At 41.3% G+C, this 144,179-nt stretch overlaps 2 protein-coding genes across 17 annotated transcripts; one reads left to right on the top strand and one right to left on the bottom strand.

The window, feature by feature from the left end:
- The first annotated feature begins 35,132 nt into the window (after window positions 1–35,132).
- On the top strand, window positions 35,133–101,163 carry Znf366 (zinc finger protein 366). Its single transcript, XM_005328962.5, has 5 exons — window positions 35,133–35,344; window positions 79,278–80,629; window positions 84,200–84,391; window positions 94,111–94,285; window positions 97,176–101,163. Exons 2-5 carry the CDS (start codon window positions 79,292–79,294, stop codon window positions 97,709–97,711), a joined length of 2,241 nt encoding a protein of 746 aa, XP_005329019.1. The 5' UTR covers window positions 35,133–35,344; window positions 79,278–79,291; the 3' UTR covers window positions 97,712–101,163.
- LOC144376343 (uncharacterized) lies at window positions 92,383–107,312 on the bottom strand. 16 transcript variants are annotated; one of them, XM_078043790.1, is made up of 8 exons: window positions 106,996–107,300; window positions 106,623–106,729; window positions 106,395–106,474; window positions 103,806–104,969; window positions 103,449–103,592; window positions 95,836–95,876; window positions 95,056–95,128; window positions 92,383–92,678 (listed from the first exon to the last, which is right to left on the bottom strand). In XM_078043790.1, the coding sequence occupies exons 5-8, from the start codon at window positions 103,475–103,477 to the stop codon at window positions 92,516–92,518; spliced, it is 306 nt and encodes a 101-aa protein (XP_077899916.1). In that variant the 5' UTR covers window positions 103,478–103,592; window positions 103,806–104,969; window positions 106,395–106,474; window positions 106,623–106,729; window positions 106,996–107,300; the 3' UTR covers window positions 92,383–92,515. The 16 variants fall into 16 exon arrangements, 2 of the variants coding, with proteins under 2 accessions (XP_077899916.1, XP_077899910.1); XM_078043784.1 differs by having other exon boundaries at window positions 103,449–104,969; window positions 106,996–107,301; XR_013436689.1 differs by lacking the exon at window positions 95,056–95,128 and having other exon boundaries at window positions 92,383–94,110; window positions 101,564–104,969; window positions 106,996–107,305.
- Between the last annotated feature and the right edge of the window lie 36,867 nt (window positions 107,313–144,179).

Below are 144,179 nucleotides of genomic sequence, written 5' to 3' on the forward strand. Positions count from 1 at the left end.
TTTCCAATAGCAAAAGAGAGCTAGCTGCTTCCAACAGAAAACTGACTGAACATAACATCCCAATAGCCACTTTAACACTCCAGGAAGATGAAAAAAATATTTACAAATCCTCTGTATCATCTGAGAAAGAATTGTTAATTACCTCTCTGTTGTATGGTACTCAGGATATGTGAACTTTCCACATGATTTAAAGTTATTATTTTAAGAGGTAAAAGTTTTCATTGGAAATAATATCAGGTTTTCCTGCTTTTTATTAAGCCAAGTGTATTAAACCAAATTGATTCTCCTAGATGGTTCAGGGTCTCACTAGACATATATTATATATATATATATATTGCTTATCACAATTTCTGCTAATGGGAAGCTCTAGGGTAGCCATGTTTTTAATCACATGTCTTTCCCAAACCCACTTATAATTGGTGGAATCAAAATGGGCACCTGTCCCAAAAGTAGCCAGTCTACAAGCTGGTCGATGAGTCTTGACCCGTAGTTTGGCTTCAAAAGTCAAATTGGACAAAAAGGGTACTCAGTAATTCAAACCAGACATGGAAAGAGGTAGAGCATTATGAGATGGAGTGTAAATAAAACATTTGTGATATAAAAGTTGGGATGAAAAGCCCCTGGTGGTGTGCAAATGGGCAAAGTTATGAGGAGCAGTCACCATGGTGGAGCAGGTACACGGTTGACTGAGGGAAGATTGAGGAGCTGATACACAGAGGTATTTACTCCTTACAGTCAAAAGGGTAGGTACAGAAGGAGGACCCTTGTGTTAATACCATGCACAGGCTATCAGAGGTCCTGAGGTATCTGGGGTAGGGCAGCTGATATTGTCCCTATCTGCTGCTCTTCTCTTTGGAGGGATCAGACTTCTTCTTAGTTGTCTTTGGGGTTCCCCAAGTCCCTACTCTTCATTCTTGGGGATCCACTTCTCCAGGCTTCTGGGTCTGCACTGCTTGTTGGCTACCTTCTTCAGCCCTCAGAGGTCTGCATGGCTGGGTGTGCAGTTGTCCAAGGGAACAGTCAGTTTCCTCTTTTCTTCTGTAGTTTTCAAAGTGAGAATCTTCCCAGAGTGAACCACTGCTCACTTCCAGAGGCCTTTGGGGGTATTTTCAGGTTTGCAGCTGTTCTGGAGAATTAGAGGATACCAGATGTCAGAGAAATACCACTTGGCTATTAATGCAGTATGTTCTTCCTTTCCTTTTTTTTTTTTTTTTTGGCAGCAAAAGCTTGCCTTTCAAGTCCCTTGCTTATTTTAAAATTAGTTTGCATTCCATGAGCTCAAACTAGTTGAGCTGTGGGGGGCAAATGAGCCAAAATATTTATTATGCTAAATTTCAGGGAAAAGTCAACCCAAATTAAAAATTGAACTCAGGTAATGAATGAAATAAATATTGTTTGGTAATTAAGAACTATTTAGTGCTGATTCTAACCCTTTCTAGAAAACACCTGATCATAGTACTAACAAGTAAAATAGAAAAATAATTCAGAGGGAGAATTTTAAACTTTCTAAATGCCAGGTGAGCATTATTAGGAAATCCCTTGCTGTCCATTTTCTTGAGAGACTGGAAAACAGATCCTCTCTCTAGTTTTTGGATTGCTGTGTGTCTTTTATGTATGACACAGAGATGGAACTAAGGTTCATGGTTTGACTGGGTAGCATGAGAAAATAAAGTGATCCAATATCTTCAAACGCCAATCACGCTCTTCTTATCATGATTTTAGAAAGCAAGCACAGAGCAAATGTGTTCAGAACACAGCTTTCTATCTTCTTTTTCTCTGCCCCCACATCAGAAAGGAAGAACTGACTCTTCACTTACCCTGGATCTTCTTGTTGGAGACTTATTGTCCTGGAGTGCAACAGATTTGGGGGCATTTAACATTACAAAGAGTGCAGGAAGTCATCCCTTCTAGAGTCACATGAAAGCAAAGCAAAGAAAGGTTTGGGAGGAGATTGAAGGTATGGAATTTTGTTTCATTCAAGTGAAAGGGTCATGGTGAATTTCCGTGCCTCCACACATTCACTCACCTACCCAGACACCCACCCACCCATCCATCCATTCATCCATCCATCCATCCATCCATTTACCCATCCACTCATCCATCCATGTGCCCACCAATTCCCCCATTCACCTACCTGTCCATCCATTCATTCGTCCACTCATTTATGCACCCATCCATCCATCTATCTATTCACCCATCTAACCCATCTACCCATCCATCATCCACCTACCTATACAGCTATGCAGCTCAGAATTATGATTTATAAGTAATGTTTACCATAACATGTTTATTTGAAATAATTTTTTAAAATAGTGGGAAGTCATATCTAAATTAAATAACTCTGATTTTGTTAATTAACTTGACAATGAGGACTGCTTTGCCAATTATGTAATATGGTGAATATTGTCCATAACTTGTATGAGCCAAATTTGCAGTTTCAACTTTTAAAAAAATATTTACAGTATTAAACAATTTCCAATATGGCAGAAATTTCACTTTATTTATTTAAAATAGTGATAAATATACAAATTTAAAATTTTGTGCATGGGAATAGAGTTTTCCATTTATTTACATTGGAGATATCAAAACAAAATAATTGAGCACCACTGCTGTAATGGATGTTTAAGAGAGAGATGATATTTTGTTTGGAGAAGTGGAACGAGGGGAGATGATAGGTATGTGGGGCTCATTCTCAAACAATTCCATTTAACTGAGAAAATGTTGAACACTTGCTTTGTGCAGGGCACTAGACAAAGCTCTGTGGGCACACAGAGATGAGTAAATGCTGATGATATTAACATGCTCTTCCACCAGGGTAATTTGTATTAAAAAAATAACATAAATCATTATGGGAGGAAGTTAAGTGGGGTCCCCAAACTGTGAAATCTTGGGAGTGAAACATCTTCTTGGTAAAGAGGGTCGGAGCAATGGTAGATGGTTTTGTATCAGACTTTGAAAACAGGACCTGGCTTGTGCAATAATGTTCAGGGCAAAGCTATGCATGTGATTACCCACCAGACCAACCCAAATGCCCCTTTGGATAGAATGGATTGACAAATCATGTGTATTTAAACAACGGGATATCTTACCACAATGAAAGTCAATAAACTCCAATTATAAATTACACTGATGATGTTGAATGCCAAAAATAACATAAAAGAGTATACACTGTGTGTGATTCCAATTTTTATGTAAGGCCCAAAACAGGCAAAACAAGTTGTCATGGTTAGAAGTTGGTCAGGATCATGGTTATACCTGAGGAGGAAGTTGCTGAAAGTTTGCAGGGGCGTCTGGGTGCTAACTGTGTTGTGTTTCTGGATTTGGAGGTGGTTTACAGGCATGGGCTCACTTTGTGAAAATTAAAACAGCTGACTATGATTTTTATGCTCTTACCTTTTTTTTTTTTAATGTTACACTTTGATAACATTTAAAAATAAACAAACCCCTGCAGGGGTCTGGGGTTAAATTAGTCCAAGGTAGAATGGACTTCCCAGCTGGTCTGAATAACTGGATGGCAAGTGGGAATAAAGATGCCTTGCAGATGGGAGAACATCTTAAATAGAGTTTTGGATTTTGGTTGCCAGTTCAGATTTCTGCTTGTTACAAATTTTACCTGATCAGTCAGGTAAAGTCGTTGTCTATCTCTCTTTCTTCCTCCATCACAAGGGTTTTCAAACCTCTGGTTCTTATTCAAATTGTGAAACAGTATACAATTTGGAGCTTATCAGTGGGGTCCTAGGCAAGGCCACATCCACCCTGCACATTGTAGCCTCTGTCAGCTGCAGGACAGGCGTCCATGCCCCTCACTCTCAGTGGGATCCAGAGATCCAGAGCAGCCAGGAGCTGGCTGGAACTTGGGCAGCCTGATTCAAAGTCTCTCCCTCCAAACTGAATGGGAAGGTCTGAGGACCAGTGGATGGTGTGACAAGCCTCAGGGGGCAACTTTTCATATGCCTGGCAGCCCAGGGAAGGAAGGAGAAGCCTTTCTGTGGTTCTCACGGGATGGAGAGCCTGGCACCAGGCAGGGCTGAGGATCCCCTGGCCAGCCCCATGGGTGTCGCCAGATCTCTGCTGGGTGCTGCTGAGTGAAATCAAAGCCACACAGACTAAAAAGAATAAAATAAAACAAATAAAATTTAAAAAAAAAAAGAAAATCACACACACACACACACACACACACACACAAAAAAAAAAAAAAGCCACACAGACTGAATGGACACGCCCCATCCAGGGGACTCTGGGCGGGTCAGCTGGCTTGGAGACAACAACAGGGCCTCAACTTGACTGTCCCCACATTCTGCAGACTTAAAAGGGAAATCCTTTGGATTCTGACTGGACTCCTGGGGCTCAGCCCTGGCCTGGCCCTGAGGCTACAAAGAGGAATAACATGGAAAGTGCTGTAGGTGGCTCTTGGAATAATCAGAGATGGCTTCATTTCTGCAAGGATTCCCTAGCCTGAGCTTTCTGCCTTCCGGTTCCCTCCTTTCCTCTGCTGGCTGATGCCCACGCCCTCTCTATTGCTCCTCATTCAACTCATTCCCACGAACCCATTTTTAAAATTTTATTAGTTCCTATTAATTATACAGAGTCATAGGTTTCATTGTGGATCACTTGTGTATGCACTGAACATATTTTGATCATTTCCACCCCCATTACCCTCCTTTCCTCCCCTCCCCCGCTCCCCTTCCTCTTATAATAGTCTTCCTTCTACTTTCACATTGTCTTTAATTTTTTCCCCTAGATACCATATTTGAGAGAAAACACGTGATACATATCTCTCTCAGTCTGGCTTATTTTGCTTAACACAATGATCTCCAGTTCCATTCATTTTCCAGTAAATGACAGGATTTTGGACTTGTTATGGTTGAATAATGCTCCATTGTGTATTTACAGCACATTTTCTTCATCCATTCATCTGTTTTGGAGCACGTAGGCTGATCTCCTAACTTGGCTATTATGACTTGTGCCTCAATAGATATGCGTATTCAGGGTATTTTCATAGTATGCTACTTTCATTCCTTCAGATCTATACCAAGGAGTGGCCTCACTGGATCATATGGTAGTTCTAATTTTAGCTTTTGGAGGAACTTCCATAGTTATTTTCAGTAATTATACTAATTTACATTCTCAGCAACAGTGTATACATGTTCCTTTTTCCCTACATCCTCCACAGCATTTATTAGTTTTTCTTTTTTTTTTTTTGAGGGGAGGGTACTGGGGATTGAACTCAAGGGCACTTGACCACTGAGCCACATCCCCAGCCCTATTTTATATTTTATTTAGAGACAGGGTCTCACTGAGTTGCTTAGTGCCTCATTTTTGCTGAGGCTGTTTTTCAACTTGAGATCCTCCTGCCTCAGCCTCCCAAGCCACTGGTTATTAGAGGCGTGCACCACCACACCTGGCTAGATTTTTGTATTCTTGATAATAGCCATTCTGATTGAGGTGAGATGGAATTTTAGTGTAATTCTGATTTGCATTTCCTTGATGGCTAAAGGAACATGTTTTCTTATAATTATTGGCCATTTGTACTTCTGTTTGTTTGTTTGTTTGTTTTTGAGAAGGATCTGTCCAGTTCGTTTGCCCATTGAGGGTTATTCATCTTGGTGTTAAGTTTTCTGAGTTCTTTCTATATCCTGGGTATTAATTATTTGGTATTCTGAGTATAAACCTCTGACCACTGATCTACTATTTGCAGTAAGTTCCAGCTCGGTGCTCTTTAACCCCATTATCCCTCAGGGGTTGCCCCCTCTGCTGTCATTTTGAGAGCCTCTTCTCCTGTTCCTGCTCCACTCCATTCTCTCATGCTCTTCCCTTGCTGTCTAGAATTTCATTTTTATTTTCTTCCCATCCTTACAAAGGCAGGATGCAGAGGAAGGCTGTTGAGGGCAAGACGACTAGAGCTGGACTGAGGACACCAATGAGCCTTTTGGTGTGGGCCTTTGAGCAAAACATAGAGGCTCTTTCTGGTCTTTGATGTCCTTATCTGTTGATGAGGGTGGGTCATGCATGACAGAAATGGAAAGGTTGTGTGTCGTAGCCAATTTTCTGTCCCTATAAGGAAATACCTGAGCTAGTTAACTTACAAGAGAAAAGGTTTATTCTGGCTCACAGTTTGGGAGATTCCCATTCATGATTGATTGGCCCCATTGTTTGGGGCTTGCTATGGGGTCGCACATCACAGTGGGAGAAGGCTGCAGAGGAAAACTGGTCATCTCATCAACCAGGAAGAAAAGGGAAAGAGGACTGGCGGCTTTAATGACTTCCCACTAGGCTCTGCCTCCTAAAAGTCCAACAGTGCCACCTTTGGCAACTGGCCTTTAACCACAGGCCTTTAACCATCCAAACTGTATCATGGTAAATGTAAATAGAACTCTGCCCAGGCTTCTAAAAACTACTGAACAACAATCTTTATGTCCCCTTTCTCTGTGTCTCTGCATCTTGCCTCTGTCTCTGTGTGTCTCTGTCTCTCTCTCACACACATACCTAGATACTAAATCAGAACGGGTATGGACCTTGACTTGCTTTCATACCTCCTTGCCATCAAGTAAAATTTTATTGTTTCAAATTTGGTGAAAGGAAGAATCAAAGCTGATTTCCTTTTGCTGCCACGGAGGTCCGAGGTCCACATCATTAATTGCTGAATCCTCATAATGATGAGAAAGGCCCATTGTGCTAATTTAAGTCAGACCATGGGCATAGCAGCCAGATTCAGAGAGATGCAATAGGAAAAGGCAAGTCAGAGATTTCTAGAATTGAGCCTGGCAGGACAAGAACTAGAGTCACACTAGGGAAGAGCACTGAACTTGAATTTTTGCAGAGTCCACTTGACCTGCTTTCTGCTTGGTGTCTTTAGCTTCTGCTAAATCCTGTGCTCAAAGGGACTTCCTTTTTCTGATTGACTGTAACCAGATTCTCCCTACGTTTGCACAAAGGCCCTTACAAATGTGAGCATGTCTCAATTACTCTTACACATCAAGGATGAATTAGGATAAATATTTCTCAAGCTGGGCATGGTTCAATGGTTCTAACTACTCCAGAGGCTGAGGCAAGAGTATCCCTTGAGCCCAAGAGTTTGAGGCCAGGCTGGACAACATAGTGAGTCCACATTTAAAAAAAAAAATCACTTTTAGAACAATTCACATGGAGATGGGCAAACAGAGTCTCAAGTTTATTCTGGACTCCAGACTAAGGATTAACATTAACCTAAGGATCAACATTCTATTAGAACATGACGCACGCACATTGCTTTCTATTAGGAAGGAGAAAAGAAAAAATATAGCCTGAGCCTGCTTTGTGCTAGGCACTTGGCATGTATTAATTTATTTGATCCTGACCATAAATCTCCAAGGAGATACTTCATTCCCTGTTTATAAATGAAGAAACTTGAAGAGGATCCACAGCAGTTCTATAGATCCATTTCCTGTGACCTCATCGAACCACACCTGTGCCTCCCTCTTTTACCACATTTAAATGCAGATTTCATTCCTTCTGTTCCTGGTACTGCACTGGTGGCATGGCTATTATAAAAGAATAAGATGTTCCCTCTCTTTGGAAAATTCACTGACTTGAAAGAAATTAGAGCCATAGATGAAGCAATTAGAGAATATTTTGCCTTACTTAGGATTGAGGAAGAAGTGGAGTTAATGAGTAAATAAAACTCAACTGAGTGCAAGTAGAAGGATGTCAGATGAGGTCTCATCAGGGAACCCATCCTGGAACAGAAGGAGAAGCTTCCTCAGGAGGGGTGACATGAGGTGCTGAAACACAAAGTTGCCAAGGTGTGAAAAAAGCCTGGGTTGGCTGGGGTGGAAATTCAACTCTCTGCAGTGATTGACACCAATATATATATATCTCCGTTTCAGTTGGTGATAAAGAGATTTGATTTTTTTTCTCTGATTTTGATAACTATTATTTGAAATTTTATGTTTTTTATGTCCTTTTAAAGGGCTGCCTTGCCCATGAATAGTAGTTCTTCTATTATTATTATTATTATTATTATTATTATTATTATTATTCCTTGGGGAAGGGCTGGCCCTTCTGTTTTTGGAATTGCCTGTTTCACCCCTCCAAGTCTCAGCTGCATTCTCCTTCTGTACTTATTGCAATTGGTGCCAGTTTTTGACAGGAGTATAAGCATTTCCCCTCTTTCGTCCCTCAGGTGGGTGGCTGTGGGGCAAGTGTTTTCCCAGAGCTTCCACAGTGGAGTTTCATTTCATCGCCACCGTGGCGGCAGGGTTGATAATGGAACTTCTAGCATTTTCCTTGGGTCCCTTTCTTCCCTCATTTCCCCACTCCCTTAACAGCATTCCCTTTACCTCCCAGAGAAACTGCTGTCTTTCCAATCCTTATCTCTGATTCAGATCTGAAAGAGCCCTAAACTAAGACAAAATACATAAATAGACCTATGCCCAAAAGACGAAACACAAAGGGGAGTCGTACATATTGATGAACAAGTTATATTTTCTATTTGTGGCATCACTCATGATATTTGTACTGCATGTGGGTTATATTGGTATGATAAATTCAAATTTTCAAATAATTTAAATTTTCCAAGTCAGCTTATAAAGATGCTTTATGAGAATTTATTTTTGAGAATTACTAGTTGTCTGAAAACTTTCAGGATTTCAAATAAAATAGTAAAGCCACTAATAAAGTCTCCTACTCATAAACAGCCTACCTATTTTTTCCTGCAAACTGTTCATATATTATATATATATATATATATATATATATATATATATATATATATAATATAATATTTTGTCAGTTGTAGATGGACACAATATCTTTATTTATTTCTCTTTATGTAGTACTAAGGATCGAACCCAGGCCTTACACGTGCTAGGTGAGCACTGTACTGCTGAGCCACAACCCCAGCCCTCTGCAATCTGTTTTTTACTAGAGAAGTTTCACTTTGCTCATTGTGTTGAAGCACCGACCTAAAATGCTTGTCTACTGTAGTTCATCATAGCCACCAGGTTTTAGGAAAATTGTTGAGTTTTCATTTGGCTTCTTTCCTGCTGGGTACTTCACTGGGTAGAAAACAGAGATGGAAACAAGTATACAAACTGGGTGATTTTCAAATCTATCTGAAAGAACTTCCCAAAGAACTGAACTCAAGACTTGCTGCAGATAGTAAACTCTTTGTCTTTTTTTTTTGATTGGAGCTTTATGGTTCTACATAGTAGCTGGGTTCATCCTGACCAACTCATAAATGCATAGAAATAAGTTTTGTTTTGTTTTGGTACCAGGGACTGAAACCAGGGGTGCTTAAACACTGAACCACACCCCCAGCCCTTTTTTTGTATTTTATTTAGGGACAGATTCTCGCTAAATTGCTTAGGGCCTTGCTAAATTGCTGAGGCTGGCTTTGAACTTGCTATCCTTCTGTCTCAGCCTCCCAAACCACTAGGATTCCAGGCATGCGCCACCATGCCCAAACTAGTTCTTTGTTCTTGAAAAGAGACTGTGTGCTTGTCTGCTGAAGATAGGATGATGACTTCTTGTCCAGATTTCTGGAAGGCTGGTATTAGAGTATTAGAGACCAGGAAGACCCGGCTCCCAGCTCATGTTTTTACACCCATGCAAGATTCTCTTCTTCTGCCAATTTCTTCTGCTGGTATACCTCGTTAACCTTCTGCATCTCCCACATCTGAGAATTCAACTGAGGGTCAAAAATATTCCTCCCAAGCCTGCATCTGTACTGAACATATGTACATTTTTTTTATTGCCATTTCCTCCTAAACAATACAACGTAAGAGCTATTTACAATAGCATTGTCATCATATTAGGGACTATGAGTAATCTAGAGATGAATTAAAGTATATAGGTAGATTTCATAGGTCATAAGCAAATGCCACATCATTTTCTATAAGGGACTTGAGCATCCTTGGACTTTAGTATCCATTATGGGGGTTGGGGGGATTGTTTCTTGGAACCAGTTCCACTCTGATATGGAGGAATGACTGCAATTGGATTTCCTCATAGACCATGTGTCAAAAGCTTTTCTCCTTCACATTAGTTTTGCCTTCTTGTCTTGAGTTTCTGACATTTCCTGAAGTTCTCTTTCTCTTTGGTATTTTCCTGAGACTTTTCTAAAAATGGTTGATATCTCAGAGGATTTCATTGTTCTCAGGATATTCTAGTGGATACACCTGAACAGAGACCAGGTGTAAATTTTACCTGCATTGCTTCTGGGATAGCCTAGTTGTTGTTTATTCTTTTGGTTTTACTCTAAGCCCCCAAAGGCAGGAGCTAAAGCATCTTTTTCTAATTACCACAAACCAGCACTGAACACATAGTCAGAATCAATAAATACTGGCTAGTTGGTTCACTCATGCAATCGATGACAGTAAATTCAGAATCTGCAGGTCCTTGAAACCTAATTGAAAATTGGAACAAGAAATCCCATGTAGAATGGCATCTCCACCAAGGCTTTCTTGTTTATTCAAATGATTTTGCAACTGTTTAGGGCTGTATAGTTTACAAAGCACTTTCAACTATGCAGCTTACTTCATCCTCACAGTAGACCCCTGAGGTAGGGAAGGCAGGGATTAGATCTCCATTTCACAGTTGAAGAAACCAAGGGGGAGGGATTTGCAGCTAGGATGGGGCTGGTGTATTGTGGAGCCAGAGCCTTTTCAAGTCAATTAATTCCATAAAGATCTTACTACCTAGGGTGCTGCATATAAAATTGGAATTGGGCTCAAGGAAAATTTAGTATATATGGAGCATTGCATTCACTCCATTTTATAACCAGCTTTAAAGAAACCCTGCAAGGCGGCAATTTCAGCTTCTTTGGCTTCATGCTTAAGGGCTTAGGTACTGTAGTCAGCCTGCCCGGGCTTCACCACTTATTTTCTGTGAACGGCAGATTGCCCAACTCTAAAAGAGAGATGATAAGTGGATTCATCTCAGAGGCTCTTTATTAAGATCAAGCCAGGAACTGTATAGCATGGATACAGCACAGAGCCTCCGGAAACACAGGAATCAAGCCGAAGTCCTTCGGGATTTTTTTTCCTTCGCTTTTCTTTTCTTATAAATTATAGCCATTGTTTTTAAAGCTTCATTGATTTAACTCTTTTTAAAACTCTATTGAGATAGTTTACGTACAATAAAGTGCACCCCCAGCAACATACCTGTTTTAGTTGTCCCCTGTCCTTACCGGTGCACACTGTTTCTCATCTTCTTTATTTCAGTCATTCAGTCTGGGTGTGTAGATATTTCTCACTGAATTTTAAATTTGTGTTTACCTCATGATCAATTTTATTGAGTATCTTTTCCTGTATTTATTGGCCATTGGTATGTGTTCTTATGTGAAATACACCAATGTCACATAAATCTGCATATTTTTATCCCATACTTACCTTGTTATTTCTTCTTCTTCTTATTTTGTACTGGGGATTGAATCCAGGGACGCTTAACCACTGAGATACATCCCCAGCCGCTTTTATATTTATTTAGAGACAGTCTCACTGAATTGCTTAGGGCCTCACTAAGTTGCTGGTTTTGAACTCACAATCCTCCTGTCCCAGCCTCTCAAGCCGCATGACAGGCATGTGCCACTGCACCCAGCTGATCTTATTATTATTGAATTGTAAAAGTTCTTTAAATATTAGGACCCTTCATCAAATATATGTATCATGAATAGTTTCTCCCAGTCTGTGACATGTCTTTTCATTTTCTTAATGATATTTTCTAAAGAACACACAATTTTAATCTTGATGAAATCCAATTTATCAATTTTTTTCTTATGGTTTGTGGTTTGTGTGTGTGTGTGTGTGTGTGTGTGTGTGTCCTAAGAAATCTTTGCTTACTCCAAGATTGTTTAGACTTACTCATGGGTTTTATCTTACAGTTAGATTGTATTAGTTGCTTCTCCGTTACCATAACAAAAATATATGAGGTGGTTAATTTAATAAAGCAAAGAGGTTTATTTAACTCAGCTTTGGAAGCTAAAAGTTCAAGTAGCATATCACAATCTCTTGTAAGGGCCACATGGCAGAAGATGGATGGCAATGGCAGGAGGACCTATAGGAGGGAGAATCACATCTTCAGACAGGAAGCACAAGAGAGCCTGGGGTCCTACACTCCTACACCTCTCATTGTTCGATCCACTACTTAGAGCTCTGCAGCACTTCCACAGTTTCTTTGGAATTTCTACCTGCACAACTGTGTTTTTGTTAAATAGTTTGTGTGTGTGCGTGTCTCTCTGTGTGTTTATTAGCTTTTTCCTTCTATTGTTTTATTCCATTCTAGGAACATACCTAAGTTTTTATTCATTAACCTGTTGAGGAACATTTAGGTTATTTTTAGATTTGAGGTATTACAATAAATGCTATAATGATTATTTTTAAAAATTCTTTATGCAGACATGCACTTTAATTTCTCAGTGATAAATACTGAGGAATAGAATGACTGGCCCATATCACAAGTGTATATTTGCCTTTGTTAGGAAACGAACTATTCTGCAAAGTGACCATAGGGTCTCGCCTTGCCACTAGCAGGGAGCTCAGCATACTTCTTCCCTGGTATGTGCTTTTTGCCTGCAGGTAATAGTCTCTGCCTCATTTGTTGTGTGCTGTAGACATTTCCTTCTTTAACACCTTCCATCTTCTAGATGATCCTTCATGCTCCAAGCCACCTGGTCCCCTCTCAGAGGCTTAAACACACAAAGTACTTCCTGCCTTCTATCCTCCCTAGGAGCTGCTTCCTCTCTCTGAAGCGCTTCCCTTGGCCCTTTGCAGGCTGTTTCTTTCTTGTTGTTCAGGTCTCAGGATATGTATCACTTCCTCAGTGGTCTTTCCTAGCCATGCTATCTAGGTATGTCCTAGCCTGGCTCCATTACTCTCTATTGTCCCTTTGCTTTGAAGCACTCGCTATTACTTATAATGATACTTTGTTAGCTTATTTAATTGTTTTTTTTCTATTTCTCTGGCCAAACAGCTCAATGAAAGCAGTGCTATCTACTGCATATTTAAAAGTGTCTAGATTAAGTAGATGTTCAATTAATGTTTGTTAAATGAATTTTCCCTCTTGGGAAAATTCAGAGGCCTGGCCATATCCTGAGTCCCTGCTCTACATGTGATTGCCAGACCCTGACCCTGACACCCTTGGTGACCTACGATGCATATTCCTATGTTGAAGGCTGTAAAAGGCCCTGCAAGAAAAAAGAAATGTGTTTAACACAGGACTTCCCCAAAATGTAGCTCATTAAACCCTTTCTTTGTGACTTACTTACTTATCATAAGTGTTCATCAGAGTTCTTAGTGAAGGAATATTAGACAAATTCATAGCTACATCCCAACTCAGTTAAGCACAGAACTGAGTTGAGTACACGGAATCATGGTTGTTACAATTAACTTAAGAAAATGTCTTCAAAACCCAGCTTGAGAAAAATGCCATGGAGTCTTGTCTCTGGGATTTCTAGGAATACTTGGGAAATACTTCAAATGTAACTCTTTTGCTATTCCTACTCCCTGATTGGTCTTACTCGTGGCATATAATTTTACCAAGGAGAATGGGAGCTGCACACATCTCAGTAGGACTCGAGGGGAGTCAGAATCAGGATGTGCATGTGACACTTTAACTTAGTCTAAAGAAAATGATCAAGGAGCTGGGGATATAGCTCAGTTGGTAGAGTACAAGGCCCTGAGTTCAATCCTCAGCACCACCACCAAAAAAAAAAAAAAAGAAAGAAAGAAAATGTTCAACTTTCAGCTTAAAACATTCAGGTGATGTGTACCATAGGCTTTCTTCCTCCTCCTTGGTCTCCAGTTCTATGCTCAAATTCACAGCTAAACCTTATGATCCTTTATTGTTGGCATTAATAATCTCTGGGGAACTGGAGTCCTAGCTGTGGCCGCTGCTTCTCTCCTCCTTGTTTCCATTTCTTTCCACCTCTTCTCCCTCCACTTCCTCCCCAGAAAGATGAGGAATATCCGCTGAAGGTGGGCTGTCTGTTGTGCACCCTTGATCAACAAATAAGTTGTTGCTTATTGGCGCAGTTCCCCTGCTCCGTGTCTCCCTCAGAACAAACTTCGACTCATCTAATCAGCTGATCAAAATGTCTTGAGTGGATTTGAATAAGATTTTTCAACACAAGTAAAAAGTTGCTAAATAAAAGCTCAATGGGATTATAAAATATGAAATTAATATTGTCAAGTTTTTTTCTAGTCTACATCTGTTTAGTAGATGCAAGACTACTAAAATTGGTTACTTCTTGTGTGAGCACATTTTCCTCTGATCGTTAAGCACAGTTTAGTGGCTATTTTAAAGTCCTTGTGTGCCAGTTTTATCTGGGATATTTCAGGGTTGATTTCCCTTGATTGTTTTTTTTTCTCTTGACTGTGACTCACATTTTCTTGTTTCTTCATGTGTCTAATAATTTTTTATTGTTGCCTCGATACTATGGGAAACACATAGAGATACTTGGTTCTGTTATGTTCCTCCAAAGAATATTGATATTTTTTTTAAGCAGCAGAAGTAAAGTCTTAAACATCAGTTCTGGCTTTCGCTTGTATTGGGTTGCTTAGAGTCTGAACAGACAAGGATGATTCAGCCAGAATATGAGCAGAGCTCACAAGCAGATTTTGGGACTCTCTTCTCTAACTCTGTCCACTTTGGAATTCCTCCCCCCATGCACATAACACTTTTCATTTGCTGTGATTGTCCTGATTCCTGCCCCTGGTTCTTCAAGCCACAGGATTACAGGTTTCTGTGTCCTGTGAAGCATGGACTAGGTCTATCTTCCAACTATAAACTATAGAACGAAAAATGGCAAACTCATCCAACGCCATTCCCGTCTTCTAGATTTCAAACCCTCTCAATACCCTCCTGTTTTTACTACCCTCTAATACTTTCAAGTAGTAGTTTTAAAATATTAATGTTATTTGTAGTAAGCATTCCTCATCCATAACCAGAGATGGATCTTGTCCTTATGGGAGATGACCACCTTCTACAATCTCAAGAAGATTTTAAAAAGATACATGGTTTTAGATTTCTCTCAGATCAACACAACAGACTTGTAAAAATGCCTGTGTAAGTGTCTTTAGAATTGTTCTTCATATTTTTGTTATTACTAGTTTATTATTATTTTTTGGCACTGGAGATTGAAATGAGAGGTGCTTAACCACTGAACCACATCCCTTTACTGTTTTTTTTGTTTTTAGACAGCATCTCACAAAGTGGCCTAGGCGGGCCTCAAACTTTCGCTCCTCCTTCCTCAGCCTTCTCAGTTGCTGGGATTACAGGCATTGGCCACCACACCTCACTTCAGTGTCATTTTAAAAGACTACCTTATTTACAAGCTAATTTCCTCTCGAGGCCACTGCAAGCCTCCCTGCTTACTTGCCAGAAGATTGCTGATGGATCTTCTCCAGGGCTGGGCTGGGCTTTCAGAGAAGTGGTCCTTCAGAAATGTGGTCCCAGACGCAAAAGCAGATCCAAGTCAGTGACTGCCCAGCCCCCCAGGAGGCCTACTGTGCACATTTTCAAAACCTGGTTGTTGGTTCACACTGGTGACAGAGGCATCCAAATTCATTCCAAGAGGCGAGAATCCAGGACAGCTCTTTTGCCTGCAGAATACTAACAGCCACTTCGGACACCAGAGAAGGAAAGACAGATAAAGGCCAACAGAGCCAGCCGCTGTGAGAGCAGCTTCTCAGAACCCTGCCTGCAACTTTGCAACTGGGGTTATGCGCAACATTATCAGACTGGAGAGAACCCACTCACGATGCCCTTTTGGTGTCTTTGCACTTGCACTGAAGAGGTGACACTTCCTTCTCTCAACCTCATTTCCATCTGCTTCTGCGAAGTGTTATTGGGCTTCAGCAAATACACCAAGGGATTGAGTCTTGGTCCATTTTCTGTGGTTATAACAAAATATTTAAGGCTGTGTACTTTGTCAGGAAGAGGTTTATTTAGCTCATGGTTTTTGGAGGCTGAAAGCCCAAGATCAGGCAGCCCTATCTGCTGGTCTCTGATGAGGACCTCAAGTGAGATGGTTCCCCAATGTAGGGAGCATGTGTGAGAATCACCACCTGGGGAGACGGGGAGCCAGAGGGAGTCAGGGGCGAGGCTGGCTCTTACAGCTAACTCTCTGGGGAACCGACCTACTCTGCAAGACCAGCATTAATCTCTTCTGAGGCTAATGGGGCTGTGACCTAATTACCTTGCCCCAAGTCTCACCTCTTAAAGGTCCTACCACCTCCCAACACTGGGGGACCAACTTCCAGCTCAAAAGCCTTTGGGAGCTACATTCAAATCATAGCCAAGCCACAGCACATGGCACCCCTTCCCAGCTTGTTGAACGGCCAATCGTGGTTTGTTTTTTGAGCCTCATGACCACTCAGAGGAGGCTGAACAAAACTGGGGCTGTATTGGAAAAGAAGGGGGAAGAACAGCTAAGGGGAAAAGCAACCATGTCAACTCCACTTGGATAGTCCTGAATAAACCTACTTGGCTATTAGTATGTTTTAAAGTAATTGTTAACAGTTGACACCATGAATATCATAATCCACTTGTTCTCAAATCCATCTGTGCCGTAGTGATCATCTGGGGTAACTTTAGAAAATGTTGATGCCTGAGGGTTTTCTCCAGAGATTCTGGTTCCATTGATCTGAGGCACAGCCTGGTCAATGAGATTTTTAAAGTTCTCTGGGGGGTTTTAATATGCAAGAAAATGTGAGAACCATTTTTGGAGTCCATTACTATTTTACACATTCCATATAGAAAAAAGAACTAGAAGTGTTGTTGCAGTTAATGTTGTCTCTAATGCGAAAGTGTCCATAAATAATATTTGTTAACTGCTATAATAGGTATGACTTGTCATGTGTTCAAAGAAGGTTAAAATTCCATTTTAGTGTTCACAATGATTTCTTCAGTACCCCCACCACCACCACCACAAAACATACACACTAATCAATGGAAGACCCTTCATCTCTCCCTACCTATACCCAGATTTCCTCCTTGGAATTGTCCAAGAAAATCCCTGGAGTTAAGTTTTGTTTAGTGCATTTATGCTGCTGTAATAGAATACCCAAGTTAGGCTAACTTATGAAGAATGGAGATTTGTTTCTTATAGTTCTGGAGGCTGGGAAGTCCATGATGGAGGGACTGCACCAGGCAAGGGTCCCCCTGTTGTATCATCACCTGGTGGATGGGCTTCACATGTTGGGAGGGCAAATGAGTGAGCAAGAGAAGGCTGAACTTGTTTTTACAACAACCCCAGTCTTGCAATAATGGTATTAATCAATTTGTGAGGGCAGAGTCCACATGACTTGATCGCCTCTTCAAGGTTCCATGTGTCCAGGACTCAGTTTCCAACACAGGAGCTACGGGGGACAATTCCAAACCACAGCACAGTCCAAAGGGCCAGTCCCGACTCTAAACACATCCTAGAAAAAGAAACGTGAAATCTGTTCACTCCTCCAGGAGGCCCTCCATCTTTTCCTGCTGTTACTTCCGACTCTGCCCTATGACATCATTATTTATGGTTAGATGTTCACACACCATCTACCACTGCAGCGATGCAACCAATAACTTTTCAGCTGTTATAAAATGATAAAGTCACACTTCATCAGGCATCTACCATGTATATATTCATTCTAACTCAAAGAAAAATAATAAGTGGTTTTTTTTTTTAAGCTGGTTAGATGGAACTTGAGTCAGAAAAGCTTCCTTTTAAAGTCTCTACCATGCTTAGCATGCACAAGACCCTGGATTCAATCCTCAGTACCATCAAAAAAAAAAAAAAAAAGTTGCCAGACATTTACAGCCAAAATTTAAAAAAAAAAAAAAAAGGCTTAATTCATGTCCCAGGTATCTCAGTGCCACTTGTGCAAAAGTGGACCCTAAAGAGTTAAAAATATTGTAGAAAGGAAGTTGAACAAGGCTTCTAAAGAGAGATACGATCTTCCCTATTTGGAAGTTCAGTATGATCTTGATTGAAATATTCAATCAGGACAAGACACAAGGGTCCTCCAGTACCCACATCAAGGGAAGATCAAGACAAGGGGCCTGCCATTGACCTGAGCTCCCTACCAGCTCTGGATGGTCATGAGAGGATGCTGGGTGAGCTTAGCATACCACTGAAACTAGAACTGCAGCTCCCCAGGCATACGGAGCTGGCCAGGTGAGTATGAGCCAAAATACTTGTGTTGCTCACTTGTTTCCAGCCCTGAAGACAGCAATGAGTGGGGCAAATGCAGTCCCCACTTGGCCTTCTGGGGAACAATCTAGATAGGCAGTCCCTTTCCACCTACGACTTTTTAGTACCTAAACAGTGGCTAGTCTGAAGCAAGACCTGTGCTACAAATGTAATGACGGTCAGATTTTTGAGGACTTAATATAAAAAATATGGTAAAATGTATCAATAATTTTTGTGATACTATTTAGCACACATTAGGTTGAATAAAGTATATGACTGAAATTAATTTCATCCTAATGTGCCTACTACAAATTTTAAACTCACACATGTGACCATGTTGCCTTCCTTTTAGATAGCACTGGTTTAGATGACCCTATTGTCACTAGGTGTTTGGAAGCACCTAGTATTAGGTAGGAGGCTTCAGTGTTCAAGGAGCAGAAACACTCAGAGTAGTGTAAGTTAAAAAAAAAAAAAAAGTATCGTCTTGCAGACCTGCAGTCTGAGGCTTGGAATTGCTGGGTCATTAACTCAACTCCGCATGTCAATGACATCTTACTCGCTCCCACTCTGCTCTCATCTGGCTCAGGCTAAGGTCAGTACACACCTATAAAGTTCCAGGAGTCACATCCAGACATTTTTAATACCCAGAGGGAACCAAAGGAGGGTGTCTTTTCTTATCTGTTAGGCATCAAGACATCTTTCCAAAACTCGCCCCAGACACCTCTCACTATCCCCTTTCCATGTGCCTCCTCAGGTGTCTTGCTCAGCAGGACATCTGAGACTTAAAATAATTCCATTTTGTCTCAGCAGAGGGCATCACATCCTTCTAGGAATGTGATGAGCCCTAAGCAACATGAGACAATAGAAGACCAGGGACCTATGGAAAGAGCTCATGAGAACAAGTCTCTTAAGTCTAAAAGGACTGAATGAAGTTCTGTCATTATCCAACTAATGTTCTCATTTTCTATGTGAATTGAGGCCCAGAAAACTGCTCAGAATTCCATGGTTAGCTGATGACTAAACCAGGGCTGAAATTCAGGCCTCCCACCCTATACCCACTGTGTCTCCTAATATTTCCCTGCAGCTGGTGAATGAGCATTTATTAAGAAATAGTAAGATTAGCCCATTTACATTTAATGTAATTACTGATATATTCAGGTTTTAGTCTATTATCCAATTTGATGATTCTGGTATGTTCTACCTCTTCTAGGATTCTTTTTTCCTCCTTCTCTTTTGACTTCTTACTGATAGGTGAAGAATTATTAATCATTAATTTCTTCTTTACTATTTTGGAAGATTTATTTATTTTGGAAAGTCATCAATTGTTCCAGTGGCTGACCTAAAAATTATTATTTTTATCTGACACTTATTATTTTCTCCTTAGTCTTGCATTAACTTATCCAAACACAATATAAATATTGATCTTTATTTCTGACCTATATAATTCAGAAACATTAAGGTCTTTTAACCCTATTCACCCACATCTCAACTAATTTGCTATTGTAACAATTTAAATTTCTATACCAGGTTTAAATTCCACCAGATTCAATAAGATACTTTTGTTTATTTATTTCTTCTTACATTGCAGACTTTCTATCTACATCATTTTATTTCTCCTTTAAATAAAAAAAGTTTTAGAATTTCCCAAACTCCCTCATTTAAGATTTATTTTCTCTTTATATATATTTTCTGGGACTTTTTTTTTTTTTTTGCTGCCTTCTGACTTTAACTATTGATTTTTAAAACTCTGCTGTCAACTTTACTTATCTGAAAGTAACATGTCCTTTTCTCTATGGCTGATTTTAATATATAATATATATGTATATATATGCATATATGTATTTGTACATATATACACAGAGTTCTGCTTCTTTGGTTTTTCTACGGTTTTGCTAGACATCTTGAATCTATGGATTTATATCTTTTATTAGTTTTGAATAGTCAGCTATATCTTAAAGCATTACGTTATAGTTTGCGACTAATAATTTCAGTAGACATTATCTCCAGTGCTTCTGGGTCTGTTTTTGCTGTCTGTTGTTTCTGTGGGGTGCTTGATCAATTTGTTTTGTTTCCATGTATAACTGGTTATTTTTGACACTGTGTTTGAACATTGTGTTTTAAAAATCACTTGTGAGAATAGTTTGAAGCCCAGCATGATAGCATCCTCTTTCAAAAGGGCTTTTCATTTGCCTCAGCCAGAAGCCTAAGGCACCTCCAGTCTACAGCCATCTTTAACCAAGTTCAAGTTTTGCGGTTCCCTTGACCACCCAGATGATATAACTCCAGATACAATTTTTTTGCAGGGATTAGTTTACTCATGATTTGTTACCCGAAGCTGCAGCTGTTTGGGATTGCAGTTTAGAGTGGGGAGGTTTATTAGAATCCTCAGCTCAGGTGGACAGAGCAGGTCTGGCCTTTTGTCCTCTGGTCTCAGGAGTTTGTCAAAAGTACATCCCAGTTATGCAGCTGTGTCTTTAGGAGTAGCAAATGCCTTTGGGGCAAAGTCATATTCGGATGTTGGTCTTTTTCTTGGGTTCTCCACTTCTAAGTTTTCCTCAATCATCTTGTTAGCACTTGTTGCTTTTAAGATATTTTTTTATTTTTCATGGAGTTCTTGAAGTGCCCTCAATGGGAGGACTGACAAATTTCCTAATTATCAATTACTGGGAGTAGAAGTTTCAGTATATGTGTTCATCAGAGAAAGGGAAAATTTTCATACTTTTCTATTTCTACTTCATGTTTTTGAATGTGTTGATCACTATAAAGTGCTTTACGTATCCAAGAATGTAATATATTCTATATAACCAAAATTTTTATGCAGCATTCATGAAGTCTTCAAAGAACCCAATCTAGTGTGGATAGGAAATTATTTATAAAACAAGTTTAAGTCACGGCTACTTCAAGCCTTTGGGATCCACTATAATAAATGTATGCTCCACCAATTCATAAAACTGTAATGGAGATCCAGTGAATCTATATGACACACTCCTGTAATATCAGATTCCACTAAGGGTGCTTACTCTTTCCCTTCCCTTCCCTCTTTCAGGTATTTTCTCTGTCTTTATCTTCTCAGTGAGGCCTTCCTTATGCATCCTATTTAAAATTACAGACTTTCCTACTCCTGCCCTTCTTAATTTCCTCCTTTCCTTTGATGATACCTTCTTCTTTCTTCCTTGCATATGTCGTCTACCCTGGCTCTGTCTGTCACTGCCTCTCCAATCTTGATAAATCTGCTTAACCTCCCAATTTCCTGGTTTCCTTAAATGAACCAAGAAAAGGATTCTACCATTCATGTGAATGTTTCACATATGAGTGAGGTGGATGATTTTAAAAATAGATTAAAATTTAATAAGATTGTTACCACTATTATTGCATAATAATCTTTCTATAATGGTGTGCTGCATTACAAGAAATGACCAAAATTCCTCCTGTCAATAGACACAGAATCCAATCTCTATCCCCTTAAATCTGGGCTACTCTATGACCTGCTTTAATCAATAGGTTGTGGTGGAAATGACACTACATCTTTGCAATGTAGGCTGCAAAGACAATGGCAGCTTTCACTTGTACCCTGAGGCATTTATGTGCAGAAGGATGAGAGGATGAGAGGCCATGTAGAAAGACAGGCCAAGCCAATCTCCAGAGAGCAAAAACACCTTAGACCATATAGCCCCAAGCAAGTACAAGATGACTAAAACTTTGCATATAACTATAGGTCAACTAGTAGAAGAACTTCCCAGTTGATCTGGTCCAAATTGCTGAACTATAGAAACACAAGCAAATAAAACACAAAGTTTGGGAACAGAATAGAAAATTAAGACAAACATATCTGCTGGATAGCATAATTGGCAATATCTTGGGAAACATTTGAATAGGTACTTATTTAAGGAACAAAAGAAGGAGAGTCCACTTTCTGTTAAAGCTTAATTAACTCTTATCAAACCAACTATCCTGTAGACAATAGTTTAAAATTTTGGAAAAACAAAAACAATTACCTGAAGGCTTTGAAAGATGAATTAAAAAGTAGGTAGATATTAGAGGAGATTCTATACTTGAATAAGGAATTGCACAAATTAAGTTTTATGATTTTAAAAAAAAGGTGTTTTTTGGTTTTTTTAATCCTGAGAGCAGGCTATAGGTGGTGCCACATGGGGTGACTGAAACTCAGATAGAAACCCAGTCTTCCTGACTTGAAGAGCCAGAAGTTAGAGTTCAAGAAACCAACCACAGCTTCATGACTAACAGAAAAATTTCATGGAAAGGTTCATGAAGAGAGTGCCCAAATGCTACTGTTAAATTTCTGGTTGAACTCTGTATCTCATGTGTGGGGAGGACTTCCAGCCTCTAGCTGAAGCTAAAAATTTGAACTTGGATTTGAGCAGCTGCATACTTCAGGGCATACCAGGGTTACTTTGGGAATTCAGCCAAACTAACTGTTTGTCTAGGTAAAAAAGCAAAATATTCTTCAGAGTAGCATAACAAAATACAAAGTCTCTGAAATGTGTCATTAATAATAGCTAGGGTACATTCCAAAATTCCTCAGCATTTGAAGAAACAAAAAAATATAATCTGGTCTCAAGAGAAAAAAAACAATCAATTGAGACCAATCTGGAGATAATGCAGATGACAGGATTTGCAGACTAAAAAGCAGTTATTATAACCATGTTCAAGGGCATAAATGAAAATACATTTCTAATAAACGAAAAGATAGGAAAGTTCAGAAAAGCAAAAACTATTTTTATAAAAAAAAATAAGCAAATAAAAATTGTAGAACCAAAGATTAACATAGCTAAAATTTTAAAAAAATAATAACTGGTTTGGCTTAACAGTGAAGTAAAAGTAACAGAAAAAAAATCACTGAACTTAAAATAGGTCCAAAGATTCCATCCAATATAAAGAACAGAGAAAAAAGAGATTTTTAAGAAAAGAATAGAACCTCTGAAAATCGTAGAGCATATCAAAAACACTAATATATGTGTAATTAAAGTCAGAGAAGAAGACAGAAAAATGAGACAGAAAAGATTTTCTTGAGAAAAAGAACAACTGGAAATTTTCCAGATTTGGAGAAAGATAAAAATTTGCCAGTTTAGGAAGAAGAGAAAACAGGTGCGCGCGCACACACACACACACACACACACACACACACACACACACCTGGAAAGCCATTGTTAAGGAGAAAACTCTGGAAAGAACACAAAGGACCTTATTAGACGTCACTTGTTCCATGCCAAGCAAACTGCCAAATTTAGTGATTCCTAAATTGTTAAGAACTGGGGGACATTTTTCAGTGGAGGAGAAATTGCTGCTTTCCACAATACAAACAAGTCCAGGACAGGTGAGCGGGAGGTGACTAGCTGGAGAGGACATCAGCAGCCCTTTGTTGTTACTTTAGTTGTTGCAGATTTGGTGGAGACGAGAAGGTAAACACTCTCTGGAAGACAGAGAGATTTTTGACACCAGTGACTCTAAAATCAGGGAAAGAGAAGTGAGATCCTTATGATAAACTTGAGAATGGTGTGACCAGAAAGTCTAGTGCTTCTTGGAGTCAGGGGGATTTTTGAAATGGAATTAGAGGAAAGAAATTTGGGGGAAATGGGGAAAGCCCAGAAGATTTTGATTATTTCACAGCATTTATTTTCTCAATTGGCTTTCCTCCCTCTCGCCCTCAATTCAGCCCAGCCCTCCTGGGGGGCAGGGCAGGTCTCCCCAGCAAGGACTTTGAAATATAAGAAGGCAGATGCATTTCTTTCCTTTTCACCAACAAATCCCAGAGTTCTGGATTGCCAGCTGCAGTAAAATCAATTTCACCGTGTAGCACTGTGACCCTGATTTGAAAAATGTGGCCTCCTTAGTTCACGGAGGATTATTGTGATGGTCGGAAACAAATAAAGTGCCTTGAAATGTAAATCCCAAATTTGCTGCTTGTTGCAATGATGCTTTTCATACTAGACTGGAAAAGAGAAAGATAATAGTGTACTGGTTTGTAATGGAAGCCTCTTTTGCTCTTCTGCTCCTTCTCCCTGCCGATCCATTCCTCCACTCCTTACCATCTTTCTGCTGTAGGGGCAATATTCCCGAGGGAAGGAAAGGGTCTAAGGAGTAGCTGAAGGCTGGTGGCCTGATGTCCAGGGAAGGGCCTGGTGTCAGATCCCAGGGCCGAGCACCAGTGGGGAATTCATTCCCTGGGTAGCACCACCAGCCTCCCAGGCCCGTCTGCAGCCCTTCCTGTAACCAGAGGTCTTTTCCTGTGTTTGAACTCACCACCAATGGCTGTCCTACCAAAGGTAAACAGCAGAAGTCTAAGCAAACGACTCTGTTCCCCAAAGAAAGCTTTTAACTTTTTGTCTCTCGAAGGAGGCAGGAGGGGGTCGTTTGAGGACTGGGTAGAGGAAGAGAGGGAGGAGGTTAGACCAGAGGAAACACAGGGGACCCCACCGCCCTGCCCTGCTGGGTTTCTTTCTTCTTCTTCTGTTTTTTTTTTTTTTCTCTTCACTTCTCTCATTATTTTTGGCTCGCTCCTTTGTGCAGGCTGCCTCTGTTCACCGACTGACGGATGCTGCTTTGAACATCAGTCACACCAGGTCATCTGCCAAGCTGTGTGCCTCTGGTCACATCGCTCTGAGGTCTCCAGTTTGTTAGCTTCAAAGCACCTCACAAGTGGTGGCTTGCCTCCTTCAGGGCGGGGGTTAAAAGAGAGGGAACCCCGGGGCCAGACCCCGAAACCTCTGAGAGGCTGAAAGTATTCATTGCCTTACTTTTTTTTTTCAAGATTTAAAAAATTTGTTCAAATTGGTTATACCTGACAGAAGAATGCACTTTAACACATCACACATATATGGAGTATCATTTCTCATTTTTTGGTTGTACATGATGTAGAATCACACGGGTGAGTAGTCATGTTATGTACATAGGGTGATAATGCCTGATTCATTGTACTATCTTTCCTTCCCCTGTATCCCCTCCCCTCCTTCACTCTCCTCTACCCAGTCTAAAGCAACACTACTCTTCCCTATCCACCCACCCCTTATTATGAATTAGTATCCACATACCAGAGAAAACATTTGGCCTTTGGGTTTTGGAGACTGGCTTATTTCACTCAGGATGATATTCTCCAGCTCCATGCATTTATCTGCAAACATGATTGTTTTATTCTTCTTTAAGGCTAATATTCTGTAGTGTATATATACCATATTTTCTTTATCAATTCATCTGCTGGAGGACACCTAGATTGGTTCCATGCTTTAGCAATTGTGAGTTGAGCTGCTATAAACATTGATGTGGATGTGTCACTGTAATATGCTGATTTTAAGTCTTTGGGGGTATAAACCGAGGAGTGGGATAGCTGGGTCAAATGGTGATTCCTTTCCAAGTTTTCTGAGGAATCTCCATACCGATTTCCATATGGTTTCACCAATTTGCGCTCCCACCAGCAATGTATGAGTTTACTTTTCCCCCTCACATTCTTACCAACATTTATTTTTCCTTGTATTTTTGATAATTGCCAATCTGAGTGGAGTGAGAAGAAATCTCATTGTAGTTTTGAATTGCATTTCTCTAATTGCTAGAGATGTTGAACATTTTTTCAAATCTTTGTGGATCGATTGTATTTCTTCTTCTTTTAAGTGTCTGTTCAGTTCCTTAGCCTATTTATTGATTGGGTTATTGTTTTTTTTTGGTGTTAAGTTTTTTGAGCCCAAATCTTCACCATTTTGGCCTAGGATCTGATTTCCTTAACAAGACTTCTAAAGCACAAGAAGTAAAATCAAGAATCAATAAATGGGATGGATTCAAATTAAAAAGCTTTTTCTCAGCAAAGAAAACAATCGATAATGTGAAGAGAGAGCCTACAGAATGGGAGAAAATCTTTGCCACACCCTCCTGAGATAGAGCACTAATCTCCAGGATATATAAAAAACTGAACAACAAAAAAACCCAAATAACTCAATAAATAAATGGGCTAAGGAACTGAACAGACACTTCACAGAAGAAATACAATGTCTATTGCATTTTGCAGAATAAGAAATCAGAACCAAAGAACAGTGAAGCCAACTGCCAGGGCCTTGTGGTCTGTAAATGGAAGGACCAAGGGCGGAGGACAGATCTGCCCTAATCCAGTCTGAAAGTGTTTTTCCCTCTCTTTAGATTTAACCCTGGATTTCTCATGCCTCAGTGATGACATTTGTGGGTGGAATGAAGAAAGGGGGGTGTGGGGAGAATGCAGGAAGAAGGGAAGGCCACTGAGCAGTTTCTCTCTGGGCTTATTTATTATTCAGACAATCAATCATTCTACACACATTTATTGGGCAATCTTCACCTGCCGGAGACTTGCAGACCTGAGAATATAGTAATGAACGAGAAAGACCGAGTCCCACATCATTCATATTCTATCGTCTGTATTAGTTTCCAGGTAAGATTATATTTTGATGAAAGGGTTCTATTCATTTTTTTCCCTTAAAAAATAACAACTTTCCACCCATGTCCTTCCCTTTTCCACCATGTTATGATGTAGCATGAAGGTGCACCAGGGTGGTGGCCCAGTCTTGGACTTCTAGCCTCCAGAACTGTGAGATAAAAAGGCTTCTTTTCCTTATGAACTCCCTAGTCTCAGGTATTATGTGATAGCAACAGAAAATGGATTAAGATAAACAAATATTAATTTCATTATTTCTGTGGTTCAGGAATTGAGGAACAGCTTATCTGGGGGATGTGGCTCCGTGTCATTCCTGAGGTTGTGTCAGAATGTGGCAGGGTCTATACCGAGAACTCAGTTGGGCTAGATGACCTGTTACCTAGCATGTACACTCACAGAGCTATTAGAAGGAGGCCTCTGACTTCTATGTGGGCCATCCCCCAAAGTCATGTGAGTATGCTTACCAAACAGCAGCTAATTTCCCCCAGAGCAAGCAATCCAAGAGGAAAAGAAGACAAGCCTCAATACCTGTTGTGACCTTGCCTCCTAAGTCCCTTACTCTGCCTTCTGCCTTATTCTGTTCCTTAGGAAGAAATCACTAAGCCCCAGTTCACTCTGAAAGAATACGGAATTAGATGCTACCTCTTGAGGGAAGGAATATCAAGTAATTTATGGCCATAATGTAAAACTATCATATTAGGTTTCCTTTACATATATTTTTTTTCTTAGAGAATCTTAAAATTTTTTTTATTTCATCTGTTAAGACTTCACCATGTATTTTTAAAACAAAACTACCACATTGTTATCACACCCAACAAAATTAATAATAGTCCTTAACATATTTTAAAACCATTTTTAAAATTTTTATATTTTAAAATCAAGAAACTCCACATAAAAATCCAGATTTGTCTTATTTAAAATAAATAAATAAAATCAGGCCACACTAGGTCTATGTTTTCACAAGGCCATTGGCGATCAACTTAGAAGGTGAATGGTACGTTTGAAAGATCCAACCCTCTAATCCTGCCCTGGTCTTTCCTATGACCAATCCCATACTGAAGCCACCTATGGAGTGCCAGCCATTGAGTCAGCTCTCAAGCACCCTAGGTCTATGTTCCAAAATGGTTTGTGACTCTTCATTTTGCCATGTCCCCGGCCACTCTCTCTTGTATTACACATAGGCACTTATTTAGCCCATTTGTGTTACCTGCTTGGTCTATTTAAGTATTTGAGTGTTGATCTAAACACAGTCTAGACTTGATGAAGCTGGATGATGTGACAATCCTGGTGTGAGCTGGGTCCCAGAAGATTGGGAAATGTGATATCTTGTGGTTTTCTTACAGCAGCAGTAACCTTGGGTCTCATCTCTGTGGGCTAACAGTGGTGATGTGGGCATTAGGCACTAGATCTTGGAAGATTGGGTGGATGTTCTGACAAATCTTGACTCTGAGAGCATAGAGCCACCTTTAACAGGACCATGGATCGACTGTCATGGGTCAAGGCTCAGTGCTGCTGTCTTCCTAGGACTGTGTGAGTACTAGGTCTGGTACAACCAAAGGAAGGGTGTGGGATCAGTAAAAAAAAAAAATTCATGATATGGAATTGTTAGCCAAGTTATTGAGGAGAGGGAACTCTTATCGTATTTAATATAGAAAAATAAAATTATTTCCTGTTTTATGCATCACAGACACATAAGCTCTTGGGATGTTCAGAGAGAGCCTTTCAGTAGAAGAAGAGACCTTTCCAACCACCCTGGAGGAAGCTGTGAGAAGGTGGGCCCCACGGAATTAGCGAAGTGCATGCCGGAGGGGAATGACTCCTTGCCTCTGGCCTGACAATAAACCCACAGTTGCTTTTTAATGTAGCTTCAGCTGTTCCTCGGCTTGAATATGTTTATTTGTTCATACTAGATATTTGGAGCTCAGAATGGATTTTCCTGTAGAAACCACATGCTCTTTGGTGGTTAAGTCCTCAAGCCACTTGTGATATTGTTAAAGACATACCTGGCCCTCCTGTTTCCTGGCATACAAGAAAGAACTCTTGGGGTCTCCAAAGTGATGTCTTTCTGGGCACTAATGAGTTGACTTGATGGATGGCATTCTCTCAGTGGTTTTAACCTGGAGTCTGGCACAGGAAAGACGAAAGCAGGATTAGAGGGTTTTAGCCTCACTGCTTACCTTCGGAGCTGATCGCCAATGGACAGTGATTTAATCCACCAAGCTTCCATAAGTTCCTGTAAGGACCAGGTGTGAACACTTCCAGAGACCTGAACATGGGCTAGTTCCTACAGGGGCGTGTGCACAAGGAGGTCATGGAAGCTCTGCTCCCTTTCCATGCCTTGTCCTCTCCATGTTTTCCTCTAGTGTTCATTGTATCCTTTATAATAACCCAGTAAGTGTATGTGTTTTACTGAGTTCTGTGAACTAGCACAGAAAATGAATTAAACCCAAGGACCCCTCCACAAGGTCCCCTGTGGGACGCCCTCCCCCCCCCCTATTTGTAATGGACTGGTCAGAAACACAAGTGAACACCTTTCGGTTTGCAGTTGGTCCCTGAAGTCGGGGAAGACTTATGGTACTGAGCTCCCAACCTGGAGCATCTGATGCTATTTCTCGGCAGAGAATGTCAGAATAGCATTGAATTAGAGGACACCTCGTTGGTATCTTCTAGAACTGATCGCTTGCTTGGTGTGTAGAGAAGTATCCCCCATATCTGCCATCAGAAATGTCTGAGTTGAGAGGGTGCAGTAAGAGAAACAGAGTCTGTTTTCTCCCATAGCCTCAGATACCAGTCCTTACAACCACAATGTGCTAAATCTCGATCATAACACTGTCAATCAATCATGCGTGGCAGAGTTTCCTCAGAAAATTTCAAAGTCTATTCTAACATGGAATACCTAGATAGAGCACGTGGTCCTCAGCCTTATAGTTCAACCACTGATCTCTAACCCATCACTCAGACTTGCCTGCCATGCTCAGGCCAGCTTTTGGGATGTCTTTGTTAACAGCACCTAGAGAGGTGAAAAGGCAAGAGAACGGTCTGCTGGGTGGGTGTGGATGAATTGAGGTGTGAGGATACATCTCATGAAGGGAAGCAGGCAGAGGCTGGGATGGACTAAAGGCAAGTAGGTACTCAGCTTTGGAGGGTCTGGAAACTGGAGAGGGAGTAGAGGCAGAGTAGAGATGTTGCTGTTTGAAAGTTCAGAACTTTCTTTTGTGGTATTTTTATGCAGGGCATCGCCTATTTCATTCCTTGTCATACAGCGTAGCAGTGTAGCCATCAAGCTTTGTCATCCCAGGACCTCTGCAAACACCAACACGTTCACCTGTGTCTCCTCCAGTCCCCGTGGCTACCATCAAGTGTAGCCTACACTGTACACCTGCTCATCTGCTTCCGTTCTTGCCCTTTCATGATCTGTTCTTTGCACAATGACCAAAATAGTCTTCCTGGAATGCAAACCGGATCATTTCACTCCCTGTGTAAAGTCTTTAATGGTTTCCCATCCTCTCTGGGATCAAGTATAGAAACTGAACTCAGACCTTCTGGGCTGCTCCTTGCATGAGCGGCCCTCTCACCACCATCTTAGCTGACATGCCATTTTCTTAAGAAGACCTTCTCTGACCTTCTTGTCCAGAGTCTGAACCCTGCCAAATGCTGTTCTAACTCCCAGACTCCCCTTGCTCTTGACTTGTTCACTGTACTTCTTTTCTTCCAGGCAAAACTTCAGAAGCACATTAGCCACCCATAGCCTGGGGTCTCCTGGTCCTTATGATGTACTCACCAAATGATTGCCTAAGGAAACTCGGTGCCATATATTTTTGCCTTTCTCATCATAGAACAAAATGTTCCTCAATTTTAGGGAGCATGAATTGGGTTGGTTTTATTTTTTGTGGGTTATTATTTTATAGAATATTCATACAATTTGAATAGGACATGAAAAAGAACAAAATGAGGGAAATAATTTTATGAAGTATTTCAATAATCTATTAAATAAAACATTAACACCTTGGATGATAAAAACCAACATACATACAGATATAATATTATATACAAATATTAAGAAATATACACATATTACTTAATATTTTTTGTATGGGGGGATTGAACCCGGGCCACTTAACCATTGAATCATATCCCCAGTACTTATTTATTTATTTGTTTATTTATTTTGAGACAACTCACTAAGTGGCTTAGGGCCTCACTAAGTTACTGAGACTGGCTTTGAACTTTCGACCCTCTTACCTTATCCTCCCAAGCCGCTGAGATTACAGGCACGTGCCACCACATCCTGGGGAAAACATTTTAATTTTGTAATGTTTAAAACCAATTATTTTATGTGTATGTGCACTTCATTTTCTTTCCAGGACATGTAATAGGACTTCTGCTTTGGGATTTCCACGCATTGGGTTTTTACTCTGTGATTGGCATTGTTTGGCCAGAAGGTAAGGCAAGTTTGCTCCGTGGTTAAAAATTAGGACTGTGAGCCAGAATTCCCTGCGTTTGAAATCTTACTTATTATTCTGTGTTGGAGAAGCAGCATAACACCTTCATGACTCAGTTTCCTCACCTATAAAAGGGTAGATGGGACGGCAGATGATAACAGCAGCTACTTCACAGGGTTGTGAAAATCTTAGGTAGATCATGTCATGAGAAGTATTTAGAACATGCCTGACACGTGGGCTGTGAACGATGTTCACTATTCTTATTTACTACTAATAATATACAAAATAGGTATTTTATTATCCCCACTTGTCAAATGAGAAAACTGGCTACACAAACTAGATTTTTTTTTCCAATAATGTGTTTAAATGAATCCTTTAGATTGGTTTTTTAGACTAAAAAAAAAAAACTAAAAAGGAAGACAGAATGAATGTTCTCACATTTTTGAGAATTGGGACTTAGAAGACATAGGGGCTTGGCAAGATGAAGACAATAAATCAAAGAAACAAAGGGAGATTCAAAGCAGTTTCAAGCTGGGGCCTTGGCCATCCCCCCTGAACATGAATATAATGGAACTTTGCACGTCCGTGGGAAGCCCAAGGTGAGGAGGAGACGCTCTCCACAGAATCTCGAGGGGAGATGGAGCCCTGCAGTGTGACTTGGAGCAGCAGGAACTAGCATCTCCAGGTTGCAGCAAGAAGCAAGAACAGTGGCTCCTGATGGTTCAAAGCTCCCCAGGAACACTGCCAGTGTCTCCAAGGTATCTCCATGTTCTCAAACCAAATTCATTTGCATTAAAAAATGGATGCCGTGTATCCCATGTGAGAGGAAGTGGATACCAAAGAAAATCAGATAAAAAGGTTGTGAGTCACTAGAGGGGACCCTCTTCCTGTTAAAAGAAGAGTCCCATAGTAGACTTTGAGGAAGACATAGGTCAGGAACAGGAATATTCCTGGCACTGGTTGGATACCCCATGCTAAAAACAACCCGGAGGTCTCTTTTCAGTCGAGCAGATGTAAAACTTGTGGCACATTCACAGAATGAAAGCCTGTCCAGCACGGGAGTGAAGGCAGCCTGACTACCCGCAAGAACAGGGATGAATCCTGCCCATGTTACATCGAGGCAAAAAAAACCCAAACTGAAAACCACCAACCCATTCCATTTCTCATGCAACTTCAGAACCAGGTAATGCATCATCTGCATCAAGTGTTAGAAGTCAGGAAGTGTCCCCTGAGGAGACGAAGTGGCACGAGGGGCTCCAGGGTCTTTGGTCCTGATTCTTTATGGAATCCTGACCACTCACATCTCTAACTGACTCGTGTGAGTATTTATTTTTTGACACTTTTCTGAAAATACGTTACATTTCAACGTTCCCTTCATTTCTCCCCCACCTCTACAATCTGGATCCAGTTTGTCCTGGGTTGAACGGATGGCCCTAGAGTTCTGGATCATCACAGCTGGAGATGTACAAATTTGGGCACTTTAGAGGTGGGAAGCCAATTTGAGCAGAGCTCGTATTTCTGTGGTGCTGGTTCTGAGTGTTCGGGTCACTGCTTGGCCTCACTTTGGTTTTTCTCATGGTGCCCTGATCCAGTCCCATGGGCATGAAACCCTCTCTCTCCACTCGAATGATCTCTGTAGTATGTCATGCAATTTGGGGCTTACAGATGGGTCCTAGGCAAGGCCACATCCACCCTGCATATTATAGTCTCTGTCGGCTGCAGGTCAGGCATCCATGCCCCTCACTCTCAGTAGGATCCAGGGATCCAGAGCAGCCAGGAGCTGGCTGGAACTTGGGCAGCCTGATTCAAAATCTCTTCCTCCAAACCGAATGGGAAGGTCTGAGGACCAGTGGACGGTGTGACAAGCCTCAGGGGGCAACTTTTCATATGCCTGGCTGCTTAGGGAAGGAAGGAGAAGCCTATTCTGTGGTTCTCAAGGGCAAAGCTACAAGAAGGAGATGTACAAATTTGCCTGGCACCAGGCAGGGCTGAGGATCCCCTGGCCAGCCCCGTGGGTGTCGCCAGATCTCCGCTGGGTGCTGCTGAGGGAAATCAAAGCCACACAGACTGAATGGGCACGCCCCGTCCAGGGGACTCTGGGCGGGTCAGCTGGCTTGGAGACAACAACAGGGCCTCAACGTGACCGTCCCCACATTCTGCAGACTTAAAAGGGAAATCCTTTGGATTCTGACTGGACTCCTGGGGCTCAGCCCTGGCCTGGCCCTGAGGCTACAAAGATAAATAATATCGAAAAAGCTGTATATGGTGATTGGCTCTTCAGGTGATTAGAGGTAGCTTCATTTCTGCAAGGACTCTGTAGCCTGAGCTTCTTTGACCCTCTGGCCTCTGCTGGCTGATGCCCACCCCCTCCCTATTGCTCCTCACTCACCACACTCCCATGGACCCAATTCTTAGGGTGAGTTGGACTCTTTAGCCTCAAGACACTCAGAGGTGTCACCTACCACTAAAAGCCCCAGCTCCGACTCCTGCCCTGCTCTGTTCTCTCATGCTCTTCCCTTGCTTTCTTAGATTTTCATTTTCATTTTCCTTCCCATCCTTACAAAGGCAGGATGCAGAGGAAGGCCAGCAGAGGGCAAGAGCCCTAGAACTGGACCCAAGAGGCCAATGAACTGACCATTTGGGGTTTTGCCACTGCTGTGTGTGACTCTGGGAAAAGTGCAGAGACTGAGGCCCTTGTGCTATTGGCTCTTCTTCTCATCTGTCGATGGTATGTGGGGCAGGGGTCACCCATGTCAGGAATCTATGCGTCTAGTCGGTGTCAGTGCATGGTGAATGCAAAGGATCACACTCTGCTCTGGAGCTGACAGGTTGCCAAGTAACAATATCATGTTCTCTTTGAAATGTGCACACATCTTCAGATAGACTGATTAATAGATCCATGTAGATGACAGAGAGAGAGAGAGAGAAAGAGAGAGAGAGAGAGAGAGAGAGAGAGAGAGAGAGAGCGCTTGGAATATGTAATCTTACAGACCCTCGTACCCAATAAGAGCCTCACATGGACACTGAATCAGAATCGTCCTCTCCCCCAACTTATGTAAGTGTCCTCTGCCATCAGGTGTAACTCTCCACCCCATTTTTTCACAATTGAGTAAATGAGGAAGCAGCTCAAGGCTGGTTTTTCTTGTGCTACCACAAAGGTCCATGCTGGTTCCTGTTTGTGGTGACAATGGTCATAACCAGATGAATGAAGTCCACACTATACAAATTGGAGCAATTTAAACCAAGCTTAATCCTAAGTGCTCCCTGCACAGGATGCCTGTCCCCTGAACTCACAGGTCCCTTCCATGCTAAAGGATGTTCCCTCCATTTCCTCTACTCCTTCTAATCAGCTTCTCCATCCTTTTTCAAAAACGGTGACTAATTTATATAAGGTCTACACTGCTTTGCCGTGTTTTGAAAACAAATTAGAAATAGCCCTCCAGTTTTCCAGAGGTGATTACATCCAAGAAGCCTTAGGAATGTAAAGGAGAGGACAATATAAACAGCAGCTCCGAGATAACTATGTCCGCAGCACTGTGGTAAGTGACTTCTTTTCCTTTTTCGTCCATCAGCAAGATGGAAGCTGGATTTGGTCCATTGCATAAAGCTCAGTTTTTGACCAGTGCATAAATCTGCTATTCGATCCTGGAAGAACTCTAAGGATCTAGAGTTAGCCGAGGAATTGCAACAATGCTGGTGTTTCCAAGGGCCTAGGAAAAGCAAAAAGTCCTGGCCGACTGGCCACGAGGTCCTGTCTCCCAGGCTGCAGGTTTGTCTCTGTTAGCACAATGGACCAGGCGTCCCCCCTGCTCAGAGTCGACATGACAGGATTTGTTCCCTTTTGGCTGTGTCAGTTCTGCAAACCAGATATGAGAGGCTGCAAGCTCAGGAGAGCCTGCCTTTCTGGAACACCATTTATTTGGACAGGACAGGCCACTAAGGCGTTTTCGTCTCTTTAAAGCTCCCAGGGCAGAAAGCATATTTGAGGAATTCCTTCTTTCAAATATTTTTTTTTTGCCCCTTCCAACATTTTGTTTAAGAGAAAATGAGATGTCTATCTTCTGTTTCCTTATTTTTTTTCAGGAAAGCAAAGGGTTGTTGACTTCCTCCCTCTCCCCTCCCTTCCTTCCTTCTTCCCGAAGGTACTCATCTGAGAAAAAGAGAACGAAGTATTGTTCCTGTTCTTCTTAAGTCATTTGAAACACTGTCCCTGCGAGTTCTTTAAGTTCCCTGCAATCTGTACACAAGAGAAAGAGGGAGAGAGAGAGGGAGAGAGACAGAGAGAGCCAGGGACCAGGTAAAGCGGTGGGGCTGCTGCAGCCATTCTGACCTCAGGAGCTGGTAAGTTACCCACACAATCCTTTCTGCTTCCATTTCAAAGTCCCTGGGATGGAGACTGGCCTGGGCATCTTCCACAGAAAATACCTTCCTGGGTGTAGTCCTTAATCACAGGGTGCGACTGCTAGATGACCCAGAATTTGAGCTTATACTTTTTTTTTTTAATAGAATACTGATTCTTTGGGGATCTGAGGCTGGCAGAACTGGAAATAGAATTGCATTGGGGTTAAGGAGGACAGTGTGTGAAATCTGAATTTTGGCACAGATAATGTGGCAAGGTTAACCAGGAGCCACTGGAGTGTGTGATGTGTCCTACTGGAGAATTCACTCCTCCTCAGTGCTGTGCCCTGGGAACCTTCTCAGGGAGTCTGTTAAGAACTATGGTTCGCTCTGGGTTTTTATTACATATTGTCTGGATTGAGTTGCCCTCCTCTTGTTCTTTTCTTTCCATTCAGCACCCGACACCCGCCCCCCCAAAAAAGGGGGGACTGTTAATTTGTGACTGTTATTCTGCATCACTGAAGTAGAAGGGGAATATAAGAAGGGAATGTCACTTTGGAACAGCAGTTGGAGGGAGGCTTAGGTGTGTTCAGGTGCCACATGTGGGTTGAATGTAAATTTATTATTATTCACTGTTGATGGAAGATGTCATCTGCCACACAAAAGGAGGCAAAGATTTTGGGGCATGTAGCTTTAGTTTTGGAAAACAGCGTGGGTCTAGAATGGGATGATGAAGATTAATCGCTGTGTCAGTAGGAGTGAAAAGCTAAGCCATAGATGCGATTGAAAAACATTCTTCGGTGCCTGGTTTTTCCAAGCACCAGATAGAACACAGAAAGCTAATGGAGCTTATGCACAGGACCAGTTTCTAAAGACTCACTTGCTTCCATTAAATTCGTCAGAAAGGATAATGTTACCAAGAACTCATTATGGCAAGCCATGAGGGAGCCGAGATCATGCTGTCAAAAATAGGTCAGCAAGGTCATTCCAAAAGACTGTGTGTGTTTATTGATATCAATAATTTAATTCAGAGAGGCGCTAAATGGGAGAGGGGCAACAGCCATACATAAATTTTACAATATTAATTTCTATGAAATGCACTGGCAGAAATTTCCTGGGAACTGAAGAGTATAATAAAAATAGCTGGACTCTCATTTTAAAAATTAATTTGGCCAGATTATACTTTCCCCACAATTGAGTAATTAATCTTGATGTGAAACTGAGCCATCATCTTAATGAGAAAATATGATGGACCTGGTCTGTTATGTAGGTTTGGTACCATTAGTAAGACCTCCTTTTTCTTCTATTTTCAAAGAACTTTCCTTAGAATCACCATTAATAAAAGAGGTGTGATTAGTGTTTGCCTGCTTGAGGATGCAAAGCGATTCTAATGGCAGTCGCTGGTGGTTTCCAGCTCTTTGCCATCTACCCCAACCCCCTGTCTCATAGGTCTTCAGGTCAAAAAGTAGCCGGGGCTGGTCATCTTGGGCATTTTGCATCATTTATCAGCCACTGTGATCCCAGAAGAAAACTCAGGGCTGCGATCTTGACTTGCTTCTTTCGGTTTCATTTCTCCTTGATAATGTTTAATGTTGGACCCAATTAAAACAACTGCACAGGACACTCTCTGGTTTTACTTATGGAGTAAAAGGGTTGGATGCAACATAAATAAAAGGAGAGTCACTCTGACCAAAGACAAGGAAGGTAAAGGTGGGAAAGGATAATGTTACCAAGAACTCATTATGGCAAGCTCCGTCTTGGCCCGTGACTCGAGCCTAACAAGCAGGGAACATGCAATTTTCTTTAAGAGAAAAAATACATATTCAATATTTCAGTGAACATTGTAATGTCATTGCCATGACAATGTTTATTAGATATGGGGTGTGGAGGGGTGATGGTGGAAAGTTTGGCTACCTGAAGATAGTAGCCACTGACTAGTTTAGGCTCTGCTGCTACCTCTCAAACTACCTTATTCAACTCCAAGCAGTGAATTGGCATTTCTGGAAACTTCCAGAATGACTGTTCTCTGGGGTCATCAGAAGCTCTCTTGTGGCATCATTAGGGGAATTCCAGTTTGGAATGATGCAGAATTTGACTCACACAAGATTTTGTTAATTAATTTTTGCCAAAAGTGTTCACATAGCTAGTTATCATTTGTCATACTTTTTTTTTTCTCAAGGTACTGGGCACTGAACCCAGGGCTTGGTGCATGCTCAGCACACACTCTACCACTTATCTATACCCCCAGCCCCAATATATAGTTTAAATCATGTGAGCATATATGTCCTGCAGCTCTGGGTGCTAGTACTTAAATCAGAGCCAACAGAACATCAAAAGCACTTTGGTTTCTGTTGTATGCAAATTTGGGGTTGAATTCCAGCTTGGTGACTTACTGATCATGAGCCTTAGGTGAGGTCCTTACCCTAAGTCTCAGTATCCCCAAACATAAAACTGCATCAACATAACTGAGTTATGATGATTAAATATGATTATTAATATAAAGCAGTTAACACATGCTTGGGAAGTACTAAGAGTCAACCAATATTAGCTGTGATTTTTCAAGAGCCATTTGTTAACATTGAAGAGTCCTGTGTTTTTACAAATAGAAGGAATAGAATTCAATCTTCTGTAATCTGGATTACTAGTCTTGTTCAATGTTGTGCCAAGCATCTTTTAGAACAAAGCTAATTCCCTCTAGCTATTCAGTTGGGCACACATTGACACATTCTGGATTCCAAATTCGTATAAAAGAAGGTGGGGTTTAATGTGCTGATATTCATCTCTGATTCTGGCAGAAGCACCCGCTTTGGCCTCACTGTAGGTCAGCTGTAGCTGATGGAGCTCAGAGCAGGGAACATTTGCTCTGGGACCCAAGTTTTCAACTTAGAGGAATGTGCAGTAGACATGACACGGCAGTCTCCTCTTACCCACTTCCCCAAGCTCCCAAGCTCTGTGTTGTTAGTGACCTTTTCCCTGGCTGCAGAGGGCTGCAGACACTTATTTTGGACTTCATGGTGGCTGTGCCATGACTCAGCTAGAGAGAAAAGCCCTGGAAGTGACACATTCTCCCCCAACCCAGGGCTGAGTACACTCGGAGTTCCCTGTCCTCAAACATTCCAGCAGCAACCTACTCACCTTCACACCAGTTAAGAGGACACTCTGTCACATGGGTGTGTGTGTGTGTGTGTGTGTGTGTGTGTGTGTGTGTGTGTGTAGGGGGGCGTGTTGGATCCAACAGCCATTTTTTTTTCTCACTCTGAACTTCAAAACCTACATGCATGTTAGTTCATCAAATAATAATGATTACTCTTTTTAGGTCTTAAATTTCCTTTCCCTTTTCAAAAAGCAAAACACACAACAGCAAAAATGACTGAACATCTACCACCGTCAGCCCAGAACTTTGAGTTTCTTGTGTTAGAATAAAAGGCTCAGATACAAGAGGGACTTGTCTGAACACTCACCTTAGGGGAACAAATTGAAGCTGATTTCTTCTGCACTACTGTACAAAAGGTACCTTCTAATGCGGCTGGATGCAGTAGATCAAAGAGCAGATTATCACTCTTGTTCTCAGCCCACTGCTGCCTCTCACTGTATGGTGACTTGCCAGGTTTCTTCATTTCCTTGGACTTTCATTTTCTTCTCTGTGCAATGTTGGAGAGGGACTCAATCAGTGACCTGTGTGTGAGTGTGTAGCAGAATTCACCTGGGCCTTGTTTACACTCCTCCTGCAAGACCTACCAGATTCTGCTGCTGATATCCTGAGGGTGCTCTCTGGTTCTGTCTTCTTCAGGATGGCACTGATGCTAACTCTACATTGATGTTTTGAGAGCCATGCTTTTAAATGAAATGTATATTACGCACTAGATGTTCTCTTAAGAAGTTAGTTTTGAAGGTAGCATTATTTGAAGGTATTGTTATTCTAGAAGCTTTTAGTATTATGGAGTCAGAAATGTCCCAGCCAGTTAAGCAATCTGATGATACTGATCAATGTACAATAAGTGTGTATAATCAATTCTCTATTTCTCTATATCCTTGGCCCCAGGGATTTAATCAACCACAGACTGGGGAAAAAATGCCTTTCTACTGACATACAGACTTTTTTTTTTCATTGCCATTATTCCCTAAACAATATAGTTTAACAACTATTTACAAAACAGTTACATTGTATTAGGTATCACAAATTATCTATAGGTGATTTTAAGTATCTGGGAGTGTGTGTGTGTGGGTTATATGCAAATACTGATTCATGAATTTGGGTATCTGTAGGAATCCTGGAACTCATCCCTCATCCACACCAAGGGGCAACTGTATAGACCATGAAAAAATCAGTTATTTGGAACTATGAATATTATAATTCTGTATAAACAGCATTTTTAATTTATGTATTTCCTTATTATTTGCATCTTACATATAGTGAACATATATTCTTTCTTTATCAAGAAAAACACAAATATTAAATATATTCTATTTTCTTTCTTAGAACACTAGTAGATTTGATCTCGTAAGGTTTTGCTTTTGAAAACATCTTATCATGGTGCTGTGTTCAGCCTGTCTTAGAAGTTATATCCTTCTCCCTAAATTAATAGTGATATGGAAAGGCTAAAGAATTGATAGTGGTTTTGAAAAATCAGCACTCAATAGTCATGTTAAATTGGCTTTAATTATAAGAAAAATATGTAGCTTATCAAAAAAGTTGTTCTGATGTTCCTGATCTACCTTTCCTGATCTTACTTAATTTTCCCCCTCATATGTCTGGATGGTTAATGAAATAGAGTAACAGTGAACACAGTCTCCATCTGACAGGAGCATGGAAACCACCACACTGACATGTACCCTCAAAAATGACTCTTGTTCCTATTCAAATACCAAATCCATTGACATAAAACAATAGTATTTAGATAAAAGAATAAAACTATCTCCTCGTCAGGTGGGCATATAAGTAGAAAGTAAGCACCACAAAGACAGGAACTTTGTTCTGTCCACTGCTATATGTGCAGGGCCCAGAATAGCTCATAGCATATAATAGATGCACAATAAATACCTGTTGAATAGATGAATGAATGAATTAAGTGGACTGTTGAGTGACATGTGCTATCTTTATATTATACAAAATGAAGCAGTTAGTTAGTAAAAAAAAAAAAAAAACAACTTTGAGGGTCTGGACAATGCCAAACTGCCAGTTTGACAGATGTATTCCTAACCTGAATTGACTGAAATCATATGGGTTTGTTCTATAATTTTGTGCATGCAGCTGCTACGAGTCTATTAAAAATAAACTCATCCTGGCAAGGACCCTCACCACCCCCATTCATGGGAGATAAACATTTATCAGATAGGTACACTGAAAGACTGTTAGTTGCATTTTATTTCCATATGTTTTCTAGGCAGATGACTGGTTAGCAAATTGTTTTTGGTCAGACAGAGAAAATGATCATTTGTCTTTCCTTAACTGAAAGAGCTGTGATCCAGCATTCAACCTTGAGAATGCACAGCACTCTGGTTTACTGTGGGCAAAGCTGTAAATCCAAGTTAAAGGCATGTCACTAGGGGTGAGTTTGCAAAACACCATGTGGTGAGTTTTGAGGCAGAAATGTGATATCCTTGTTGAGGACCATGCTATTTTCTTTTATGTAATTGAAGGCAATGAAGATAGCCAAAATACTGGATTGAGGCAGTTTTACATTTATTTGGCAAATTTAAAGTAGTAAATAGAAAGTCTTAATAACAAATTGGGGTGATGCTAACAATTTTGGATGATACTGTTACATTTAACACCATTGGAGTCCAAGCGTTCTGTAATTTATAGTAGTAACTGAAAAGTCTTTCTCTATTTACATTGTTGAAGCCTATCTCTTTAGTTTTGAGTACAGGACTCACAAAGGCAATTCTGACCCATTCTCCCATCTCCCTGATACGTGGCCCTGATATCAAGTACAAATTAATATAACTAACAGCAGCTCCAGCACCAAAGACCCTTTTGGGAAGAGTCATTACCAGGTTTGGGGCCTCCAAAGATACATTATTTCACTAAATCCTCCCATTTTAAGAAGTAGGTGCTTTATTCTTCCTATCTTAGAGAAAGGCAAAAACATCTTTTTTAGACAAATAATCTAGAGGAAGTGATTTGCTTCACTAAATCAATGTTGTGCTTTTCAGATTTTGCATGAAGGAGGAAAGGTTAATGGTAGCTCATCACTGTTTAAAAATATCCCCTCGGGCAGTACCCTTCAAATGTTGTCCAGGGACCAGCAGTGTGGCCTCACCTACAAATCTTTTAAAAAGGCAGATCTGCAGGCTCTACCCCAGACCTACTGAATCAGAAACTGCATTTTTAACAAGACCTCCCAATGACTCAGTTGCACGGTCATGTGTGAGTAGCACTGACTTGAGGGTTTTGATCTGTTGAATGCACATTGATCTTGGAATGTGTGTCCTTGTTCCAGAGTTACAAAGCCATTTGTTAGTACTGACCATATCCAAGATGGCAGAACTCTCTGTTAGATAGTGGCATTACTGAACGAGGGCTCTTTTCCTTTCCTTTCCAAGCAGCATTGAGCATGCTGATTGTGGTATCACCCAGCAAGTTAACTCCTTTCCAAAAGGTCCCACTCTCGGGTAAGGTCATTGTTTTGATTTTCAAGCCTATTCAGAGCGTGGGTCATCAAAGTCACCTGGGGAGGATTCCTAGGCCCTTCCCTAGGAGAAGGAGTCTGGATGGGAACCAAGGCTCTGCCCATTACCCAAGGCACTGGCTCAGGGTAGGGAAATCTCCAGGGAGGGCAGTGATGTGTATTTGGGAGAATTACCCTAAAAAGAATTCAGCTTTTTTCAGCAGCTTGAAAAAAAAAAAAAAAAGCACACATAAAAACATAATTAGAGAGTGTGGGAGAGAGCACATTGTAGTTTTCCAGGAAGAATGGGTACCCGGCCAGCTTCGTCCTTGAATGTTCCAGAATGGAGGCAAGAAATCCTGCCGTGCTCCTTGGGTTGTGGGAGGGGAGAGGGACCCTGTCCTCCAGCATCCCAGCCAAGGAGGAGATGCCAGTATGCTCACCTCACTCTTCCCACTTAGAAAACTCTGCGGAAAGAATCCTTAGAGTTTCCTTTGCTCTGGGGACTCACCGTTCTCTCTTGGAACAGAAATCAAGAGGGGACTATTGTTGGAGGGGTGGGGAGAGGAAACAGGGCAGGAAGGGAGCAAGGGAGAGGACCGGAATAGCTTCTGGTGCTGCAGCCGGGAAGAAACAGGGCCTCTGCCTGGATGGAGATGGTGACTTCTCCCCCCTTCACTGAGACCCTCTGGCCTCCTTCCACGGGAAGTGCAGAGAGACTTCAGGGTTTCAAGGCTGCTCTGTGGCACAGCTGCCACTCCAGGGCCCACTGTGCTGTCTCTCACTGGCCCGTCTTCTCCTTCAGACAGTTTCCTCCCTATAGCAGAGTGGAGCCTCCTTCCCCTCACCCCCAGCTCCCACAGAACTTCCTCAGTTCACACAACAAGCACAAGAAGAGGTCTTCCAGCATTATCCTAAGCAATGTAGACACAGAGCACTTTGCAGTGCTAAGGAGCACTATACTTCATCCATCAGGATGAGGTCCTGAGATGTTAGAACCCGACTTCGTAGGATGAGGAACACACACAAGTGCAAAGAGGTTACTAATAGGTCTATCCAGAATCTCACCTCCTACCTAGCTCTGCAGGGAGCTGGGCACAGAGCGACTGCTCTGTGCACCATCTTTATGACACCCAGCAATGCAGCAGGAACTTGGGATTCTCCTCCCACAGCTCTCCAGGCACACCACTGATGTCACAGCATAACCCCTCATCTCTGGTGGGGTCCGGGTCTCCAGGGACTTGTCTCCTGGCTGCAACCTGGATCTGAACAGGGATGTTGGAGAAGAAGCAGAGAGCCTAGTTTTAGGGAAAGAAGGTACAGTCAATCATTTTGAAGAAGGCAATCCCATTTCTGTGTGTCTTTACCCCTCCATCTGCTCAGATATATCCTACTATTTAACCTGACTTACACTGGCTCCTTGGTGACCCTTTTGAGTTTCCTAAGAGAGGTATTTTGACATCACATCTTTAATACATGCAGTTGGGAAGGATATTTAATTATGAGCAAATCCCACCCCAGTTTTGGACATAAAGTGACAAATATATTTGCTCTTGAACCAATATAGGTTTCTTATGGGGGGTGATGTTTTGCTTAATAAAGAGCTATCTCTTAGGTACATGCCTCAATTGCTTTACACATATACATATAAACACATAGTTTTCCTCAAATTATTAAATCTTATGGAATATTAAGAACTAAGGAATGAGCCTAAATTGTTCATTTGGAGCAAGAATGTAGTATCTGATCCTCAATTCCCTATACTTCCAAATACATTTACTGTCTTAGTATATTTTTGAAAATGATGTTCCAAAGAGTTTGGTTTTTGTTAGCTAGTGGCATCAGGAAAAAGATAAGAAAAGTCTTAAGTACTATTGCAAGTAATTCATAAAGTTCTTCTTCCACTTCCTGTGTGTCATTTTGAGAATGTAAGCAATGCAAGAGAAAGAGCTAAACCTGGAGTCAGAGAATAAAAGTTGAAGTGTGCTCACTGACACATGAATAGATGGTCAATCAGCGAACCCAAATGCAGATGGGAATTTAGTGTATGATAAAAATAGCATTGGATATCAGAGGGGAAGTCAAATTGTGTAATTAATGATGTTGGGACAACTAAGTAGCTATTTAGGAAAAAAACAAACATATTGCTACTTTATTTCTTAAAATAAATCCCACATAGGTCAAAGCCTTAAAATGCTAGAAATGCAAACTTACTGTGATCCCAAATTGCACTAAAAATTCTTTTAAAAAATGACGGCATAAAAATACTAGAAAAACTGAGAGATTTGTTTTTTGAATCTCAGAGTAGGGAAGGTCTTTGCTAGTTTTACTTGAAAGTCTTAGCATTTATCATACATTAAAACAAAAACTCCTTCAGGTCTAACTCAGTGAATAAGATCAAGACAAAAAAGGAGGGAAAACATTTTTGAAAGCGCATCAAAAAAAGCCTAATGTAAACAGAAACACAGGAAAGTGACCCGAAACACAGATTTCACACAAAATGGAACATAGCTGGCTTTTAAACGTGAAAAATAGAAGATACTCATCCTCATTTGTAGTAATAAAATGCAAACTAAAACTCTGAGATTCCCAAATTTTACCTGCTTGACTAGCAAAGATGAAACATTTTGCCAGGCACAGTGGCACAGCCTGTAATCCCAGCAGGTCAGAAGTCTGAGGCAGGAGGATTGCATGTTCAAAGCCAGCCTCAGCAACTTAGTGAGGCCCCCGACAATTCTGCAAGACCCTATTTCTAAATAAAATGTAAAAAAAGGCTGGGGATGTGGCTCAGTGGTTAAGATCCCTGGTACAAAAAAAAAAGAAAAAGAAAAAGAAAAGAAAAGTTAAAAAAACCTTTCTGAGCACATATGCTTCTGGGATTCTGGAGAGTACTCTCAGATATTTCTGGTGTAATTGAAATTTTAGAAAAACTTCTACAGAGGCCAATTTGTAAATGTCTATCAAAATGTAACATTGAGTAGAATTTATTCTACAAATACACTTAGGAGATGTGAAAAGACATACCCACACTGCAATATATTTGCCATAGCATTATTTAAAACAGAAAAAAGAAATATTAGCACAATTTTCTGAGTAATAGACGGGCTAAATTAAGTACAGTACATTTGTACAATGGAATATTAGTCAATCCTTAAAAAGGAGGGAAGAGAATATAAATGGATTCCAAGATATATGATTGATTAATTAAAGGTGAAGGTAATGCAAAGAGATATGGGTAGTCTTTTCAATGAATGATACTAGAACAACTCAAATCTATATGAAAAAGAAAAAGTAAACTCTTATCTCACACTATACACACATATGAACTTGAAGTAGATCATAGGCCTATATAGAAGAATTAGATAAAACTATCAAATTTCTAAAAGGAAACATAGGAGATTAGGCAAATAGCTCTTAGTTAAAACATGAAATGCACAAGTAACAAATGAAGAAATTGATAAAGTAGACTTCATCAAACTTAAAATCTTTTGCCCCTCAAATAAAGTTAACATTATAAAAATGGAAAGACAAGCCACAAATTAGGAGGAAATATATTCCATATATTTATTTGGTAAAGATTGGCTTATAGACTATTTATATAATTATTTAAATTTGCTAATAATAAGACAAACAAATTAAAAAGAAGCAAAAGTTTGAATACCTAAAAAAAAAGATATTCCAAAATTAGATTTGAGTGATGGTTGAACAACTATATAAATTTTCTAGAACTCATCATACTGCATATTTTAAAGTACTTGAATTCTGTATTATGTAAATTAATTCATAACATGGGGGTGTGAAGAATAAGGCAGCTCTATATGTTCTGAGAATGGAGCAATCACCAACCTGTATAGTTCAGTACTGAAAAAAATAAGATGCTTCCATTGTATGAAATGCTATCATTTTCCAAAAGTCTATTTGCTATGTATAGAACGTCTCTGGAAGGATACAATAGGCTTGCCAATAGAATCTTTCTTTAGCTGGGGGGATGAGATGGATGGAAGGCATGGGTATAAGGGGAAAACTTAACTGCCTATCCTTTTTGTGTTCCCAATGTGAGAGAGAGAGAGAGAGAGAGAGAGAGAGAGAGAGAGAGAGAGAGAGAGAGAGATTTTTTCAAATATACCAGTGCTATGATCATGGGCAAATGCCTGAGCCTGTTTTCTCACCTGAAAAATGAAGGGATCAGTTGACCACTAAGGATACTTCTGATTTTTAAATCCTGTAATCTGAAAACAACAACCCTTATTATGTTCACTTTAGAGATGAGAAAACTGAGGTTCAGAAAGGGCACACCAGCAGAAGTCTGCTTGGATCTTTGGGGGAATATGGAGTTACCACAAAGAGTTTGCATGTAGATGTCAACGCCTCCTACTGGAAAACTGACCAAATAAAATTTTAGAGGGATATGTACCTCTGTTTTTCAAATTTGGTTATGTCTTGGATGGTTAATTAACTAGAAATTAAAGATATTACTAAATTCAAAATAGCTTTGATTTTTTTTTTTGTATTTTTTCTAACTTATTAGGGATTTGCAAAATGAGTTTCTTTTTCAAAATTTTGTGCTGAGAAGTTTGGGATACACTTCTGGGACAAAAGTTGGATTTCACTAACAAATTTTAGGGGGATATGATAAAGTCTGTGAAGTGTATGGAAATATTTATCATTGTTGTTAATTTCTTCCTTCATCTGATAACTGTCTGTAAAAAAAACTCCTGGTTTCTTCCTTTATTATGCATATGACCTTGAGCAGTTTGCTTAACCTGTTTGTGTTCTTGTTTCCTCATTGACAAAATGTGGCAAAGAATAGCACCTACCTCACAGGGTGCTGTGACAGTCACACAATGCGATGTCTTCAACACCTTCTTGTTGCATAGAAAATACTCAGCAAATCATGCTGTTCTTGCCACTGTTTTTGATGCATAGGCGATGCTCAATAAACATTTTGGGATTGAATTGGTAAGAGAACATGTGAAGGAGGAATAAAGGGCCATCTAGCAATGCAATTCATTTGCATATCCTTGGTCACAGGCAGTTAGGACAGTGGGTTTTATGCAGATACTATATTGGGGGTATTTGCCTAGGTGATTGCAAGTTAGAGGAATAATGATATTTCTGGGTCTTTGGCCCAGCAGACTTTCCAAGTCTATCACCTGTGCGTGTTAGATGCATTGAAACATGCATTTAGGGACCAGCAGGAAGATTTGGCCTTAGAGCCAATGTGAGGTCCAGGCTTCATTCCTCATTACCAACCATAAGAGGAAACAAGCCCATTGGCCGCTGAAGGAGAGAAGCAATGCTCTCTTGCTACAAACCAAAATGCTGAGGACCACAGTTATCAGAGGGTCAAAGGAAGTTAGAATGACCTTTCATAGCAACTTAAAATTTAAGTCAGTTTAAAATTTCACTTCCAGCTCATCCCGTGGACATTTAGACTTGTTACATCAACAGCCTTCTAGTCTAATAGAAACAGTTATTTTTGGTCTTTTGGTGTTTGCAAGTGAGACTTCTTAAATGATTAATTAAATTTGTTTTTAAATGGATCCAATAAAAATAAAAATGGTACATATTAATGGAATGCCATGAGACTTGAGGTTTTGCATGTAAGAGAAAAGAACCTATTGCTAGACTTTGAAAGGTAGGATGCCCTGAGTTTTAGCACAGACTGACATAATTCTTGTTTGTTTGTTTATTTGTTTTTTGTTTTGCAGTAAATTTTATTTTGGATTATCTATTACAATTTTGAATAATGCATATGTGCAGTAGTTGTCTCATAACGAATTATAATATTTTCTATTAATAATAATATCGAAATCTATTTCCTACAAAAACACAAAATACCTGTGACATAGTTATTTCTTAAGGCAAATAGGCCAATGAAGAAATCATCAGCTTCTCAGAACTGATTGCTTTTTCTGAGACCATCAGAAATAATAGTGGCAGCTACTGCTAGTTGGCAGCCCATGTGGGGAGGTTCTGTGCTGCTACATCAGACACTAAAGTCGATAAGATCCAGTCTGAGACTTCCAGAAGTTTCCAGAAAAATTAAAGTTCCTATGGAATAGTGAGGAATATATTTCCCGGTCATCTCCATCCACTGGCCCTGTTTCTGCCCATTGGGATCACATGGAATGAACCCAGTTGATCTAAGTGTCAACTCTTTGAAATACTTAAACGTAAGCCATCAAGCCCCCAAGCCTCTATCAGGCCTCCCTCTGAACACACCAGGTGACTTCAGCCATCTCAACAAGGTGGGTCTTTAGTCTCTTGGCCATAGGTCATACTCCTCTGCGTATTCTCTGATTTGTCCCTGTCCATAATGTTTTACTTAGAAATTCCCCTTCCCTTACCACCCCAATGATTTTGGCCAGTAAAGAATAGGGCTGGGGTCTCTCAGGCCCATTTCCAGGTCCATAAGAAACTTCTGGATCCTCCCTCAAAAAGTCAGGTGAAGGGACCTGGAGTAAAAGAACAAGAAAGATGGAAGGAGAATTATTGATTTGACTTGCTACTTCTACATATCTTCAGTCCCAATCTTGTCTCCGGTCTTCCTCCTTCCTCGGTATAACCCTGAGAATATCTTACCAGGGTCATTAGGAAGATTAAATACTAGTCTAATTACAATTTATCAAGAGTTTTTGTTTGGTTTGGTCCCAGGTACTTTACATTTCTTACTTTATATCATAATAACCCTGTAAGATAGGTTATTATTTTTTCAACCTCCATTTTTGCGTATGAGGAGACCGAAGCTCAGAGATTAAGTAACTTGCCAATAGCTGGAAAGAGATAGAATCCAAACTGAATGCTGCCCAACTTTTTAAGTTTCTGCTCCTTCTACATCTCTCAAACTCTGTGATATAACACACTTGAACATACTTAGAACTTCACCTGGCCACACCAGGTACTTAATAAATGCTGCTTTCCTTTTCTTTCATGATCCTTTCTCTTCCTTTCAAGAATCGCATGCAATCCACAAATGAGGAAGAGAGCCTTGAATTGCGCTACATCCCTGAGAGAGTTAGATAACATGAATTCTGAAATGATAACTTTTAGCCATCTAAGCCCTTCCATGACGGGGACAGATCTATGAGGTCTCTGTTAACTAGGCCAATGAGTTTGCAGTCAAGGAATGGAATGTCTGAGGATTCTTTCTCAATTCCCACCCCTTATAGCTTCTTGCTCTTCTCTTTTGAGCTCCGCGGTGCCTTAGACCTGGTCTTGCCTCTTTGGAATATGAGTCCACAGGTCAGGGAAGGATGTAGATAGCAAGGAAAGTGGTCTTGGGGTGGGCTGCTCTTTGGTTCCTCCAATCTCCAGTGGGGTCCTGTCTCTCTTAAAGTTTCCGTTATGTAAAGCAGCTGTTATACTCAAGGCCAGTTCTCAACTGGGGGATAGTCCAGTTCTCCCTGGTGGCACTTGGAAATAGACAGGGGGCTTTGTGATCATCACAATTGCTGGGGGTACTTTTGGCATCTAGTGGCTGGTGGTGGGCAGGCATGTCACATTCTGCACACCACAGTCCGGAACAACAAAAAAATGAACCCCCACAAAATAGCCAGACCATTCGCCCGCCCTGAGAAGGTCAGGGCCGTGACTTTCTTCTCACCATGTCCCTCCATGTCCAGCTCGGTTCTCAGCCCTCCACAGATTCTTTGTACAGATCTTTTGAACTAGTGTTCTCCTTTTTCACCTTGCCATGTTTCTGCATGTCTCCTTTCCTCTTCTACAGGAGCATTGTTCTTGCCTCTAATTTCTGGAACCACCTTCAAAGGTAGAAGCCTTATTTAGCTGTCCCTCATCTCTCTTCCATTTCTCTTTCCCTCCTCTCAAAGTTTTCAACCATTGGGAAACCCACAGTACTAATGAATGCCTTGTGAATGGATCAGCTAGATCTATCCTTTGAGTATAACTTAGAGACCTGACTTTTGAGAGTCATTTTAGGTGGGAACATTTTTCTCCAAAGGAGATTAAACGCTCTAAAAAGCTATTAGGTCCATGGCCTACATGACTAAGTTGTTAAGTGATTAACTCTAAGTGACTTGGCCAAAGGAGCCTCAGTGGCCCTGTTGGCTTCCTCTTGTAAGGAGCAGTGAGGAAAGAGCTAAAGCTGGAGGTCTGACCGTCTTCGTCATCCTTGCTGGGACGTGCGGCACACAGGCACTAAGCAGACCAAGGACTCCAGCTCCAGCCAGGACAGATGACCCAGCAGAGGAGAGTCAGCACCGAGTCCCTGCCGGGTTCCTGGGTTGGATCTTGGTGACCGAAGCATGCTGTGGCCACGCAGAGCATTCTTGTGACTGGAAACTTTTGAGTTCATTGGTTTTACTTTCTGACTGATTCCCTTGAGAAGACCCTTATCTCCTTTCCCTTTTGTAAATTTGGAGAGAAGGTTCTCTTCCTGTCCTGGGAATTCCCAACTCTGCCCCACTCAGGGGCTCTCCCACTTTCTTAAAGGATGCTAGGGAATACTTTAAAAGGTCTTAAAGTTCATTTTCATTCTTCTCAAATTGAAAACATCTCTCTGAAAAGCTGCATTGCCTGTGACTTGGGAAGGATCTGGAAACAGAGGAATTTGGTAAGGGAGTAAAGGACTAACATTTATTTAGCAATTGCCATGTACCATGCATATTACATATTAGGAAGCTCATTTTAATCTTCCTCCAGACCCATGAAGTAGTGTGTTAGTCAGGATAGACTATGCTATGTTTCAATAACAAACAGGCTCTAAATCTCCACAGAGAGAGAAGAGAGAGAGGATTTATTTCTCAGTTCATTACATATCCATCACATTGATCAAATGAGGCTTTGTGTGGCTTTGACCTTGGTCATCTTAACCAAACAACTATTATCTGAGACATTTCAGATTGCTATGGTAGAAGAAATGAATATGATATGAAATCATGGACTATTTCTCGAAATTACAAAATAAAATGTCACTCATGCTTACACTTTATTGGCTAAAGCAAGTCATACAGCCATACCCACTTAAAAAGGGGATAAGAAAATCCATTCCAACCACGTGCCCAGGAAGAGAACCAGAATATTTGATGAGTAAAGTGTTATTATTCTTTTTTTATAGATGAGGAAACTGAAACCACTGAGCAGTGGTGGAGCTGTATTTTGAAGCCTGGTTTTGTCATGTGGTCTTCTGAGCTTTTTGCTCTCCCACGGTGGGTGCTTTCCACAGCACACTGCACATGGTGTCTACCCACCTCTCCGAATGCTACTGCTAGGGCTTGAGGGGTTATGCAAGTGCCCCAGGCAGTGGACTGGTTAAAGCTACATCAAAATTACTGTGGCTCAGTCATTATTTTATTTGCCCATTTCAGTTCTCTTTTAAGGGCTTCAGCACATTTAGTGTGAAATTATCAAGTAACAGAAATTTTATTGCTGAACACCTTCCAGATTCCTTTCTCAAATCCTATTCTCGAGTGTCATCGATTTCCTTTCATATTACTTTTATTTGTTAAATAAGGAGAGAAGGGCCATTCTCTCCTCAGTTCAGTAAGGCTGCTAACTGGTGGATATTCAAGATCCAGGAGAAAGGATGCCCCACATTTCTTCTATTACTTTCAGCAAAAACAATCTCCAGGGGGAAAAAAGAAAATCCTTGCTCAAAGGAACAATAAGATAACAAGACTGGTTCCATTAGCCCTTAGAAAATCAATCCCAGTATTTCATCTCCCTGGAGCTCAGAGGACATGGCTTGTTAAGTCAGTTCTTCTCAGACTTTTCTATTTCAAGTACCCTTAATGGAAAAGAAAAATCTGAAGAAGAAAGGTCTGAAGAGGTCTGCTACAGGTGGGAATTTGACTTTAGTGTGTCCTGGTGTTTTGCTTTCTGTTCCATAATATACTCACGTTTGTTTGAATTAAAAATTTTGTTGGTATTCAAAACTAAATAAAATGGATAGCCCAGGAGATATTTCAGCTTGTTCTATGGTTTCTATCATCTCTAGAAACATGACCTTAAACCTTTTTTATCCTTTAACATATGCTTATCATATTATTGATAAGAGGGATAAGAGTTGCTGTCATATTGGCAATCCATGGTGTGTTTCCCTTGGTGGCTAAAGTACCCCAGGAGCTAGGGCAGGATAAAGGTGAGGAGGAGAAAGCAGGGAGGAGAGGAAGGAGAAGAGGACCATGAAATGATATCAGGAGACAAAGAAAGGCAAGTACAGTCAAGGAGAACCTCAAATGTGCCCTTAAAAAAAGCACATGGAAATAACTTGGAACTAATTTACTGATTAACACAGTTGCTAAAGAACTACATTTTTATTCATTATACTGCCTTTGTACATTAAAAAAGACTAAGTACTTGCTGGGAAACAAAGCAAGCTATAGCTTGAGGCAAACTGTTTAACATTGCTGGTGTCCAGTGCATAACTCAAGTGCTGCTCAGCCTAATGAAGTGTAAAGTTTGCAAAAATCTTTGAAGGTGGAGAGTGCAATTTAAGTATTATGAATTATTAAATAGAATGCCTATTTAGGAAGGAAACTATCCAGTAGTATCATAGTATCATATGTGCCTTAACTAGCCATCAACATTTAAGAGATCTGGTTGTCCAGTTTCAGGACAGAAGGGATCCAGTGATTTTATATATGAAAAATGGAAAAATAAAAGAACAAGGAAACAAGGCAGGAGGTATGCACCAAATGGAATGCACCATTAAGGCATCGGCTTGGTTCAGAGAGAGATTCCTGAGCTAAAGAAGGCCTCATTTACTGGAATGAGAGACATAAGGCCAAGAAATTGCTCAGAGGTACCTTGTCTTTTCCTGTACACATGGAGATGCACTCTGTGCTGGCTGCTACTACTGTTTTAGATCAGAATCTCAATTTTAGAAATAGCCTGAGTTGTGTCCTTGGAAAAGGAGAGAGTTGTGCGGTGTATTTATATGTGGCAGGGAAGAGGAAAGGGAGGTGGGGAGGATGTTGGCAGGAGCCCTGTTAGACGCTCTCTGGAACCAAACTGCTTCCCAAGTAGCTGCCAGGTAAAGCCAAGTGGGTCTCACAGATGACACAGGCCGGTTCTGCCCGTGAAAGCTGGACAGCTGGCTACCAGTTGGCCTATTTCTCAAGCATATAGGCTGAGCCTCAGTTTCTTATTCAACAGGTATTGATCAGGCGACCACCTCTTACCAGGCACTGTTTTAGGTAGTAGGGATACAGTAGGGAACAAAAGACAAATATCCCTGCCCTCATGAAACTTATTTTCTAGTGGAGGGAAAAATGAGTAAAATGAGTGGGTATAGGATACAGGAAGGCACAGAGAAAAAATAAAGAAGGGAAGGGAGAAAATAGGGAAGGTTTGGAGGGCAAGGTTAGAGTTGCCTTACTGAAAAGGTGATATTGCACAAAACTTTGAGGGAAGCTAAAGAGTGAACCATGTAGGCATCTGGAGGAAAGAACTGCCCAGGCAGAAAGAACAGCAAGTGCAAAGGGCCTGAGGTGGGAGAATGCTTGGTAAGTACAAGAAACCACCAGAGGCCAGCAAGGTTGAGTGGACTAAGCAAGGGAAAGAGTGTGAGGTAAATGACACCAGAAGAGCCTTGTAGACCACTGTATGGACTTTGGATTTTCTTCTGAAATAGATGGAAAATTGCTGGAGAGCTTTGAGCAGGGGAATGACATGATCTGACTTTCATTTTAGTAGAATCAGCCTCCACTACTGTGTCGAGTGGGCTAAAGAGACCCTGAGGGTGGAAGTGAGGGGAAGACTGAGGAGGCTCTTGCAGTAATCCTGCAAAAGCTACTATGGCTTGACCAGAGTAGGAGCCATGGAGTGGTTGGACTGTGGGTGGACACAAAAAATGGAGCCCATGAAATGTGTTAATTCATATAAAGGGGCTCCTGTGTGGTCGGTCTAGAAGGACACTAACGAGCTGTGGAGGAATCATGGTGAGGGGTGTCCCCTCTCCACTTAGTGGGGGACCAAGGAAAAAGAGTCACAGCCACAGCAGGAAGGCATCTTCTAATTCTTCCTTTGTCCCCTCCTGCTAACTGAGAGTCCCTTACAAATCAGGCACAACAGTGACCCTGAACTAACAAGACCCCTGCCCTTGTGTCGCCTGCCGTCTGTTCACAGAGTCAGGCATTAAGTGAATGATCACCCAAGTAAATAATAAAATGACCATCGGAGATGTGACAAGTGCGCAGATTGGTGTCTCTTTCCTGGTCAGGAGGTTCTGCTGAAGGGACCCTTGAGTTGGCATCTGAGTACATACACATGGGCCCAGCAAAGTGAGGCAGAAGGAGAGCAATAGTGTTACAGGTGACATAAACGCACAGCGAGAAGCTCCTAGAATCCTTCAAGCAGGGGAGTGAATGGCGTGGTCACACCTCCTGTTGACAAGCTCACTGTGGCTGCTGTGGGAAGAATGAGTCAAGGGTGCGGAGGGAAGAGGAGCTGAGAGATCATTTGTAAAGCAATTGCAGGAGCTCAGGGGAGACCAGGGAATCGGTGGAGATCCTGATGAGGATCAATGCAGAGATCTGAAGGGTATTCATGAAGAAGAACTTAGTTTGGGATTGAGGACTGATAGAGAGGGGGAGTTCAAGAATAATCCCTGGTACCTTGTTTGACTCATTGTAAAGTGGATGTAAACTTTCTTACTTGTAAAACCCATCTACTTGTATTGGATCAACCACAGGGGAAGTTGGAAAATTTATTTTTCAGCTGGGCACAGTGGTGCATGCCCATAATCCCAGGGGCTCAGGAGGCTGAGGAAGGAGGATTGTGAATTTAAAGTCAGCCTCAGCAAAAGTGAGTCACTAAGCAACTCAGTGAGACCCTGTCTCTAAATAAAATACAAAATAATGCTGGGAATGTGGCAAAGTGGGCAAGTGCCCCTGAGTTTAATCCCCAGTACCACCACCCCCCCCCCCAAAAAAATGAGAAAGTTAATTTTTCTGCAAATTTTCAAAAAATAAAGATGTATGACAGGATGGTTTGGTGTACAGTCTTAGTTGAAAGAGACAGGTGGGAGAGATGACCTCCCTCAGCCCTCTCCAGCCCCATGGTCTGGTTACAAAATAAGTTGATAGAGTACTGCACAGAAAAAGCAATCTCTAAATCAGTGCTATTCTATAGAAAAAGCATGATCCAATACAAGCTGCAAAGGTAAGTGTATATTTTCTAGCAGCTACATTAAAAAAGTAAAAAGCAACAGATGAAATTAATCTGAATAATCAATTTTTATTTCACCCTATAATCCAAAAATATGATTTCAGCCTGCAATCAACAGAATAACTATTCATGAGGTACTTTCCTTTTTCTCCCTTTAAGTACTTTTTAAAAATTCAATGTGTCATCTATATGCTTAGCATGTCTCATTTCAGATGAGCCACATCTGATGTGCCAAAAGCCATGCATGGCTAGTGAGGACAGAACTGGGCAGCCCAGCTCTATACCCTCAAGTGGCCACACAAACCTGAAATCTACACGCAAAACAGTGGATTTGAAAAATAAGGAAGGCCTTAAATAGTGCCTCTTACATCTTAAAAGGGAATCCTTTCTGTTTATCAGCTGTGTGACTTTGAGGACATGTCCACCACTGCATGCCTCAGTTTACCACAAGGAAGTGTGGTGGGCTGGGTAGTGTATGCTCACCTCTTCAGTCCTGTCAATGGTTGATTCCAGGTTAACTTTAGAAAGTTCAAATGCCTTTCTTGCCCTTCTCTTCATCTTGTCATCGCTCCTGAAGTGACCTTTAGACCTGCAGATTGCTCCTCGATCTTCTATGATATTGCAAGTGTAGGTAACAGGCTAGTTCAATACTAAACGAACAACTCCCAGAGTGAGTTTCATTCCAAAGGAAAAAAAAAGGTGGATATTTTTAGGGAAATTTGAATACTGACTAGACATTCAAATGCTAAATGAGTCCATTGGGTTTTTTTTTTTTTTTTTTTGGTATGCTATAGTATTATGGCTAAGTTTTCAGAAGTCCTTAGGTTTAAGATATGCCTCCTGAAATCCATAGCTGCAGGTTATGCATCCACAAAGTCATCCAACCTCAGATTGAAAAATAATTCTGTTTAAAATCACATTTATGGTGAACGTGTGCAGATTTTTTTTCTTGTCATTATTCCCTAAACAATACAGTATAACAAGCATTTACATAGCATTTACATTGTGTTAGGTATTATAAGTAACCTAGAGATGATTTGGTGTGTACAGAAGGATATATGTGGGTTTTATGCAAATACTATCCCAGTTCATATGAGGTACTTGAGCACCCAGATTTTGATAGCTGGGGAGGTCCTGGAACCAGCCCCCTAGGAATGCAGAGGGACAACTCTATTTACAGATGAAACAATATGCTGTTGTGTATCTGCCTCCAAATCATTAAAATTGGGAGTGGGTAGGTAGGGATGAAATGAGATGGTCATGGATTGAAATTGGGTTGCGACATGGGTGTTCAATTATATTATTCTACTTTCACAGGTTGAATTTTCTATAATAAAACATTAAAAAAGGAAGAAGAATCTAGCTGGGTGCAGTGACACACACCTGTAATCCTAGCTTCTAGGGAGGCTGAGGATTGGGAGTTCAAAGCCAGCCTCAGCAACTTAGTAAGGCCCTAAACAACTCAGCAAGACTCTGTCTCTAAATAAAGTATAAAAAAGGCCTGGGGATGTTGCTCAGTGGTTAAGTGACCCTGAGTTCAATCCCTGATACCCATCGTTGTCATCATCATCATCTTCAGACTTACTTGGATTCTACTTCTGGATTTGAAAAGCTACCCTTAAATACTGTGTATACTTCACAGTGCAGATGAAAACTCCCTTGAACACTAGGAATATACACCTCTTATTTAATACTGCAGTAGAATGAAGCCCAGCCACATAATTCCCTTCGTAGCTTAAATGTCTCTGGTGGTTTCAGTGACTTTGCCCCCTCATCCATCCCTTTGGTACCATTTACATTAATATTCATAAATGAGGGTTTGTTGCCATTCAGGGAGAGCCCCCAGACTCCACCAGAGCCACACAGGTGCCCAGAGAGCTTGGCAAAAAATGTCATTGATTTGGCCAAAGCATGTTGCAGATACCAAAAAGTGCAGATACTTTACCCACAAACGTAAAGAATGCTACTTCCTTCTTGTGTTTTGGAGACAGCATGGTGCAGAGAGAGGTGGGGGGAACTCTCTGAGGAAGAAACTCAGAGGGATTGTGACTTCAAAGGCTAGGCAGCCCAGCGTCTGGGACCCACAAGAGGGTCATGTATAGGCCACTTGTCGCCCTGGGTTGCCTGGGCATTGTCTTAATTTCTTTCATAATGCTCTAAGTTCAGTGGAAGACTTCTCCCCTCTTCCTGTCCACCTTGTTCTCTTAAAAGTCCTATTGGATGAGGAGAATGGACTCTACCTCCAAATTGTTGCTTTCATTCTTTTTTTCTTTTCTTTTCTTTTCTTTTCTTTTTTTTTTTTTAGTGGTAGTTGCCTTAATTTTATTTGTTTATTTTTATGTGGTGCTGAGAATCGAACCCAGTGCCTCACACATGCAAGGCAAGTGCTCTGTCACTGAGCTACAGCCCCAGCCCCTCCCTCCCAATTCTTACCAAAGACATTGGGATGCTTGATTTCTCACCTAGAATTAAAGAACAGGCATTTATTTTTACCTCCAAAGGACAACTCTGGCTAATGTCTTTAAAACAGTGTCTACAAGGAAAGAACAGGACTCAGTCTGAGAATGTTTTCCTTTTGCATTTTCAACAGCCAAAGGAGTATTGAGTTTAGGGTACCAACATACGGCACAAATGTTAATTCTAAGGAAAATTTGGCACACTTGCACGCTAAACTGTGCTACTTTCTACACATGGGATACTTGGCTTCAGTGGTAGCAATACAATGCCAGATTTTCTTAAATGTCAGGCATTTTAAGAAATGGTTTCTCAGAATTTAAAATTACACAGAAAAAAAATAATAAATGCTACTGTGATGTTTCTAAATAAAAGAAATTCGAACCCCCAGGGAAAACAAGGTAACAGTTGACCAGAGTTCAAGGTGGACCGTTGATTGACTGTGGAACATAAGCAAAGTGCTGTTTCAATTTCTAAGTGATATGCTTTGCAATCCTGTCGTTCATTGGCCAGACAATAACCTGCAATGTGGGCTATCAGGTCCTTTGGGGTGGAAGGAGCAGAGACAGTCTGCCTTGACAATTCCCCCTGCCTGTTCAAAGAATTTACCTAGGCTTCCCATATCAGATGAGTAGGTGAGAATTATCTGGAGGAAAGACTTCTCCTGTGTCACAGCAAAGCCAGAGTTCGGTAGTCCTCGTGATCATTGTAGTCGGGTACAGAAACACATCAAGGCTGGAGCTCCATGCTTATTCTTACTGAATTTCCCTTGGCCCCTCTGGTCTATGAAGTTCACCACAAGTTCAGATCTGACTCTCTCGGCTTCCTGGACTCGTTTTCACCCACAGGCTCCTGGGGATCTTTTCTGGGTCATCATCTACATCATGATCAAAGACTCATCTCAAGATTGTTCTGTCTCTGATTGAGAGTCTGAATCCAGATTTACAGTTATTCTCTTTATCTCTGCAACAGAGGGAGAAGTCTAATGGTGTATTTCCCAGCGGCTTGATGAGTCAGCACGGGGGAGAAGGAAACTGGGAATGATACAAAGCGTGACAGGGACAGCTAGAGGAAAGGTCATCCAGCTGAGAGTTCAGACACTTGGGCTCTAGGACTTAAATATCTTACATCCTCCCTGTGCCTCTGTCAAAGGGAAACATTCTTTAAATCTGAACAAGAGGGTATCAGAAGTTCTTCCTCTTGCTTCTCACACTCCGTGATTAATTCTCAATTAAGCCTTTTCGTCTTCAGAGTATTCGTGGGATCTAAATGTAAACATGGGTATGGAAGTTTTTAAGAGTTGAGAATTATTTCAGTGTAAATTATCACAACATCTTGAAATGATTCTCCCATTAAACCTTGAGTTTTGGGGGTTTTTTAAAAATTTTTTTTTATTCCTCTTACAATGTTGGGTCAGGTTTAAGGGCTTACTTTTAATCTCAGGTGGAAGATGAAAGGAATCATAGAAAGAAAAATAAACACATTTAAAGAAATGAGTCACTTGAGTATAAATTAAGTTGACCTTTCTGGAAAATGATTTAGCAGTATGTATTAAGACCTAAAAAAAAAAAACCAAAAAAAAAAAAAACCCCTCAAATACTTTCTCTCCCTAATTCTATTTCTGGAGAATCTAATCAGAGAAAGTGAGAGAGACTCAACAAAGATTTATGAACAAAGCCGCCTACTGCAGTGTCATTTGTATAGTGCATACAGAAGCAGAGTAAATAGCATTGTAAAAGAAAAACATTGATGCATAGTAAAAGACTTTAAAGAAAAAAAAACAGAATATTAACACAGTTACTTCTGGGTTATTGATTACTTTAATTTTCTTCTTTAGATATTTCAGCATTAAATTTTACAATGGTAATGAATTTATATTATTTAAAGATCATTAAAATAAATTATGTAGAATTGTTCACTTTAATAGAATGTTGGTGCTAACGCATTTTGTCTTTTTAATATGTCTTAATCAATAGCCAGCTTATCTCAACTGCATTTATGGCTTTGCTTTTGCTCTTTTGCTTACCATGACTGTGCGGTATTTATATTATGGCTGCTACTTGCCATCACCCAGAGAGCTGAGTCACCTGTCAGTTTTAGGGTGTCCACATATGGTGCACACATACTCCTTCCTTGCATTTCTTACACCCTCTTCCTTCACATGAAGTCCACAAGATATAGAATGGTTCAGGGCTTGTTTCTTTCTAGCATCAGATACACCCAGGGTTACACTTCTAGTGTAGTTTGCTTAATCCTCCCTAAGAAGCTCTAAGGCAAGGACATCATTCGTGTTGAATTTCCCAATATTTTTCTACAAAATAGCTGTTTACTGTGAAAACTCAAAAGTTTTAGAAATTATAGGCAGTTCTGTAAGCCCTAGATTCAATTTGTTCATACTTTTATTATTGAGGAATAGATCAAAATGATTCACCCCTTACCAGCTGAGACTCTCAGTAGAAAGGTGTTTCATTATTTATATATTTAATCATTCAAATTAGTTCCATTGCAGGTCAGCCTCACCATTTCTTCAGTCAGCAAAAAATAAGATGAAAACTTGAAGGGGCCATTTCCTAAATGTACCTTTGAATGATGTCATTAGATGTACCATTTTTATAAGAAAGCCAGAGATGGTTTATGATCTAATAGAATCAACTCGTTGCTTATGAAGGAGGGGGAGGGGGAGAAAGGAGGGAGAGAGAGACATTGATGGAAATCAACCAGCACCAACTCACTTTGGACTACTCAAAAAGTGTCAAGGAACAGAACATGAGAAAGTACTTCGAAATGAGAAAGTACCCAGAATCTTCTTCTAGAGTCAGCCTTACAGCATGTAGGCTGGCAGAACAAGTCTGCCAGTATTTTAATTGGCTTTTTTTTTACCATCTCATCAATTCGTCACCTAATTCTTACTTAATTTAGATCCAACCATTTCTGCACACTTTTACATTGATTTTGAAAATGTCCTTCACACTTTGGTTTTAGTCTCTACTCACAAAGTGTCGTTTGCATTAGGGTGATTTTATTTCACAAATGAAATTTTCTCTTGGGTGATTTTTGCCTTAGATGAGCCTTGGGCTTTGTGCATCTCATTCCAGGCATTGTTGCATAACAAATCTGTGAGACTCCTTGCACCTTCCTCTTAAATACATTAGTTTTTCTCCATTTGTTGAAATTCTCAGAGTTAAAATCTTGGTTATATTTGTGTGGGTTGTTTTGATAAATTTTAAATCTGAAACCATGCCCTCTACTCAGCTAAACTGTCTCAGGAAGGTGCATGTTTATATAGAGAGATTCTGTGTGCATACACAAACTCTGGGACACACATACACATACACACACACACACACACACACACACACAGGCATGTGAAGATACAGTCCTATATTTTTGGCCTAATCATTTCTATTACTAGTGATTCTATGATAACTGAGTACCTGGCATTGCTTGAAATTAACCCAAAAAGTATTTTCAAAAATTTATCATTACTGTTGTTCTTGTGTATTGCCTTTGATGGTTTTGTCCAATTTTCCACTAGTGACTTTCATGATTGACTTATTCAAGCTCTTAGATATCAAATAATATTAATTACAGTCATGTATTACTTAACAATGGCGATGTTTTGAGAAAGGGATGGTTGGTTGATTTTGTCATATTGCGTATATCACAGAGTATGCTTACACAGACCTGAATGACTGTATCACCAGGCAATATAACCTTGTGTAAACAATGTCATATATGTATATGGTCCATCATTGACCTGAGTATGATAGGTTTAAGGCAAGGGTACACTAAAGCCCACTCCACCAAAGAGCTGGAACTTCAAACTTTGAACAAAAGCTGGATCATATTTCCTACTACATTGTTGTTGAACCAGTTGGGCAGGAGTCAGACCTGGGACACAGGGTTGGATTTACATTCATCCTAATGAGGAGGAGCCCTTTTAAAACTGGAAGAATAGAAATAGGAAATGAGGTCTTGGAGGAAGGTAGCCGTCGTGGCAATGGCAATGAAACTTATGAGTCTTTAAAAGGATTATTTATGTGACTAGAAACTGATTGACTTCTGTAATCTCTTCCAAACTCTTCAGCTTTGGGATGATTTTAGGCGATTTAGGGAGCCAGTTTCTCCCAAACATAAATAATTTGAATGATTCAGTGGAGGAGATCCCATGGGATGGGTGAGCCCTTTCCGGAGCCAGCCACAATGGTATAAAGTGAAAGTCCTGGCTCACTGCTCCTGTGATCTGGTTCCTGACAGGTGGCACCTGACTTCATATCACACAGAATGTTTTCCCCCTTTGCAGAGACTTTCCACATACTTTCCACATTTGATTATCCAAGCAATGGTGTAAAGTGAGAAGAGCGTCCCAGAGTTTCCTATTCTTTTTACGGAGTAGAGACAAAAAGAATCTCAGATTAAACTAACTTTCCAAACTCACTTAGCAACTGAGTTGAAAAGCAAGGTGAAGTGTGCAGTTCATCTAAAGGGGCTGTGTGGCCTAAGCCAAGGTATACAGCAAAGAAACTGCCCATTTGGCCACTTAAACTCTCACGTTCAGCAAGAAGTAACTTCATTTCCTTTTTTTTTTTTTTTTTGGTGGTACTGGGTATTGAACCCAGGGGCTCTTAACCTTGGAGCTATATCCGCAAACATTTTTTTAATTTTTTTTAATTTATCTTTTATTTGTTCAACTTAGTTGTACATGACAGCAAAATGCATTTCAATTCTCTGGTTGTACACAGTGTATAGAGATGCACCATTTGTGCAATCATACATGTACCTAGGGTATAATGAAGTCCATCTCACTCCAGGCACAGTGGTGCAAGCCTATAATCCCAGTGATTTGGGAGGCTGAGAAATGAGAATGAATCCCAAGTTCAAAGCCAGCTTCAGCAACTTAGTGAGGCCCTAAGCAACTTAATGAGAACCTGTCTCAGAATAAAAGATACAAAGGGCTGGGGTTGTGGCTCAGTGGTTAAGAGCCCTTGTGTTCAATCCCTGGTACCCACAAAATAAATGAATAAATATTTTTAAAAATTAAAGACAAATAAAAAGGGCTGAGGATGTAGCTTAGTATTGCCTAGCATATACAAGGCCCTGATTCCCAGCATGACAAAAAATGTATACATATATTTTGAGACAAGTCTCAATAAATTGCCCAGGCTGGCTTTAACTTGTGATTCTTCTTGCCTTAGCCTTCCAGAATGGATTATAGGCATGCACCACTATGCCTGGCGGTTCCATGTGGTTTTGACTGCCACGTTGAAGTTTACATAGAAGGAGTAACATAGACATAACCCTGACACTGAGCAGACGCTGCCTAAACCTAACTCCTCTTCACTGTCTTGCTCACAAACTCCCGAGAACTAACATGGCTTAGAAATTTTCCTCTAAAGGCCCTTGTGTGGTTGTATAATCGTATTCAAACAAATGCCCTTTCCTATCCTAGCATTTACAGTGTAACTGGCATTGAGAAATATGAGTTATTGTTAAAAAAGAAAACCCTCAATTATTAACCCAGTCAGCCATTATATAAGTGGGCTTGGTGAGAGTTCACAATAGTTCATGTGTAAATGTAAAAGATTGCTTATTGAAATAAGATTCCAGCCACAGACCTGCGGGCCAAATCCAGCCCACTACCTGATTTGTAAACAAGTTTTACTAGAACTAAGGCACTCCAGCTGGCTTATGCCGTGACTCTGCTACTTCCATTACCGTGGCAGGATTGAATAGTCTCAACCATGGGCCTCACAAAGCCAGAAATATTTGCTGCCTGACCCTTTACAGTGAGAGTCTGCCAGTCCCTGGCTAAGACCTGCTACTTCCAGGTGGTGTGACCTTAGAAAGGTCATTTTTATTCATTGTGCCTCAGATTCCTTATCTATAAGATAGGCCTGATAATAGTACTGATTAAATGAGGTAATTCATATAAAAATCATGCATATGGTAAATCCTCAGTTAACCGTAGCTATCTTGATTATTGGTAATATTATTGATTGATGGCAAAGCTCTTTGGGTAAAACATTTACCCTGGCCCAGGTCCCTCAGCCCCACAGATATCAGTGGCATCCTTCCCTGCCACAATCATGTTTTCCTAAGATCAGCCATTTCAATGCCATTAGCTCAATTTCCAGGACATTCAAAGCATATTCTACCATTCCTCCATTCTGAGGAAGACATTTGGATCCATGTCATTGAATATTTTCCAATAGTCTGTGTACCCTATCTGGAGAGGGGGAACTGAGTGAGGCATTTTGTGGGAATTAAATGTCAAGAGTACCAGCTGCTTCTTTCTAAAAATATAAGCTAGATATTCCAAAAGGTGTGAACCATCAATCAAAGAATAAGGAAAGATTTCGCATTTAGTTGTTTGTTGTTAGAGAATTTTTAAAAAAAATTTTTTTAAGGAAATGATTTGACAAATGGCATGGAAAGCCATTGAAAGAGTTGAAAAATAAAATAGCAGTCTCCCTTAGCCTCCTATAGATGGTGGGAAATGCTTTCTCAACGTACAGAAGTCTCATCCTGTAGTCCATTCTGTACATGGAGGTGATTTCCAAGAGAGAAGTGAAAAGGAAAAAAAAAATCCCACAGCCCAACCTTTCAGAAGGATCCTAGTCATGCAGAGAAACCTTCTCCTGCCCTCTTCCTCATTGTCAAGTTTGGCAGGTTAGAAGAGCCATCCCCTTGGGGGACAAATCCCATCCCAGCTTCTTACTAGATGGCTGGACACGGCCTTGGTGTGGGCAGGCATCTGCAAGGAGGAAAAGGGATGGGCATCTATCTCAAGTTCAAGACTCATGTCACTTATAATGCAAATAGTGCACTTGTGCCTACTACCACCACCATCAGGGGATAGCATGACCTGTTCAGTATGCTTTTTTTTGGGGGGGGGATTATCAGACACCTCCCGCACCCCTGCTACCTCAAATGGTTGTTGCTTCATTAGTTCAGCTTAGCAAGAGAAAAATATTCTCCTTGCCCTCACACCCCAACCGTAATGGCCTGGATGGGTGGTGGAATGGGAGAGATGACTGAAAGTCACAGGGCTCCTTCCAGCACAGTGCCTCCTCTGCAGCCCTGACCCATGCACACTTCCCTTATTGCATAAGCAATGCCATTTGCATTCAACAGAATTTATTGAGCATCTCCCTTCAGGGGTTCCCAGCCTTGGATGACTGTGAAAATCACCTACATCAATGTCTGTGCCTCAGCCCTAAGGTCTGTGGAGGAGCCAGGGCATTGCATTTTTAGGAAGGAGGTGCGTTGTACAGTTTGAACTTCCCAAGTGATTATAACCAGTTGAGACTTACTGTGCCAGACTTTCTTCTAGGGTGATAAAACACTGAACACAGGTCAGATGCCTGTTCTCATGGAACTTATGGTCTAGTGGGGGCAGCTAATAAATACAGAACTGACAAAGATACCTTTCTGATAAGTCTACAAGGAAAATAAAATGAAGGGCTATGAAAGAGAAAGCTGGTGGGTGGGGAGACTCATAAGTTGACAGTGAGTTCAGAGCGCCGTGTTCAGGATGGTGAGCCTTCTTGTGATTCCTGAGCCCAGATTCTGCAGGCGGATGGACCCTGATTAGGCAGAATAGCCCAGGTTGCCCACTGGGACAGGAAGCTACCAGGTATCCCTTACCCTCAGCAACTTGGTTCTAGAATGCCCCTAATTCCCTCTTAACCACTATTAAATGAATAGAAAATAGGGCACATCTTGAATAATCCTTTTTTTTTTGAAAAAAAATTATGTTTCTTCCATTAATGAGAACTTCTTTGATCACCCCACTTGGAAGTAACAGCCTATTGTCAGCATGATGTATTGAATACAATTTCTGACTTACATTGTGATAATACCAAAAGCAAATTGAACCATCCTTATGTACAGGCACTCTGCAGGATAATTAGTTCATTTCCATTGCTGAGGTGCACATTATGAGCCCAGTTTCATAAATGAGGAAGCCAACTCTGAAACATTGAGAACTTGGAATATGACTTTGCTTTTTAGACCTTTTGGATCTCTTCCAACTGGGAGAATTTATGAGCCTTTGATCTTTCATTGTTTTCCCCAACTAGATAGAAGCTCCTCCAGGAAGGCATCCATTTTATACATCATTGCCAAACACTCCACTCTCTCCCACCTGCCAGGGACCTTGCTCTTGGAAGGTAATAAACACAGCAGTGGTCAGTCAGTCTGTGAAGGCTGCCCGCCTGAAGCCTCACGGTCACTCCTGAGCCCCTGAGGACTCTAGGGAGGTTTTCAGGCCTTGGGTTTCAGAGTTGCTATTCACCAGTTCCTTTGTGTGTGAGCAAAGATAGTAACTTCAGGCTTTTTCCTCAAGACCCCTGGGGGAGTCCTCAGCAAGCAATGTTGGGATTCCTCAGAGGAACCCCAAAGCACAGGCATTTACCAATGGGTTCTGTGGGTGTTTGTACTTTGGAAAGAAAAATTCAAAAGCAATTGTTTTATGCCATCTGCCTTTTTTTCTAATTAAAATTTTAAAAATTGATATTAAAACACCAATTAAAGAGTCATTGCAAATTCTAGACTAGGGATCATTATTCAATAAGGCAGCCTTAGAAGTCCAGGTAAAGAGGATTCTGTAGGTAAGGAGATGGGAGATTCTACACAGAAAAAGAAATCCAGGTAAGGTACTATAAATCTCTGGAACAGTCTATTTTGTTGTAACACACACACACACACACACACACACACACACACACACTCACACATGCATACACACACATACACACATACACACACAGAATATGGTAATTGGGATAAAAGATGGTGTACTATAGCTATGAGTGTGTGCGTGCGTGGGTGTGTGCGTGTATGTGAGACAGGAAGAAAGTGAGGCTATGTCTATGGTGATACATCATTGAATAAAACTAATGCAGAAATGTGAGAAGTTACCATAATCTAAGGGGAAATACAAACACTGTGCAAAACATAGGTTCTGTGATTATTACAATTTAATTGAAGGGTAATTAAATCTTCAGAGATTTAAGTAGAGGTACATTGTCTCCTCTTTCCTTTCTTTCTTTGCATTCTGCAGAGGAATGGTGTAGCCCTATGAGACCTTCCATGGGCTCACCAATGTTGGCCTGCCCTAACTCTGTGCACAAACCTGACAGCCCTCAGCCTTTCAACTGGCCTTTGTAGGGCTTATAAGACAGGATGCCAGAGTCCCAATCTCAGATCCTCTTCATATGGAAAACCCAGATTGGAGGGATTGGAGGTCGATCTTCAGCACCAACAAATGTTCTGTAAACAATGTGCAAATTCAACATAATGCTCACAGCAATAAATAACCCACAGCGATTTCAGTGTCAAAATTTCTCCACATAACAAATTAATTCATTCTGATTCTGAGCTGGCAACCAACAGTAATATTAATTTACCAGATGGAGATACAACCTAAATTCATATGTGCTTCTAACGCATCAAACAAATCTGTTTTAAAAGCAGATATGGCAATGCATGATAAGAGAATCACAACCAAGCAATGGCAACCTGTATAATGCAAGGTGCAAAGGAAGGTAGGAAGTAAGAATGGCAATGCTGCAGAAAAAAACAAACATGAAATAATCAGAGTGCAGTACAGGGGAAAACATGTTCAATCTAGGGCTCAGTAGGGTGATGCAACAGGAGTTGAAAGAAGAGAGAGAGAATTGGGCATGGAGTAGGGAGAAAAGGCTTCTGCAAGAATTTGAAGTTCAGCATGGAAAAATAGGGTGGGTCAATGAAAAGAATATTCCTGAATGGTTAACCAGTCTAAACAGAGATATAGAGGTAGGATTAGTTTGCTCAATGTAGAGAATGGTGAAAGGCTGGTCTGAGAGCTGTTGAGAGGATTTTTAGAGAGAAGGGAATAGAATTAGACTTGATTATAAAGAACTTGGAAAGTCAGAAGAGGAGTTTGCATTTGATTTGCTCTGCGTTAGGAAGGCCTTGGGGATAACCTCAAACTGTAGAACTCTGAATGCATTTGCTTAACTGACTAAAGAGTTCATCTTCTCAAACAGCTGAAAGACCGACACCAGTGGGCACAAGGGTCCCACACTGGATCTTGCCCTCTTTCTTGGTGGGAAGCATTGCCATTAAGCTTGTTGCTCATGGTCTTAATATGGCTGTTCTCCAGCCTCATACCTACATCCCAGGCAGAAAGAAGATAGGAAAGGAGACGATGGGTGAACTTTGCATAAGGAATAAATGCAAAAGCTTCCTTTGAAATCCTTATCAGTCTTTGGTTTGTGTCTCAGTGACCAGAATTGTGGCACAAGGCAGCCCCTTATTGAAAGGGTGTCTGGGAAGACTAGTGATTTTCTTAGGTACATTGTCATCACAAGCAAAATCAGAGTTCTGTTTCTTAAGGCAAAAGGAGAAGTGGACACTCGAGCAGCAAGCAGCAATCTCTACACACTATAGTGTAGGTTCCTGAACAGAGTTACCTCAGAGAAAGTGATGACTTTTTAAAAAATGGATTTGGCTTTGGTATACAAGGGATTCAGAAGGAAGGAGAAGCTTCCAGAAGGATAAATGGAAGTCGTTGAAAGCAATCTAGGAGGAAGTGGTGAGCATTTGGACTAGAGTCCTGGATATGATAATGGAGAGAAAAAGAGAAGCTAGGAGTTATTTCCAAGGAAAAATGAAAACAATTTTAACTTTACAATGAATGGTCAAAGTGAATGATTAACTTCCTGGCCCTTTTCTTTTTAGTTTTATACATAAAATTAACATTTGGGGAAGATGGAAGGGTACTTATTAGTGTTTATTATTAAAGAAAACATCAAGAATCAGAGACATGTTGGGGCAATAACAAATCCTGGAAGGTTATTACATTTTAACATAAAAAGCACCTGATGGGTAGGAAAGGGCTGAGTTGGTTTCCAAGTCAGGGGATTCTTATAGGAATATGCTTCTTCTTGGGAACATGAACTTATTTTTCCAGGGATATCTTCTAAACATGACAGACTATTAGAATACATCTAAGCTTAAAAAGCAAAATGAGGCCTGGGGATGGAAATCATGGTGGAGCACTTGTCTAGCACGCCCAAGGCCCCGCCTCCATCTTCAGCACCATAAAAAGAAAGAAAGAAAGAAAAATGAATTCGTTCTGAAAATCACTTACATTCCTTTTCATGACTAATCCTAAATAATGCAAGCATTCTGCATATTTGTTCGAATGGGGACAAAAAGGGAAGAATAAAAAGGAAGGAATTCCACAGAACTTTTTTTTTGTGGTGGGGGGGGCGGCAGTTATTTGGTAGTTATTGTAAAAGAAAAGAATAAAAATTTCTTAAGACTAGAAAATTGTTGCAATCCAAAAATCTTTTCTAAATGTTATTAAATAGCAGTCATGGCACAAGACAGTGTATTTACAGAAAGGTTTAGGAAAAGCTCCCAGCCTAAAGTGGATCCCAGCATGTGGGAGGCAGCTCATTACAGTACCCCATGAGGAAGTTACCTCAAGGGTGTGGACATAGACTGTGGGAGCTGAGAGGAAGAAGGGACTAGATCCATCTGAGGGCTTCAGCTTTTTGACATTTCAGGGTCCTACCATGACACAAATGGGATTGGACTTTTAGCCAGAAAGAGTTATTAAGCAACTCAACCACTTTAGGGCACGGGGAAAGGAGGTGACATTGCCAGAGAGCCAAGGATCTCACCTTGACACCTCCCAGAGCTCCTTCTCAACACTGGGGAAGGAGTCAAGGAGAAACTCAGGGATGCTTAATGGAGAAAATGGATTAGTGGTATTTGCAGTGTGTGATTTTGTAATTACTCTGAATCTTTATACCGGCTCATCTTTATCTGAACTTTCAAGGTTGAGTGTAGTTTATTTTTTTATACACCTGGCTTCCTCAATTCAGTTAATCCAAGGTCACCCCTAATTTGCAAGTCACAAAACTCTTCCTCTATCGTCCAGAAAACACTGATAGTGAAGCTAGAACATGGTGTCAAATGGGGGAAATTCTTCTCTCCTCCCTTATATCCACAGGTATTCATTCCTTCATCCTCTTCACATTGTTCTGACATTTTAATGATAAAAAAGAGAAGAGGAATATTTTGAAAGAAAACAGTTTCATGTGTCAGTCAAAAAAAAATGTAGTTCTGCTTCTTTTTCTCTCATATTTAGTAAATCAAGCCACCAGATCAAGATTCTTCTATTGTGGCCCCTACCACACTTTTCTCCACATCTGGTTGTCAGTTTCTCCCACCAGATGCTGAGTTTCTTGAGCCTTGTGTTTGGCTGACGTGACACTGTCTTCCTGGCACCCAGCATAGTGCAGGCACGAGAGGCACCCAAAGTGGCATGCTGAGGGAATGTTCCTCACAGTCTGAATCTCTGCTGTGATTTATTCTTATTCCCTGAAGATATAAATAAGCCTGGGTCAGAAAGCTGTGTTCCCAAGGTGTAAACCAGGGTGAAATTTGCCTGGGACATCCCAAAAACTTCAGGCAGAAAAATCAAGTTGTCCAATAAAATGTTTTGAGGGAACTCTTCAGAGCTCCAAAGGAAGGTTATCCCTGGTCTAATTTCACCTGAGTGTTTGCTAACAAAAGCCAGTATACATTTTTATGTTTATTTTTTAGTGCAAGTGTTTTAATAGCTACGTCAGTCCCAGAATATAAAATATAAGTTGGGAAAATCCACAAGCAGAAGTCTCCTTTCCACCTAGGGAACCGCACAACTCCAAGGGCACCTTTCTATTGCTTGTGAAGTTGCTAACTGGACTCCCAAGCCTTCTTCCCCCAAGCTGCATGGTCCTTCTCTCTGGAGACAACCAGGCTCTTGAGAGATGAGCTATGTATACATATACATGAGAGGAGGACGTATATTTTATAAGTGTAGCTATATTTTCTAAGAATGAGTTTAGTAAATAGAATTCACAGGAAAACAATCAATATGAAGCAGGTAAATGAGGAGGCCTTGAAATAAAAAGTGTAAGTAGGGGTGAAAAAAGTATCCAAATGAAGATGATCATTCATCTGAAGACAGAAATACAGCAGGAATTCAAACCATACATAAAGAAAGGGAAGGGCCACACATCCATGTACCCATTAGGATGGGCCTCCTAAAGCTAATGGTAATTTGCATGGAGTGCCACAGGGAACCTGCAGCTGTTGCCCAAGTGGGACAGTCATGGTGGTCTCTCCTCCTGGATACTATTGGAGGGAACTTGGGAATGTTCCATGTTCCATGGTGACACTCTCTCAGAGGCTCAGCAGCATTTGACCACTGTCACGTTGGCTTCCAGAAGCCTCCCACATTCCTTTATATTATTTCAGTGAAACAGGACATTCCACCTTTCAGTTCAAAGAATACAACACACATTGGCCAAGGATCCTGAGCCAAGATGAAAGAGGGGTTGTACTCTCTGATATAGCACTACCCCAGTCACTGCCACGCCTGGGCTAAGCAACCTTCCTCATCAGCGATGTCCTTGACAGTTAATTTGTGTGAGGTTGACTTGGGTGGATTGGGACAGAATAAATTTACCAGTTAGTCCTTCCTTCAGGAAACACCAACATTCTGCCTGAGATCAAGGAGCTAGAATATGGTATTTGTCAAGTAAATTCCCAAAGTAATTATTGATTCCCAACCATATATAAAGCACCAGCAAAGTTTCTGACTTTCTAACCATATTAGGTTAGAAATGTAGTCTCCCCAGGCACCCAGAGCAGTAGCTAACAGCACAGGACCCTGCCAATGAGGGGAACATCAAAGAAACATGACAGACTTCGGAGAAGTCAGGGATTTGCTTCCAGCTGCGGTGGAAAGGAAGGTTTCACCTTGAAGATTTCATAAAGCTCCCACTAGGGGAGGTTCTTTCCACCTGCAGAATCTTGCAGCAGTCTGGCTGCTATATCTAAGGCAAGGTTTTAAAGAAATAAGACGGCAGGCTGCTCAGGTAGGCCCCTGAGGAGAGAAGAGCCTGGTGGGTGGAAGGACTCAGCACTGGCCTGTGAGTTTCAAGATTCACAAACAAGTTCCATTTTTATAGGAAATTCAATCAGTCAGGTTTAGGGGAAATGATGCCCAAGAGCCATCTATGGACCTGAATATCCATACCAATCTATTTTTTTTACAAAGAGGTAAGAACATATTTTCTAATGACCAAAATGATCTTGTCTACCAATGGCAGACTACTTTACAATTCAAAGAATGGTGGAGTGATTAGAGGAGACTGTTTACTGAGCTTGCAATCAGGGACAAATATTAGAAGACCCAAAGAGTTAATACAACATCCCACAATACTCTTGCTGAATAGAGTACAAACACACACACACACACACACACACACACACATACACAATGCTGATATCTGTCATATTTAAACTCTCCCAATTGAAATGAATAGGAATTCATACCATCAAATTCCTATAACCCCTCCATACCCCTCTTTATATACCATATACACATTATTGGACGTGTTCCACAGATATGAACTGGTTACAGGAGTCTTGTCATCTTGGCTATTGTTGAACATTTCTCAAATTTCTTAGTTACTCTTTTAGTAATTATGTGCAGAGTAGCATTTTGGGGTATATTTCTTTTATATTTTAAATTTACATTCAGTATAATTCCTTATTTGAGTTGTGTGAGCTTTGACAAATACAGAGGTGTGTAACCACCACCACCATAAATATACAAAACATTTCTATTATCTTCTTACCCATAAAAAAAGTACTGTCTTGAGTTTCAGTTTTAAATAGGTTCTTTTTAGATAGTGGAATGAATTGGACATAACTTTCCTATGTTCATATATGAATACATGACCAGTGAAACTCCACATGGAGCGATTAGAGGAGACTGTTTACTGACTGTTGTACAACCACAAGAATGGGATCCTAATTAGAATAAGTTATACTCCATGTATGTATAATACGTCAAAATACATTCTACTGTCATGTTTATCTAAAAAGAACAAATTTTTTAAAAGATAAAAGAGGTTCTTTTTGAAAGATGACCAACTTCATCAGTTACATTGTTCTGAACATATCTGCTTATGAAAGGTCATAGTTTTTTAGCCTGATCTCCAATATGGTGCCATTTCAGAGATGGACAAGATGAATTGGTATATTTGCTTAGCTAAGAATAAGCATTTTTATATGTACTTAGCTAAGAATGAGTATATCAAGTTTATCTGATCTACGAACATAAAACGAAATTTTTAAAAAATCAAGGCATAGTCTAAGGACAACTTCCCCCAGAGAAAGCTAGAAGCAAATTCTAGCACTCCAGTTAGAATGCTAGCAGGAGACATATTAGCTCTGAGGGCTGGGAAGAGAACTGCTAAGTCATATCTCCAGTGCATTTCCTTCCTTTCAATGGTCCACGAGGACAGAGATAACCCCAACAGGCCAGCAGCTGCTCTGGGGCTCAAGTCATTGTACTCATTCCAGCTTTTCAGAAAGTCACCTTAGAAGAATAACCTATCTTTCCTAAATGGAAGCCACATGCACTTTAAGGTATGCAAGTAAGGAGTAGAACCAACTGTTGTTTTTTTATTAAGAGCTTCTTTTTAAAAAAATGTAAAAAAGTGATGTGTATCCACGCTCATTCAGGACATTTTAAACATTATGAAACTCAACTCAACATTATGTTATGACTTAGTTGTATTTTGGAACTTTTGGAAAAATTAATTATGTGAATTCAATTGGCTATTTGGTGAACAAGTCTCATCACCAAATAATATATTCTTGTCACCTATAGGACTCAGCCCATACCATGGGCTGACAGGTTACTTTTTATAACAGGATAGGAAGAATTGAGGTTTGTAAAATAAATGGGAGCAAGGTCATTCATAATAGCCCTGTAGTCTGGCTACCAGGTATCTACCAGGTACCTCTTCTTGACTCTCCCACTGACCCATGGAATGACAAGGCAGGACATCCATTTCTTTAAGACCGTATCACTCAATCTGCCAGCTACGTATGGAGACCCTTCTATTCCTGCCAATATCCAGAATTTAAGACTCAAAAATTACTTGCCAAATACCTAAAGATGCAAAACAAGTACAACCACATATATATTAGGACGATTATTTTAAGCATTAGAACATTTAATTTTGTTTCAAAGTCTCCAGCTACAACATGGATTCAGAAGGAACCGAGTTAGCTATTAAAATCCGACTCCAAAGAAGCCTTATAACAAGGTTGCTTTTACGAACAGGGAGAAGATCAGTCAGTCTGTACCCTCCCCTCCTGCTCCTTGCTGTCCTCTCAGGCTTCTCACTTTGTTCTTCTTAGTGCTGCTTCATATCCTCAGTTTTTCCTTATCCTCACCTCCCTCTCTGCTGAGGACAGAGCTCCAGGGTAAACCACATAATGAACCACCATGCTCAAGTTAAAAAGGAAGCAGAGCCTCCTAAAATGCAACATTTTCCTATAAAACATTGGAAAACTTCAAGGAATGAAGAGCACAATTTCTTTCTTTCATGTGAGGGTGAATATTCCTTGGTGAATTTCAGGATGAAGAGAAATCAATGTCATGGAGCAGAGATAAATCTGCCCCTGGCATGCTGACTCACTGTGGCTCTTCTAATAGCATTTACTGGAATGACCTTCAGTTCAAATGAAAACCATGAAATACCAGTAATTTTATCTGGGGAATATTTATATTTTGGCGCAGTAGGTGAATTCCTAATTAAAGGGCATTATTAGAGGCAGGTTCCCCTCAAAACTAAACGTGGTTTCATCTAAGTTAGGTTTTGTATTTCTGATCAGTCTTTTTGGTTGAAACAAAAAATTTTTTTTTTGGATTTAAAAAAATTCATTCTTTTCTTATTTCCTCATAACTAACTCCCATAAGTAATATCTGTTAAGGAAGACATTGTGAATTCCAGATAGCTCTAACACAGATCAACCCAATATTTTCTCCCTTGAACTATTTGTTTTCTGATTTATGGTCTATTGGGTTTAGTGGTTGCAAGTTCAACATAGGAGGCCAGGGACTTTAGAACATTCTCTGACCACAGCAATGAAAAATGTATGATTCTTCTTTTCTTGCCTTCATTAGCACAAAGGGTAGACTAGGTTCCTTCTTGAATGTATGGTGATCACCATTCCCACTCTTGATTCAGGAGTCTTTCTATTTTCTACTGCTTTTTGGTCTCTTCAGGAATCTTTTCTGAGTTAGAGAACTTTGTGGCATTCATTGAAAGACTCCCTGGCATTAGTGTAGCCAGGATTTAGGGCTCACCCTGCATCTGAAAGGGAGTTGGAGAATGGCATCTTTAGAAACCAAGGTGCAACAGTTCACACAGGGTCTCTGAATCAGGTACTTCCCAATAACTACCCCAGAATTTATGAGGGTACTGATGATCTGATTGGGGTCATACCAAAAGTCATCTGCAGTCTAAATTATGCAAGAGAAAATTGTACATTTTAAGATTACATATGGGGACTTTCAAAACAGGAACTATTCGTTTCTTTTCTCATTCCAAAGCTGTTTTTTGAGCACTTACTTTGAGTCAGGCACACTCTGGGGGACTGGAGACACAGCAGTGAACAAAACAGACCCGGCACCTATCCTCACAGACCACTAGGGATTGCTTTGCCATGGTTAATCCAGCACTGTCCCAGTGTCTGAGACTCTGGGTTTCACAAAGAAGGCCTCCCATCCCGAGATTGGGGCAATTCTTCAATTTCTCACATACTGGCTGATATAGCTCACAGGAGCATCTGATCCCTTTAGCTTCAACTCCCCATTCCCTAGTCTGATATTAATGTCGGCAAGAAGATGTCTTCATTATAGGGAAGGAGGCTTGGAGAAAGAATGGGGCTAATTGCCTCCAGAATTAATATATTCATTGGCCTCTTTGGGTATGTTTACCTCTATTGCTATGACAATACCAACTTAGGGTAAATGGGTAAAGTCTTAGCTTTGAATTTGCAAAGCAGAGGCTCGGATGCTGTCCATGATGACCAACAGCTTTGAATTGGAAAACACAGATGACATCAGTCGGTGTCCACCTGCTGATTACTGACCCAATTCTCTTCTCTTTCTTACCCCTCAAAGGCACCACAAAGTCTAGTATTCAATACACTTTCTCATGCCACTTGATTTTAAATTTCCAACAACCTTTGGTGAAATCCAAACTCCCATTTTACAGATGAGAATACCAGACCTCAAAATTAATTTGCTCAATTTCTCAAAGCTGCTAACCGAAGCCAATATTTAAGCCCAGGCCCTCTGGCTCCAAACCCATGCTCTTTCTACTATCCCACAGCTGTCTACTTCTAAAATTTCAGTTCTTCTTTCTCTTTGTACATTGTTTCAACACAGCCTGGTGGGAAACTGTCATATAATCTGCTGGTTTTCTCCAGAGCTCTGGAATCAGCTATAGGCAACCAAGGGCTTAAAGCTACTCCTCTCCCACCTGCAGGCTCTGCCCTCCAGGTTGTGGGTCTCCCAATCACATCCTTGTCCCCAAGCCTCTCTTGCTTCCTGAACAGGAATCCTGTGGCTGTCATGAATGCTTAAAGATCTATTTTTAGAAATCAAAGGGAACACACCAAGGTTTCTAGGAGTCTATTAATATCTTATCTGAGGACACCCAGAATTTTAACTTGATTGATTTCAAGGTAAGTTACTCCAGAGAAAGATAAAGTTTCCTTACTTTTCTTTTCAACAGTCACCATCCCCAGTATAGGTTTCTTTTCTGGGTTTTGTTGTTGTTGTTGTTCTCCCTCTAGGGCTTCTCCTTATTACCTGATGCTCAAAGTCAGGGATATTAATAGCTAGCAGCAGCCACAGTTGATTTCTCTCCAAGAAGGCCAAGGGGGAAGCAGCACTAGTTCTCCTTGACCTCCTCTTGTGATTGGCAATGCTCCTTAAGATCATCGGCAGGGAGGGACTGCTGTTTTAAAGATCTGTGCAAATGTCAATCAGTGGATTCCATGCTTTTTCAAGCCTGCTGGAGATAGCAACTTCATTCTAGGGCACTCAGACTACTACTTCAGGCTTAAGAGAATCATCATACACACAAGACAGAAAATGGAAACTGAAAATTAATTTTATAACATTTAAATAAGTAAGAAATTAGAATGCACACATGTAGTCTCTGTACTTGGGGATGTAACTTCGCCACTTACATTACACACACACACATACACACACACACACATACCATATCTCTGCTCAACAATGTTTCTTTGCCTTAATAGGTCAATGATGATAATATAAAAATATAAACACCAAAAATAAACATGCTTTTGAGATAGCATTTAATATATGTTAAAAGAAATCAATTAGTTAATCATGTCATAACTGAAAACAAAAATATTAAACAAGGCAAAAATAATGGTATAAGCTGAAATACCTTTTGTTTCAAAATCAGTGATAAGATTACTTTCCAAGTAGGTAGCTTTCCAGTATAATATACAGCACATGATATAAAGATACTACACATCATTAGCCACGAATTTTTAGTATCCTCTTAAGAATAAAATACACAAAAAACTTGTTAAGTTCTGTCCCATGTTCTAACATGAACCCTTTTCACTAATCCTCAAATCAAACTCTCTAATACAGTCTAGAAATTATTGTTTCTTTTCATCAGATCAGAATAAAACAGAGAAGCAGCTTGCTTTTGAATGTCTGGGCTGTTACAATGAGAGCCACTTACCACCAGGAAGAGTCTTTACATTCGGAACAGACTTTTCATAAAAGGAACCTATCTCCAAAGGGGTTAGAAAATCAACTGCAGCTAAAACAAAATTTCATAGAAAAGATCTGCCATTTTCCCTCATATTCAACAGGCATGTTCAGCCCTGTCTGAAAGCCAATGATTTTTATAGATGACACAAGCTCTTGGACCAGGTCCCCCGCTCTATAACTTGGTGTTAACTCAGGGATCAGCATCTGTTGCACTGCAAGCCAAGAGACCATCTAATAAACATGGGACACCATCAAGGCCCCTCTGCTGTCCCTGCCCACCTGCCTGTCCCTTCTGACAGTATTAGTACCTCAACTCTCAACTGAACACCCACCATGTCTCTCTGGGTCTCCTGAAGCTAGGCATTTTCTTTTCTTACTGCCCTCATCACTTCCTGCAGTTGCCTGAGGCTATAGTGGTAAAAGACCTTGCTTTGTGGTAAGAAGTTTAGGAGGAAGCAATTTTCCCATTTGCTGGACACACAAGCTCATGCCCTTAATTACTGAGCCCCAACCTAAGGAAAGAACAATAGCCCAGGGTCATCTTATCACTCACATAATCACAAAATAAATATTAATTGACATTATTTTTTAGGATTCTGACCAATTCAGAACAGTTGTTAATAATGCCCAAATATTCACATAAAAAGAACTTGTATTTTTTCCTCAATTGGACTATTTGTTCATGAATTTGGTAATCAAATTATTAAAAGGCCCAATTTGCTTTAATTGCACTACAGTTCTTAAACCTCTCAAAAGACAGATAAGCAATTTGGGAATAACTGGATACTTATGAAAACTACATGTGTCTCACTAAGGACTACAGAAATCACAGGAAGCCATTGGCCCTCTCCCTGTAGGACCCCAACCTGCACTGCCTGGTTTTCAGCCATTCCAAGGGACCAGAGCCCTGCATCACTCCAGGACAGTCTCTAGATCAGGCCTTACTCCTGGCCAGGATGACTGATTACATGGACATCTCTGATGAGCCACGGAGACCCATCAAACTAAGGGATCCTGGGGAGAAAAGACCGTCCCTGGGAAGGTGGAGTCAGTCGCTAGTTCATTCCATTAGTGTCCTTGTGAAGAAGACAGGAAAATGGCAGAGAGATCTGTGAAAGGAAACATGGCCCCTGGTCCAAACTTTGGCCTGACACTCTTTCAAATGTGCCTGGCATGATCACCTGGATGCAATAACTGGCCCAGAAGGAGAAATGTCAGGGACCATAAGAGTCACCAAAGGCTGCCCTTTACTTTGACATCTGCATGAAGGGAGAAACCCAAATACAAGTTTAGACTCATAACCTTGGAATTTTCCCTTGGAGAGTGCTTCCAGTGGAAGATTAGAACACATATGTTGTCAAAATGACTTTATACCCCAGGTTGCCCCAAATGCTTTTCTTAAGCATGTCCATCTCATCTGCTCCATATTCCTCAGCAGCACACCTTGCTGGGGGCGGGGGGAGACTCCAAAATATTAGATCTGAGTTCAGCATTATAGTCCCTTCTCCAGTGTGCCCTTGAATAACCCCACCCCCTAGAAGCAAAGGTCCAAGTAAAGGAGTAGTACTGAAAAGGCATTCCCTTAAGGAAGAAACCATCCTTAGATAAACACATTTAAATCATTAGTAGTAGTAGATGCAATTACATCTCAGACTGAAAAGCTGCTGCAGAACCTGTCCCAGTCTGACTCCTCCACGGAGTAACTGTGTGACTTGAGCAGGTCATTTCATCTCTCTAGACCTTGGGACCCTTATCTTAAGTGAAAACAGAGAACAGAGAAGTCCACTCCCTGCCTTCTTAGTTTGGTAGTTGGAACACCACTTGAGTCCAGTATAATCCAGCTCTAGGGTCTCCCTCCAGAAGGCCAGTGTTTGAAAGGAGAAAGAACTGTGGTACTTTGAACAGCCCTAGGACAAATGAGGGTCAGTGTTTAAGTTTGCTCTTCATAACTTGTATTGATCAGTAGCCAAAATCTTTAAGGGAAAAGAAGATTCATAACAAAGCAAAACCAAAAAAAAAAAAAAAAAAAAAGCCCACACAATAAGTTTCTTTCTCTTTAAAGGAAAACTGCCAAGGATGCAGAAGGAAATGAAGATGATCAAAGATGAGGATGTGCATTTCAACTTGGGTGCGAAGAGCACCCCCTCCTTTCCCCACTGTCTGCAACCAGTGGCTTCCCGGGGTAAAGCACCCCAAAGACATCCATTCCCAGAAGCTCTTCGGGGGCCTTTTTCCCAGTTTCGGTATGAACCTCCTCCAGGAGACCTAGACGGATTTGCTGGGGTCTTTGAAGGAGGGGGGTCCCGGAAACGGAAGAGCATGCCCACAAAGATGCCGTACAACCACCCGGCGGAAGAAGCCACCCTCGCGCTCCACTCGGAGGACAACAAAAACCGTGGCCCTCCGAGCCTCCCTCTGCTCTACCCGCAGCCCCCACGTCCCAAGTATGACTCTCAGATGATTGACCTGTGCAACGTAGGCTTCCAGTTCTACCGCACCCTGGAACACTTGGGGGGCAAATCTGTCAAGCAGGAGCCCATTAAGCCCAGCGCAGTGTGGCCCCAGCCAACGCCCCCTCCCTTCCTGCCTTCGCCCTACCCCTACTACCCCAAAGTCCACCCTGGCCTAATGTTCCCCTTTTTCGTGCCCTCGTCCCCACCCTTCCACTTCAGCCGGCACACCTTCCTGCCCAAGCAGCCCCCGGAACCGGAACCCCTGTTGCCCAGGAAGGTGGAGCCACAGGAGAGCGAGGAGACCAAGCAGAAGGTGGAGAGGGTGGACGTGAACGTTCAGATCGATGACAGCTACTATGTGGACGTGGGTGGAGCGCAGAAGCGCTGGCAGTGCCCAACCTGTGAAAAGTCCTACACCTCCAAGTACAACCTGGTGACCCACATCCTGGGCCACAGCGGGATCAAGCCGCACGCGTGCACCCGCTGCGGGAAGCTTTTCAAGCAGCTCAGCCATCTGCACACCCACATGCTGACCCACCAGGGCACGCGGCCCCACAAATGCCAGGTGTGCCACAAGGCCTTCACCCAGACCAGCCACCTCAAGCGCCACATGATGCAGCACAGCGAGGTGAAGCCGCACAACTGCCGTGTTTGCGGCCGGGGCTTTGCCTACCCCAGCGAGCTCAAGGCCCACGAGGCCAAGCACGCCAGTGGGCGCGAGAACATCTGTGTGGAGTGCGGTCTTGACTTCCCTACGCTGGCCCAGCTGAAGAGACACCTCACCACGCACCGGGGCCCCATCCAGTACAACTGCTCCGAGTGCGACAAGACCTTCCAGTACCCGAGCCAGCTGCAGAACCACATGATGAAGCACAAGGACATCCGGCCCTACATCTGCTCCGAGTGTGGCATGGAGTTCGTGCAGCCCCACCATCTCAAGCAGCACTCGCTCACGCATAAGGTATTGAGGGGCTCCCCTCCCAGGGACAAGGTTGCTGGATCTTGGGGGATCACCATAGACACTGAGGAGCTGTGTAACCCTGGGCAAGAGGCTTCCCTATCATGAGCCCTGATGCCCTTCCTCACCTTTAAGTAAGAGAGAATGATAAGACCATAGACTATCAATCAAGTCCTTTCCTCAGCTAGTCTTTTAGAGTCTAAGGTGGGCCCAGGAATAAATAATGCAGATATTTGGAGAGGAGAGTGAGGAAGGATGAAGAAGCAGCTGGTTGTCTTGCTGTTGCTTCCTACTTCCCAAGAATCCCTATTTTTTTTTTCCTGGTAACTTCATCTAGGGCACTAGCACACGTGTGTTATCAGACCCTGATAAATAGGATATACCAGTGAGAGTCTTCTAGAGAATTCTTGTCTTTTGCTGCTGAAGCAGGGCTACATTTTGGTCTGTTTGCTGGATCTCTGCAGGGCCTCTGGGGAGAGCAGGGCTTGGCCCAGTCCTACAAGGTCTGTTCTTCCTGGGTGTGAGGCAGGTAACTGCGTGGATGTGGTTTGCATTGTAGGAGGCAGGAGAAAACATCCTTTTCTGTTTGGTTTGTTTTTATCTTCCCTGGACTCAGGTCTTCAAGGAGATATACAGCCCAAGGGTCTATCTTCAGTCTGGGTTGCAACTAAAGCCCTGGAGTCATGCAGACTGAACTAAAACAAGGCCCTAGTGGCATTCCTGAAATCTTAGCCTGGTTGAGCTGACTTGAGTGCTTTGAACTGCTGGGAAGGGAGTTTTGCCCTGCTGACCTCATCCATTACCCTTGACCTCAGTGGTTTTCTTGGCAGGAAAGACTTCTAGCAAGCCAAAGTTTTGTTAAAACATTCTTTAATTCTGAAAGGTCAGTGAAGGACTTTGCCCAGCCAAGATAATACTTCTGCTCTGCTATAATGGATTTCATTTGTTAGATTAAGACAAAACCTAGGGCATTTTCTGGCTCTGAAGCAGAGATGAAATGTGGGTCTGCCTTGTGGGCTCTGCACAAACAGCTCCTGCCCTACAAAGGGCTCCCGTAGATACCATCAGAGGGGAGTTGCCTGCCAAGTGCAGGAACCATCACAAAGGACCTAGACCAAGATTCAACCACAAAGAGGACCATTTGTTTATTTTGGGACTCCTGCACGTATGGAAAAGACATCAAAGGTACATTTTAGAACATATGGATTCTGTAAGTTAGTAGAAAATGAAGTCAAAATGGGAGAAACATCTTGGTGTCTAAAATAAATTTCATTTGAATCAGGAAACAAGCTGCATTTTAATTAAAAATTAAAAATTAAATTTTAATTTATTTTTTGCATTAATTTTAAGCAAAAAGTAAAAGGTAGTATTGAATACTTTTTCTCTATGGCCAGTGCTTTACTTCTCATTTAATCCTTATTTACTTCCCAACAACTCTGAGAGCTGCTCTCAATTTGCGGATGAAGACACCAAGGCATGGAGAGGCCACTCGGGAATCCCTGACACCAATGTCTGAGTTTTGAACACTTTACTCTGACAACTTCCTCTTTTCCACCCCTTCTTTCCCCTCATCCCTAACCTCCCCCCACCCAGTCCTGTCAGAGATACAACAGCTTCTTTTGTTGCCCCATAGTTGTGTCCAAGTTCCTTTTCCCTTGCCTTCTGTGAGCCCACATGTGAGTCTGACTTTGGACACTGAATGCTTTAGAAAAAATTCCAAAACCAGTGAAAAATAGTGGCTTCTCCTTGGTCCTAGATCATAGCCACACCCAAAGAAAATCTCTCTTTGAATTTTTTTTTTGGTACTGGGGATTGAACCCAGGGATACTTAATCACTGAGCCACATCACCAGTCCATGTGTATATTTTTATTTAGAGACAGAACTCTTGCTGAGCTGCTGAGGGCTACTCTAAATTGCTGAGGCTGGCTTTGAATTCATGACCCTTCTGCCTCAGCCTCCCAAGCCATTGATATTACAGGTGTGCACCACAGTGCCCAGCCCAAAGAAAATCTTTTAAATATTTTATTTATTTTTATTTTTTGATGCTGGGGATTAAACCAGGGCCTTGGGCATGGTAGGCATGCATTGAACACATTGAGCCACTCCCAGCCCAGAGAACATCTGGAAAGAAGAAATATACTATAGTAAATTTTGAAAACCATCAAGAAAATATTTCTATTGATTTCATAATTTTAAACTCAACTAATATGCAATGTATTTTCATCTTTTTAGAGGGCATTAAAATTTAATTTTAAAAGAAGACAATCCCTAGATCTCTTTATTAGCATAAATCCATATGTATCTGCAATCATTTAGACTAGAAACTGAGCTATAAAGAACCCTAGGATTTTCAAGACCTATTGGTTCATCTTGAGAAGAGAAGCTTCCACCAGGAAAAGCCATGGGACTTATTTATCTAAAGTTTTGCATCCAGTAAATGGCTGGGCAGAGATCTGAACCCTACCCTTCAGTACCACGGACTCATCCAAATTGAGGAGCGGTACCTTCTTACCATGCTCCAAGTTAGATAAGTGAAAATACAGTCTGAGTCTGAGCTGAGTTTGGAATCTCTTATTTTGACCTAAGAAAGGATACTGTACTATAGATTCCAGGAAATATGGATTTATAAGATTTGTTCATTTAGTAACCTATTCTCATTCTGTAAGATTTTTCATTTTAGATCCCTGGTCCTCTAAGAATTCCTTTTCAAAAAGTCATTCAGGCCAGGTACAGTGATGCATGCTGTGATACCAGGTACTCAGGAGGTAGAGGATCACTTGAGTCCGTGAGTTCAAGACCACTCTAGAAAACAAAAGTTCATTCTGGATCAAGACATCTTTGAAGACCTTTGCAGGGAAGCAATAGGTTTAGCCAATGGGCTGCTCGAGGTGTGAGTCCCTGGAAGTGCTCTGGATTGAGGGCATAGATGCTCAAGTATTCAAATGCTGCACTGCAGATAGCAAGCAAACTGGAAACCTTCTCCCCTGTTTTCTAATTAGAAATCTGCCATATTTCTCCATCAGAAGGAGAAGATCCAGGACCATGTCACACAACTCAGAATGGCCCATGGGAACCAGGGGACCAACTAGAGAATGACAATCAAGTCATAATTGATTGAAGTGAGGCCGAGTTGCTCTCCTGGAATTTTTCTGTCCATTAATGTCAAGAGGACGTTGTTTTTCATATGGCAAATGATATTAGTTTAAAAGATTTTATTTCTTCATTACCAGGAAAGCCATATTACAGACACATTCCACAGTGCTTTTATCAAAATCCTACTAATGCTTTTGAATTGTTACTATAGTATTAAATACTAGAAGTTACAAGAACAACAAAAGTGATAGTTTTCTTTTCCTCTACTGGTCTGGATAGTTTATGGTGTTCAGAAGGAAAACCAAAAACACCTAGATTATGTAATCAATGCTTTTTCAAGAAATAAATTAACAAGGCCAAAACTATACCATTGGGAACCTCACCAAGCTGTTTGTGGATTTATGTAGCAGAGAGAACAAAACCTCACAGAAGCCTGTTACCTGTTAACCAATTATTTGTTGAATCTTGCCTCCTCACAGGGTGTAAAGGAGCACAAATGTGGCATTTGCGGGCGTGAGTTCACCCTGTTGGCCAACATGAAGAGACACGTGCTGATCCACACCAACATCCGTGCCTACCAGTGTCACCTCTGCTACAAGAGCTTCGTGCAGAAACAGACTCTCAAGGCACATATGATTGTCCACTCTGATGTGAAGCCCTTCAAATGCAAGGTGGGCAGAAAAGAAGGGTCAGAGGGTTGGGCAAATATCCAAAGGGAAAGAGAACCTGGGAACAGTCTACTCTGTTTCATCAGTGGGGCTACTCATAGTAGGTCTATGGCCAACCCCCAGTCCCATCCCCTACTCTGTCCCTCTTTGCACTACACCTTTGTGCACATAAGCTTTTGGCTGGTCCCTGAGGAACCTGTCCGGTTTGTCTCACTGTGTCATCAGAGCCCTGGGGGAAGGTCTGAGGGTGGAAAGCTTGTCTGGAGAATGGGTTGGTAAGGGATGGAGGTGATGTGGAGAGTTCCTGTTCCAGGGTGGAGAAACAGGTATGGTCCTCTTTCCCTTATCAGTCAATAAATTGAATATAGAAAGGAGTCAGAGAAGCTGCTAGCATAGCCCTTTCCTTGCCTCTGCCTGCTCCCTTTCTGACATTTAATCTCAACTATATAATTTGAAGGCAGGCTTCCCAGAGAGGATGAAAGAGATTCCGAAGGTTGATTTCCTTTACTTTGGATGTAGACTCAGTGGTGGGATTGTGGGATCTTACGGTAGCTGCAGCACTATTCATAATAGCTAAAATATGGAATCAACCTAGGTGTCTATCAAAGGATGAATGGATGAAGAAAATGTACTTTATATACAAAATGGAATGCTATTCAGCCATAAAAAATGGAATCCTGGCATTTAGAGAAACATGGATGAGCCTGGAGCACATTATGTCAAGTAAAATAAGTCAGGCACCGAAAGACAAATGCCACACGTTCTCACTCCTGCGTGGAAGCTAAGTTGACCTCATAGAAGTAGAGAGTAGCAGGAGGATTACCAGGGGCTGAGAAGGGAGGGAGATAGGATAGAGAGAGGCTGATGAGGGGATCCAAAAATACAGTTAGGAATAAGTTCTGGTGTTTCATAACATAGTGAGGTGACTCAAGTTAACAATTTATTGGATATGACAGAAGAAAGAATTTGGAATATTCCCAACATGAAGATGTGAAAAATGTTTAAGGTGATGGACATGCTCATTACCCTGATTTGATCATCACACATTGTAAATACTAATACAAATATCACATAATGTTCCATAAAGGTACACAGTTATTATGGGTCAATTAAAATTTTCTAAAAAATAGAATAAGAGAAAGGGATTCCGAAGCTAGTCCTTCAAAGGACCTCAGAGATGCTGTGAGCACAGTCATTAAAGTGTTTTTCACTTAGTGCCACAAAGCACAGGAATGGAGCATCTTTGTTAAAAGCTCTTGTGTCAGATTAACTCGGTTGGATTTTTATTTCATCATATGAGAAAATGCATAGCTGGAGAGTCGTAAGGTCCAAAGCCCTGACCAGTGTTGCTCAGAAGTTCCTGGGCTTCCTGAGGCTTCCCCACCCCTTAACCCTGTTTCCTTCTCTGCTTCTAAGATGAGGAATCTTGCTCAGATTGGGTAGTTAGGCACTGTGTGGGTGAATGTCATCCCGGTCATGGAGGGAGGGCTGAGCGAGAGAAGAGGGAAATACCAGATGCAGATCATCTGTAGAGCTCTTCTGCTTGAAATAAAGGTTTTCCTTCTTTCTGTAACTGCATGTCTGATGGGGTGTGAGTGACATTCTCCATTGGTCTATATTTCTGAAGTGGGGTTCCCTGCTTCTAGGGGACATTGCTGCTTTCATCCTCTGCAGCATGGCCCCCACTTAAAGGAACCCCCTGTGAAGTTCACTTCTTTCCTGTGTTGGCAACTCCTGGACGGGGTGAGGGGTCAGGAACCAGAGCTTCCCTAGACCGTGTGGGCATTGTCCGGAGGCGGGAGAGGGAGACTTCTCCCCCCAACCCTTTTCCTGCCACCCACTTCTGTTTCCCCTCCTTTTCTCCAAGTTCCCAGTGGTTTGAAAGTCAATTTATATCCACCTTGAGTCAGCCAAGTAAAGGGGGAGGAAGAAGCATGCAGGATGGACTTCATAATTTTCAGGGACCAACACAAAATGGAAAGGCAAGGCCTCTTGTTCAGACATTATTCAGAATTTCAAGACAATAAAAACAGAGCATCAAATCAGACTCAGTACCCTTCTGAGTAGGGACCCCATGCTGAACACCTGTGAAGCAGCCTTGGCTGCATGAACCAATGAACTCCAAAGAGTACCTCTTCTGTCTCTCCTTAGGCATATTTTTTATTTCCTTCCCAATCCATTGAGCCCCTATAGTGCTTCACTTTTATCAAAGTTGTTCCCTCCTCTAGACGTTTGTTGTCTCCTAATATGGAGGTGCAAGCAGAGTCTCTTTGCCATTCTTTATTCCCTTTGTTGATTTATTTTGGGGGCTTAAAGCATGAATTGTATTTTTTTTTCATCTTATCAACCTTTGGTGGAATAAAGTTGTTAAAATGTGAAGGGAGCCATTGCCCAATTTATCCCCTAAATATCCATACCTGTTCAGACCAACCATCTCATCCATTCTGATCCAGCAGTAGTGGCACCACCAGGCAGAGAATGCCCCTCAAATCGGGGATATGTCAGTGGCAGAGCCAATATATACTGAGTTGAATTTGTGGGCACAGAGGCAGTTCTGCTTCTCCACTCTCAAATGTCCTTGAGGATTTCTAGAGGCTAGAAGTATTGGAAGTTCTAGAAGTTCTCTCAGGTACCAATGCCCAGAACTCTGGACAGAGAAATACAGCCTGAGTGAGCCATCCTATCTGAAAGTTTTAGCCCCTCATGGATAACAGTGTCCTCCTCCACCCCAGTGGTTCAAAAGGTATGTGATGGTCAGCTTCATAGTTCAGAAACTCCACATCTCCTCCTCCCTGAGGTTGGATTAGGCTCTGGATATCTGGTCTACACTGTCAGATCCCATAAGAGAATGTTTGCAGAGTGGAATGCCAGCTTTGAGATAATGCACAGTTTAAATTTCACAATAGGAGATGGCCCTGGCATAGGATTTGGGCTGATCATCTACAAAGATCATTTTTTTCTAATGGGTACATTCTCTCATTTGGCCACATTGTGAGACACTAGATTGCCTAGAAAGCATTATCTATTATTAGACAAAAAGGTATTAAAGGGCATTTTTGCCAAACTTAGGTGGCCCTTCTACTTTCTTAAACATCTCGAAACAATAATGAGTAGCAATCACCTCTACCCAGGGCTCTCTGTCTCCTGGAAAGTGCTAGAATGTACTTCCAGGTTCTTCCTTTCCCCGTTACCATATCTCTGCAAATTGTCACCCTTCTTGGTATCCTTTTTGTACCACCACTCTTTTTCATTCCAAAAGACTCCCAGAGCATGCCTGAATTTACAAATTATGCAAAAAGGCTCTTAGTGTTTTATAGAAACTGTGTGATAGGCCCTCTTGAGATGTGTCCTGTGGACCTTGCTTTTCATCTGTGTTGTGCCAGTTTCTTAGAAATCTTGTCAGGGGTTTGGGAGTTGGGAGTGGGATGGAGTATCATGGTTGTGCAGTTCATAACCATCGGGTCAATGGCTGGCTGGCTCATGGTGATATTGGAGAACACGCCCAGATAACCAAACAAGATCTTGGAGCAGTGATAGGGAAGAGTTATTCTTTTCCTGTGTTTGACATGTTTGGAAAAGAAAGACAGATCTTGCTGCAGCCATATTCTAACAGTTAGCTATGTCTTCTTTACCCAAAACCTTGCAACGAGGGAGGTTCTTTTGGTAACAGATTCCAATGTCTTGCGATTCTCACCATTAAAATTTCCTCCTAACATAAATCCTTCCTCCTGTTGCAACATGAAGTGGTTCTCTATGGCCCTGTGTTCAGTAGAAACAGCTGTTCCCAGCAAGCAAAAACATTTACTAACTGTGGTCTTAGGCATTAACAATAGGATGGAAAATTAGAGGAGAGGAAAGGTTTCCATTCTGTTTCTTTCTTTTTAATTTTTTTTCCTTATATTAAAAAAAAATTACTGCCCTTCAGGGCTCTTTTGCTATTGGCTCAACTTCTGGACTCCTTGCTTTTTGAAGCCAGCTGGCGTCTGTCCAGAGGCTTGTGCCTGCAGACTCACTTGAGCCATGTTTCAGAAATATGCTTCCCAGATTCTGCGTAAGCACGCAGGGGTTGATCTGGATACTATCCTTGTAGGGCCGCACTCCATAACAGCAAAGAACCAGCTGCCGTCTTTGGAAAACCTGTCCAGGAAAAGCAGCCATCCAGAATTTCCGGGACAAATTCTCTTTTGAGATGGGTGAAGCCGGGAGCTGCCTAAGTTATGAATCACCAGGTCATCTGCAGCCTTTTCTGCAGCACAGGGCTGAAGGCTGGAGGGCAGAGCCATTAGAAGAGGGGTGAAGTCTCCCTGAAAAGGGTCTCCACCTCCACTGCCAAGCTGCCTCCATTATCCTCTGGAGATCTTTGATGTTCTAAAAGGAAGAAAGCAGGTGAGGGACTTTGCAGGCCCCATGGTTGGGGTCAGGGTTTTCAGGCTGGCACTGAGGGGGTTAAGGCAGTGACCAGATAGCAGCCTTTTGGCAGCAAAGCCCTCCTCAGCAGAAGGAAGGATATAGCTGTATGAACTGCCTGCTTAACAATGCCTCCCGCGTCCCCAGGGGCCGCCTGCAAATAGATTTCATCTTGCTTTCTCTTGTACTTTTCAAAGCTTCCTGTTTTCTCACGGTCCTTTTGGACAGTTTACAGTCTCTCTCTCCCTCCCTCTCTCTCCCTTTGAGGAAAGGAACACCCTTCTTATTAAAGGAGAGAGAGGGAGAAGAATGTAAGGGAAGGGCAGTTTAGTGAGGCCATTTTTTCTCGGCTGAAGCCTGCAGCTCTTTGACCTTTTCTCTCTGAATAGGAAAACGTGGGCTTCCTGGGGCATCTCAGCTCCGAAGCTCACTTGGGGCTGGAGCAGGGTAGTGTGCTTCTTTTTGGCTTTCTGGGCCTCTGGCCCCAGCCAAGGGGATGCCACTGCCATCGCCCTGTCTCTCCCCATAGCTGACCTCTCTCTGGCAGCTACTGGCTGGCTGTCAGCATGTCGCAGGGGCTCACGGGAGTAAGCCTGTGGTGCCTCTTGGCCGTGGACTGCGTAGGGAAAGGGCACCAGGAGACCAGAGTGAAAAGGCCTGGAGCAAACAGGGCATCTGCTAGTTGCTTCAAGGGCAGGCTGAGTTCTGGGGAGCCAGAGAGTGGGCTCTCCCAAAGCCTGCAAGCTAGGATTTACACAATGCCCATCCTCATTGCCCATCCTGGGCCTATATGCTACTTGCATTTCTATCAGGCTCCCAGTAACCTGAAAGATATTTATCTAGAGGATTCTTCATTGTATCCTTCTTTTGATATTTCCTTCAGTTAATTTAGCTTGAAAAGACAGAACCCACATCTTGGAAGATCATCCTGTTTCTAGAACGTTAAAGAATCTCCTGTGCCCTCCATAATGATAGTAATAAGAGCTAATATTTACTGAGCTTTTGCTGTTTGCCAAGCACTTTGCAAGAATTATGTCATTTGATCCTCCCAACATCCTTCGTAAGAAACTACCTGTCATCAACATTGTACAGAAGAGAAGATAAAGCAATTTCTCTGTTCTGGGTTCCCACTATACCCGTCTACACTGTCATTGAAAAACCTTATGATCGAGGCAACCTATTTTTAAAGTATAGTTAAAAATGCTTCCTTTTTGGAGGGGTGGTTGGTGGCGGGGTACCAGGGATTGAACTCAGGGACACTTGACCAGCTGAGCCATATCCTCAGCCCTATTTTGTACTTTACTTAGAGACAGGGTCTCACTGACTTGCTTCGTTCTTCGGTTTTTCTGAGGCTGACTTTGAACTTGTGATCTTCCTGCCTCCACTTCCCAAGCTACTGAGACGACAGGAGTGAACCACCAGGCTCGGCTGCTTCTATTTTTTTAATTAGATTTTGAGGTCCACTTCCTTCTTAAAAAGTGGGTAGGTGGAGAATCTGGGATTTAAAGTCAGAGGCACATTGATGCTGCTCATTAGAGAGGATTCAGGCAAAAGGCACTGTGGTTGAGACGATTCTGAAAAGATGAAAGCTTTGCCCTCACCCCTCCATCAGCTTCCTGCACTGTATACCTTGTTTTAAACTCTGCAGATCATGGTAGGAGATGATTCAGCAAGCCCTAACTTGAGTAAGCTCTTAGCTGCACAGCTCATGACTCAAAGGGGACTTAATCTAAGTGGCTGCTTTTATCCAGAGAAGAAACGAGTTTTGTTGTTTCCTCCCAGTCACTCTTCTTCTCCCAGGCCAGCTTCCCTCCTGACTGAAGTGCTTCTGCTTGGATCTGCCATCTCAGACGTCATCCCAGGGTGCAATCCTTAGCTGGCCCCCTCTTCACTAACAGTCTGAAGTCTCTCTCCCTGGATTTCAAAGACATAAAATAACTCTTGTGCTCTTGTGTGCTATGTCATATGAGGATAATCTTCTGAGAAAGATGAAGAGGCCTTTGGTTCTGGACAGGGCCCCAAGGGCTTTTGGAAGGGTCAGAGGCTGAGAGGATGAATCTAAGCAACTACTGCTGAGATGTGAATGGAGCTCAGGTGCCTTAGGCCCTGAGTTAATTGACTCCATCCTCATGCTAGGGAGGACTGTATTTTCCTAACTAATGTGTCTAGGTTTAGTGGGGAGAGGAAGAGAACTGGTAATGGCTGCTTTCAGAAGTTTGCATGGGGTAATGATATTTTCCTGACTTGGTTATTTATTCTCATGACCAAATATTTAGCTACTCATTGAGGGTACTAGGTGTATAGTCCTGTGCTTGATAGAGTAATTGGTTACATAGAAAAGTGAGTTGACCCTTGCATTGGAGATTACCGGGGACTCTGTCTAGGGCCCCAAACACCTTTCTGAGTTGGTGTACCTCCATTAGTCCTGGGAAAGCTCTCCATTGGTGTGTCCAATAGTCTAACATAACCATGCAGGATAAATTTAGAATATCAAAACTAAATTTTACCAATAGTACAAAAATCATTCTCCTTTACCAATCACACATGATATAGCTGACCAGTCATGTCCCACAATGGACTTACCCCGAGGCCACAGGTCTTGATAATATATATAAAATGATATTGACAATACCATTTTAACATCTGAATGTCCCCATGTGCCGCTAAAATGCTCCAAGAAGTTCAGTATTGAATGAATTGAGCTAGAGATACATTATAGGAAAAAAAATACACTAGTAGAGGAGCATAAAAGGAAGCTTATCTGAGGCTGATGCAGAATGTGGAGGATGCCTAGAGGCAGCCACTCTGATGAGCCCACCTCCGAATTCGGAGTCGGGGAGGGGAGATGATAGGGGCAATCTTAAGGCAGGTGAATTGGAGGGTTGGCCCTGACTCCCATGTCCTAGCAGGTCTGACAGCAACACACAGTTCATCATTATCTCAAAAATGATAGTTCCTTTTCCTGGTGGTGTAAGTTTGACTGGAGTGTCTAAAAGTAATCTAATGAAGAGAATTTATTTATGGGTCAAATAAAAACAAAAGACACTGCACATTCTTCAAGGTAAAGGCTAAAATTCCACTGCCTTTACAAAACCCCATCAGGTCAGTCCAGCCTCTATTACCTCAGCCAACACAGAGGAATTCCTCCCATCATGGGAGTCAAGTGCAAGAAGGCACCCATCCTTTGCAAGGATGTCTGTCTGGCCTAGAGACTCCACCCATGCTGGACTTGTGCGGAAGCCTAATTGCCCTTCTAGCTTCAGCTCCTCTTCTGCACTTGCGTGTGCTTCACCACATCAGGCTGTTTCTTCTGTAATTTTCTGGGTGCCCACTCCTTCCCTCAACACATTCTCTCTGAGAACCTAGCATGCATCAAGCTTATCCTAGACAGGAATACAATAAAACACAGGCAGAGCCTTCATGGATATTGCAGTCTACTAGGTGAGAACACAGCTGAAATAACTATCGAGCCAAGTACTGGTCACACTTAGCAATTGCAAACAGCAGTATCACTCCAAATAATCAGGAACCATTCCACAAACCAAAGGAGGTATGCCTTTTCTAAAAATGATCACAACTGGAAATACTTAATGTAGAATCTTGAAACTTTATTTCTTTAGCCATAATAGAGAAGTAAGTAACCTAAGCTGATAACTTTACCAAAACTTTTATACACGTGTGAAATTGAGCCATAGAATGAAATATCTTAATTAATTATCTCTATAGAGAATAAAAGAAAAGATGTGTCCATACGTATATTACTTCTCTTGAGGATGTTGGAATTAGGCCAATCCTCTCATCCTTTTCTCCAGGGGGATCATTATTTTCAAATGAAGGTGATGCACAGCTTGGAAACCTATACAGGTTGCCAAATTCAGTCTTGCTAGTGTGGAAGCAAAGGGAAAAGTATTTAAAATCCCCAAGTACTAATTATCCAAAAATACAAAACCAGCCATTCATAATCCATATGTGGATTCTGTGACAAATGCATAATCCTAGACTGGCTGCCTCTTACCACCCAGTGTTCTTTTAGGCCAACCTTCTGAAGTTATCATTTGTTAGGTCTGAACATTCCTCCAGAGTCAACTCAACTCTCACTTCCCTGAAAAAAATGTTGCCTACATTAATAAAAATTCAATCTGAATCTCCAGCAGTGTCCATAAAAGGGTCTCAGTGAAAAAGGATACTGCTGTCTCAGCCCCAGAGGGTGCCATACCTCTAGTCCTCTCTGTGACTATGTGGGGAGGTGGGAGGAGATTGCTCCTTCATTAACACTCTAGTCCAAGTGCAAACAGAGAAATGCTCCCTTGCATCCCTAACAGGACAGCCAAGGAAGGGCTGGAGTTTCTAAAACCCTGCTCTACTAAGGCATGGGGACAGGCAAATAACCCCAGGGCTGTTCTAAACTTTCTGCTTGCCCATACATTGCATTTGGAAGGAAGGTTCTACTCTTCCAGAGGAAGAGTGAGAACCAATGTTGTGTTTCCACAAACCGGCACTTGGATGGAAATAGAGAGAAATGTTGAAAAAGAAATGAATAACCCAAGTTTTTGTAGACCTGAGATAATATTCTTACATCTTCAAATGCCTACCCCAAGAACAGACACATCTTTTTCTTAGATTCTATCTTTTTGTTTCTTTGAGCTTTGAAATGCATTCTAATAATTAGTAAATTAAAAATGCATTATCTGGTACAGTCTTATAAAAGAGCTATGTTGTGAGGGATGTAGTGTGAACCCTGCTGGCCCTGGGGTCTGATGGCCTGAGTTCCTTAGCTCAGTTCCAGCACCCACTAGCTGTGAGCCTTAGGCAAATGACCTAAGCCCTTAGTTTTCCCATCTGTTAAATAGGAGTGATGATAACATCCATCTCATAAGATTGATGTGGGAATTAAGTAAGATATTCCTTGACGGACTTAGAGCAATGCCTTCATATTGTGAACACCCCCTAAATATGAAACACATCACTGCATTCTTATAATTAAACAAGCTTCCAGCAACCGCTTTTTCAGTTCAGCTCTTCTCCTTTTCCAAAGGTCGCATCCAAAACAGCTTTACAGGCTTTACAATTTTTCACCTTGAATTCAGAAATCCCTGGACACCAGCAACAGATGTCTCATGAATCCATTCTTCCGTGCTCCACCTCCGAGGCTGGGCAGAATCCAACCCCTCCCTGATGTCCAAGGGGCCATTTTCCTTGTATTCACAGATCTTTGAAATGCCAAGATCCAAGCAGAGAAAAGTGGTTGTGAGCTGCCACATGTCCATTCTCCAAGGGCCTGATAACTGTGTTCTCCTCATCTCTGTCTCCAACAGCTGTGTGGGAAGGAATTCAACCGGATGCACAACCTAATGGGCCACATGCACCTGCACTCAGACAGCAAGCCCTTCAAGTGCCTCTACTGCCCCAGCAAATTCACCCTGAAGGGGAACCTGACACGTCACATGAAAGTCAAGCATGGAGTGATGGAGCGGGGACTTCACTCTCAAGGTATCACTGCAGGAAAACCCACGCTGCCAGGTCCAGTGGGCAGCAGATGGGTGTGGGGAATTTGTTTTTAACTTTGGGGTATTACTTTAGGGGTGGTTATTCTTGTCAAAAAAATAAAAGGACTGTGACTTTTCAAGACTTAGAATGCTACTAGAAGAAATGTAATAACTAATGTGGGAAGGACATAAATAACAGAGAATCACAGAGTAAATTTAGAGCAAAACAATATGCCAGTTGGCTCAGGTCTTGGTTCCTTTGTTCCAGACATTCCCTCAGGTGCCTTATCTCCTTAAATCTTCATAGCTCTTCCAGGCTGGAAGAACTTCTATATCTTTTTGCAGATGGGGAAAATGAGGCTTCCCAAGTTGACTATCTGAAAAGTGGCCAAGTTAGGATTTGAACGCAGACCCTTCTGACTCGAGGGTCTTTATTGTGTCCACTTCTGTTAAAGAGCATGTGATTTTCCTTTTCTTTTGAAAAAAAACAGGTTTGCATGTTCTGCTGAGAGCAGAATTGGGTTTGTAGCAGCCCCCTCCTCCCTGTTCACCCATGTTCTGGTTTCCTGCTGATTGCCCCCCGAGGCAGGGCAGGAGTTTATGTCTCCCACCTCGAACTGAGTCTTAACTGAGCTGATGAAGTTCTCGCCTCCTTTCCCTTGGCATCCCCAGGGCCCTTAGCAGTCAAGCTTGTGTTCTGGATCTACTGCCTTCATCAGACTTGCTTCTTAGTCACCTAATCAACCAGTCCTTCATAAACAGCAATAAACGCACCTCTGTCCAACACAGTAAGCTGCATGCCATGGCAGATCCTTAGGAACAAGGCCACCTCCGCCCTTTAGGAGGTGTGTGTTGGGGGAGAGATGACAGTGATACATGTAATTTACAAAATCATATGAACTGATTTTTGACCACTAATGTGATCAAAGCACAGGGCAAGACACTTCAGGGCATTCTTGCCTACTCCTACCAATTCATGAAAGAGATTAGGTTATTCTCATTTTAGGTAAGAGGAGATCAGGCCTAGAGGTGTTATATAAACTGCTGAGGTCAGACAGCAGGTCTGAAGGTGGAAGTGGACTTCCAACTAAAGAATTTCTGAATTAAGCCCAGGCTAACTACCTTAGGCAAGAACCTAGGGCGATCTATTTGTGTTTGCTGCTTACAAAGACAGTGATATCAGCACAGATTCATAATTAAGACACACTCCTGTATACACAGCATGTTCAAAATGATTGTCACTTTTAGGCATTTCACTGCAGCCCCTTACTCTATGGTGACTCCTGGATGCCAGGGAACATGGTCATCACAAAAAAGGGCTGGAGTTTAAGCTTTTAAAGCCCTTGAAAAAATTCTTTTTTTTTTTTTAAAGCAATTACTCTCCTGAATGATTCATTGACTCTCTAGTTGCCTGAGCCACTTCCCAAGGTAGGCCTGGATTTTTCCAGAAGAGGCAAAGTTTGTCCCCTTGCTTGAGGCGGGAGAGAGCCAAGGTAATGAGGAGGTGGTCCCCTGGCTGACAGCCTGATCTGGGCCCCACCGCCTGCCACATACCCGTGTTCATATCCTGGCAGGCTCCGACCAGCTCTGTCACTCTGGGGGAAAGAAGAGGAGCATCACTGTGTATCACAGGGTTGCTTTGAAAAATTTTACAGACTTTCAACGATTCTAGTGTTTTCATCTACAAAGAATGTTAGCATTTTTTTTCCATTCTGGTTTTTAAATGACTCAAAAGTCATTAGAAGATCCTCCCTGTTCCCTGGCAAGATTAAAGATACAGACAGCAGCAGTGCCTGGTACCAAAAAGTACTGAACATTGGACCTCGGGGCCCTACCCATCTGTTTTATGTTCCCACCCTGAAGCCCACCTGGCTGCATCCCAGACCCCTCCCTTCCTGTTCCTCCTCTTTACAGTCCTGGTTGACTATGGAGTCACCACAGACCTATAAAGAAGGGATGAATGAACCACTATTCATCCCATGTCTGTTGGGCACAGCCAAGCCCTTTCCTATAGGGTCCTAAACTGAAACTGGGAATGCCATCCTTTCCAATTGCATGCCTAGCATGGGGACACTGATGGTCAGACACAAGGGCTTAGTGTGCTCCTCAGATATCCTCACTACTGGGCACAGGGGCCATGGTCTTCTAGCGGATGTCTCAGCCCCAAGTGATTTCTCTTTGTCTTTTTTCAAGATGAGAATATCTTTATTGTTGCTTATCTTTTTCCTTACAGTAGAGTGTGTATGTGTGTGTGGGGGGGTGTAAAATAAAATAATACATACTTTGGAAATGGAAAGAAGAATGTAATAATCATCTCAGAGTTCATCAGGTTTGAGATTTGGGCATACATTCTTCTAGAAATTTTTTTTTTAACAGAAAGAGAAAATGAATCATGTCTACACTATAAATACATGTGCATATTTTTCAACTTTAAGTACAGAATACATTTTATGGTGGTTAATGGGTCTTTATAACACATAACACCTACACATAGTTCATTGTGTGGATGTACTGTTATGTGTTGAACCAAAACTTGAATACCAAAATTGTCCTCACAGTTTCACTATAATAAAAAGCGTGGTGATGAGCATATTTATACATACATTCTGTGCTCCTGCCTGCCTATTTTTTAATCATTTAAATTCTCAGTAGTGTCCTGCTAAGTCAAGGCTTATTTTTAGAGCTTTTGGTGCCTGTTGCCAAGTTCACCTTAACAGGGTTACGCTGATTTAGATACTGTCTGACAAGCCTCCCTTGTCTACCTTCTGACTGGGAAGTGTCTATATTTACAATCAGAACAGGTTAAATGGCCTTGGGTTACCCTTCCACATACACCCAAGGCTCCATTTCCATTGTTCTTCATGTGTGCATGAATTCTCACTCTGCTCTCACAGGTTTGGGAAGAGGAAGAATCACCTTGGCGCAGTCAGCTGGTGTCCTGAGGAGTTTGGAGCAGGAGGAGCCTTTTGACCTCTCTCAGAAGCGTGGGGTAAAGGGGCCCATGTTCCAGTTGGATGGGGAAAGTGCCCGGGGCAGCCCCTGCCATGAGGAGGAGGACGATGACAACTGCTATGAGGTGGAACCTTACAGCCCTGGCCTGGCCCCCCAAAGCCAGCAGCTTGGTGCACCCCAGGATCTGTCCACCAAGCCCGAGCAGGCCCCTGAGGGGTCAGAGGACAACTGCAAGGAGGAGAAGGAGGATGTGCCCAAAGAAGAAGAGGAGGAGAGGAGCAAGGACCACCATGAGGCAGAAGGTGTTCAGGAGCGAGATTGTGCACGCAGAGACGAGCGTCTCAGCCTCAGAGTTTTCCAGAGCTCCCGGCGGGGCCCCTCTTTTTCTGATTACTTATACTTCAAGCACAGAGATGAGAGTTTAAAAGAATTACTGGAGAGGAAAATGGAAAAACAAGCAGTGCTTTTGGGTATCTAAGTGGACAGCTTTAAAATTACATTTGGAAAATGAGAAGTAGGCAGTTCAAATATAGCTTTCTGCATGAACTGTCATTTGCTGGGGACTGACTGGCGATGCCAGTCCTTACAAATGGCTCAGACTAAATGAGCCAGCCTAGGTAGTGTAAATGCTTCCCAGGTCATTTCTTGGGTCCTTCATAATTTTAGCATGCATGCAGGGTGTTCAGTGTTATTTTATGCATCACCCCTGTAACGAACTATGCATATTCTTTTAGATTTCTAATTGTAAGCTGAACCTGAGGTGCTTTCAGAAATTCTGTTTTTCTTTTACTAATAAGTAATACATGGTAAATTTCCTTCTAGTTGCAAAACTATGGTGCTTGATGAGTTACCTTATTAATAACTCTCTAGTCGAGTTCATGAAAGTGATAATATTTTTCCAGAAATATATAGCTGTATATATAAAAATAGACTTTGTTAAATAATCAGAAAACCAGAAATAACACAGAAGGGTGAGCTTTTGAAAAGGATATTCTCAAGTAGTTGCTATAGATAAAAGATGAAACTTCAGAAAAAGATGAGTAGTTTTGATGAAGGGAAAATCAGCCATGCTTAAATTCCTTATGGATCTTTTGTCCTGCTTTGGCTCATCAGATGGGGCATTTGAAACATATTTGCAGATGACTGGACGATGCTCAGGGGGTCCCGTTTCCTCAGACTAACCTCTGGTGTCCCAAGCACAGCTCCCTTCTGGAGACCATTGCTCTGTGGTCCCATGCCCCATAAAAAAGCTGCAGGGAGACTTGTTGGCAATGAGCAATAGACCTCTCTCCAGTGCTGGAGATAGGGAGTGGGTGGGGAATTCTCCCTGAAACAAGTTCTGACTTATTCAGGGTATTAGAACAATCATCAGCTAATCACTATAAGGAAGACCTGGGCTATGTTCTCAATGCACATCTGGAAGAGCATTTTAAAAAATACTAATGCCAGGGTCTCAATGCCCCATCCCAGGATTCTGATTTAATTGGTTGGGAATGGAGCCTTTGCTCTGGTCATTTCCAGATTACCCTGAGTGGGGTATGCACAGCCAGGATTGAGAAGGATTCACTGGGCTCTGATAACCCTCATCCATTTCTGTGTCGGCTAGGACCCCCCTCCCAGGGACTCCATAAATATTTCTGTCCCTGGCTTCAGACTCATTGAGGTGGAGGTCAGGATACTTGTGATCATGATGCTGACTCAGGTTTTTGTACCTGTTCTGGAAGATCCTCACAAGGAGATACACATACTCTATACAAATACACGCTCTTTGTGCTAGGAGATGCCTGTGTTGTTCATGGTCACTTTTTATGTTGACAGTGACTCATTGCTCTTGTCAGGTGCTGGCACCACAGCTCCCGCCAGCACAGAGGACCTAGATAGCAGATTGGGCCTGGCCCATGGGCCTTAGTTAAGCACTGGCACTGAGCACAGCAATACTGATGGGGCTGCGTATGTTCAACTCTGACCCTGGTAGGTACTGTCTGTGTTCGTGTGCACATGATCACTGCCTCCGGGTTGGGAGTTTCAGTTTTTATTTGTAGAGCTAGGTACTGCTGGTTACTGCTTCCTTTCCTCCCAAACTCCCTAGTACATTTCTTTAGAAGAGCTAGTTCATCTCCAGGGGCTGGAGGCTGGCTTTTTCTATGGGCCATGGTTCTTCCCTGTTAGCCTCATCTAGTCCCCACCATTGACCTGTGGGACCCCTGATCCATTTCTACTGCGCCTTCCTAAATTTCCTTCCTTTAGCATCACCACTGCTGGGAAGTGCTGAAGTTTGGGTTTCTTACTGCCACCCATGTTCCATGGAACCCACCAAGAGGATGGTGGAGAGAATACTGTGGGTTTCTACATCCACCAGCACAACTCTGGGCCAAAAATTATTCCAAGTCCTCAGAGAGACCAGTTCCCTTTCATTCCCTAGGAATACAGCTCATGGGTGCCTTTGATGAAATTGTCCAGGGAGCGGGCAGAGTGGTCTGTGACACCCCCCAGCTCTTTAAGGTCCTGTTACATGTGTATTCACTCAGCAACCTTGTATTAAAGACCTACTATGTGCAGTGCCTGACTACACGTGCTGCAGACTTCCAGTTGCTTCTGGTATGCCCAGTTGGAATAGCAGCCAGGAAAATCTAGAGGAGCATGCTCTAGTCCTTTCCAACCAAGACAAATCCTGTGGGAATGCTTGAGGAACCCGTTAATGTTGAGGTGGAGAGAGTACGGTCTAGAAGAGTGGTCTTCAAGTTGTTTTGAGAAGTCAAAGGTCTCTCTCAGGCCTCTGTAGAGCCACTAGGGGAGAAGCTCTTAGTCCCCATACCCGCTTCACTCAAAGTGGCTCAAACTTTGTCTGTTTTGAATGTTAATATTCTAAGAAAAGTTTCATTTGGCAGGAGAAAAAAGGTCTCAGGAAGGTAAGAAAAATTTATGATGGGGTGTGTTCCAAGGCCTGTTTTTAGTTTTTGACTTTGGAAACAAGAGACTTAATGAAGCCGATGAGTACTACAGCACTGGCCCTCTGAGAGCCAAGGCTGAAATCTTGGTTGTAACCAACGTCCTGGTTTTTCCTGGGATGATCCTGGTTTATATCTCCTGTCCCGGGGAAATTACTAACAGTGTCCCTTGATCCTCAAAAGTATCCCAACTTACATGATACCTTACATGAGCACCTAGTGAATGAACACAGAGCTAAAGAAAGGGTTGGCCAGCCTTGCCTGATGAGCTGACTAACCAGAATACAGGTCTGAAGGAAGGCCCACTGGGGCCATCCTCAGAGAATGAAGGAATGATGTCATCCAAGGTTACCACCATCCCAAGGCTATGACCTTCATCACATTGTAAAACTCTAAAAATGGGACATGACCAAATGCTTTCCAGGCTTTTGACCACTGTCACTTTGAACCAACCAGTGACCCAGCCAGGTGGCAGGTCTTTCATCCTCTGTATTCAAGTCTGAGACTGCCCCTCTTGTTGCTTTGTAGTCCCTCTTTTCATTTTTTCTTTCTATAAATTTGATTCCACATTGGCCATGAGACTAAAGCTGACCTTTCATAAATCCACAAAAGTAACTAGTTTATTTGTATATGAGTAGTTGCATGAGAAAACCCAACATGCATACTGTATTTATTAAGCCCTGAAGGCTTTTAATAAAATATTAACATTGTGTTTTGAATTATGATCTTTGTCTGCTTTGCTGGAACAAAATGTAACAGAACTAACATTTAAAAATCCTTCGCATATTTGGACAACATTACACCAAATGTTGATTTTGTACAGAATTCAGGCTTCCTGTTTAAAAACTAAAACTCCAAGTGTTGAGCAGCCCAAGTTTGTGAATATTGCTTTCTGCTTCAGTGAAAAGGCGGTTTACCTAGAAATAGCATGTAACCTATATTTTGTTAATTTAAGCAAATAAAGACATGTTGAAAAAACTGAGTCAATTATTTGTATATATGTGAAATTCTGCAAGGAAGCTGTCATTGTAAACATCTCACTCCGGCATCTCACTTTGCTAGGGTTAGCTCCTCAGTCATTAGCTTCTCAGCCTAGAAAAGGGTCTTGAAATCTCCCTCTCTTAGGGCTGCAGAAAGGATTAATGCACCTTAGCCCCTCTTCAGTTACATGACCACTTCCCATCCTTTTCCTCGTACCCATTCAGAAAGATTTACTCTGGAGGGCTGTCACAGGCAAGTGGAGACAGGATTACCTCATTCTGCCTCGGGTTCTTTATAAAATGAAGTTCAACCAAAAATCGTTAGACTCTAGTGAGCACAGCACTGATTCTGGACCCAGTCTTACTCTTCCAATATCTCAGATTTGAGACCAGTTCACAAACCTCTCTGTATCTCAGTTTCCTCGTCAGTAGAATGGCACTGGGAAGCGGACCCTCCTCACAGTGTCTTGTGTGGACTTAGAATGTGTCTGGCTCACAGTTCATTCTATGGAAGAATCAGGCACCATGACTACCAACAACATAACTAAAACACCGCGTGCTCAGTTCTCCCTTCTCGAAAGGAAAGTCACAAAGCTGTGTTAGCATGGGAGATTGTCCATTTCCGAGGACGTTTCTTTAAAACAACAGTAAAACTTCAACACATACTGAACACAGGTAATTAAATGCCAAGCACTGTGCCAGGTGATTCACACGCTCAATTTCATTTAAGCCTCGAAACTCCACAAGGCAGACATTATCCCTATTTTGCAAATGAGGGAATGGAAGTTTAGGAAAGTAAAATAACTAGCCCCAAATTACTTAGTAAGTGAACATCCACCTTGCCTCCAAGCACTCCGCCTGATGCAGGATCAGTGTTCTGGAAGCAGCTGCTGAGATAAATTTGGATGCAAGACATTTATTAAAGATTAACACTGGCAAAAAAGAAAGGAAATGGAGCCAAGAGAGGAATAAACTGTGGTGAAGCTCTAACTGAGCCTCAGCCACTGGGATGCAGCTCTGGAACTAAGACTTCCCATCAGGGTTGTGCCAGGCTGGACAGAAAGTTTCAGGCCTTTACACCTCTGCCCTGCTCAGTCACCAGAGGTGGGCTGCCCAGGTCAGAGTATGTCCTCCATAGCTGGAGCCCACCCAACGTTACTGGCAGCTGGGGACTGGTGGCTGACTGCACTCCCCTTGCCGGTGCAAAGCCCTCCTTGGAGAGAGACCAGGTGGCTCCTCTCTGTGTCTCCCACAGATACAGTGGTTCCGCCCCATTTCTTCACCTAGATTCACAGAGCCTCTCCAGCAGAGTTCTGGTGGGCCTCTCTCCCTGATGGAAGAAGAGGGTTAGGACGAACTTCATCCCCCACAGCTGCAATGAGTCTAGGGATCAAAATGGACCTTTTCTTTATAGATCATCCAGTCTCAGGCATTCTGTTATAGTAACAGAAAACAGATGAGGATACCCAGTCTAGATTCCCTTCAACATCAGATACCACTCTGCTAGTCTCAGTGGCTTAGATTTCTACCTTACCCCCCAAGAGCCCTATGGACTAAATGCTTTATGTTCTTTCAAAATTCATGTTGAAAATATGATTCCTCAATGTGTTAATATTTGGAGGTGGGATTTGGGGATGTGATGAAATTTAGATGAAGTTATGAGAGTGAAGGCCTCTTATTGGGATTAGTGACATTATTAAAAGAGAAGATAAGAACCTGTGTCTCTCCACCATGAGACAATGTAGATGTCTGGAAGCCAGGAAATAAGCCCTAATCAGACACTCAATCTGACTTCACCTTGATCTGGTACTTCCCAGCCTCCAGAACTGTCAGAAACAAATGGATGCTGTTTAAGCTACTAGGCCTGTGATATTTTGTTATAGCAGCTGGAACTGATTAAGGCACATACCTTTTGCAGAATAGGATTACTGCACTTGTTCATTTCTAATCATAAGTCAAGGAAAAAAAAACCCAGTGGTCACCCAGTTTCCAAACCATTCTTCCCTGACATTGTGTAAGAACAGTCCTAACTTCTACCTGATGATCAGGTCAATTACCCCTGCCAAGATAGCTACTCCTCTCCTGGTCTGCTGGCCTCTGGAGACATGGAACAAAATCGGCTACGTGACAGCCCTAGTTTTTATCCATGATACTTTTGTTATGTCCCCAGATGAAAGTGTAATCTCTTTGAGGTTGTAAACTTCTAACCCTGCAGAGCCCAGAGTAAAAGGGATAAGAAATACAAATTCCCAGTGTGTCATTAGGAGTGGTAGTGTGGGGGACATACCTGTTTCTGCTGTTGGACTCAGGACCCATGCAGGCTTCCTATTGAGGACTCAGGACCATAGAAGTCTTCGATCCAATATATACTGGAAGATGGCCATCCATCCAGAGTATTTCATCCAAGAAGCACTCTTGGTGCTGGCCACCTCTAAGTAGTACACATGTGATATGACCAGTAGATTCTTTGGCTATGAACCCATCTCCACACCTCATTTACTATAAAGCAAAGCTCGTGGATTGATGTGATGTTCTGTAGGATTCTGTTCCAGTGGAACAAACACTCCAAAGCCCCCCCTCCCCCACTTGCACGGCTCTGGCTAAATTCTTACAAGCAGCAAAGACATATTTATACTCAGAATACCTCTCTATTCCTGTGTCAGTGCACTGCTGGCCTTTTGGGAGCTGATAGAGTCAACATTTCACCAAAGGACTGTTAGCTCTTCCTGAGTAATGGCATCATGGTGGAAGCTCAGCATCAATCCCCATGATCAGCACATTGGATATTCAGTAATGGCAGCAGCTAGACCAACCACGGTAAATGCAGCTCATGCTGTTGAACTCACGTGTCATCACCCTCTCTGCTGCTGTTGTATTTCATTCCTTGTTACAGCACTGGGATAGCTATTGACAGACGCTGGATAAAGTCAAATGGCAAGGTCATGTTGTCTTGCAGGTTACTACTGGATGTCTCTTCTGGGATGAATATTAACATGTGATGCAAAGATTTTCACACTTTTTGTTCACTGTCATATGTCAATCATGTAACTCTACCCCAGACAGAGAAAAACAGTAAATACTACTTTAATTGAAATGGTCAGGAATTGTCATTCTGAATAAGTGCCATTTAATCTGAGAACTGAAAGTTAGAAGGAACCAGCCATGAGAAGAAGGAAGAACATTCCAGGCAGAATATACCACTTGTGCAAAGCTCCTGTGGTATAAAGGAGCAGTCAAGGAGCATTAACAACAGGAGAGAGATTGTGATACCCAGTGAGACTTCCAAGGAAAGCTGTAGAGCAAGGAAGTAAAAAAAAAAATGAGACTCACATTTTTGAAAGTTCATTCTGGCTATAGTGTAGAGAATTGGTTGGAAGGAAGTCAGAATGATCCTTACAGACAATGAAGATGCAATTTTAATATGCTGTTGGAGGTAATATTGGCCTGGATAAGGATGTAGCATAGAATTTAGAATTTAATGGGTCAAAAATCTGCTTTGGAGATTCAGTGGACTTATAATACCCAAGGCAAAATTTAACAAGAAGATAAAATGCATAGTTTTCTAAGTACAAAATAAAATGCTACTTGATATGAAGCTCAGCTCCTCTCATAATGACTAAAGGGATCAATTAGATATTTATATCTCTCATAATATCCATGCTCTTTACTTGGTTGGCAGGAGTGCATACTTACTAAGAAATATACTTACTAAGTCCATCTGGTTTCTCTCAATTTGGTTCTAAGTTACAACTGGTGAAGAAGCAAAGGGTTGAGACGGAGGAAGGCAGTAGTTTCTCAGACACAGATGCTGGGAAGAAATAGCAGAAGGGGAGAAAAACATACACAGAAAATCAGAATAGCAGTGGAAAGAGGCTGGGACTCCAACACCAAATAGTGAGGTTGCAAAAGAGTCTTGTTCATGTGCACAGCTCCTGAGGATATCTCCGATCCAGCCAGCAAAATAATATGTTCCTGATCATAAGCTTGCATTGTCAAAGGAGAATTAATCATTCTCACCACATGTATTAACAAATGCAGTCCAACTGCATTTCCACTGTAAAAAAATTAGTTCTCAAATGGTGACAGGCCAGTGATCTGGAAAAACTGATCCAGGACCCACCTTACTTAGCAACAGTGCAGGAAAAAAAACAGATATTGTCATATTTTAAGTCTCAAAGTCAATCAGCCCATAGCACCACTGCTATCACCTTAAGAAACAAGAAAGAAAGAAAGAAAGAAAGAAAGAAAGAAAGAAAGAAAGAAAGAAAGAAAGAAAGAAAGAAAGAAAGAAAGAAAGAAAAGAAAACATGTGGAAGGAATTTGTTCTTGCCCTTAAGAACACACAGTTCTTAGACAACTTGCAGAGGGCAGCAGGAACAGGGCTAAGAGTTCTCCAATCTCCAGCAACTTAAACTTAAAAACTCCTTGCCCTGTGAAAGTCCAGGTGTGAACCCAGCCTGGGCCCCTGAAGCACTGTGGCATTTCTTTCTTTCCTTCTCTTTTTCCTTTTTTTGCACATCAGAGGAGAGCCAAGAGTAACCACCACACCCATTATAAACTCCCTCTGCAAATGGAGGAAGACATGCTCCTGTGATAGCTGGGGAGTGACCCTTATGGGGTCCCTGGGGACCCAGTATCAGTGGCGCTCACTGTTTCCTCTTCCCTGGATGCAACAATATATTAAGGGAGAAACAAAAAAAAAAAAAAAAAGAGGAGGTTGGCTCTTTTCATGATTTTCCTTTTTAATTTTTGTTGAAAATGGAACTGTGTTCTCTTGATCCTTCAAACAAATAGAGGGGAAGTGGAAGCCCAAAAGTTTCTCTTATGTTCCCCGGAGAGGGTGGCTGTGTTTGTAGTGTGATGTGGGAAAAGTCCTTGTGTATCTGCTGCATTGTCATATTGTACCTCAGTGATTTGCGGGAGGAAGTGGGGCGTAAATAGGATTTCTATGTCAGAGAAAGTGAAGGAGCCACAGTCTTTGAATCAAAGATCTCAATGTGCCCTTCATCTCTAAGGCATGCTTCCCCTGGCCTCCACCCCCCAACCCATATTTATTCAGTGATGAAAGAAGCCATTCTCTGAGCTTGACCCAAACACTACATACAAGCAGAAGTCCTTGCTATTCAGAATGTACTTGGGCAAAGTGGGTGAGAGGGTGAGGGGTTGGCAGGATTAGCCAGAAACCACAAAGGCCATGGGAGGGGGAGGGCTAGTAACATTTCTGGCATCTTACCTAGAGAATACATTAAACTGATGCGTGAGATATGCAGTGAGAGTCTTTTCACAGAGTGGATCTTAATAAACAAATGGTCTCTGGAAGGAAAATGGATAGATACATCAGGAGACATCAAAAAGAATTACAAGCATATTGCTTTCAGTTTAGCAATTCATCATATTAAGCTTACTGGCAAATCATTTTTTTTTCCTCTACAAAGTAGCAATAATGAAACTGGTCTCCAACCTGTGCAAATGAGGGGGTGAATGAGGTGAAATCCATTAATCATTCTAGACTTGCGGAGACAATCTCTGCGTCATTCATTATTCTTGAAGGACAGCTCCCCTTCCAACCTGTAGTCAGCACAGCAAAGAAAACGGCTTCATTTTTGAGTGGCAGGTCCTCCAAGTCAGAATAATATTTAAAACCCTGATTCCTCAGCGGTGGTTTTGCAAGATTCTATACATACACAGCATTGAGCCAATTGTCTCTTCTCACACCATAAAAAGCAGATGAAAATAAAAGAAAGGTGAGATACCTAGCAATGGCAAAGTCCTTATAGGAAGAAAAAACAAAAAGCCAAGCAAGGTTATGCAGAATCTTAGAAACAGATGATTACCATGTCATCTTCCCAGGGGACATGGAGTTAGCATCCGTCAAGGATAATGATGCATCTCTGAAGCAAGCACTGCTGACGGGGTGTAAGCCCCTATCTGAAGACACAGGTGATTTGGTGGATTTCAAAGGGCTTGTGTTTCCAAAAGCTCTGAATGTCTCCATGCTGCTCATCCCCTTACCTTCCTGCAGGAAGGCTGCACTTTTGATCTCAGGCTTATCTACTCAAATGCTTTGCCTTATGCCAACTGTTGGATTTCTGGGCAAAGGGCAAGGCCACCACCACATTGTCTCTGGCTCTGCTTCTCCCTGGGATACTGTCAGAAGAGTATAAGATTGACACATGAATGGCCCTTTATGAGGACCTGTATAAAATGCTGCTGATCAAATATATGCATGGTTAACTAAAACTCCATGAGGAAGAGTTTGGGGGGAGGGTGGGCCTTCCAGAATAGTAATTTGAGGGTCCTAGAAACCTCTCCTTCAGAGACTCATCTATTAAACTGATAAAAATTAGCAAGCAAAGACTACCATTCAAAATCTTTGGTGATTGATCAAAGGACTTACAACTATTTAAGGAGTACTTTATTTAACAATATCCATGGAAACACGGTAGGAACAGTGGAAGGCCATGACAAGCTTTAGGGGTTGTACCCTTACCATCAACCCAGCTTGAGCCTGTGAAAGAAAATTCCTTGGGGGCTGCCAGCCAAGAAGCAACTCCCATGTCCCCAGCTCCATGCAGAACATCAATATACCAGATGAATGACCAGCTAAGGTGCTGGCTCTCCCAGCCGCTGCCGAGCCAGACAGCTGATGAAGAATTGAGCCCCATTCCCAATGGCTCTGAGCACAGAAGAGCATCTCTAGCTAGGCAGCCCCATGGCAGCTCCTGTCTCCCCCAGTTTACTGGGGAAGTAAGGCCCACTGAGTCAGGGAGTATCAGCAGATTCCATTTCCCATACTTTTGTGCCAGGGAAGACTATATCATCTCAGATGGCAGTCACTGGTGGTGATGGTGGTACAGCATAGTGAATATGACTAATATATTCACAGGTTGTAAAACATAGTTTTATTGTGGTAAAATATACCTAACATAAAATTCACCACTTTAGCCATTTTCAAGGGTAAAATTCATTGGCATCAAGGACATTCACAATGTTATATAACCATCGCCACTATTCATTTCCAGAAACTTTTCACCATCCCAAACAGAAGCTCTGCACCCATAACACAATAACTCACACTTTCCCTCAACCCCTCCCACCCATATAATCCCTGCTGTGCTTTCTGACTGTCTCAGATGCCTCATTTACATGGAATCACACGATGTGGCCTTTGTGTCTAAATCCAGTTTTATCCATCTTCACCCCACGTCACAACTTCCGGCCTTTTTATTTGTTCTTTCTAGATATACATGACAGGAGAGTGTATTTTGACAATTATAAATACATAGAATAAAAGTACAGCTTGTTCCAATTAGGATCGTATTTCTGTGGTTGTGTATGATGTGACGTTACATTGATTGTGTACTGTCTTTTTATACCACCTCTTGTTTATCCTTTTATCTGTTGATGGACACCAGGGTTGTTTCTATCTTTTGTGAATAATATCTGAGTCCCAATCTTGTCAATTCTTTCAATTTCCATTTTGGGTGTATACCTAGAAGTGGAATTGCTGAGTCATATTGTCTATGTTCCCCTTTTAAATTACTGCCCAACTGTTTTGCACAGAAACTGCACCATTTTATATTCCCATCAACAATGCACAAGGGTTCTGTTTTCTCCATATTCTCAACACTTGTTATCTTTCTTTTTTAAAATAAATGCCATCCTAATGGGTGTGAAGTAGTATCACACTGTGGTCATAATTTTTAATTAAACATTTAAATTCCTCTCTCTCTTCAGTTGTTAATGCTGAGATTCATATTTAATTTATAATTCCTTTTTTTTTTCTCATGAGCAGAAAATTAAAGATGAGCTAGAGTTGTTTCCTTGTGAATAGAAACTGGATATCCCAGTGATTTATATGGTTTTATTCCCAGTACTTTGTTGTCATTTTGTTCTTCATATTCTTTGAAGGACAAGGACTCTGCTTGGGTTTGTTCCAGATACTACGTTTTCCTGTTTTACCATTCCATTTTCATTTTTTACTTTTGGTCCCGTTTTCCCTTGACCCTATGTTACAGGATGATGTAGTAGCTATAGCAAAATGACTGTACCTTTGGTTGACCTTAAACTTGTATCAAAAAGATTGGAAGTGAATCTTCCCCAGGAATCCTCTGTGAAGAGTAGGCAAGCCCTGCTTCTTCCCCTGGGGTCAGAGGATGACTTTGGGGGGGAGGTAGGTGCTTACAGGAGCAGTAGAATATGTACCCAACCAGGATTCAAGTTGTGGTAAGCTATCATTCCCCTTGTCCCAGCTTGCACATTTAAAACTGTCAAAACTTCAAAAAAAAAGTGGGCAAGTGAACAAAAATAACTCTATGGGACTTTGTTTGGACAGAAATGAGTCATTAGTGATCAAAGCTTTACCACTAAAAATAAAAAACAGTATTCATTCACCATAACCTTGATACTTGATCTCAAAGTTAAAAATAAGTCTTTAGCCTCTGATAGCTATCACTTTTCCATTTGAAATCAAACAATTGAATCAACTTCATTTACATATTCAACGAATGTTTATTGAGCACCTGCTATGTGACTGTGAGGCTCCAGAGATAACCAGAATAAGTGTGATAGTCACTGTCCTGAGTGACCTGTGAGGTCATTATCAATAGGCCAGTCTATAAAAAGACCCCTGATATGAATGACCTAGCAAACATCAATACCTCAGCTATTTTAAAAGTCTCCAAATCAAAAGCATAATAATGAAGTTTATGTTGAGGCAATGATCTAGAATTCCATGCCTGAAACTAGATATAAAATTAACAACTGTGAAGATTACTTAAGTACTTGCGGTAGTATTGGTACAATGTTACAAATCCGGACAACTCTCCCCTCCTCAAAATTTTAACTCTCTTCCCTGGCACTAGAAATGCTTTTACTGAGGCTTTAGAAGGTAACTGTGGAGAAAAACTTGAGCACCAAGTGTTCTATACATCTGAGCAATAAAGTATCAAGAAGGGATTTTATTTATTATTTTTTTATGTGGTGCTGAGGATTGAACCCAGCGCCTCGAATGATATTTAATAGTATCCATGGAAACACGCTAGGAACAGTGGAAGGCCATGACAAGCTAGGGACTGCACTCTTACCATCAACCCAGCTTGAGGCTGTGAAAGGAAATTCCTTGGGGGCTGCCAGCCAAGAAGCAACTCCCATGTCCCCAACTCCATGCAGAACATCAATATACCAGATGAATGACCAGCTAAGGTGCTGGCTCCCCCAGCCGCTGCCAAGCCAGACAGCTGATGAAGAATTGAGCCCCATTCCCAATGGCTTTACCACTAGGCAAGTGCTCTACCACTGAGCGACAACCCAAGTCCCTCAAGAAAGGATTTTAAAAGTCAAGTCTTACATTTAGGTTTAACTTACCAGATTTCAAATCACTCACACTTGTAGTTTTGATCCTTAGGGAGATCAGAAAAGTCCATGAGCTTGCATGCATACTTGTTTGTCTGAAGATATAGAATCATTTATCTGAGACCCTCTCTCCTTGCCCTCTATCCCATCAGGCTAGTAGACAATTGATACTACAATACCTGTTTCTCTAGAGGAGTTCTGGGTTCTTTCCACCTAAACATATTCAAACTTGCCTTCCTGGAAAAACGAGGTTTCCCCTTAAGTTCCTCCAGGTTGCTGTGGACCTGGGAAATAGCAGCGCTGAGCAGTTCTCGTGAAAGTGTTAGCCTACATAATTAGCTGGAGATGAGCACCAATGGGAGAAGGTGGGCCCCCAGGGCTGTGGAAGAGCTCTTGACCGGGAACTGACTCAGAGGTACCAGTCTTCTTCCACATTCCAGGAAGAGATCCAGTACTTTCTCTCCTAGATTTATGGACACACCTCATGTTCCCAAGGTCACTCATGTACCCACAAGCTGTTCCGGGGTCAGATGACCATTATATGACCTTCCACCAATGGCGCTAGGCCAGAAGGGCAAAATGACCTCAATACACAGGTGCATGCTCTCAAGTTTAGCGCAGCTCAAGTCTAAGACTTTCCTCAAAAGAGCAATAACGACAGTTACACAAACACTGGGCCCAAAGAGGCGTGGTCAAGGTTTAGGGCCAATACAGCTTCTACCCATCCCCATCCTAACAAAAAGCCAAAGCTTGATCTTTTCAGTCCATAGCAGATCTACCCTCTCTCTGGGGTATATCTCACTTTCTTTTGCCTTTCCTTCCCCTTATAATAGACCTGCCCTAAATGCTGTCTGTGCCTCATTGCGTACTTCTGTGTCTGCGCCCCAGGTAATTGCCTAATCTTAGATGGTCATATCCAAGGGCTGAGAAACAAATTACAAGGCTCCATTGTGGACTCCTGACCTCTGGTAAGAAAAAAACATGGCACCATGACAAGACAGACTCCTGTGAATCCTGTTAACTGTGACATCTTAAACACACTACTTAAACTTTCTGAGCCAGTTTCCCATCTATGCTATAGAAATAAAGCAGGGTGGTGGTGTCAGGCACAGGCTTTGAACTCACGCAGCCTGGGCTCTGGGTCCTGGCACTGACTCATACTGGCTGTGTGACCCCAAGGAATCAGGCTCCCTCCCTAAGCTTCAATCTCCTCTGCAAAATTAGGCATCATCTAGTATTCAACTTATGAAAGTTGTGAGATGGAAATGACATAATTCTTGTAAATAACTAAAAGCACTCCGTACACTTTAGCTCTTGTATTTACTTTATTGACCACATAGGAATGTGCCCAGAGCAGGGACTAACACACAGGTGACTCAAAAACCTGTGTCCTTGAACTGACCTAAATACAAATGTGAAGTCATTAGAATTTCTGTGGAGCAAGGGCCTAGGTTAGGGAGAATTCTCCCTGTCTGCACCTCTTTCCTGGAGGCTTCCCCCTACAGCAGATCACTCTTCCGAATGACACAGGCATGCGCCTCTCCCTGCCATGAAACCAAGTCAGCTGTGAGAAGATGGATTCTTGGCCAGGGCCGACTAGCATTAGCATTCCCTTCATGTGAACCGCATCAGAGGGCATCTGGAGGGAAAGTACCTCTCCAACTGTGACAGACAATCAAGCAGAATGGCAGCGCCAGGTGCACTTACTGATATTCCCAGCACCAGCACAGAATGACAGTGCATTGATGCCGACTTCTGAGAAAGTCTCAGATTGATGTTGCTTCCAGTACATTTAGCAGAGATAACTTCTAACTTTTAAAGGAAGAACAAATTTAGCAAGCAGATAGCAAAGGCTTTTAAGGTTTGCATTACACAAGGCAAACACCCGAATTGTACCTCAGTCTGGTGGGGTGGCATAAACAGTAGTGTTTTTGAAACAACAAGTCATGGCCCATTAGGGGACCGTGAAATCAAGTGGGCTGAGACCAGTATTTTTACTAGACAGCATTAACTAGAACAGAAAAATATCAGAGAGTTGTATGCATAATAAGGCTAAGGGCTTTGGGTGATAGATAGATATCGATAGATGGATGTATAATCACACATATATGGAGAGAGAGAGAGAGAGAGAGAGAGAGAGAGAGAGAGAGAGAGAGAGAGATGGACAGATGATTGAATGAATGGATTGCATTGTCAATGCTTTTCTTATTATTGGTCATGGTCAAAATAATTTGAAAACCTCTAAACACTGGATAATATACATTAATACATCATATGTGATTTGTATTGAACAAATGAAAACATCCACTCAGAATTGAAGGATTATATGATGATAATGGAAAACCTAAGCATTCAATCAATGCCTTCTGTTCATAATATACAGGGGTTTTTTTTCAATTTTTTAAATTGGTGCATATTACTTGCACAGAATGGTGGGTTTCACTGTGGCATATTTGTACATACATGAAAACATAGTTTGATCAATTTATCTCCCCAATGCCTCCCTACCTGGCCCTCCTCCTTCTTCCAATCCCCTCCTCTAAGACTCTCTCTTCTACTTTCATGACATCACTTTTCTCATGTTGGTTTCTTTTATGAGAATAAAAACATACATATTATCAGCTTTCATCTCTGTGACCAAAATACTGTAATGACAGATTTATTTTGGCTCACGGTTTCAGAGGTTGAATCCATGGTCAGCTGGTTCCAAGGCAGAAACATCATGGCAGAAGGACATAGCAGGGGAACGCTACCCAGCTCATGGCAACTGGGAAGCAGAGAGGAAGAAGAAGGGGATGGAGAGAAAATAAACTCTGTCAGGGCATGCCCCCAGTGACCTACTTCCTCCAACTAGCTCCTACCTCTCAGTAGTCCATTTATCTATCAACCCATCAAATGGATTAATCCACTGTTAATGTGAGAGCATTAACATGATCCAGTCATTGCCTAAAAGCCTTGCCTCTGAACCTTGCTGCATCAGGGACCATGCTTGGAATACCTGAGCTTCTGGGGGGACATTCCAGATCCAAATCATGAGAACACATGATTCTTTTCTCTGAGTTATTTCACTCAAAATTATGGCCTCCTGTTCCATTCATTTTCCTGCAAATGACAGAATTTCATTCTTCTAAGAATGGCTAAGTAATAATTGTGTGTGTATGTGTGTGTGTGTGTGTGTATGTGTGTGTGTGTGTGCAATTTTATCCATTCACCTGTTGATGGACACCTAGACTGATTTCACAAATGTGAATTGTGCTGCAATAAACATGGGTATACATGTATTTCTAATTCTTCTGGATAAATACCAAGGAATGGTATAATTGGATCATTTGGTAGTTCTGTTTTTAGCCTTTTGAGGAAACTCCATAATGATTTCCACAGTGGCTGTATGACTATATTTTCACCAACAGTATATAAAAGTTCCTTTCCCCTGGATCCCCACCAGCATTTATTGTTACTTGTGTTCTTGATGATTGCCATTCTCACTGGAGTGAGACAGAATCTCAGTATAGATCTGATTGTATTTCCCTAATGGATAAAGATGCTGAATATTTTAAAGATGTTGGCCATTTTCACTTCTTCTTTTGAGGAATGTCTCCTTAGTTCATTTGCCCATTCATTGATTGGGTCATTTGTTTCTTTTAATGTTGAGGGTTTTTTAAGTTCTTTAAATATTCTGGATATTAGTCCTCTGTTGGGGAAGTAGCTGGCAAAGACGTCCTTTCATTCTGTGGGTTGTCTTCTCACTCTTTTGTTTCCTTTGCTGTGCAGAAGCTTTTTAATTCGATGACATCCCATTCCTGGATTCTTTTTCTTATTTCCTGAGCTATGGAGGTCCTACTCAGGGAGTCTTTGCCTGTACCTATATGTTAAAGTGCTTTGTCTTTTTGCTTCTTCTAGCAATTACAAAGTTTCTGGTCTTTAACTTAGGTCTTTGATACATTTTGAGCTGCCTTTTGTACAAGGTGAGGGATAGGGATATAGTCTCATTCTTCTACATGTAGAAATCCAATTTTCCCAGCCTGACTTGCTAAAGAGATTATTTTTTTCTCCAATATGTGTTTTTGGATGTCTTTGTCAAGAATCAGATGACTATAGCTATGTGAGTTTGTCTCTAGGCCTTTTATTTTGTTCTATTGGACTACTGGTCTGTTTTTAGGCCAATACAATGCTGTTTTAGTTACTATGGCTCTGAAGTATAATTTGAAGTCAGGTATGGTGATGCCTCCAGCTTTGCTCTTTCTATTCAAGATTGCTTTGACTATCCTGGGTTTTTTGCTCTTCCATATGAATTTCAGGGTTGCTTTTTCTAGTTCTGAGAAGAATGTCATTGATATTTTGATGGGGATTGCATTGTAGCTCTCTTTGATAATATGGCCATATAATGTATAATTTTACTTCATCATAGAAAGGTGTGTGTGAGACACAGAGACAGAGAGAAAGAGTCAGTTCACCCCAAAGTAGATTCACATTATCAGGGGCTTCAGGCAGTTTCTCCCCCGGTTACTGGAGCTATGTCTGTAAAAGAGAAAAAACAAGTCATTGAATTCAGCTCTCTGGGTCCCAACTAGTAGGCAGGGTTGCTTTTCAGCTTTTGAAGTGTGAAGACCACATCTTTTATTTCTTTTGGCTTCCTCACAATGCCTTTCACAGCAAGTGTTTGCATCTTTTCTTGACTCAAGGGCTATGTAGGACATAGTAACAGACTTGTTGAAATAGTTTCCTCAAAATATTTTTAAATTTTATTTAATGTTTTTTTTTCTGAGCTTACATAAAGTTCTCCCTATTTAGTGTGTACAGAAGAGAGTTTCCAGCACTTAGGTGAGAACCAGCAGTAGGTAGACAATACATAAAGAACAAAGCCATTCCTGCAGATGAGTGCTACAAATGAACAAAAAGCCTGGAGTTTAGAAACTCCAATTCTAGAGATCTATTCTACATTTTAATATGCACTCCTACACAAAAATGGTTGTACACACATGAACCTTGAATCATGTTTTGAAATACCAATAAATTAAATGTCCAGTCATTGGGAATTGTCTAAGTAAATTACAATACCTACCTGTTATAATTCATACCTAGAATGTCCCTGAAAGGTTCATGTGGTAAAGGGTTGGTCCCCAGTTTGGCACCACTGGGAGGTGAGGAGTAGGGCCTATCAAGAAGACTTATGTCACTGGGGATGTGTCCTTGAAGGAGATCATGGGAGTCTAGCCCTTTTCTATCTCTTCCATGAGGTAAGCAGTTTTTCCACATACTGCTACCATGATGTGTTGCCTTGCCACAGGCCCCAAAACAACAGCTAATCAATCATGAGCTAAAACCTCCAAACTGTGAGCCCAAGTAAACTTTTTCCCTTTATAAGTTGATTATCTCAGGTATTTGTTACAGTAACAGAAAGCTGACTATCACACTGCCTCCATATATTGCAGTTATATATGCTGTGGAAAACAATAAGGAAGTTCTTTGTGCACTGACAGGAAATGATTTCCAGTAGGGTAAAAAATTAGGCTACCATACTTTTTAAAAAGAATAAATATTTTTTCTAGAGCATTATCCCAGCTTTTGCAGCTTTCAAAGGGTTAATTGAGGTTGGTTGAAACTGTGTCACACATCAACTCCTCCCTCTGCTCAAACTATTTCTTTCTCTTCTGTTCCACGGGTTTTCTTGTTTGTTTTTGGCTGTATAATGAATCACCCAAAAATTTTAGTTTAAAACAATAAACATCATCGTCGTGCATGTCAGGAATCAGGCCTGCACTGATCCAGCTTATGGTGTTTCATGAGATTGTGGACATGATGTCCTGAGTCTGTTTCCCTGGCACTAGGCAGGGACTGGAGAGCAGTGTGCTTAGTGGAGATGACTGAATGTACTTACAATGCCTGAGGTACAATGCCTGAGAGGCAGCAAGCACACTGTTGAGGATGAGGACTGCAACCAAGCCATCCTAGAAAAAGTTCAAATCTTCTGCTCCATTGGCCTCCAGAGGAGGAAATTCTATGGTCCAGATCAGTCTCCCTCCCAAGTGACTTCAGCCTGGTGTTTCTGTTCTCTCTTTCTCTCTCTCTCTCTCCTATACTGGGGATTAAATCCAGGGTGTGGAACTACTGAGCCACATCCCCACCTCTATATATTTTTAATTTTGAAAGAGGATCTCACTAAGTTGCTTAGAGCCTTGCTAAATTGCTGAGGATGGCTACTGAAAGGGTAGAAAGCTTGAATGTAAAAGATTAGGTATTAAGTTCCTCTGTTACACCCAGAACCTGGAATTCCTGAGATAGTTAAAACAACGCCCTACTGGCCATTTAGCCTAGGGCCCGAAATCAGTTTGAATGTGTAACCCGCTTACGAATGACCAATCACCCCTGCCCGAGCTGTTCCCGCCAATGAATTTGCCAATCACATCTCAGAGTTGTTGTTCAATTTCCCTGCGCCTCATGATGATTTGTTCTGATGTATGCAAAGCCCACCGCCCTCTCCAAAAAGTGTACTTAAGCTCTGCTTGACCTTTGCTCTGGGCTCTGGGCTGCTCTCCCTCCTTGAGTGAGCACAGAGTCCCAGCGCGCTGGAATGGATCCCCAATAAATCCCCTTTTGCCAATTGCATGGAGTAAGTCTCTTGTGTGGTCTCTCCTTCCGATGATCCGCCGGACTCCCCTTACACTACGAACTTGGAATCCTCCTACCTCAGCCTCCTAAATGGCTGGGATTGCAGGTGTGCACCACCACGCCCAGTTTTTTCTTATTATGCCTGCCTTGGGCATGGAGGATATGTGCTCATTATTTCCCCCATTATCCCTTATAGATTTAGACAAGGATTAACTACTCTCCCCTCTCCCTAATATGATGAAGTGATTTCTTTCCTATTTTAGTTTTTCCTTTCACCATTCTTTCCATTATTTTCCTACTTATGTGGATAAAAATGGAAATGAAGTCTAGAAATTTGAATTGTAGTCCCTTGAAATACTTTACTCCTGGTTGGAGTCAGGTAACATGGTAGTATGTTTATGAGTCTGTCCTCCAACACCATCCCAACTCCACACAGACATCATTTTCACATGATTCTTTGCATCTTTTCCAGCACACCTTAGTCAGCAGTGGAATAAATTAATTCTATTGTGAAAGAAAATGACACAAGAGTCAGGTTGAACATGCCAGCCTTCCTGTAGCCATCAGGCCCTCTCTCCATAACCCAAATAAAAACAATCTAATGAAATCTGCTGTCAAATGAGCCCCAGAGAACTGTCTCCCCAGGGCCATCCTATACAGGTGTCCAGCATGCCTGCTGGCTCCGGTATGCCATGTGACAAACCATGCCATTGCCTATCCAACTTCTACTCACTGGTGGGAGTACTTCTGACTGAAGCTCTTGATTTTTACTTTGCTTCAGGTTAAGAAGATGAAAGGTGTTTCTTCCTTTGGAAACAGTGCTTCTTACTAAGACCTCCTGATACTCCTTTAACCCAAGCAGACCTACCTATGCGCCTGAGAGTTACTGACATGAAAGAGAGAACTCTAGCCTCCCAGCTCTGCTCATGGAAGGAATGGATTTTCCTTATTCCTGTCTTTCTGCTCTCTCCTTGTGTTGTTCTGGAGTCCCTAGACCATGGCTTGGCCTTCCCCCACTTTGATTCTTAGACATATTCACTCTCAGCTGCCTAAGCAGTCCTAGAAAACCATTTTGGCTAGTAAGTGGCAGAGCCTGGGGTCCATTCTGTGGCTGCTACTTGGTCATTGTCAGATCGTATGACTTCATTAAAGACAGTTGAAAGGAAAAGAAAACTGAGTTATGAGCAAATTTCAAATTTTTCGGTGAGATATCTCTGAAACTCCAAGGGCTCTCTGATAACAAACTCCAGGGTAAACTCCCTGGCATCTGGGGTCTCTCAAGAGCTGCCAACTTCTCTAATAAAGGTCAAGCCTTTCTGGAGTTGGTGACATCTACATATGACATTTAGGACTAATTTGTGTGCCCTGTCTCAGTTTCAAACACAGTGCCTGGAGATCAGAAGGCTTTAAAAAACAATCTCCCAATTCATCTGTGATTCTGATGGGGTAGGCAGTGGAGATTTCTGAGATGGTATGAGAAAACTCATTAGGAAAACTTATCAAGGAATTTTTTTCTTTTCTATGTCTGCATTACTCCTTTCATCTCATCCCTTCCCACCACTATTATGACCTCCGAAGGCTTTGTCTTTGAATCCACGAGTCTAAGAATTACTTATTCCTCCATCTACATACCCACTAATTTTTCAAGTGGAAGCTGTGTTTTTGAAGCTGACCATAGTGAGGATGAAGACCTGGTCAATTCAGAACTATGTCATCTGTTTGGATATGTTTGAAAAAAAGAGGCTGACCTAAGTTGACTCCCACGTGCCTAGGTGCTCACATGGGAACAAAAGATAAAATCAGGAGAATCCTACATGCATATTTCTAACTCTAGATAGGAAATTTTAAAACAGAGCAACACACACAGGTTACTAGTATTCCTAGTTCTTCCATTCTGCAAGGAAGTCTCATCCCACTAAAAGCAGATCATCTCATAAATTCCTAACATCTCTCGCCAATAATGTCTTTTCTCAGATGCAGATGGATCCAAAAAGTCACTCTGACCAATGCTTAATTCTGAGCAACAAATTAGAATTTTCTAGAAAGTGGAAGTGAAGTGATCATTGAGAGACCATAGCTGTAGAGCACATCAATCTTTCTTCAGCTTCTATCAAGTGGTCACCCCACTCTGGGTAATTGCACCCTAATTTCTTCCACATTTCACATGGTGGTATTGGAAATGTAAATTAGGGTCTCCTGCCTTATCCCAGTGTCTGACCTAGACTAGGCCAATCAGACTCACCATCGATGTTAAGACTTCCATCATATGTGTATTGGCACAGAACAGATGAATTCCTGCTGAGAGGACTCCCAGAGCCACTCTGGTTCCAGCTGTTTCAGAGGCTGGTTCTGGAGTTTCTCATCAGTCTGTGAGCTTCTGCAGAGCCTTCCCAACAATTTCATTTTTTTGTTTAATTTAGCCATAGTCTATTTCTGCTGCTATGAACCTAATAACCTCAGTGAATATAACATCCAACCAAGCTCCATGTTGCAATAGCTCAGAGGAAACCAGAGGGCATAATGAGGGCATCTCAGGGCAGAGATCAGTAGCTGATGTGGCTGGAGCCTATGAAGGAGAAGTGGCCTAAGACTACAAAAAAAATCTGAAGATATTATTTAAAAATGATCTTGGTGTCAAAGAAAAGGGATAAGAATATAAGGAAACCATAGGGTGGCTAATGGCCACTTTAATAAAATCAGATTATAGAAGAGCACCCGTAAAGGGGATAGAGAGGGATATGACATTTATGTCCTAAATGTCATATGCAGATGTCACCAACTCCAGAAAAGGGAGGGATTGTGGAATAAAACTGACCAAATTTTGCCATGCATATATATGAATATACCAGAGTGAATTTCACCTTTATATATATCTATAAAACATCAATTAAATACACACACACACACACAATACTAGTGGAGTAGAGGAAGGGGAACAGGGGGAGGAAGGAGGGGAAGGAAAGAGGAAGTACTGTGGACTGTGTGGAGCTAATTTCTCTCTAAGCATGTATGATTATGTCAAAATGAACCCAAATATTATGTATAACTATAATGCAATACTAAAAACAAAAGAACACACCCATCATGCCCACAAGATCAGAGACTAGTACATCACTTAGGAGAAAAAGAAGGATTGGTAGAGAAGAGCAAAAATCATAACTGAAAGTCTAAAACTAAAAGAAAAGAAAAAATGAATCAAAGCTTATGCAAAAATCAAATGCTTCAAAATGGTCTTTTGTGAACACCACCAGAGCAAAAATGGCCAGAACTGTGCATGGAGGTTCAAGTTTTATAACTAATAGGTGACAGGGAGAAAAACAGACTCCTTTACAAGTCTTAATTTGTGTCTGTATGTTCCTTGAAAGACCTTAAAACCTGGAAGTGTGGAACAAACATTCTTAGAGGATGGGTTGCTGTAACTGAAACTGCACCTCCCCTTGATCCCTTTTCTATATGCAACATTCACCTCTTGTATGTATGCTGCCATCATGGCAATGCCATCTGCCAGGCCCTCTCCAAGCATGCATTGGACTTCCACAACTGTGACCTAAATAGACCTCTTTTCTTTATGATTAAAAAAAAAAGGTAATTGATTCTCTCACCCCAATGCTAAAGGAAATAACCAAAGTAAGTATAGGATTGTCATCACCAATTTGTAGAAAATCACAAAGAATTTAAAAAGTGCCTGAAAACTGAAGATAGACAAATGACTATTGCTGAAAGAAGATAGGGTAGCACAATAGTGGGATTTGGAATCTGTGAATAGTCAACTCTGTGTGAAACTTAGTTATGTGGGAATTCTAAGGCTTACAGCATCATATCCGCAGGCTGCATCGTGATTATAACAATTTAAAACAGTTAAAGCCCCTCACACTACCCATGAGAATAACATGGAAAACTAGACCGAAGTACAGATCTGTGAATTTCTAACTGGCAGATTAATTGCTACCCAATAAATGCTGAATGATGAATTAATAGCCCTCTAAAGGACAAGATCTTGAGCCATGCTCTAGGATTCAGTCCTTGCCCATCCTATACAACATTTTATCAACAACTTACATAAAAACTTGGAAGCACTTGGTGGTGACTCAGAGCTAGAAGGAATAGTTAAGTATACTAGATATGATTTAAAAAATCTAAAAATGACCTCCATGAGTCATTTATGTATAGCAATTTATTTATTTATGAGTAATCTGGAACAGCTCAGGAGGCTGAGGCAGGAGAATCTCAAGTTCAAAGACAGCCTCAGCAAAAAGCAAGGCACTAAGCAACTCATTGAGACCCTGTCTCTAAATAAAATACAAAATAGAGCTGGGAATGTGGCTCAGTGGTCGAGTGCCTCTGAGTTCAATCCCTGGTACTGCCTCCCCCAAAAAAGAGTGATTTAGAAAGGTGTTATTAAGGTTCTGGAAAGATATACAGCAAAGCATCCTTAATGATCAACATCTGTTGTTTTTGTTTTTCTCTACCTTAGGATTTTTATAATAAACAAGCATTCCTTTCATAATGAGAAAAAATAATAAGAGTTTTTTTTTTAAGGAAAGAAATCCACTGGTTGAAATAATATAAAAACAAACCAGATGGAAGTTAGCGTGGATAACTGCAAAGTCCTGTGTCAAGGTAAAGAAAGTACTGACATAAGCATTAAATGGAGGAAAGCTGTGTCTGAGAACAGTTTATTTGAAAAGTATTTGAAAATCTTTGGCATAAAATCAATGCACACCAACGGGGCAGATGAATGTAATCAGAGGCACCATTAATAGAACATAAAGGTCTGGGAGAAGTTCTGAGCTCCTCCTACTAAGTTGAGCATTGATGGCCTGGAGAGAGGACAGAGGGTCACCTAAACAGTGAAAGGTTTAAAAACCATGTTTCCTGAGAACATATGCCACCATGTTTGTTTCTAGATCAGAGAAGACATAGGGAATATGTGACAGTTGTCATAGCCACCGATTGACCAGAAGTGGGATAGGAAAGAGTAGAATCCACAGACCAGATCGATTTCCTGTGGAGAGACTATGATTGGAGAAGAGTCTAGCATCTGGAAGCCCAGGAAAGCAGATGGAGAACAGGAACATCTTGCAGATGATAGTAGGTGAACGTCCATGAGAGGATGTATACAGAGCCCACCTGAGAGCAGAACATGGGGACTCAGCAATATAGACCTAAGTGTGAGAGGGAGCCATCCAGCCCTGAGGCATCCTGAGCAGGCAACAAAGGAAGAAACTGAGAAATGGATATCAAGAGAAGGATCAGTGGGCCCCCAGGAGAGGGCCTTGAATTGTGGTTCTCAGACCAGCAGCATCAGCATCACCTAGGACTGGTTAGAATTGCACTCCACTTCCCCCAAGGCCTACTGAGTCAGAAACATGCAGCAGTCCATGTCTGAAGAGGCCCACTGTGGTTCTAATGCACACTTGAGTTTGAAAACCTCTGGCTTAGGAGACTAAGCACTGAGTTCAAATCCCAGCTCACCAGTAGCTAACTGTCTGATCTCAGTTTCCTCATCTGTAAAACAAGGATTAAAACCAGTACCTACTTCTCAAGAAGTTACAAGGATTGCATGGCACACACAAGGGGTGTACGTGCACCCACAAGGAGCTCTGGCACGTGTAATTGTGAGCTAATACTGCTTTCATCTTGAATCTTATAACTCGGATGTATTGGTAAAGTAGAACCCCCTTTCTCCCATAAAACTGTATCATGTGCAAGCACAGAGGTTTGAAATCAGGGATCCCGCTGTTTGAGTCCCTCACTGGACTGCAGGGAAGGGTAAGCAATTCTAGCTGAGGAAACTGGGGAACTTGGGGATCCAGGAGGTTGAATGTAATAACTGGATTTAAATGTTGGAAAACGGAGCTGCCCTTACAATACACTATGCCTAAGAAGCAAAACTAAGGCTGAAAGATGGAATTTAGAATGGTGTTTTATTTTTTTTTTTTAAGATAAGGAAGAACTTTAAAAAACTTTGAGCCAAGCTTGGTGGCACATGTCTGTAATCCCAGCAGCTCGGGAGGCTGAGACAGGAGGATCTCGAGTTCAAAGCCAGCCTCTGGAAAAGCAAGGTGCTAAGCAACTCAGTGAGACCCTGTCTCTAAATAAAATACAAAATAGGGCTGGGATTGTGGCTCAGTGGTTGAGTGCCCCAAGTTCAATCCCCGGTTCCACACCCCCCCACCCCACCACACACACACACCCGCCACACCCCCTCCCCAAAATAAACCTTTAGATGAGAATGCACCATCTCCTAAAGAAGTAAGCTCTTTCTTACCATATTCACAGTTGGCGATGAGGTGTTCATTTGCAAGGTATATCAAGAATAGATCTCATATGGGAAGAGAAAATAGATGAAGATTCCCTCCAGGAGTCCAGATCCTAGAACCTAGACATCACCAGGGCCCAGCCTCCCTACCTTATGGAATGTCATCTCCATTTGCTCAAATGCTCCCCTCCTGCCACCCTCCCATCTTTTTCTCTTGGCTCACATTTTATTTCCGCTTTGGAATCCAGATGTGACCTGAATTTGAATCTGGAGTGAATTCATACATTACAAGACACATTCTTTAATAGTAATTGCTGCCCTTCTTTGGTTTTATTCTCCATACTCTAGACTTTTCTAAAGAAACTTAAGGGAGTTTTCTCCCTTCTCCTCATAAGTAAAAGGCCAGTTAAGTGTTTTATTTTTACCTTAGAAGTAGTTATCCGTGTTTTTATATGCAAAGTGGTATCACACAGACACGGACAGGCAGGCAAACACACACAGAGCTGTAGACACCAGAAATACTTTCCCAAAAAAGCCTTGTTTTCTTTCTTTTTCTGTTTTTTTTTTTTTTTAGTTTTATTGATTTTATTTTTTTAAATACACGACAACAGAATGCAATACAATTCTTTTTTTTTTTTTAAGGGTGTCTCAGGAGATTTATTTCAGTACAGGGCATCCAACTACTCCCCAGATAATCTTCACACTATATTTCAGACTGCTTCCCCTTGGCAGGAGAGAACAGAGATTCAATTGGGCTATATACTCCAAAATGACATGACAGCTGTGGATACCTCAGAAACAATGACCCAGAAGAAAGTATGAGAGTGACATGAGGACATATCATCCTGCCAAGTCTACTAATGGGGAATCCCCACTTAAATACATTTTAGTAAGGTATCTTGCAATACAATTCTTATTACACATATAGAGTACATTTTTTCATATCTTTATATATAGAGTATGTTCACGCCAACTCAAGACTTTATACATGTACTTTGTGTTTTTTTGCATTATAATTCTTATTACACATATATACCACAATTTTTCATATCTCTGTTTGTATATAAAGTATGTTGACACCCAATTCGAGTCTTCATACATGTACTTTGGATAATGATGTCCATCACATTCTACTGACCTTTCTAATTCCCTGCCCACTCCTTTTCCCTCCCACCCCTCTGCCCTATCTAGAATTCATCTAATCTTCCCATGCTCCGCCTCCCTGCCTCACTATGAGTCAGCCTCCTTATATCAGAGAGAACATTTGGCATTTGGTTTTTTTGGGGGGGATTGGCTAACTTCACTTAGCATTGTCTTCTCCAATGCCATCCATTTACCTGCAAATGCCATGATTTTATTCTTTTTATTGCTGAGTAAAATTTCATTGTGTATATATGTCACATTTTTTTTATTCATTCATCCACTGAAGGGCATCTACATTGGCTCCATAGTTTAGCTATTGTGAATTGTGCTGCCATAAACATTGATGTGGCTATGTCCCTGTAGTGTGCTGTTTTTACGTCCTTTGGGTATAGACTGAGGAGAGGGATAGCTGGGTCAAATGGTGGTTCCATTCCCAGATTTCCAAGGAATCTCCATACTGCTTTCCATATTGGCTGTACCAATTTGCAGTCCCACCAGCAATGTATGAATGTACCTTTTCCCCCACATCCTCACCAATACTTATTGTTGTTTGTCTTCATAATAGCTGCCATTCTGACTGGAGTGAGATGATATCTTAGAGTAGTTTTGATTTGCATTTCTCTAATTGCTAGAGATAATGAGCATTTTTTCATATATTTGTTGATTGATTGTATATCCTCTTCTGAGAAGTGTCTGTTCAGGTCCTTGGCCCATTTGTTGATTGGGTTATTTGTTTTTTCGGTGCTTAGCTTTTTGAATTCTTTATATACTCTAGAGATTAGTGCCCTATCTGATGTGTGAGGGGTAAAAATTTGCTCCCAGGATGTAGGCTTTCTGTTCACCTCACAAATTGTTTCTTTTGCTGAGAAAAAATTTTTAGTTTGATTCCATCCCATTTATTGATTCTTGGTTTTAATTCTTGCACTACAGGAGTCTTATTAAGGAAGTTGGGGCCTAATCCCACATGATGAAGATTAGGGCCTACTTTTTTTTCTATTAGATGCAGAGTCCCTGGTTTAATTCCTAGGTCCTTGATCCATTTTGAGTTAAGTTGTGTGCATGGTGAGAGATAGGTGTTTAATTTCATTTTGTTTTATATGGATATGGATTTCCAGTTTTCCCAGCACCATTTGTTGAAGATGCTATCTTTTCTCCAGTGCATTTTTTAGGAAACTTTGTCTAATATAACATAATTGTAATTTTGTGAGTTAGTCTCTGTGTCCTCTATTTTGTCTTTTTTGGTGCCAATACCATGCTGTTTATGTTACTATTGCTCTGTAGTATAGTTTAAGGTCTGGTATAGCGATGCCACCTGTGAAGCCTTGTTTTCAAAACCCTGGAGACCACTCCGCAGAAACTCTTTTGTGTTTTTAAGATAAAGAGGGAAGTATTTCTTATGGGATCCTTGGGTACTAAGAAAGAGGTTGGGCTTGTGGATTCCTGTTACTTAAAATCTTGTGACATTGGCTTCACTCTAATTTGTGAACTTAAAAACATAGGTGTTTTAATTTGCATTTCTACAGTGGTCATGGAGAACTTATCACACTGCCCCTTCACTTTTGTAAAATAAGATGCAGGGCAATCAATTTGTGAGGTGAACAGAAAGCCTACATTCTGGGAGCAAATTTTTACCCCTCACACATCAGATAGGGCACTAATCTCTAGAGTATATAAAGAACTCAATTCCATGAATTAAACAACTTTACCAAAATATGCATAGATTCAGAAGTTATACTTCTTAAATTTTCCTAAGGAAATCATGGCACAGATACACAGAGATGTGGGTACAAAGAAATATTTTAATAGTTAAAAGAAGAAGACAATTTAAATATTCAATAGTAAGAGATTGGCTAAGAAAATCTAAGTATATTCAAAAAATGGAGTGTTATATAGCCATTGAATAAAGATAATATAAATGTACATTGACATAAAAGATATTCAGATTATACTATTAAGTTTAAAAAGTAAGTCACAATTTGCACAGGATAAAAAAAAAAAGTCCAGAAGGTTCAATATCAAAATGTTTCCAGAGGTTCTATATATTCATAGTAGGATTGAAGGATTTTTTTCGATAAATTTCTTTTTTCTGTTTTTTTTAATCTGTATTTTCAGTGTGGCTACAACAAACCTTTATTTCTTGTGTGATAAATAAGTAAATGAGTATGACATAAAAGAAAAAATAAGACTTTTACTTCACAAAGAAACAGCCCCTTGATCCCATGTCTCTTCCAGCTTCTTATATTCTGGTCCAGAGCAAATCTTTTCCTTCTCTGTCTGCAACCTTCCCTCCCTTTTCTCTTGAGGCTCCTTCCTCCCTACAGGCCACCCAAACCGCCACAGTGCATGTGTCCACTTACCATCATTTTGTGCCGTCTTCTGGCCTGGTCTTCTCTCCTTAGCATTGGGACAGAGCTGGTCCCAGCCTCCTTCTTGAAATGTGTCCTAGCTTTGCTTCAGGTCCCTCTCCCTTCTCTTTCTCCCTTCTTCACTGATGATTCCTTCTCAGTCTGCTCTGCTGACCTCTTCTTACCTCCTGACCTCTTGTATCTGAAGTTCAGTCCTTGGGTCTCCCCTCTGTCTACTCTCAATCCCCCCTACTATGATACCCATAAGCCCCAAAGAGTATCTCCTCTGAATTCCAGATCTCCAAAGTCAACTTCTCTCTCTACATTTCCACTTGAATATATAAAACCTATCTCAAATGAATATACTCTTGATTTCCTCACATCTTCACATATCCATTAGCAAATCTTGAAAAATCAACTTTCAAAACATACCATGAATCTGACCATGTCTCCACCACCTGAGTTCAAGCCAGCACCACCCACCTCTGAGTAAAATTCCTGCAAGAGCCTCCTGTGGTCATCATGTCTCAGCCACCAGGTCCTCCTTGCTGTAGGACACCACTCTCTCTAGACTAGGTACATTTGCTATGTCTGCTGATAAGAATGTTCTTCTCCCAGACATCATGTGGCTTATTTTCTTGTTTTCTTTTGTTTTCTGCTTAAAAGTCATGTATCAGAGATAGCTTTCTTGGCCACAAAATATCACATCCACATCCCACCTCCGCCTCCTTTTGTGTTGCCTTAGTTTACTCACAGTGCTTACTACCGACTAACATGGTATACACTTCTTGTCTGTATTTCCTGACTAGTGGGTAAGCCGCTGGTGCAGGAATTGGTTTTGTTCACTGTTGTACACCCCAGGACCTGGAACAAAACCTAAGATAGGATAAGTATGCAAAGATTTGGGCGATGAATGACTTTCCTCATCTAAGACTGTTGCTTTTTTCGTTATAATTCTTTTAATTTTTAAAATCTTGGGGATGTAGGATGAGATTAATAATGTGTGCTAGTGGAGCAGGGAAAAGGAGCAGTAGCCCCCATGTTCTGGGAGTCTGCAGAAATTCTGGGGTGACCCAGGAGCATGGAACAAAAGAAGACGGATTGGAAATGCCCCAACACTTCCAGTCTGGACTAGGGGCCTCTTAGTTTAAGCATTGAGTACTGAGAATTTCCATTGAGAAATTGAGCTTAAGAAACAGAAGGAAGGGGAGAACTCTCTTAATCATAAGCCCTAGGTCATTTAAGGAAGATTAATTCAGTGTCATGGAAACTTGCTGCAAGAACAGCCAAGGGTGTATGAAGTCCAAATAATCCTTGCTTCTTCACTCCCACTGAGAGAGGCCATACTTCTGTACCCACTATGTCTTGATTCTGGTTCCCCTGGTCCAGACTTTGTCCCATAGGCACCCTGTGAAAATGCAGACAGACCTCAGAATCCAGGGCCCCCTACACACACCCACACATGACCATCAATATCCACAGCTGCTCAAGTCCCCTATGTAAGATGATGCCCTTGTACATAACCTAAGCACACTTTATTCTCCAGACTACTTATCATACCTAATGCAATGCAAATGCTATGTAAATAGTTGTTGCACTGTATTATTTAGGACATCATGACATACATCTGTATGTACTCAGCTTGGACATGCTGTCCTCCCTGCCAAATACTTTCCATCTGCTGGTGGTTGAAACCATAGATGCAGAACCATGAGTATAGAAGGCCCACTATACCTGAACTGAACCTAACATTAAATGCATCCTTCTCCCACCTTCCTTCCTAACCCACAATCTTGTTTGACCATGACAGCAAGCTTTGTGGTGGGCTATGCTCCCCTCTTTGGGGAAAGGAAAAAAAAGTGGCAATTATTTCAAAGGTTCCATAAAGTCGCATTTTCCTAAATGGTCTTAAATGGGAGACAGTAAAAATCTCCTGTCCTCTCTTGCTGCACACCCTACGAAGCCTCGTTTTACTTAAGGCTACTAGTCTTTTAGTCTGCATCTTCCACATGTTCATGGATTGTTTGTTTGAAATCTATTTACACACAGACATTGGGATGTTGCATTCCTCTGGGAAAAGTAAGCTTCAGTACCTATGCGGAATTCAAAATGTGAGCTGAATCTCCTCTTTCTGAGAATGTTACCAAGGTGCAGTCATTTTATTATTGTATTCTGTAAGAAAATTATTCCCATCTTATTTTTTTTATTTTATACAACTCTGCTTATACTGATATGTTTCATGTCGAAGAACATACTTTTGTATTTACACACACACACATATGCAGTCATCCCTTGGCATTGGTGGGGATTGGTTCAGGATCCCCAGGATACCACATATGCAGATGCCCAGGCACCCTATATAAAATTGTGCAGTATTGTCATATAACCTATGTACAACACCCACATACTTTAAATCATCATTGGATCACTTATAATACCTAATGTTATATAAATGTTATGTAGATAGTATTATACCATATTGTTCAGGGAATAATGAATACTATATAGAAAAGTCTGTACACTAAAAGTTCATCTCACTTCAGTTAGAATGGCAATCAAGAGTACAAATAACAATAATTGCTGACAAAGCTGTGAGGGAAAAGGTCCACTTATAACTTATTGATAGGACTGCATATTGGTAAAACAACCTTGGAAAACAATATGGAGATTCCCCTAAAAACTAGGAATGAAACCACCATATGACCCAACTATTCCATTCCTTGTTATTTATCCAAAAGAACTAAAATCAGAATACTATAGTGATACATGAATACCAATATTTATGGCAGTGCAATTCACAATATCCAAGTTATGGAACCAGCTCAGGTGGCCATCAACAGTGAATGGATAAAGAAAATGTGATATATATATAAATAAATGGAGTTGTACTCAGCCATAAAAGAGAGTAAATTCATGTCATTTGCTGGTTCATGGATGGAACTGGAGAACATCATGCTAAGTGAAATAAGCCAGACTATGAAAGCCAAAGGCTGATTTTTTTTCCTCTCGTATATAGAAACTAAAGAGAGAAACAAACAAAACCATTTAAAAAAAATGAACCTTACAAAAATAGAAAGGAGAACAGAGTACAGAAAAGGGGATTGAGAGGGAGGGAGGAGAAGAGGGCATGGGGAAGTACTGGGGTACAAAATCTACCAAGTTATCCTATGCCCATGTATGAACTTACTACAATGAATCCCATTAATATATGAATTATAATGCACTAAAATAAAAATGATAATGATGATGATGATGATAATAATAATAATAATAATAGAAGGGAAATCACAGTAGAGAAGCAGATAGGGGGGCTGGGGATATAGCTCAGTTGGTAGAGTGCTTACTTTGCATTCACAAGCCCTGGGTTCAATCCCCAGTACCACACACACACAAAAAAAAAAAAAAGAGGGAGAGAGAGAGAGAAAGAGAAGCAGATCGGGGCAGGAAGGAAAGGTACTAGGAAATTAGATTGATCAAAAAATGTTATATGCATGTACAAATCAGGCATAATGAATTCCAAAACTATGTATAATTATAACGTATCAATAAAAATATATTTTAAAAATAAATAAATATAAAATTTTAAAATTTTAAAAAGTTTGTATATATTTAGTATACATGCAATTTTTCCCCCAATGTTTTCTCTTCGAGGTTGGTTGAATCCTTACATGCAGAACCCGAACACACAGAGGTCACACATACACACCTAGGTGAGTCTTGGACTGAGCTAGCCCTGGGACCTGATGCAGAGAAGAAAGGGTTTTCTGGGAGTCCAAAGGCAGAGCCTGTGAGATTCCTTGTTAGATTTGAGTTGAGTTATGCTGTGTGTTTTAACAGTGATGCCAGTCCAAGAGTTTAGGAGGACAGGTATCAAGTCCAGGAGAAACTCCAGCATTCAGAAATAAAATGGACAGTTGTGAATGGCAGCTCTCACTTGCATGTAATGGGGCAATTTAAACATCATTTTATTCAATTTCTAGAATACTTATTGCGCACCCACTGATGGTGCAGTGCTGCAGAGTTTCTCAGATTTTCCCAGGAACGTGCTTGAAGCACAGGAGTGAACAGATCCGGGCAGACTTGAAGGCTTGGGGTCTTAGTGGACAATGCCTGAGGCAAGCATAGCATTTCCCTGAGCTTCTGTGTTTCACTTTAAATATTGTTAATTTTTCTTTCTACACAGTATGCACCAGAGTCTGTCTTAATATAAATGTTTTCTTCAAAGCCTTGAATAAAACTGGTGCTCCAAATAGTTGTTTATACTGTAGCTTTGAATACCCCAATCCAAAGCAGTGGCACAAGCCTTTGGACGGTGCAGTTGTCAGGGCTACCAAGAAGTGCCTGCCCTCAGGTGAACTCCAGTAAGGCTCTGTGAGTTATTTATAGAGTTGCTAGGAACGGGGACAGTGTTGTGGTACAAAGCACTACTGACCCAGGTGGTCTGCCTACAAATCTCAGCTTCACTCCATGAATTACACACCTTTCTGCAGGTAACAATGCTGTCTGTTCCTCAGTTCTCCATCTGTAAAATGAGTCTAATAGTAGCACCTGCTTCATCATATCATGAGGCTCAAATGGGTGACTATAGAGCGCATACCAAGCTTCGCCATTCTTGGCCTTCCCTGACCAATCTACAGTAGTCCCCTTTCCACCAAATACTATGCTTTATTGTCACAGCATCTATCACCATCTGCAATTTTCTCATTTATTTTTAAAATTTTAAACAACTGGGAAGGTAATAACAAGATGTATGTGAAAATTATAATAATCCATATGATAGGATGGTAAGCAGTCATCCATTGATTTACTCTCAAAACAAATTTTTATTTTTCTTCAATACGATATCAAGATAAAAGTGAAGCAAATAGCAAGTGTAGAAAGCTACAACTCCATAAAACACACACGCACGCACACACACACACACACACACACACACACACACACAAATAGCAGTTATGACTGAATGCAAAGGCTAAAGTGAATTTTAATGTTTCTGTTTTGCTTTTCTAGTTTGCAAATTTCCCACAATGAATATGTATTGCCTTTGTAATTAGAAGAAAAATAGTATTTATTACACTGCCATGGGAAGAAAGACAGGAGAGGGTGGGTCCCACTCTCTGAAAATAACTGCTGAGGACCCAGCTCCTGCCTGCCAGGCCAGCCCTGCTCCCAGATCCCACCAGACACCCTTGAGCCCTGCTACCCACAGGGGTGGTAGTGTCTTCACTCCTAACTCCAGGTCACCAAACCTCCCTGATGACTCTGTAGCCACTTCTACTACCCATGTAATCAATGTTTTTGCACTGTTTCCTCACTGTTATAAAAAGTTGGGCATTTTCCTGGCTGAGCTGTAATTGCTATTCTCTCTGACCCCATCATTCTCTTTTCGTCTCTATTAAAGAAAACAGCTAGAGAAGGTGAGATCAAAGACTTATAGAAAGCATTGTTCTCTGCAGCACTTCATTTGGGAAAAAAATTAGGAGCAACATAAATGTCTGACAGCAAATTTTGTGGGTTGAATTGAGACACCCCCCCACACACACACCCAAAGATATATGTTGAAGTCCTACCCACTGGTACCTGTGAATATGATTTCGTTTGAAACAGGGTCTTTGCAGATATCAACAAGTTTAGGTAAAGTCATAGTGGATTAAAATGGACACTTAATCCAACAACTGGAGTCTTTATGAGAAGAGGTAAATAGAGACACCAACACATGGGAGAATGCCACATTACAGCAAAGGCAGAGATTCACAGCTGCATACCAGTGAATGCCAAGGGTGGTTGGCAGAAGCCGGGAGAGGCAGAAAGGACTCTACCTTAGAACCTTCAGAGGGCACATGTGCCTGCCAACACCCAGATTTCAGACTTCTAGCCTCTGGTACTACAAGAATAAATTTGAGCTGTTTTAAGCCACCTAATTTGTATTAACTTATTTAGGCAGCCTTGGGAAACTAATATAATGAGCCAATTATTAGTAAATGTTTTAGAAGAAATGGAATTTACCCTCAAGATTATGCTTACGTATATAAATGTAACCTATCTAAATAATAGCATAAAACTTAATGAGAAAGTTTGCTTACATTGCAGATTCCTGGGCCCTGCTGAAGATATTGTGATGCAATAAGTCTGGGTTAGCAGCTAGTAATGTTGTCAGGTAGTAGGCTTCTCAGCCACCCGCAGCTGGAGTCGGTCACAATTGGCCCTTAATCTCGTTCCCTGAGATACAGTTTAAATGATTGAAGAGGAGAGGGAGAGAAGACACTTTCTTAGTTTCCACTCTCAAGTAGTTTCAGACTTCAGTGGAGCCTTAATTTCCAGCTAATTAACCTGTCAATCTTACTTAGAAGAAATTGTTTTCCTTCAGTCAGAGTTGGGAAGATATCACTGAAGCCTGAAGAGGTATTTGCCAGTTTTCTCACTGTATTAGCTAAGGCTTTTCTAGTCCCAAATTATAGGAACCAACATAGCTAATTTAAACAGGACCAAGTAAATAAGGAAGGACGAAAGGGCTGACCCAGCAGCCTAGGGACAGCTGGCCCAGGACTGGTCCAGTGATTAGCATTAGTCACAATTCCAAGATACTAACTACCTGGATTCCTGATATCTGTGTCCCTCATTTCAAACTTCCAGATTCCTCAGAGACAAACATACTTGTCTCCATGAAGTTCTGGGGTCCTCTGACCCAAACAGCAATGGTTAAGAAAGAATAGGGTCTCATGAGTCAGACACAAAAAGTGGTATATAATGGTTTGGATATGAGGTGTCCTGTAAAGCTCATGTATGAGACAATGCAAGAAGGTTTAGAGGAGAAATGATTAGGTTAGGAGAATCTTAACCCAATCAGTGAATGAATCCCCTAATGGGGATTAACTGAGTGGTAACTGAAGGCAGGTGGGACGTGGCTGGAGGAGGTGGGCATTGGGGCATGACTTTAGGGTATATATTTTGTATCTGGGAAGTGGAGTCTCTCTGCTGTCTGATTATCACGTGAGCCACTTCCCTCCGCCACACTCTTCCACCATGATGTTCTGCCTCACCTCAAGCCCTGAGGAATGGAGCCAGCTGTCCATGACTGAGACCTCTGAAACCATGAGCCCTCAAATAAACTTTTTCTCCTCTACAATTGTTATGGTCAGATCTTTTAGTCACAGCAGCAAAAAAAAGCTGACCAAAACACCATCTATGTGAATGGGAGCCAGTTCTGGAAGTAGGGACGATGAGAGGGTAGCGATTGTCCCCAGAGGGCTCTACTCTCTTGGCTTTCTTCCCTGACTCCTAATCTTTAGCTCATTCTCTGGATTTTGAGTCACCCAGACTATTTTCCTTTGTGACTGGTATTGCAGACTGGGGAGCAAAAAGACTGACTGGGGTAACCACAAAACAGGGCTTTTCCTGGTGCAAAGGCTGGCTGTCCGAAACAGGGAGAGAAAAATTAGTCCACACACCCTAACTGAACCCATACCCTAAATAGAATGAGTACCAGTCTTTTTGTTTCAGTGATGCTGGGCATTGAACCCAGGGCCCTATACACATGAGGCAAGCACTCTACCAATGGAGCTATATATCCAGCCCAACTATAAGCTTTAAAGAATCTGGTTTCCATGTACTTTTATATTTTAACCTTTATCTACAGATGCTAGATGAGTTATCACATCATCAAAAATTAAGTATAATGAGCTAGTCACAGTGGCACACACCTATAATCCCAGAAATTTGGGAACCTGAGGCAGAATTGCAAGTTGAAGTCAGCCTCTTCAACTCAGACCCTTAGCAATTTATGGAAGACCTTGTCTCAAAATAAAAAGTAAAAATGGCTGGGGATGTAGCTCAGTGGTAGAATACCCCTGAGTTCAGTCTCCAATACTAAAAAAAAAATTAAGTAACTCTCAAGAGCCACGGGAGGGTACCACAGAACTCACGCATGTTGTTTTCTGGATTGAACCAAGAAAAACACCTGATGGAAATGCTTAGCTTACACTATGTCCCATGGGGACCAGTTACATAACCTCCCTGTGATCGTCTGCTCATCAGTAAAATAGCATAATCCCTCCCTCCGGGATTGTTGAGAGGATTAAATAAGTGTAAAAAAAATTAGAGCAGTATCCTGTTATGTGTCAAGGGCTTAATAAGTGTTAGCTATTATAACCATTTCCTGACACCCTCTGGTTATGTTTGTTATACCTTCTGTCTATAAATGTGTCCTTCATTGTATCCTTGTCTTTTTCCACCACTTAGACCAGGACATCAGGTAGGAACCCCTTCACAAGGATCTCCAGCATCTAAGAAGCCCCAGTGATGCTGGGGGCAGGTATGTGCGCATGGTTACTTAAGAGCTAGGGCAAACCATCAGGACTAGGAAGTAATAAAAAACAAAACAAACAAACAAACAAAAAACACCTGTGACCCCGCCTCCCAAGGTTCTTTTGCCTGTGTAAGGCATGAATGTGTTAAATGAAGGACTTGTTCAAAGATCATAAAGAGGGAGTATAGAGGACTAGAGAGGAGTTTTGTGTGATTTGGGGCAAGTCGTTTAAACAGCCTGAGTTTCTTCATCTGTATGATGGATAAGAAGATGTTCCTCACATCATGGTGAGAAGACCATGAATGCATTAACAGGAGTACAGTGCTTGATAATAAGCATAAATAATAACTATACAAGAAAAATACCTGTACAAGCAAATTTTCCTTACCCAAAGACAGGAGTGGCTAAAATGACGTAAACTGATGGCACTACCAACTAATCCCACTGTGTCTGACTCCATTTTTGCCAAATATCTTCTAGATGGTAATTTGGTTTTCTACATAGACTTACCTCGAGGAGAGATGGGCCTCATCAGTCAACAGAAGTCCATTTGACTCAGGAGTCTTTATTTATAATGGACAGGCATTGATCAATTTTCTCTGGCAGCCTCACTGAGCTGGAACAACTCCTGGGTGGAAAGGGGATGTTTCTGGATCTGTAAAGGTCAAGAGCTGATAATGGCACATGGCAGCCTCTCTTGTTCTTTTATATTTTAGCCACCCGGACTTCACCGGAGCAGACTCACCAGAGGTGCCTGCTCACGTCTTGCTTCTCTTTAACAGGAAGAAACCACTATTGGAGGGAATCAGGCATAGTGAAGCTCATAAAGGTAGCATTATCTCACAGAAGAACACATTACAAGGGAGTATTCTTCTTTCTGGGATCTCTCTTTGGGAAGCTATGTTAATAATTCTGGCTCACATATTTATGTAGAATGTCCCATCTTTAATGGTTTGAAAGATATATTTTTAGTTTAAAGACAGTATAGTATGCTGAAATTCATGTTAAGACATTTAAATATATAGACCATCTCTAGAAAGATTTATAATAAATCAGTAGCCTTGGTGGCATATAGAGAGAGGAGCTGGGTGTTTGAAGGGTAAAGGTGGGAGGGAGACTTCTCATGTGTGCCCTTTGGAACCTTTTAATTTTTGGAGTATGTGAATATACTTGTTTGCTCAAAAACTACAATTTTCAAGGCTAAGAGATTAAATGGAAAAATTTATTTCTGACACATTTAATAATTTCCTAGAGTCCTTTATGTGCCTATTGTTAATTAAATTTATATTTCTGAGTTGATCAGTTAAAAATTGCATTTTAGTCATTCTATTCTTATGGATTTTTTAATTTTTAATGCACTTTTAAACTAACTCTTGCCTTTGGTTATTGATTTCCACAATTCAAATTTTGAAATCAATGAATTGCCCAAATTTCATGGTTGGAAAGTTAATCCCCCAAATCATGTTTTTTTGCATGGTATTTGAGAAGTGGGATCTCCATCAGGTGATTGGCAGAGCCCTTATGAATAGATTGTTCCATTTGTGGATTAGTGGGTTCATGGGTTATGGAATGAGCAGCTTTGTTACAAAAGGGAGCTCTCTCTGGCAAAATTGTTCTGTCCTACATGTGATACCTTGTGTTGCCTTAGGCCTCTGAAAAGGGTCTCCACCAACAAGAAATCCCTTACCAGATGTGGACTTTACAGCCCCCAGAACTGTACATAATAAATTTCCTTCTTTATTCATTAGTCTCAGGTATTGTTATACCAACAGAAAACAGACTAAAACAGACTGATTACTATAAAAAATGTGAACTTATCCAGGAATACCAGGATTTGTAATTACTTACTTAGTACAACCTTTTACATTTACAAAATAAGTCAATGTACATTATTTTCTGAAGGTCTGAAAATAAACATATTAAATAAAATCTAAGATAAATTTCATGTGAACGAAAGTTCAAAAAAAGAGCTAATATCTTATTTACTCCCTAAAAAAGCCTGAAAAATGACAGTATTATCCAGGCTTCATAGGTGAGAAATTGAAACTCAAAGAAATTAGATGGTTTGCCACAATAACAGAGTAAGATCCTCAACCTCTGGTTTGTGAATCCATCATCTTTAATGATGGTATTTTAGGCATCAGAGACAGGAAAGTGGGTCAGATATTTTTGCCTAGAAGACTATTCTTAGTACCACCTGATGCCTGATAAGTAATTTGCATGGGAATTTGGGAAGCATTTGAAATATTCTGTGTATGTGGCTCCTGTACTGTTAATTTGACAGAGGATGCACCTGATCCAGGTGTCTTGCAGCCTTTCAACCCTGAATGGCTGACCAAGTGCCAATTGGCTTTCTGGAATGGAACATTTTAGTGATCTTGCTGACAGACCAACTGCCCCTTTTCCCTTCCTTCATTTATAGCTCAAGCCTTAATAAAGGAAGAATTCAGTTGCTCCTCATCTTGATTCTGGAAAAATCTTAACCCAGGAAAGAACAAATCTTGGCTTGGACCTTTACAAGCAGGATGGCCATCAGCCAACACACTATCAGTTGGGTTATTTATATTGCAAAAGGAAATAATTTGCTTGCAAGCTACTTCTTTTCAGCTTCTGTCTCATCAGAAATTTTGTTTCAGAAACCAAAAACTAGGGTTGAAATTAATCAAACAAAATATTTAGTAAACATTCACATGACTTCCTATCATAAATGCAGAATACCATGCAGTTATCTATTTCAGAGGCGCACTGCCTAAGTGGCCATGTTTTGTCAAGACTGGCTAGATTCTCTCTGGTCTTCCCACCCTAGAATCATATTTGCTTCTTGGAAACTCCTCTCGAGCACATGTGCAAGGAATGCCCCTCCAGTTTTCATAGAGAATTTTTGCAGTTATTTCCTTTGAGCAAAGGATGCTTAAGAGAGAGAAATAATCTTGGACAAGCGAACCGGAACCAGCCAAGGGAGAAATTAATCCCAGAATTGTACAGAGTTCAACAACTGGAGATAGGTTCTTGTACTTAAGGACATTTGGACCTATGAGTTTGTGATAGCAAAATCCTATAAGCTAAAATTTTCCCCATAAGTTTTGGAAATCTCATTCCTCATCAAAGAAATGGAACTTATCTCTTTCTACCTCCAACTGAAGACAGAACATTGTTTTTCTTGATGTTGGTATCCTAAGAACTCACAATAAGCCCCACTGGAAATATCATACCTGAACTCAGAAGTTACACCTGGTGCTTATGGAATAGGGCTTGAACAGGGTTAACTACACTAGACATAAAGACTAACAAAAGTTTAGGACATACCAGGTTCAAAATCACTATTTTTGCCCTCCCTTTGCAGGTGAGCATGAGATCAAATTGAAGTGGTTTGTAATGGATGTTTCCTGGAGGAACCAGCAACTGTGAAACATACCATTTTTACATTTTAGATGTTGAATTGTGGTGTTTATAGACTATGATTCAGTCAATCAGAAACATTAAAATCGATTGATGACATCTAGCTGCAGACCCAAAGCAAGAGTTGATTAGCCTAGTGAAAGAATGAACATGAATGTGCCTCCTAGGAATGTTCTCAAGATCACAAAAATATAAATCACAAGTCACCATTTTGTTTACATTATGAACTTCTTCAGTTTTAGGAGGTTAATAACGACATCCAGAGCAGAGCTTGCCTTTTGGCTGTGGATAAAGCCAATTCTGGGAGCCATCTTTCTGAAGGGGTGCTATTTTTTAGCTAGTGAGGAATTCTATCAGGACTCCAGAAATCTAAAACAAGACATGAGTCAGGGGCCTTCCCTCTTGGTTTCAGTATGATTTTACTTAGTGCTAGATCTGAAGTGATCGTACTTATAGATTTCTGAGCTTAAACTCTATACCCAGCAAACCTGAAGCATGACATAATAAGGAAGACAAATATGAGAAAACTAAATTATGACAATACAAACAATTCTTGTGTAATCCAGAAGGGTGAGTGATCGATTCACTCAGTCACTCTCTTACCCATGCATTCAATGGATGTTTAATGATCCCCTAGTCAGAAATGCTGCACAAACCTGGGCATGCCATTCACAGATGTTTCTGTGCTCTGTGTAAAGAACAGTCTCTGCCTTCAGGGGCTTGCAGTGCAGTGGGTAAAGGGACAGATACCAGAGTAATACAGAGTGGAAAGGCCCAAGATGGAGTGATAAGCACCCCCAGTCATAGGAGCTCATTTATTCTTGCCGAGGGGATAAAAGGAAGCTATCTGGAAGAGAGTGCCCTCCGAGAAGACCATAAGAGCAGGCAGTATCTAGCTGGGCCAAGAAGAGGAGGGAGAACTGTCCAGGGTGAGAATATAACCTATAGGAGTGCAAAGAGGGAGAGACAACGGAGCATCTAGAAGAAGTCGTTTTGGACCAACCGAGGAGACAGAGAAAAGAAGAGAGTTGCCAAGAAAGAGGAGCTAAGGGAGGGGAAAAATGGGAGAGAAGGAAGGAAGGTGATGGGGAGGAAAGAGAGAGAGTAGGCAGACAGAGGAGAGGGTGAAGCCATAACCCAAAGCTGCCTTGCTTCTCTCCCTCCCCTTGCCTGGGAATCAGATCGCCCTGGGCTACTGTGTGCGCCTTCTCCCTGCGTCAGGGAGGATTCTAACCCCGACAGGGGCTCCTGAAATGCCAACTAGGCTTTTTAATTTTTTTTAAATGCAGTTAATAGCTAGCCCTGTGGTGGTGTGTGTGTCTAGCACCAGCTACTCAGGAGCTGAGGCAAGAGGATAGCTTGAACCAAAGAGTCTGAGGCCAACCTGGATAATCTAGAAAGACTCTGCTCAAAATAAATTTGAAAAAATAAAATAAAAAGCAGCTAATTAGCATGCAGTTTGTATTGAGTAGGTTGATTAAATTTTGTCATTTTTTGAGTACAAGAAGTCACTGAGAGCTGGAAATAGAAACATCTAGTTTTGCCAGAGTATTTCCCACGACTTTATTTATTTATTTCTCTCCTTACTCTCCCTCCCCCGCCCCCATTCTTTCTGTGCAGCACTGGTGATTGAACCCAGCGGCACTCTACCACTGAGCACCTTACCACATCCTCAGAACTTCTTATTTTATTTGGGACAAGGTCTCCCCAAGCTTCCCAAGCTGACCTCAAATTTGGAATCCTCCTACCCCAGCCTCCAAGTCACTGGGTTTACAGGCATACGCCATTGTACCTGGTCACTTCCCAGCACTTTATATTAAGCACCATCTCTGTTACTTACTGGTTTCCATCTGCCCACTTAAGAAAATCTTGCTCTGCATTCCTTCTTTCTGGTCTTTGCTGCTTCATGGTCGAGCCTCCATCTCTAAGATGACTAGGGGAAATACTGGGGTTGACTTTTCAAAGCCAGATCCAATTATGCAAAACAACATATTTTAGTGGGAACATTGCTACAAAGAAGTTAAGTAAAATAATAATAACAACAACAACAAAATCATACGTCTTCCCAGGTATCATGTCTTTATGTCTTTAATCTTTAAAATCCCTATACTTGAAAAAAAGAAACATGCTTGGAGTAGTGGTGCATGCACACCTATAATCCCAGCAGCTAGGGAGGCTGAGGCAGGAGGATTGTGAGCTCAAAACCAGCCTCAGCAACTTCTTGAGGCCCTAAGCAACTCAGAGAGACCCTGTCTCTAAATAAAATACAAAAAAGGCTTGGGGGTGTGGCTCAGTGGTTAGGTGTCCCTGAGTTCAATCCCTGGTACTACCAAAAAAATAAATAAAAGAAAAAAAGAAAGAAAAGGAAACCTAGCTTAATGAGTAATAACTGCTTAACAACAATAATAACAAAAGTAGCTTCACCCTATTTTGGAGAATTCATTCTTTCCCTCCACTTTACCACTTCCTATTCAATCTTTGTCTATTAATTTTTCACACCACACTCAGAAACCAATAACGCAAAGTAACTGAACATAAACATCTCAAGTCTACCTCTTTCGTATAGTTTTGTTCCTCATTTTTCTTCCCACTTCCCCTTTAAAGAGAATTTTTCTTTCTTTTCGAAATGCTCCCCTGCCCATAATTAGTCCTGTGAAAACTTGGGCAGCATCTTACTTTTCTCAAGCAAAATGTCTTAGGGCTCTCATTCCAACACAATCATCTCAAAAATACAATGGCTGGTTTCAAAAGGGAAAAAAAAAAATCCCAAGAAACCTGGTTACAAGTCCTTAGAAGGTTTTGCAAACCGTTGTCATCAGAAACTAAAACAGAAGAAATTGCACATGCTTGGTGAACGGCTTGGTCTTGCTTAGCCACACCCTCCCGCTAGAACCATCTTCAACCATCACAAAATCAACAGTTTGCCATCAGGGACACCAATGTCCCTCTCTGATGTCGTGTTTTCTACTGCACGCTCAGTATTTTCTTACTACCGACCATTTTCAGCCCATCCCACTATTCACTAAATAGACTGTGCCCAGTTATGGTTTGAACTGGCACCCGCGGTCAAGGCTGCTCTCCTCCTCTGCTGTGCCAGCCACGGGAGGTCCTTGTCCCCCTCCTGTGAAGCCCTCCACATTCCCATGCTATGTGAACCACATTTTCTCTCTACTTCTCTCTGGAAGTTTCAATTCTTAAAACTTCGTAATACTGAATCTCTTCTTAGTTTTCCCCCAAAAGGTCGAATTCCTCTCTATGGGTATATTTTTCTCTTAGAATGCTTTTTTTTTTAACCTGTCTTTTATTCTTTTAACCATCCCCTTTTTTTTTTTTTTTTTTTTTTTTTTTGGTACCAAGGATTGAACCCGGTGCACTTAACCACTGAGCCACATCCCCAACCCTTTTTCGTATTTCATTTAGAGACAAGGTTTCACTGAGTTGCTTAGGGCCTCACTAAATTGCTGATGCTGGCCTTGCAATCCTCCTACCTCAACCTCCTGAGCTGCTGGGATTACAGGCATGTGCCACCATACCTGGCCTTGGCTGTCCATTTTGTAAGCACCTTTCTAACCTTGAATCCGTGTAGTTTAGGTGCTACTAATTCTCTATTTTTTCATATCTTAAAAACATCTGAAGAAAAATTGTCCTGTTTATTCAGTTCCTTTTATAATATGGTTAGTCCATGGTTACCCCTGAGGAATGGAATTGGAGTGATTTAAGGGCAAGGGTCCAGAGGGGACTTTTATGTATAATTTTAAACATTCTTTTACTGCTTGAAGTTTTTGTAACACTAACATATTACTTTTGTAATTAGATTTCTTTTCTTCAAAAATGCCTTTATATTTTTCAGAAGGGAAAAGAATTCCTATTTAGTGCTTTTACAACTCCTCTAAGATTGTGATTATCAAGATTTTTCGTTAGCAGTTATTCACTGAAAAGAAGAAGAGAACAGAGGTTATGAGGAAGAAAGCAGCACCCCCCTTGTTTTTAAGCTGTGGACGTTAAGGCCAAGTCTCATGAGCATCACTTTGCAGGCTAAGTAGAGAAGGAGTTTAGATTATTGTGAAATAAGATAATTGAAGTTACTCTGATGCCCTTTTAGAAACTCTAACTCCAAAGAAAAATCTGGCTCTTGATTTTTCTTCTATACAATTTGATACATACAGAATTTTTTCAAAGTCAGAACTTGTTGCTATTGTAATTAAACACATACACAAATGAATGAGGATGAGAAGAGAGAAACTCTAGAAGGACATACTCCCAAATGTCAACTCTGGCTAGTAGAACCATAAGTGGTTTTCACCTTATACAGATACTGTGTAATTTGCAACTGTGTAAGTGTTTTGCAATTCATTCTTAGTACACTTATCAGAATATACAATAAATATCTGAATACTTTATACACAGAGTAATAACTGTTTATACACAGAGGAAGTCCAGCAGGCAGACAGCCCTGCATCCATAACACAAGGGGCCCCTTGACAGAGGTTATATTGCCTAGAAATAGAGGTTCATTTCTCTGTCTTCTTCCTTCCCTCCCTTAATTTTGGCCTTTGAGCAAGCACAAGAGCACACCCACATACACCCATCCCAAACAAGACTCGCATGCACCTGATGTTGGTACATTTAATCAGGGTTCCTTATTCATGCTCAGCCCTAAGGTGTGGTATTCCTCAACCCCATAGGAAACCAGACAGCAAAGCATCCATTAATGTGATCCATCTCGGGCCAATTCCCAGTGTGGAGACAGAGAGAGAAAAACAGAAAATATCCAGCACAGGTGTGAATGCCTAAGTTATTTTAGTGGTTATATTTTTATACAACATCCCATTAAAGTATTGAAGCATGTATTTTAAAACTCAGCGACAGCCGTTATATGTGCCACAAATAAGTCTGTCTGGTGGGTCTGAGGTGCTGGTGGCTAACAACCAGATTTGAAGGCCCAGAGAATCAGGGGAAATTACCAGTCTCTGGAAATGTCCTTTTCAGTGACATCTATTTAATCATGACATATGTGGGTCACAATATTCCTCCAAGCTCAGGTGTGAGTGCAAGCCCCTGAAGTGATCTATTTCTCAGTTGCTTTCCTGATTCTCGTAACCTATTTGTAAGTCTCAACGCCACTCCACATTTAATTACTGGGTCTCACCTGGCAATCAAGAAGTTACCCATCCCCAGCATCACATGAGAAATATTGGCTTTTTCTGGATTCTTACACAAACAAATCTGTCTTCAGAATTCAATTTGTCAATTTTTCATATGTGAGCTTTTAAGAACTGTCATGTGTCTAAAGGTAGGAATTCTTCATTCTTGCTTTCTAACATCCTTCAAAATGCCTCTCGTTTAGAGGGGAATGGGGGCAACTCTCCATCTCATCAGCCTCCTTAAAATCTCTTCTACAAACTCTTTTGGCAAGTGGAATCTTACTTTTATGAAATCTCCTTTCTGGCTGTGGAATCATAAGAAACGTTCTCAGAGGTCATCACCGCCAACACCTTCATTCTCCCTGTTTTTCTTCTCCAAACTCTTTCTCTCCCATTTGTTCTCCATTTTTCTTTCAATTACAGTCTGAGAGCTCCCACACTTCTAATAACTTAATAT

The sequence above is a fragment of the Ictidomys tridecemlineatus genome, chromosome 1 (genome assembly GCF_052094955.1).
Source record: "Ictidomys tridecemlineatus isolate mIctTri1 chromosome 1, mIctTri1.hap1, whole genome shotgun sequence".
NCBI lineage: Eukaryota > Metazoa > Chordata > Mammalia > Rodentia > Sciuridae > Ictidomys > Ictidomys tridecemlineatus.

Coding starts and splice junctions, on each gene's coding strand:
- Znf366 (XM_005328962.5), top strand. CDS start 79,292: ATGCAGAAGGAAATGAAGATGATCAAAGATGAGGATGTGCATTTCAAC. Junction 80,630..84,199: donor AGCACTCGCTCACGCATAAG/GTATTGAGGGGC, acceptor GCCTCCTCACAG/GGTGTAAAGGAGCACAAATG. Junction 94,286..97,175: donor GCGGGGACTTCACTCTCAAG/GTATCACTGCAG, acceptor CTGCTCTCACAG/GTTTGGGAAGAGGAAGAATC.
- LOC144376343 (XM_078043784.1), bottom strand. CDS start 103,477: ATGGGTCCTGAGTCCAACAGCAGAAACAG. Junction 95,129..95,835: donor CTGCCAGGATATGAACACGG/GTATGTGGCAGG, acceptor CCCCCAACACAC/ACCTCCTAAAGGGCGGAGGT. Junction 92,679..95,055: donor GCTTACTGTGTTGGACAGAG/GTGCGTTTATTG, acceptor CTTCCACACTAG/CAAGACTGAATTTGGCAACC.